This window comes from Myotis myotis, unplaced genomic scaffold, assembly GCF_014108235.1.
Source record: "Myotis myotis isolate mMyoMyo1 unplaced genomic scaffold, mMyoMyo1.p scaffold_m19_p_38, whole genome shotgun sequence".
Taxonomy (NCBI): Eukaryota; Metazoa; Chordata; class Mammalia; order Chiroptera; family Vespertilionidae; genus Myotis; species Myotis myotis.
The window spans coordinates 565051-687452 of record NW_023416344.1 but is presented as its reverse complement, the minus strand read 5'-3'; the positions used below and the strand labels follow the sequence as shown (position 1 = coordinate 687452).

The following is a 122402-nucleotide window of genomic DNA, read 5'->3' as shown; positions in this document are numbered from 1 at the left end:
ATTCAGCCACAAGCCTCTGACTGCTGCATTACATACCCATTTCATAGGGGAGCTGCCATCAGCGTGTGGGTGCTTGTGGCTCCCCGAGCCCCTCCCCCGCCCCCCCCTCCCCCTATTATGGAGGCCTGAGGTGTCTGGCCTGGTCTAAACTCTGGACAGTGCTGACCAGCATGGTAATGATCGCATTTTCTGTTTTCGAGCTACCTAGTTTGTTGCTATGCATTCTGGAAGGTTTCAGCTTTACCTATTTTTATTGATTTCAGAGAGGAAAGGAAAGGAATGAGAGAGAGAGAAACATCAATGATGGGAGAGAATCATGGATCGGCTGCCTCCTGCACGCTCCCCACTGGGGATCGAGCCCACAACCGGGACGTGCCCTGACCAGAATGGAACCGTGCCTGCCTGGTGCATGGGTCGCTGCTCCACCACAGCCGCGCCGGCCGGGCTCGGCTGCATCTTTCAACCCTTCTATTGAACTGTTGGCTTTCCTCTCGCGTTTCATTTGCAAGCTCTCTTTCTCATTTGCTGAATGTCCTTCTTTATAGCCTCTTGTTGTTTTTGGATGCAACACCTCTCCAGTATCTCTGTGGCTGTAATTTTAGCTTTTCTTCTTCTTCTTGCTTTATTGTCTCTGTTCCTTCTGAGTCCCCTTTCCTTCGTCGTTTTCCTCTTCCTCGGGTGCTGGTGATCCTGGGCTGCCCGGTTGCATTTAGGAGGGAGACATTCTGAGCTGAGACCATGCATCTAGCCAGGTCACTCCCCTGGGCACCCCCCGCCCCCCAGCTGTCAATCTTTTCTCCTGAGCTGGGAGCTGATGCAGAGGGGCTCTCCTCTCTGAGGACCCGAGTGGCACCTGGTGAAAGGGCAGGGGTCTCACTCACTCCCCCACTTCCACAGCAGGGCCTGCCCCTGGCCAGCCCAGAGCTCCTCTGCTAGAGCTCAGAGCTCGTACTCCTGCTGAGAGGGACAGAGGTCTGGGGCCTCCTCCTTTACCCACTGTGCTGTCAAGGACGCCTTGGACACAACTGTAGTCCCCCCAACCCACCCCCTGCCCACTGTCCCCCAGCTCCACAAGATCCCGCCTCCTGTCTTCATGGGTTCCTGCCTTTGTCGAATTCGACCCCCATCCTTTCAGAGGGAGGACGATGCGGGACGTATTCCGCCACATTTAACTAGCCGCTGCCTCTGTTTCATGCTGATCTCTCCCAGGGTTGAGAAGGGGAAGAAGCTGTTGTGTCAGGGAGGCTGAAGTTGCTGGGCTCACAGCCGTGGTTTCTTTAGGTAGAGTCTTGGTACTGGCCTGGGCAGCTCCAGCCAGGGAGGGGCGCCTTGGGCCTTTAACAATCAGCGGAGGGACTAAGGAATCTGGGTGCATGCCCTTGGGGGGCGGAGGGGAGAGGGGCTGCACATCACTGAGCTTACAACGCCATTGCCATCGCCGTAAGATGCATTCTGAGCGGGAGCTCACGATTGGATTCCCCGTCAGGGCATGTGCCCAGCTGCAGGCTCCATCCCCAGTGGGGGGCGCGCAGGAGGCAGCCCATCAGTGATTCATCACTGATGTTTCTGTCTCTCTTCCTCTCTGACATCAACAAAACATATATATATATATATTTTAATATATTTTATTGATTTTTTACAGAGAGGAAGGGAGAGAGATAGTCAGAAACATCGATGAGAGAGAAACATCGATCAGCTGCCTCCTGCACACCCCCCACCGGGGATGTGCCCGCAACCCAGGTACATGCCCTTGACCGGAATCGAACCTGGGACCCTTGAGTCCGCAGGCCGACGCTCTATCGACTGAGCCAAACCGGTTAGGGCAACAAAACATATACATTGTTTAAAACGATGCACCACTGGCTTATGAGACCCTGGAATGAGCAAACGTCGCCCATTCAGTGCGGACACACCGCCCGCTGGTAGGCGCATGCGGACTTCAGGTGTTGGGATGCGACGGTGCATCTCGAAATTTGCCTGCGAAATAGAGCGATTTTGTTACCACTCTCGTCGGTTTGGGCGACTGGGACTCCTGCAGCCCTGCGGGGCGCCCGGCCGTCCGGCCCGGTCTCGGGTACCAGCGGCGGACGGCACCCCGTGTTTCTGTAACGGAGGCCGGACCCGGAGCAGCGGGGCTGATTGGACAGAGGAGTCCTCGGCCCGCCGCGCGCGCGCCCGCGACGCCAGCGCCCCGCCCTGGGCCCGCCCCTTCCGTCGGCCCCGCCCCTTCCTCCGGCTCCGCCCCACTCCGGAAGCGCGAGCCTTTTTCCTTCCACGTCGTGGGAGTGAGGACCTTTATCGCGATAGTTCCGTCTTTCCTCGAAGGCCCTCGCCAACCCCTACATCGCGCGAGACCGCGCAGGGAGCTGGAGCGGGCGGCGCGCGCGGCGGCCGCGACGGGCGCAAGATGGCGACGGCGGCCTTAGCTCTTGTAAGTAAGCTCCCGGCGACGCTGGGCTCCGCTCAGCTGGCGGGCCGCCTGCCCGGCCTAGGCCCCCCGGGGACGCGGCGGGCGCTCGCGGGCCCTCGCGGCCTCAGGTCGCGTGAGGCGGGGGCGGAGCGGGCGCGAGGTGGGGGCCGAGCCGTGGCCGCAGCTTCCGGCCCGCGGGCAGCTGCTTCCGGCCGGAGGGCCGCGCGGGACCCAGGCTGGGGCGCGTCTGGGGGGCCGTGCGGGGGGCCGTGCAGCGCGCCGAGCCCGGCTCCTTCGCGGGGCGCCCGTCAGGCCCCGGCGAGCCGCGGCCTCGGGGCGGAGCTAGGCGGCCGGGGTCCCCCTCGGCCTTCGGGTGCGCCTGGGGCCCCGATGGGGAGGCGGGGTGCCTGGGAGGCGGCGTTCCTCCTCCCGCCTGTGTGAAGGGGGTGCTGGGCGTGCGGGGCGGCGTGAGGCCCCGCGGGGAGGGGGGCCTGGGCGCCTCGCACCCGGAGCCGGGCCTGCTCTGCGCGGATGCACTGAGGGGGAGTGTCCCCCGCAAACGGGTTCCGTCCCGGGGTCCCCCCTCGGGAAGGGAAGGACGTTCTCTCGTAATGACTTGGCCCCAAGCGCTGTGCGAGGACCTGGGGGCACAGTGGGGCCCCAGGGACCAGCTCCCACCCGCAGGCCTCCTCCTGGCGCCCGAGGGGGCCGTGCTCGGGGTGCGGGCGCCTGGCAGCAGGGCCCTCCGCTCAGGGCTCCTCTCCGCGGCCGCACGGAGCGGTCAGCGTAGGCGGGAGCGCTGCTCACACTCACCCCCTTCCCCTCCCGGACCCTTCGCGGGGCACTGCCGTCCGGCGAGGCTTGGCTTCCCCGGCCCCACCCCCACCCAGAGCCGGGCGGCTGGAGGCTGAGCGGGCGGGGGGACCGCTGAGCGTCAGGAGTGCAGGTGCCGGGCCTGCCTCTCCCGGGGCAGAGGCCGACTCCCAGGGACGGTGGGCCGCAGCCAGGCCCGTCCTCCGCCGGCCTGCCTCCTGCTGCCGCCTGAAGCGGGGAGAGAAGCGGGAGGCGCGAGGCCGAGACTCCCGGGAGGGGTAGGAGGCGGTGACGGGTGCACCGGTGGGTGCCTGCGCCCCCCCGACCGCCCACAGAGCGGGTGGCCACCAAGCCCGGCCTGGGGGACCCAGAGGCTGGAGTCGGCTGCGCCCTGTGCGCACAGGACTGCGGAGGGAGGCGTGAGGGCCTTGGCTCCGCGGTGGCGCCTCACCGGCATCCGCACGGCCCTGCTCCTGCTCCTGCTCCTGCTCCTGCTCCTGCTCCTGCTCCGGGGCTGTGGGCGTGTGCAGTGCCCGGCCTGGCACTGGCGAGGACCGGGCAGGGAGGCAGCAGCGCTGTCTGAGCTTTGACACGACTTCACGGCAGGGACTCTCTTAGGGACCGCACACGCACACGCACACGCACAGACACGCACACGGTAACCCGCTAGTTCCCAGCCAGCCCCAGTGACAGGCCTGACGTCAGAGCCTGAGGCCTGGCTCGGGCCCAGCTGCCATGCCCCCCTGGGGGCTCCCTGGCGCCGGGTTTTCTGTGGAATCATCCTGTTGCACGCGGGCTGCTGAGCAGGGCCTCCACCTCCAGGCTCTGCTGCCTGCTGCTGGCTGTGCGCACAGAGCCTCGGACTCGAGGCCAGAGGAGGGCAGTGGCCTCAGCTCCGTGTCTGCTTACCCCAGAGCCCTGGGCATTTATTTAATAACTTATTTTTATCTTATTTTTAAATCACCTGAGGATATTTTTTTCCATTGATTTCTAGAGAGAAGGGGGTGGGGAGAGAGAGAACCATTGACATGAGAGAGACACATCGGTTGGTTGCCTTGAGCTCAAGCCCCAACCAGAGCCCAGGATTGAATCTGCAGCCCAGGTATGTGCCCTTGACCAGGAATTGAACCTGTGGCCCTTCGGGCCACAGGCTGATGCTCTAACCCAGGGGTCCTCAAACTACGGGCCACATGCAAACACAAATATTGTGTTTTTCCCGTTTTGTTTTTTTTTAAATATATTTTATTGATTTTTTACAGAGAGGAAAGGAGAGAGATAGAGAGCTAGAAACATCGATGAGAGAGAAACATCGATCAGCTGCCTTCTGCACACCCCCTACCGGGGATGTGCCCGCAGCCAAGGTGCATGCCCTTGACCGGAATCGAACCTGGGACCCTTGATTCCGCAGGCCGACGCTCTATCCACTGAGACAAACCAGTTAGGGCCCATTTTGGTTTTTTTTACTTCAAAATAAGATATGTGCAGTGTGCATAGGAATTTGTTCATAGTTTTTTTAAACTACAGTCCGGCCCTCCAACAGTCTGAGGGACAGTGAACTGGCCCCGTTTAAAAAGTTTGAAGACCCCCCCCCTGCTCTAACCACTGAGAGAGCCAGCCAGGGCAATTTTTTTGTTGTTTTTTAATTGACTTTAAAGAGGGGAAGGGTGAGAGAGAGAAACACCCATTTGTTGTGCCACTTATCGATGTATTCGTTGGTTGGTTGTTGTTCGTGTCCCGATTGGGGATCAAGCCCCCAACCTTAGCATATCAGATGCCACTAACCAGCTGAGCTACCCGGCGAGGCTGAAGACACACCTCTAAGTGGTGCAGTGACTCACATGTTACGTGTTGAAGTGTCATCCCCAGGACCACGTTTATTGTGATCACTGAAAACACGTTTATACTAGGACAGAGGTGTTTTTCTGTTGTTAATTTTGCTTTTAGGTTTCACTTCTCAGCCACAGCTCACAGTCAGCAGTGCTTTGAGTTAGTTTCAGATGCACAGCACAGCGGCCCCGGAGGCTCTCCCAGGCTCCTGCCTTCACCCTGTCCTGGTCCCTGTGCGGTCCTCACGGTGACTGGGGAGAGCAGGAAGCTGCTTACGAGCGCGCCCTCCGGCTGGCCTCCTGCGGGTCTCGGGCTGGATGCTTCCTCAGACCTGAAGGGAGCGCTTGCTGTGGGCCTTGAGCACAGCCTCTGCTCTGGGTGCGGGGCTGTCGGGACGTGGGGTGAGGTCTGCCTCTGACTCAGGCCCAGCTGCCATGCACCCCGTGGTGGGCTCGCGTCAGAGAGGATCCCCTCTCTTTGACTCTGGGACACCATTTCGTACCCGCTGTGGTGCCGGGTCAGAGTGGCTGCCGGCCAGGTGCAGGGCTGGGAGCCACAGCTTCAGTACTACTGGCCGAGTCATCCCAGCCTCTGGTATTGTCTGCACAGGCTCCCAGGGTGGGCACGGCCAGCCTGTGTTCCTAGATCCCTGTGGGTCTCATCCGTGAGCGGGTGAGTTCCTTCTGCTCTCGGTTCCCACTGTGCACCTAGGCCTGGGGCCCTCCCACCAAGGCCCGGCTCCTAGCCATGGCCTGTGTCCTGACCTTGGCTGTCTGTCCTACCGCCTAAGCCATGGGGAGCTGCTCCTGCAGTCACGCTTCGTGGCAGGTTCCGTGGCCCCTGTGGTGTGGGTTCAGGCTGTGACCAAGCTCTCAGCTGCCCTCTAGAGTGACACGGCCCTGGACAGTGTGACTGCCAGGGGAGCCCCTGCATGTGCAGACCCCTGCATGGCCCCGCAATTCCGAGGACACAGAGGTGCCTCCAGGAGGGGCCTGGGCCCTGGGCTTGGGCAGAGCCTGTGGGAGGCACTGGGACTGATGCTAAGCTGTGGCCGGCCCAGGTGTGTGTGCAGAGTGCTCGAGAGGTGCCCCTTGCCCTGCTGGCAGGAAAGGAACTGATTTTTAAGACCTGAGCTGCCTTTCCTTGGCTCTGCCCCTACCCTTCCCCTCCTGGGGACGGCTGCCAACTGCAGGCTGCCCCAGATTCCGCTGTGGTTTGTGCCAGGGCCCTGGGCAGCGGTAGGGGTGCTGGAGGAATGGGCAGGGCGGAGAGGACTCGTGTCAGAAATATTCAGGGCCAAGCCAGCACTGGTCCCTTCCTGTGCCCCTGCCCAGCCTCCCTGGCTCGCCTGGGGGAGCTCAGCCCTTAGCTGGGGAAGGCGAGAGGGCCTGGGTGGGTGGGTCTTGTGACTGTCCATTACAACATCTCCTTCCTGCCTGCAGCAGGTCAATGGCCAGCAAGGAGGGGGGTCCGAGCCGGCGGCGGCGGCAGTGGTGGCAGCGGGAGACAAATGGAAACCGCCACAGGTACTGACCTTAAGCATCCTCGCCCTCAGGCCCGCCTGTCCACCTGCCTGCCCGCCCGCCTGCCTGCGCGTCCCTGGGCCCAGAGAGAACTGGCCGGGGCGGAGCGGGAGGAGCCCAGGCACTCTTCTCTGCCTTCTGGGCAGAGGCACCTGTCCCGCCCCGACCCCCAGCCTCAGGCCTGGCTCTAGCTTCCTTGTCTCTGCCTCTCCGCTGAGCATCCACCTGCTTCTGTGGGGGGTCGTCGCTTTGCGTGTCTCCAGACACTAGGCAGACGGTGAGGCTCAGGTGGGGCTCTGAGCCACCGTGTGCAGAGGGGCTGGTGCGCTGTACAGACGTGCAGGGTGCTGTTAAGAGTACAGACTGCCATTTCCGGTCTAATTTAAATAAAGCAGCCAAGCAGAATTCCGTGCAAGCCAAAGCAGGGGTCTAGGCGGACTCTGGTCTCAGGGTGGGTGTGGGCAGATCTTGTCCTGCTCCGGCGCCTGGCCCTTGGCAGGGTCCTGTGGGTGTAGGGTTCTTTGTGCTTCGCCATGGCAGCGCCTGTCTCCAGGGGGATCCAGCGGGGCCTCAACAACGGAGCCTGGGTGACTGTTGGGGCTGGGCCCTCCTCTGGGTCCCCCACCCCACCCCCAACCCCTACACTCGGGGAAGGGCTGAGGAATGCATTCTGGATCCTGGGAAGTTATGGGCTGCAGCTGATGGGCCAGGGGGCCAGGGCGTTCCTCCAACCAGCCCTCCCTGGCCCTGGCTGGCTGTGCAGGCAGCCATTGGTGGTAAGAGAAGGGCCTTTGTGTACAAAGACAAAGAGGAGATTGAAAAGTTTCTGAGGGCTGAATGGGGGTTGGCATCGACGACCATGGTGACAGCCTGCTCCAGCATGCAGCCCCTGGCTTTGGGGGCCTCTCTCCCACTAAGGAGGACTGGGCTTGGGGCCAGCTGGGTTGCCAGGGGAGGGGCCTCCTGCCCTTTCACCTGTGCTGGTCAGGATGCTGGTTCTGGGAGTTTGGGCCAGCCAGCCCCTTCCTGACTCCTTAGTTCCTCTGTCCTTGAGCATCACTCCTGTGCTGAGACCTGCCTCTCTTCTCTGCTGTCCCTCCCAAGGCTGCCTGCCCAGGGCTCAGAATGCCCCTCTGGAGGGGCCAGCGGGTCTCCTTGCAGCTGCTGGGGAGCCCCCAGCCCGAGCTGGTGGGCAGGCAGGGGTGCTCCAACGCCCACACTCTACTTGGTCTGGTGGCTATACTTCTGCTTACATGGCTGTGTTCTTCCCTCTCAGACAGCCTAGAAATGAATTTTGGCAGAGGAATGTAAACATAATCCTAGTAGCATCTTCTCAGGTCTGCAGCGGGCTCTGCCTGCCTCCCTCTGAGCCTCTCCTGGCCCCTGTGCTCATCTGCCAGGTGCTGGAGGGTGTCCGGTCCTCCTCTCCCTCCCTGGTGGGTCTGCACCTGGCTTCTCCCAGGGGCTAGCCACAGCCAGGGAAGAGTTTGGCAAAGGGGCAGGAGCCTCCTCAGGGCCGTGGGGCCTGGGAGAGCATCTCCAGGCCCTCTGGGCCGTGTGCACATGTGCGGGAGTGGGGGTTGGAGCACTGCACCAGGTGGGGGCCCTTCCCACATATGCTCGCAGTGGTTCCTGGAACTCCTCCCCAGCAGGGGAGCTGAGTCTGGCCGTCTGGGGCCACAACCAGGTGGCAGTTGGAGTGAGGGGCCCTGGACCATCCAGACCCCCGGCCCCTCCCCTTGTCCTGGAGGACAGCCAGGGCTGACTCTTGCCCAGCACGGGACGGAGGTTCTGGAGTCGGGCTGGCCACCTGCCACCTGTCGGCTGCCGAGAAGGCCACTGGGCTGGGCTCTGCAGCTGCTCCAGGTTGGTCCAGGGCCCCCAAGGCACCTGCTGCCTTGGTGGACGTCCTGCCCGTGGTCCTGGGGGAGACTGCACCAGGCCATGCGGGCAAGCGTGTTGGGACCTGGGTGCTCCTGGGTCCACAGGAGGGGGGCCTCGAGCTTGTTGTTAACACTTCCCTGCTCCCCCCACTAGGGGACAGACTCCATCAAGATGGAGAACGGGCAGAGCACAGCCACAAAGCTGGGACTGCCTCCTCTGACGCCCGAGCAGCAGGAGGCCCTCCAGAAGGTGAGAGTGTACCTCCCAGGGCTGGGTGGGCGTTGGGAGCCACTTGGGGCAGAAGGCCCGTTTCCCCACAGGCCGGGCCCCCCAGTGCTCCTCACCGCCTTCTCTCCCAGGCCAAGAAGTACGCCATGGAGCAGAGCATCAAGAGTGTGCTGGTGAAGCAGACCATCGCGCACCAGCAGCAGCAGCTTACCAACCTGCAGGTGAGCCGCCGCCCGCCCTCCACACCCTCCCACCGCCTCCTTCTTTTCCTCTCCTGCGCCTGTGGCTCCCCACCAGGTGTGTGGTCTCGGTTTCTCAAGGACTCCTCCTGGGGACGCCTGGGTCCTCCCCAGCCATGAGTAACCACCTTATCTGCCTGTTGAGCACCCACGGCCCCTCCCGCCCCTTCTCTGTAGCTCTGCCCGCTCCCCGAGCCAGCTCCTCTTCTTGGACTTCAGACTGTTGCCTCAGGTCGCCCCGCGCCCGTGCCCCCCGCTGCACAGCTGCACAGCTGACGGTGCAGCACGTAGGGGCGTTCCTCCCTGCCCCCATGGCCTCGGATAAGAACGGTCAGGCTCCCACCCCTGCAGCGAGTCCAGACCACACGGGCTGGGGCCTGGAACTGAGGTCAGGCTCGGGCGCCTCCATAGGGCCCTGCTTTAGACCTGTGGCTGGAAGCTGCGATGAGGCCAGGCCAGGCGAGGCCGACAGGTGCCTGGGCCTTGAGCCCCCGCCCCTGCCCAGCCCCTGACATTCACACAGCCAGGTGATGCCTGGCTGTTCCCTTCCGCTCGCTCCCCTCTCCCTTCCTTCTGCCCCGGCCGGCCAGGCTGCGGGGCGGGGCACCTGGGGCTCCGAGGCCCCTCTGGGCAGGTGCTGGCAGCCGCCACTGGCCGGCCACGTGGGAAGGCAAGCGGGCCTCTTGGCAGGGCGGGGCTCCGGGCCTGGCCGCTGTCTGCGTGAGGCGTGACAAGAGCGGGAGACTGCTCGGCTCCAACAGACTGAACTCTGTCTTTACTGTCTTTCAGATGGCAGCAGTGACAATGGGCTTTGGAGATCCTCTCTCACCTTTGCAATCGGTCAATAGAAATGCTCACTTCTTCCGGGGCTCATGTCCTTAGTCAGGGCTAGAGGGGGGCAGTGCAGCCGCGTGCTGGGGACCTTGCTCCCCGAGCCGGCCCTGCCCGCCAGCTCGGACGAGCGCAACAGAGCGCCAGGCGTGGCGGGGCCAGTGGTGTGGGCGGGCACCCACCTGGGACCGCCCCGGGGAGGCCTCCATCTGCTCTGAGGGTCAGGTAACTGCGGAGGGCAGCCGGCCAGGAGGGTAGGTGCCCACGCCTGGCCCACCTGTACCCGTGCCGCCTCCACACACAGGTGCACCGCCCAGGCCTCCAGCTCCGCCAGTCTCCAGGCTGCCTTGGCTCCTGGGTTGGGGTCAGGCCCTGAGAAGAGAAGGGTCGTAACTCATGGCCCCGTCAGACCCTGGAGGGAGGAGGGATGGACAAGGTGGGGCTGGGGGAACCCGAGCCAGCGAGAGAGGGAAGGGCAAGAACTTGGGCCTTGGGCCTGGCTGTGAGCAAGGGGTACAGGGCCTGCGGCCAGGGAGGAGGTGTAGCCATGGCCTTGGCTGCTACGGGCAGAGGAGTTTGGGGAGGAGACACCCCTCCATCCCCCAGAGGCAGGCTGAGGAGGCCAGGGACCCCTCTGGGAACATGGCCCTTTCTCTGGGGGCCCTTCCTGGGCATGCTGTTCTCACAGGGTAGCAAGGTCCTGTCCTCAAGGGCCAGACAGACCCAGTGTCCTCTCTGGGAAGCGTCTGTCTGTGGGGAGCGTCAGGGAGAGGGTCTTCGCCCACCTGCTTGGGGAGCTCCCACTGAAGAGGGACAGGCTTCTGTCTTGGGGGCTTTGAGGAGGGACAGGGTCATGTCTCAGGTGCCTAGTGAGAGGGCCATGGTTCCACCTCTGGGGTCCTTGGTCTCAACAGGGAGCCTGAGGCCTGTTTGTCAGGAGCCCAGTTTGAGGAGGTGCCCAATTGGGGAATTCCTTCTTTGGGGGAGCTGTGGACCTTTTTTTTAGGTCCCTCCTTGAGGGAGGGGATGCCCAGCTTATACTAAGCTGGTGTCTAAAGAAGGAAATGGGCCTCTGGTTATGGGGACTTTTGTGAGGGTGAGGGGCGCCCCTGTTGGTGGAAAAGCTAGAGCCAGGGCCCCATCATCTTTGCCAGCCCTTGGCTGTGGTCTCTTTCCCGGGCCCAGCTCCTCTTGGGGGCCCACTGCTGTGGCTCTAGACACCCCCCTCCCCCTGCCTGGCACGTTGTGTCTGAGGTGGCAGGAATGGGAACCCCTTCCCTGGGGGTATGGGAAGTCGCTAAGCACAATGGCCAGACTCACCCCAACACAGAGGCAGCGCCTGCCCTGGGCCTGCCAGACCTGTCACCTGATGTTCCTGGGGCCAGGTCCCCTGGGTGTGGGGGTGGGCTCCAGGCAGCTCTTTTGTGAGGGGTCTGAGGCATGGGGTCTTGCAGTCGCTGAGCTTCTGCCTGAGCTGGCCCTGCACAAGTAGCTATTCTTCACTCTCTCTGCAGGGAGCCCCCAATCTGGGCTCCTGACCTTCCCTGGGGTCTCTTCTGGGCGCCCTGCCTTGTGTCCCCCTCTTGCCTCCACACCAGCGGGTCCTTCCAGCTGGGATGGCACCCCTTCCCTCATCTGCTGGAACACGTGGTCAGGACCCCAGGAGGATCTCCCGGCCCAGCCCAGGACTCCTGGCGTCTAGGCTGGAGCAGGGGCTGGGTGGGAGGGCACACAGCCCTGCCTCCCAGCCACCTGTCAGCTTTGCTGCCAGTCTGCCCAGGACCTGGGCGGGCCCGGGTGTGTCCGTGTCCTGCCTTTGGGCCTCGTCTTCCTTCCTGGGGTAGGGTTCTGCGGACCCTCACCACCCTGTCTGCAGGGCTGAGCCTGCACCGTGCTGCTGCGTGGGGAGCCCTCACCACAGTGGTGCTGAGTGGGTGGGCCAGGAGGGGCGTGGGCTGCCTAGCCTCCTGCCACCCCGTCACAAGCCAGTGGCCCTCTCTCCCCTTGTGTCCTGCTCCAGATGGCAGCTCAGCGGCAGCGGGCACTGGCCATCATGTGCCGGGTCTACGTGGGCTCCATCTACTATGAGCTGGGTGAGGACACCATTCGCCAGGCCTTTGCCCCCTTTGGGCCCATCAAGAGCATTGACATGTCCTGGGACTCTGTCACCATGAAGCACAAGGTGAGATTGGCTCTGCCCTGCCCCCCCCCCTCCCCCCGGGCGCTCCAGGCCTAATGGTACATCCTGTGTCCAGGGTTTTGCGTTTGTGGAGTACGAGGTCCCAGAGGCTGCGCAGCTGGCCTTGGAGCAGATGAACTCAGTGATGCTGGGCGGCAGGAACATCAAGGTGAGTGCCAGGGAGGCGGGCCCTGGGGCTGATGGGAGATGTTCTGTCCACTCACCCAGGAGATGCGGTCGCCCTCTGGAGGCCTGAAGTGGCCAAGCCTTGGCTGATTGGCGGCTCTTGGTCCCCTGCCTCTCCCCCAGGTGGGCAGGCCCAGCAACATAGGGCAGGCCCAGCCCATCATAGACCAGCTGGCGGAAGAGGCACGGGCCTTCAACCGAATCTACGTGGCTTCTGTGCATCAGGACCTCTCGGATGATGACATCAAGAGCGTGTTTGAGGCCTTTGGCAAGATCAAATCTTGCACGCTGGCCCGGGACCCCACGACCGGCAAGCACAAGGGCTATGGTTTCATTGGTGAGCTTGGGGAGGCTGAGGCAGGGCCTGGGCTGGGGCCCACTCCACTCTGTGGCTGGCCCTCATTGCTGCTCCTGCCCTGCAGAGTATGAGAAGGCCCAGTCGTCTCAAGATGCCGTGTCTTCCATGAACCTCTTTGACCTGGGTGGCCAGTATTTGCGGGTGGGCAAGGCTGTCACACCCCCTATGCCCCTGCTTACACCTGCCACACCTGGAGGCCTCCCGCCAGCTGCTGCTGTGGCTGCAGCTGCAGCCACAGCCAAGATTACGGCTCAGGTGAGGGCGAGTACAGTGTGTGGGTTCAATCCTGGGCAATAGGCCCCGAGTGCTTTGGGGACTGACTGGTTCTCCGGGTGGCATAGAGTGGAGGCAGCCAGGCTTGGGACTCAGTGTGGTGTCCTTTTCGGTTGCAGGAAGCGGTGGCCGGAGCAGCGGTGTTGGGTACTCTGGCCACCCCTGGACTGGTGTCCCCTGCACTGACTCTGGCCCAGCCCTTGGGGGCTTTACCTCAGGCTGTCATGGCTGCCCAGGCCCCAGGAGTCATCACAGGTGAGCCTGCTGGGTCAGGGCTTCCACCTCCCCCTGCCTCTCTCTGGGCTCACTGCCCCCAGCTGCCCGGGTGCGGGTGCTGTGCTCCTTCCTGGGGAGGGGGTGGGAGTGACTGCTGGACCTGGTGTGTTGGCTGCAGGTGTGACCCCAGCCCGGCCTCCCATCCCGGTCACCATCCCCTCTGTGGGCGTGGTGAACCCCATCCTTGCCAGCCCTCCGACGCTGGGCCTCCTGGAGCCCAAGAAGGAGAAGGAGGAGGAGGAGCTGTTCCCCGAGTCCGAGCGGCCGGAGATGCTGAGTGAGCAGGAGCACATGAGCATCTCTGGCAGCAGCGCCCGCCACATGGTCATGCAGAAGCTGCTCCGCAAGCAGGAGGTGGGGGGCGGCGGGCGGGGGCGGGGGCGGGGGCGGCGGGCGGGGTGTGCCGTGGCTCAGCGGCTCAGCTGTCATCCCCCCACAGTCCACAGTGATGGTTCTGCGCAACATGGTGGACCCCAAGGACATCGACGACGACCTGGAGGGGGAGGTGACCGAGGAGTGCGGCAAGTTCGGGGCCGTCAACCGCGTCATCATCTACCAGGAGAAGCAGGGCGAGGAGGAGGACGCCGAGATCATCGTCAAGATCTTCGTGGAGTTCTCCATGGCCTCCGAGACTCACAAGGCCATCCAGGCCCTCAACGGGCGCTGGTTCGCCGGCCGCAAGGTGGTGGCTGAAGTGTACGACCAGGAGCGTTTTGATAACAGTGACCTCTCCGCGTGACCTCGGCCCCGCCCCGCCCCTGGACTTGCTCTTGCCCTTGTTTCCTCGGTTTTGTAGTGTCTCGGCCGCGCGCGCATAAAGTGCAGATGCTGCTGGCCCGAGGCCCGGTGGTCCTGTCTTCTTGGCTGAGGCGGGGCTGGGGGAGGCCCTGGGGGTTGGGGGGGTCACCGAGGTCGCAGGGCCGCTTAGGAGAGGAGGGCGTGGGCCGGATCCGTGATCAGGGGGCCAGCTCCGCGGAGCGGGCCGTGTCCGGGACGGTGTGGGGCCAGGCGGGTGGGGAGTCTGGGTGGCAAGAGGCCGTGGGCATCTCTGGTGACCCCACTCCTGTCACTCGTCCCCGAGAGAGTGAGGCGAGGTGCCCGCCGGGAGCAGGGACCACATCTGAGGTGACAGGAAGGTCTAGGCGACGTGGGAGGAGGGCCAGGGCCCGCACACGGCGTAGGTGGGGCCCTCTAGCCACCGCGGACTTCAGCTCCCATCGTGCCTCGCGCCCAGGACGGGAGCGGGGCTTCCCAGCAGGCTGCGCGGGTTCGCTACGGGTCCTCGGAGGCGCCCGCGCCGCACGGCCTTATGGGGTTTGCAGTCCCGGCGGCGATGGGCGGGCCTCGGCTTCCCGGCGGGCTGCGCGGCGGCCGGCGGTTGTCGGCGGGGCAGTCCGGCGGGTAGCGGCGGCGGTTCCGGCTGCGGCACAGCGGCGGGCGAGCGGGTCGGGGGTCGGGCGGGATGCGGGGCCGCCGCCACCTTCGCCGTCTCCCGAGAGTGTGAGCACCAGCCGGGCCGCGCCCCCCGGCGGACCGAGCGTTCCGAGCGTTCCGGGCGCGGGCCGGGCCCAGCGCCGGGCAGCCCGGCCGCCCCCGCCCCTCCCGCCGCCCGCGACGCCGGGCGCTCATGCGGGCCCCGCCCCGCCCCCCGCCTCTGCCCGCGCCCGCGCCGCGCCGCCCGCACCATGCTCAAGTGCATCCCGCTCTGGCGCTGCAACCGGCACGTGGAGTCGGTGGACAAGCGGCACTGCTCGCTGCAGGCCGTGCCCGAGGAGATCTACCGCTACAGCCGCAGCCTCGAGGAGCTGCTGCTCGACGCCAACCAGCTGCGCGAGCTGCCCAAGGTGAGCCGCGCTCGCAGGCCGGCCGGCCGGGCGGGGCGCCTGCACCGGCCCTGCTGGTTCTCACCGGCCGGAGCCCCACCCCGCCGGCCTCGCCCTCCTCGCCCCGCCGCCGGCACCAGGTGGCCGCGGTCATCAGGCGCCCGCCTCGGGGCGGGATGGTCAGCCGCAGGGAAAGCGGGGGAGCGACCGAGGAGGCAGATGCGGGCGAAGGTGAAAGTGAGCCCGGCCGTGCGGGCGCTCACTGGCCGGCGGCGCGGGGGGTGGGGCCCGGCTCTCGGGGCTGCTTTCCTCCTCCTCCCGGCCCGGGAGGGGCAGGCAGCCCCCAGAAGGGGCTTGTCCTGGCAGCCCTGCCCTCTGTCCACCGCCCGCTGCTGTGTCCCTTCAGGTCCGCTTGTCCTCCTCAAGGCTCCTCTGCAGCGAGGCTGGAGGAAGCCAGCGCCCCGGCACTTCCTTTGTGGAGGCCGGTGCTGAGCGGACAGGCCGGGGCTTCGGGCCACAGAGGATGTGGCTCCCGTCTGCCGCGCACCAGGGCTGCTCGCAGGTCCTGTCCAGGTGCCCAGGCTCCCTGCAGCCCCTGCACGCAGCTCCCCGGGCACCGCGGCACTGCCGCCTCCGCTCCTCTCCCTGGGGGCTGGCCGGGCTGGAGTGCGGCAGGGAAGCCACTGGAGGGCTCACCTGCAGGGGGGGTCACTCAGGTGGCAGGTGGAGGCCCCGAGGAACACGGGTAGGAAGCAGGGACCGGCCAGGGCTCTGATGAGATTGGGAAGTGTGAGGCGAGGTGCGGCCGGGAGCAGGGACCACGTACCACGTCTGAGGTGACAGGAAGGGACCCGGTGTCAGCCGTGTGTGTGTGTGTGTGTGTGTGTGTGTGTGTGTGTGTGTGTTTCCGCCTCGCTGTCCTGCTGCAGAAGGGCAGGTACAAGACCTGGGCTCCTGTGTGGCCGGAGCAGGCAGAGGCCAGGGGACCTGTGACTTGGGAGCCTGCGTCTACCCTGCAGGGGCCTTTGGTCCAGAGCTTCCCCCCTGACCTCACCCCCTGCCCACAGCCCTTCTTCCGGCTGCTGAACCTGCGCAAGCTGGGCCTGAGTGACAACGAGATCCAGCGTCTGCCCCCCGAGGTGGCCAACTTCATGCAGCTGGTGGAGCTGGACGTGTCGCGGAACGGTGCGGGGCCCGGGCGGTGGGGTGGCGTCTGTGGGTGGCAGGAGGTCGGGGAGCTCCTGGAGGCCGTGGGCGTCTCTGGTGACGCCCTCCTGTCACAGACATCCCCGAGATCCCCGAGAGCATCAAGTTCTGCAAGGCCCTGGAGATCGCGGACTTCAGCGGGAACCCTCTGTCCCAGTGAGTGGTGGCTGTGGTGGGACGCGGGCCCCCGCCCTGGCCCGCACGTCTGAAGCCCGTCCTCCGCGTAGGCTCCCCGAGGGCTTCACTCAGCTGCGCAGCCTGGCCCACCTGGCTCTGAACGACGTGTCCTTGCAGACGCTGCCCGGCGACATGGGCAAGTGAGTGCCCTTCGCTGGGGCCTTGGCTCGCCCTGCTGCCCCCCCCAGTCCCTCCCTCACGCCCACCGGCCTCTCTTTCAGCCTCGCCAACCTGGTGACTCTGGAGCTCCGGGAGAACCTGCTCAAGTCCCTGCCTGCGTGAGTGACCAGGTGCCCGCGGGGGGCAGCTCGGGCCGGGCACCTGAAACGAAAGTTGCTCTGTTTCCCGTGCAGGTCCCTGTCTTTCCTGGTCAAGCTGGAACAGCTGGATCTGGGAGGCAACGACCTGGAAGTGCTGGTGCGGAAGGCGGGGCGCTGGGGCGGGGCGGGGCGGCCAGGCTGTAGGCGAGCCTGGGTGACTCCTGCCCCTGTTCCCACAGCCTGACACCCTGGGCGCCCTGCCCAACCTGCGGGAGCTGTGGCTGGACCGGAACCAGCTGTCGGCACTGCCGCCGGTGAGTGAGGGGGAGCCGCCCCGCCCCTGGCCCAGCCGGTGCCCTGACCCTCCACCGCCCTCAGGAGCTCGGCAACCTGCGGCGCCTGGTGTGCCTGGACGTGTCGGAGAACCGGCTGGAGGCGCTGCCCACAGAGCTGGGGGGGCTGGCGCTGCTCACGGACCTGCTGCTGTCCCAGAACCTGCTGCAGCGGCTCCCAGACGGCATCGGTCAGTCCTGCTGGGCGGCCGGGCTGCAGTCGTGGGGCGGGGGGGGCTGCAAGGGGCCCCCTGAGGCGCTTGGTGCTGAGTGGGGACGATGGCCCAGAGGGTGGCCGACCCGCAGAGCGGCGGCTCATCTCCAGGGCTGAGGCGTGGAGGATGCCGGGGGTCGGGAGGGGCAGGGCAGGGGCAGGCTGTCTCCACTGAGTGGGCGCCTGGCCCCCAACCCACTGGCCCTGTCGCCACGACGCCCCAACACCAGGTCAGCTGAAGCAGCTGTCCATCCTGAAGGTGGACCAGAACCGCCTGAGCGAGGTGACCGAGGCCATTGGGGGCTGCGAGAACCTGTCTGAGCTGATCCTCACCGAGAACCTGCTGACGGTAGGCCCGGCCCCGCGGCTGCGCCCTGCTCTGTAGGTCCCAGAGTCAGCGGGGAGCAGAGAGCAGGGGAGCCCCAGGTGGGCAGAGCAGGTGTTGGCTTGGATGGGAGGCAGTGGGAGGGGGAGAGGCCAGATCCCGTGAGCGACGGCCCCAGGGCTGTGTCTCCCTCCTCATCCCAGTGCGCTTCTGCCGACCTCTGACCCTTCCCACCCCCGCCAGGCTCTGCCCCACTCACTCGGGAAGCTGACTAAGCTGACCAACCTCAACGTAGACCGGAACCGCCTGGAGGTGCTGCCACCTGAGATCGGGGGCTGTGCAGCCCTCAGCGTCTTGTCCTTGAGGGACAACCGCCTGGCCATCCTGCCGCCCGAGCTCGCCCACACGGCCGAACTGCATGTGCTGGACGTGGCCGGGAACCGGTGAGAGCCCACAGCCCTGCGCCTGAGCTGACCGTGCCCCTAGCCTGACTGTCCCTCCCCCCCGGGCTGACTATACCCCCCCGGGCTGACCATACCCCCCCGGCTGACCATGCCCCCCGGGCTGACTGTGTGCGGCCCCCAGGCTGCAGAGTCTGCCGTTCGCGCTCACCCACCTCAACCTCAAGGCCCTGTGGCTGGCAGAGAACCAGGCGCAGCCCATGCTCCGGTTCCAGACGGAGGACGATGCCCAGACCGGCGAGAAGGTGCTCACCTGCTACCTGCTGCCCCAGCAGCCCCCGCCCAGCCTCGGTAGGTTGCTGCCGTGGGCGGGAGACCCGGCGGGGGTGTGGCCGGGGGCCAGGCTGAGTGAGCTGTGCCGCTCCCCAGAGGACCCCGGGCCGAGGAGCAGCCCCTCCGAGAGCTGGAGTGACGCCCCCCTCAGCCGCGTCAGCGTCATCAAGTTTCTGGGGGCCCCCGTGAGCGACGAGGATGCTGAGGAAGCCGCCGCCGAGAAGCGGGTATGGGGGGACGTGGTCCCTGGGCCAGGGGCCTGCTCCCCACCCCCTGACCCTGCACTGCCCACCCCTCACCCCTGTGCCCGCAGGGACTGCAGCGCCGGGCCACGCCCCACCCCAGCGAGCTCAAGGTGATGAAGAGGGGCGTGGAGGAGCGGCGTGGAGAAGCCTGCAGGCCTGGCCCCCGGCCGCCCTCGCCCTCGCCCTCGCCCTCGGAGGAGGTGCCTATGGGCCACAGGGCGGGAGGGCCGGCGTTCATCTTTCTGGGTGTGGGGCTCTAAGGGCCCAAGGTGGGCAGAGCTGGGGGGGGTGGGAAGTGCAGGGGTGCTGGGCGGGGTGGGGAGCAGTGCAGGTGTATGGGCAGGAGCGGGACGACCAGCCCTGTCTGCGGTGGCGCAGGGAGAGGTCTGGGTCGTGGGGTAGCACAGCCCTTTGAGTGCCCACCCAGCAGGCACAGGTGTACCAGCTGCTGTGAAGGGTGCTAGGGCCCCGGGAGGGCTTGGGTGCTCTGGACCCCTGGGCCCCCCCTGGCCTCGACGCTGCCGCACCTGCTGGGCGCTCAGGCTGCGTCCTCCTGGGAGCTGGTTCTGTGCTGCTCTTCTGACTTTTGGGGGGACGTGAGGGCTGTGCCCGAGGCGGTGGCTCCGGGTGCCCACAGTCCCCTTTGGAGGCCGTGCAGCTTCCCTGGGGCACAGGGTGGCTGAGAGCTGAGCCCTCGGCCAAGCCGGGCGGCTCCGAGGGGCTGGGGCAGGAGCTGGGGCAGGCGAGGGACTGACCCGCGCAGCCTGACCGGCAGCCTCTGCAGGAGAGGAGGCTGAGCACCGGGTCCGGCCTGAGTGAGGATGCGCCTCTGCCCACCAGCCCCGCCGCCCAGGGGGAGCCCGAGGGCCTGCCGGCCGAGGCAGAGGGCCCACGCCCGCCGGCCACCCCGGAGGAGGCCGAGGAGGAGGCCTACGAGGAGGTGAGGCCGCCTGGGAGGCCACGTGCCTGGGAGGGGACTGCTTACCCCCCCCCCCCACGCGGGTGCCTGCAGGACCATCGGGGAGCGGGGGCCGGGGTGAGGGTCTCCCCCACAGCTGCCTGGGTGCTGCCCTCCCACGGTCACCCAGGCAGATCCCCGCGGCCTGTCCCCCCAGACCTTTCCCTGGTCCTGACGTGCTCCCTGCCTCCGACTCCCCGAGTCCTGCACGGGGGAGGGAGGAGCCCCCAGGCTGTGTGTGCCGCCGGCCGCGTCCCCCCCCCTCGATCTCCATGCAGGGAGCCTCCAGCCCCGTCTGCTGCCTCCTGTGCCGGGCAGCCCTGGCTCCTGGGGGCAGGAGGGTGGGCTGCCCTCACGCTGGCCCCTCGCAGCCCACAGTGCGGTTTGCGGAGGACACCCTGCTGCTGCCGCCTGCGGAAGACGGCGAGAGGGAGGAGGGGCCCCTGGAGGCCCCCTGGGCCCTGCCTGGGCGGCAGCGGCTCACCCGCAAGGACACGCCTCACTACAAGAAGCAGTTCAAGGTCTCCAAGCTGCCCCAGCCCGAGGCCGTCGTGGCCCTGCTGCAGGGGATGCAGCCGGACGGCGAGGGCCCCGCGGGGCTGGGCGGCTGGCACAACGGCCCGCACACGCCCTGGGCTCCGCGGGCCGAGGACGAGGAGGCCAAGGAGGAGGCAGTGGTGGCGGAGGCGGAGGAGGAGGAGGAGGAGGACGAGGAGGAGGAGGAGGCTGTGGCCTCGCTGCCCTCTGTCAAGGTGCGTCTCACCCGTTCACACCTGACCCGGCTGCCGCCGAGGCAGCGGTGTCTCTGTTTGTTGCCCAGTGGCCAGGTCTGTGCCGGCGCCGGTCTCCGCAGGCGCGGTGGCAGCCCTGGCTCAGTGGAGGGACCCGCTCCCAGGGCTGGACGCCACCACCTCCGGGCTGGGCCCAGAGGCCCCTCCTGCGCCCGGTGGCCCCCCGGCTGCTCTGCCTTCCCGGCCGCCTCGGGCTGGGTTTCCCGCTGCCTTTCCTCTGGCCTCAGGCTCTCCTGGCCCACATGGTCCTGCCTGCTCTCTGGGGTGCCCTGTGCCCACAGCACCCCGTTTCTGACATCTCCATCATCCTGCCCTGTGCTCGAGCATGCCGTGGTCGCTGAGGGGGCTCGAAGGTCGAACTGAGACGCCCGGCCCAGCCCTCGGGGCCCAGCACGCGGGGCGGCTGCGCGGCTGCGGGCTTGTGGGGCTTGTGGGGCTTCCTCCTGCTGCTGCGGTGGGGCCGGAGGTGGCGGGCCGGGCGCTCACCCGCATGCCTCGCTGGTCCTGTCCTGACAGGGGGTGTCGTTTGACCAGGCCCATAACCTGCTGATAGAGCCCGCTCGCATTGAGGAGGAAGAGGTCTGTACTGCCTGCTCTGCCCGCTGCTGCGCTCGCCTCCAGGGCTGCGGGCTCACGCGCCTCCTCCCGCTCCTGCCCCACCCCCACCCAGAGGAGCCCTGCCCGCCACCCTGTCCCTGAGGGGCCCGCTGGCCTCTGGCCCCGGGGACGGGCGGGGGGTCTCGGCAGGTGCGGGCATTTCCTGCCAGCCACCCGCCTGCAGGGCCTTGGCCCTCATCACCCACCGGCCCTCAGCTGCCACACTGCCCAGGATCGTCCCCCTCTTCCGGCTTCTCTCGTGCCTGAACCCGTGGCAGCGGTGCCAGCACAGAGGTCAGGGCCGCCCTTGCCCTCCCTGAACTCGGTGTGTCTCTCGTTTCCAGCTAACGCTGACCATCGTGCGGCAGACGGGCGGCCTGGGCATCAGCATTGCAGGTGGCAAGGGCTCCACCCCCTACAAGGGAGACGACGAGGTGAGTGCCTCTGCCACCACCCTTGGCCCTGGCCCCGGGGCACATCCTAACCCAAGCTGGCTCTTCCAACCTGTTTACTGATTTCAGAGGGAGAGGGACACCAGTGCTGAGAGTCACAGGTAACGCTCAGCCACTGAGCCACGCCCGGCCGGGCACGGCTTGCTTTTCGATGGGCGCTGCCCTCGAACCTGCCTCCCTGCCCCAGGAGACCTGCCCTCCGGCTGCCCGCCCAGCCCCTCCCCGAGCACTGACCGCTGATCCGGGACTGAACTCGGGCTTTGGATCTAGTCTGGGGGCACTTACCTGCAGGCGGGGCCTTGGCCTGGGTTAGGTCGATAACTTCCTGGAGGTGGACCCGTAGGTCAGGGGACCGCAGTGGCTCGCGCTCAGCCTGGGGCTGCGGGGCCTCCCTGGTGCCGCCCTCGGCTCAGCCCGCGCTCACCCTCCAGGGCATATTCATCTCTCGGGTGTCGGAGGAGGGCCCCGCGGCCCGGGCTGGAGTCCGAGTGGGGGACAAGCTCCTGGAGGTGAGTCGCGGCCTCAGAGGGTCCACCCCGCCCCACACAGGCCGCCCCTCGGGGTCTGGGGCTCCCAGCACCAGGCCCGGGCGAGGGGAGGCTCAGGAGGCCGAGGCAGGGCCTCGGGGGCACTGGCTGGGCACGTGGCCCGCCTGAGGGTCTGGTCGGGAGTTTGGTGCCTGCCCTGGATCCCCTGCTCGGCCCTGCCCCCAGCCCAGCAGGCGTCAGGGAGCCCGGGGGTGCTGGTCCAGGCCGGGCTGCTGCCGTTCTGGGTGGGAGTCCTAGGAGCTGGGCGACCCGGGCTCTGGGGCTGCTCCGGGGCGAGCGGGCCGGGCAACCTTGGACTCGGGACACAGGTGTGGGCGGCAGGAGGGCCTCACCGCTCCCTTCAGCCAGCACGTGTCCTGGTCCTGGGGCTGCACGGACGGGAAGGGGACCCGCCAGGCGCCCGTGACCCATCCCCGCCCCCGGCCGCAGAGGGCATGAGGGCCCTGGCGTGGCCGGCTCTGACGGCTGCGTCCACAGGTGAACGGCGTGGCCCTGCACAGCGCCGAGCACCACCAGGCCGTGGAGGCGCTGCGGGGGGCGGGCACCACCGTGCAGATGCGGCTGTGGCGAGAGCGCATGGTGGAGCCCGAGAACGCCGTCACCCTCACCGCCCTGCGGCCCGAGGACGACTACAGCCCCCGGGAGCGGCGGGGTGCCGGTCCGCGCCTGCCCCCGCCCGAGACCCCCGGGCCCCCCCGGCGGCGCCACGTGGCCTGCCTGGTGCGCAGCGAGAAGGGGCTGGGCTTCAGCATTGCCGGCGGGAAAGGCTCCACGCCCTACCGGGCCGGCGACACAGTGAGTGGGCGCAGGGGCGGGTACGGGGGCCAGGACCTCCACCCTGTGTTCCTGCGGCACAGCTGCCTCCCTCCCCCCACAGGGCATCTTCATCTCCCGGATCGCCGAGGGGGGCGCTGCCCACCGGGCGGGCACTCTGCAGGTCGGCGACCGTGTCCTCTCGGTGAGTCAGGTCGTGGGTCCCCGGTGCACCCTCATCGTCACCCGCTGGGTCTCCTAACAGCCGCTCCCTCGCAGATCAACGGGGTGGACATGACTGAGGCCAGGCACGACCACGCCGTCTCCCTGCTGACCGCCGCCTCCCCCACCATCGCCCTGCTGCTGGAGCGGGAGGCGGGGGGCCCCCTTTCTCCCAGCCCCCCGCCACACTCCCCTGTGCTCCCCGCTGCTGCCCCCACCACTGTGGTCACTGCCACCCCCGCGGGTCCTGGGCCTCTGCGGTTGGCCCCCAGCCTGCTTGCCGCTGCCCTGGAGGGGCCCTATCCCGTGGAGGTGAGACCTCACCCCCCACACACACAGCACCCATGCAGCCTGCACCCCAGCAGCCAAGGCGGGAGGTGGGTGTTCAGCCCCAGGATGCCGGGCTCTGGCCGAGTGCAGCGTCCTCTCCCCATGGGCCCCCCCGACACCTGGTGCCGCTGCCGTGGCCTTGCCCTCAGGCTGGAGGGGAGCCCCCTCAGCTGCTGACAGGCTGGCCCCACCCCTCACGCCCTTGGTTTCCCCAGGAGATCTGCCTGCCGAGGGCGGGGGGCCCGCTGGGGCTCAGCGTTGTTGGGGGCTCCGACCACTCCAGCCACCCATTCGGCGCCCAGGAGCCTGGCGTGTTCATCTCCAAGGTAGGAGGGCCCCGGCCCCTGCAGGGTGGGCACCGGGCCTGCGCGCTGAGCGCCCCTGCCTCCCTCTCACAGGTGCTCCCTCGGGGCCTGGCTGCACGGAGTGGCCTTCGGGTCGGGGACCGCATCCTCGCCGTGAACGGGCAGGACGTGCGGGAGGCCACGCACCAGGAGGCCGTCAGTGCCCTGCTGCGGCCCTGCCTGGAGCTGGTCCTGCTGGTGCGGAGGGACCCGCCGCCCCCGGGCCTGCGGGAGCTCTGCATCCAGAAGGCGCCCGGAGAGAAGCTGGGCATCAGCATCCGCGGGGGCGCCAAGGGCCACGCCGGGAACCCCTGCGACCCCACCGACGAGGGCATTTTCATCTCCAAGGTGAGGGCCTGCCCGCCGGGCGCTGGGGCGGGCGAGCGGCCGGGGTGGCCAGTCCTGAGGCGCAGGCCTGGTGTCCCGGCAGGTGAGCCCCGCGGGAGCTGCCGGGCGCGATGGCCGCCTGCACGTGGGGCTGCGGCTGCTGGAGGTGAACCAGCAGAGCCTGCTGGGCCTCACGCACGCCGAGGCCGTGCAGCTGCTGCGCAGCGCGGGCGACACCCTCACCGTGCTCGTCTGCGACGGCTTCGACACCAGCGCCGCCCCCACCGAGGTCAGTGCCGGCACCTGCGGGTGAGGAGCTGCCCGGGGCCGGGGGAGCTGTGGGCACGACAAGCGCCGGGCCACAGTCTGGGCCACGGTCTGGGCCACCTGCTCCTGACGTGTGGGGGCTTCTAGAGCCGCTGCGGGTCCCTCAGGCAGAGCCTCCCTTGTCACCACGGATGTGGCCGTGTCCTGGGCCAGCAGTGCTGCCCGTCACCCAGGGACGGCCCCACGCGTGTCCTCGCCCCCTAGGTGTCCCCGGGTGTCATCGCCAACCCCTTTGCTGGCATCGGCCGCCGGAACAGCCTGGAGAGCGTCTCCTCCATCGACCGGGAGCTGAGCCCTGAAGGCCCCACCAAGGTCAGCGCCGCCTGCGGCCGGCAGCCCAGGGCCAGGGAGCCCGAGGCCGCAGGTCCTGACCGCCGTCTGCTCTGCTCCCAGGAGAAGGAGCTGCCTGGACAGACGCCACAGTGGGGGCCGGAGGCCACGGTGAGTGCTGGGCCGTTGCCGCCTGCGCACGGGCCCGGCTCTGAGCTCCGGCAGCGGGTCCTCCCTGAGAGGGACACAGCCCAGGGGAGCGGGCAGCGTGTCCCAGACCCCGCTCCACGGTCCTCAAAGCTGCCGCCCGTGCTCCGTCCCAGACACGGCCCCTCCTTAGCACTGTGTCCGCTCGCTCTCAGGGCTGCAGCCCAGAGAGCCTGAAGCTGGCCGGCCACGCCCCGACGGCAGGCCCAGCGCTGGCATGTGCACAGGGTCAGTGTCTCCCGTGAAACCTGTGCTGTGGCCACTGCCCACCTGCTTGTTGGTCCCGTCCCTGCCTTCACTTCCTCCCTTCACTTGAGACCCCGAAGGGCAGAGCTGGGTGGGACCACAGGTTCCTGTCCCAGGACCAGGCTGAGACCGCGGGAGGCCCTTGCCGGAGCGGGTGGGGCCAGGGGAACCCGGGTCGGGGCCCGCAGGCTGGAGCTCCGCCGCCCGGCCTGGCACGGTCCAGTCCCCCATCACTGAACCAAGCCGTGTGGCTGTGTGGCTATGACTCCTTATACCTGGGGACGGAGGTGGGGCGCCTGCAAAGGCCCTGGGACTCTCAGAGCAGTTGGTGGGGGGAGCCCGAGCCCCTTGCAGACAGAGGGGCCCCCCCACGGCTCTGGGCAGGGCAGAGGCCCCTGGGGGCCACCGGAGCGCTCAGTCCTGGTGGGATCGGCACAAGCTGCCACATGGAGGACAGGCTGGAGCAGCTGCCAGGAGCCGTGGAGGCCGGGCTGGGGGAGGCTGAGCCGACAGCTGGGCGGAGGCGGGCGGGGGCGCTGGGCAGGATGGGCAGCCGGTCCGGCTCCTCCCCAAGAGCATAAATAACCCCCGAGGCCGTGTCCAGCCAGCGCCACTGGGGCCCCGGAGGACCGTGAGTGGTGACGGGTGGCACCGGGGGCAGGGAGACGGGCTGAGGGAGCATCGCCTGGTGCCAGCCCTCGGCCAGGAACAGCCTGGAGCAGGAGGCCCCAGGGCAGGTGGGGCTGTGTCCTCCGACCGCAGGGCACGCTGTGGGCCGGCTGGGGTGGGCCTCCTGCCGCCAGTGCCTTTGAGACCCCGGGAGGGCAGCTGTGGGGCAGCACACGGCCCCGCCCCAGCCCTACTCTGTCCTGTTTCCTCTCGGTCTGTCCGTCCCCACCTCTCGTGAAGCTCACCCACTGCCACAGATACCTGGGGGGCGGCGGGCAGAGCAGAGGCCAAGCCCTCTGTTCCCAGCATCGTGGGGGCGAGGAGCCTGGGGGAGAAGCCTTGGCGCTGGCCGCACAGTCCAGGCCCATCTGGGGCCCCCCTTGGGCTGTGATCGGGTCAGGGAGCTGAGGACCAGCCTCTGCACCAGGCAGGCACCCCACTCCCCAACTCCTGTGGGCCCCCCACCCCGCCTGACCCTCCCCCCACTCACCCGGCTCCTGGCTCCTCCAGGTACCAACTGGGGCAGCTGGAGGGAAGATGGCGGACACTCCTCGCTCCCCCGGCCTCCAGCAGGTGAGTGTCCTGCGCCTTGGCCTCCAGGAAGTGGGGCAGGGGGCAGCACCTACCAGGTGCACCTGTCGCTCTGGGAGGGCACGGCCCACGCACCTTCTTGGCCAGACCCAACTGGCAGTGGAGCAGGGAGCTCCTGGGGCCTTGCGGCTGGTGGTCATGGCCTCCTCCCTGCACCTGGGCCCACCTGGCCCTGCCCCCCTCCCCGCTCCTGGTGCTGCTGCACGTGGACCTGAGCACCGGCCTGCTCCCACCGTGGCTCCATCTCTCTCTTTCCCCTCCACCCCCCATCCCTGACCTGAACCCCTGGTTCCTCCCTCTGGACCCTGCCCTTTGCAGACAAAACCTGGGGTGATCCAGCCACTGGCTCAGGCCTGGCCAGGGGGCTCCCCGGCCCCCAGGGACAGAGGCAATTCCTGCTCTGTGAGTGCCCTGACCCGCGGGCCGGGGGTGGAGGTCGGAGCTCAGAGTGAGCAGCTGTGGGCCGGCCGGGTGGGTGGTGGGGTGGGTGGGTGGTGGCTGGAGCCCAGACAGCTGTCCCAGCACAGCTCAGGAGAGCCTTCCCCCAGCCCCCCTCCCCGCCCTCCCCGGACGAGCTGCCCTCCGATGTGAAGCGAGCCTACCGGACCTTCGCTGCTGTGCCGGGCCCGCACCCCCCCCAGGACCCAACTGCCCAAGTATGTGTGGTGCCGGCCCTCCCGCCCCAGCCCCAGCCAGGCCCGCCTGTGGGGTGGGTGGGGTGCAAACTGAGGAAGCCTGGCTCAGACCTCTCTCTGCAGCCCTGCACGCCCGGCCCCACCGCCTCCCCGGAGCAGCTGTCCTTCCGCGAGCGGCAGAAGTATTTTGAGTTGGAGGTGCGGGTGCCCCAAGCCGAGGGCCCCCCCAAGCGCGTGTCCCTGGTGGGAGCCGACGACCTGCGGAAGATGCAGGAGGAAGAAGGTGAGCTGGAAGCTAGCGGCGTCGGGTGGTGCAGGGGCTGGGCGCCCCCACCCATCTGATCCACGTCACCCCACCCCCCCAGCCCGGAAGCTGCAGCAGAAGAGGGCGCAGATGCTGCGGGAGGCGGCTGATGCGGAGCTGGCGGACGGGGAGGCCCCGGACAGCGAGGAGCCAGAGGACGAGCCTCCCTGGGCTGGCGCCCCTGCTGCAGGGTGAGGCCTGGAGGGGCCAGTGCCTACTGTCCCCGCCCCCCCTCCCGGCGCCAGCGCCCGCCCACCTGGCCCTCTGTCCTTTCCCCCCCGGCCCAGGCTGGTCCCGGCGTCCCCCCTGGGAAGCAGCGCTCCGGTGCGAACGGCCAAGGCTGAACGGCGCCATCAGGAGCGGCTGCGCGTGCAGAGCCCGGAGCTACCGGTGCCCGAGCGGGCCCTGTCCCCTGCCGAGCGCCGCGCGCTGGAGGCTGAGAAGCGAGCGCTGTGGAGGGCGGCCAGGTGAGGCCCTGCCCCCCGGCCCCGCCCACTGCTGCCCCGCCCACCGGCCCCACCGCTGCCCCGCCCACCCGCCTCCCGCTCCTTCGCAGGATGAAGTCCCTGGAGCAGGACGCCCTCCGCGCACAGATGGTTCTCAGCAAGTCCCAGGACGGCCGGAGCAAGCGGGGGCCCCTGGAGCGGCTGGCCGAGGCCCCTTCGCCTGCGCCCACCCCATCACCCACCCCCCTGGAAGGTCCGTGTGCCCGAGGGGAGTCAGGCTTGGCCTGCAGTGCGGACCTCTCCCAACACCCGTTTCTTGTCCCCCCAGACCTCGGCCCCCTGACCAGCACCTCCCCGGGACGTCTGGTGAGGAGAAGCTGCCTCCCCTTCCCCGCCCCCGTCCCTGCAGCAAGGGCGGGATCCAGGCTGCACCCCCCACCCTCTTCTCAGCTCTCTGCCTCTGCCTCTCTCCCCTCATGCTGTCCTCTCAAGGCCTTGTCTGGGAGGAAGTTCGACTACAGGGTGTTCGCCGCCCTGCCTTCTTCCAGGCCTGTCTATGACATGCAGGTACCAGGCGCCTGGCCCCTGTGGACAGGCCGTAGCTGCTGCCACCTCCGCCTGGGCCTCCCCCGCCCTGTCCTGCCTCCAGACCTTCCCTGTCTCTCTCTGGGGCCAGACCTGCTCCTTGGGTGTGGGGCCTCCCCACCCAGGCTTCTTGGGTGGTTTCAGGACGGTCTGGGCAGAACCTGACACAGCCCTTTCTCCACACAGTCCCCAGATTTTGCAGAGGAACTGAGGTCCCTGGAGCCATCTCCCAGCCCTGGTGAGTTGCCAGGCCCAGTGGGGGTGGGGGTGCTTGGGCCCCTAGCCCCTCCCTCCCTCCCTCCCGTGTCTCTGCCCACCAGGCCTGCAGGAGGAGGATGGAGAGGTGGCCTTGGTGCTTCTGGGCAGGCCCTCACCGGACGCCGTGGGCCCCGAGGACATGGCCCTGTGCAGCAGCCGCCGCCCCCTGCGGCCAGGGCGCCGAGGCCTGGGTCCAGTGCCCTCCTAGAGGGGTGGGGCCCTTCCCCGGACTTGGGGTGGGGGCCCTGCCAGCACCAGCACCACCCTTGCCCCAAGTCTTTTAACCTGGGTGTTAGCGTTTTAGAGACCCCTCAGGAGTTCTGGCCTCCGACTAACAGCTCCCTCCCCAGCCAGGACCTCTTGGCAAGACTGTAACTAGTGATGTTTGTACAACCAAAGACTCTATTTTGTGGTTTAAGGAAAATAAAATTGACTACGTTTTACCTTCTGGCTGCCTGTCTACACACCCACACCCACCCCTTCTGCCCTCCAAGGCTGGGGCCCCTGGGGCGGGTCCCCGAGCTCCCCGTCTCCCCCACACTCTGCTGCTCCTGGAGGGACTGGTTGGCCCGCCCACCTCCAGGCAGGAGCACCCCCAAGTCCTGCAAACCAGTGTCCTCAGGCTGGGCTCCCACTGGCCAGGCGTCTGGGCCGCGCACGCTCCCTCCCGCTCGGCACAGGCACAGCGGTGGTCCGGGGCTTTGCTTTATTGGTGCTAAAGGCCTCCGCTGGGCAGCTGGACCTGCACCGGGAGCAGGACCTGCAACTGCTCAGCTGGGGGCCACCGAACCTGGGTGACAAAGAAGAGGCGGAACTGCGCCAGGCGGGACTCCTGGAACTGGGTGGGGCCGTATTCCGGCCCGTCCGTGGGCCTCAGCAGCGACAGGTACCGGTCCTGCTCCAGCAGCCTGCGGCTCAGCAGCTCCTGCGCCAGGCCCTGCTGCACCGCCTCCAGCTGCCGCTGCACCGCGGGGAACAGGTCCACCTCCCGCAGGTCGAACACCAGCGGCTTCCCGTACCTGGGGGGCAGGGCGAGCGGTGAGGTGGAACGGGGCGGACCCCGTGTGCCCCAGCTCCCACCGCCTCACCTGAGTGCCCCCAGAAGCGCCAACCGAATCCTCTCGGGCTGCATGTGGTCTGGGTTCACCGTGTCCACATAGTTGGTGTCCTGGTAGCGCAGGAAAGTGGCCGCCTGGCCTGAGGGATCGATGACAAGAGGCCACCTGGAGGCGGCCATCGGTCACCGCTGTTGCCCGAACCCTCAGCTTGGCCCTCGCCCAAGCCGGGCCACTGACCGGCCGTCGGCGCGGATGCGGTCACCCACGTCCTTCATTAGCACGTCGTGCAGCTCGGTGACCTGGCACTTCAGCCCCGGCAACTCCTCCTCCCCTGCGGGGACAGAAGGGGGGCAACCGGAGCTCCCCCGCGGGTGCCCTCCCTGGGCCTGGCCTCTCCAGCCTCCAGCCTCCAGCCCCGCCCACCCTCCTGGGTCTGCTCCCGCAGTTCCAGCCTCGCCAGGGCCAGCGTCTCCTCCGCCTTCTGGGCCTCCTGCCGCAGCCGGTCCACCTGAGCTTCCGCGTCCTTGACGGCCTGGGGGAGGGGGGCGGAGGGGGCACAGGAGCTCGGAGCGCAGCTCCCAAGGCCCCGCCCCGCCCCGCCCCGCCCCCAAAACTGGAGGGCCGTGTTTGGGGGGGAAGACAAGCCCACCCTCCTGGAGGGAGGGTCCCACCTGCAGCGTGAGCTCGGTCTTGCCCGCGCCCCTCCGCTCGCACTTGTGGTGCGCGGTGATCCTGCGGTTGAGCTCGCAGTAGGCCTGATGCAGCTGCGGGAGGGCGGCGCCAGGCTGTCCCCGGGCCTCAGACCATCGGCCCTGCGGTTCCCCCTCAGCTCCTCCTCCCAGCCGCTCCTCTCCCCACCTGGCCCCCCACCCCGACCCCCTCCCTCCCAGGCGGCGCTCACCTCCTTGTGGCACTGCTGCTGCTCCTTAGCCAGCTGTTGCACTTTGAGGTTCAGGCTGCGGTGGGAGGGAACAGCCGGGTCTGAGCATCTCCTGGGGGGGTCGTGGCTGGGGGGCCTCCTCCCGCAGGCGCACCGCTTGGTCTCCGCCTCCTGGTGCTGCTCGGCCTCCTGGGCCCGGCGCTGCCGCTCCGCCTCCATGTTCTGGAGCATGGCCTCCGTGAGGCTCACGTCCCAGGCCTGCAGCACGCTGGCCACGGCGTCCAGCGAGGCCACCTAGTGACGGGGTCCTGTCAGGGGCTGGTTCTATGCAGCCTGGGAGAACATGCTGTACTGTTCATTTAATTTATATATAAAATATATATTTTTAAATTGATTTCAGAGAGGAAGAGAGGGAGATAGAAACAGCAATGATGAGAGAGAATCATTGATTGGCTGCCACCTGCACGAGGCCCACTGGGGCTTGAGCCCACAACCCGGGCATGTGTCCTGACCAGGAATCAAACCGCAACCTCCCGGTTCATAAGTCTATGCTCAGCCACTGAGCCACACTGGCCGGGCAGGTTCAAAACAATTTTGGGTCTCTTTTCTGTGACAACCAAGATGTATGACACTGGAGAACAGAGCTGTGGACTCAACACGGTCCCTGCTTTCCCAGAACCTTCTGTCAACAGCAGCAGTGTGTGTATCAATGGAGGGATGGATGTTTGAATTAACTAAATTATAATGATAGGTTATAGAGTAATTATAGATCAGGGTGGTTCACGATGGCCGAGAGGGTGAAAGATGTCGCGCTGAGTGCACGGACTGGCACCTTGTGAACAAGGGGCTGCGGGGTAGGCGGGTAACTGCACCACCTGTGTCACTGCTGTCATTTGGGATTGCGTTTGCTCTTCGCTGTGGGTATATGTTCCTGTTGCCTCACAGTCATTTTATTAAACTTTTATTTGGAAACAATGACAGTTTTCCGGGAAGTGGCGGTGATAGTAGGGTTCCCGCGTGCCCTTAGCAAGTCTCCCGCAGGATGGCTCTCACGCACCGCATCCGCGCGCGTGCGCGTGTGTGTGTGTGTGTGTGTGTGTGTGTCACCAGTCGTGTGCAGCCACCACCACTGTCACCAGAGTTCCTTTGGGTCGCACCCCTGTCACGTCCCCGCTCCCCCTTCTCCTCAGGGGGCCGGGCCCTTTGCCCTCCAGGCCTCCTTCCCTTTGTGGAGCCAGAAGCTCCGTCCCTGATAGTAAAGAGAAGAGTGGAGGGCCCAGGGGCGGAAGGGGGGCACCCCGGGCCTGGGGTCCCCCGCTGAGCAAAGGCCTGGGGCCCCACTGGGAGACAGAGCACTTGGATGGAGGTGGCCTGCGTGCAAGTCAGAGTCGCTTAAAGAAATGAAGGACGTGGGCTCGGCCGTGGCTCAGCGGCTGAGGGACCCGAAGTGGCAGGTTTGGTTGCCGGTCGGGTTGCGGGCTCCATCCCCAGTGTGGGGCGCGCAGGAGGCAGCCGATCAATGATTCTCTCATTGACGTTTCTACCTCTCTCTCCCTCTCCCTTCCTCTCTAAAAATCAATAAAAATGTGTGGTTTTTTTTTTTTAAAAAAAAGCGAGGCCACCAGTCCCAGCCCTTGGGGAAGGCGCTCCCACCTGCACCGGAGTGCTCCCGTCGTCCGCGTACACCCGGGGATCAGCTCCCAGCCTCAGGAGCACCTCCACGGCCTCCAGGTGGCCCCCGAAGGCGGCTCTGTACAGCGGCGTCCGCCCAAAGGCGCCCTGCGGAAGGCCACCCTGAGCCACGCGCCGCCGGCCCCGCCGCCCGCCCCGGCCCCGCCCCAGCGCCCACCTTGCAGTTGGGGCTTGCGCCCTGCTCCGCCAGCAGCTGGATGGCCCGGGGCTGCCCGCCCACGGCCGCCTCGGACAGCGGCGTGTTCCCGCCCGAGTCTTCGCACTCCAGCAGGGCCACGCGCCGCTGCCGCCGCCGCGCCAGGCCCGCCTCGTCGTGGCCCACGCCCTCGCGCGTCAGCACCTCCTCCACCTGCGCCCACATCAGCTCGGGTCACCTTCGGACCCCGCCCCGCGCTCCCCCGCCCCGCGGGCCTCCCGCCCCGCGCGCCCCCTCCCTGCGCGCCTCCCGCCCCGCGCGCCTCTCGCAGGACAGCCACGATCTCCCCCAGGTTCCCGTCGAAGGCTGCGTCCAGCAGGCGCTCCTGGCGCCTTCGCTCCTCCTGCCGCCGCCGCTCCGCCTCTGCCTCCGCCTCCCGCCGGCGCCGCACCAGCTCCCGCTCGCGGCGCACCAGGGCCAGGAAGGCCTGCGGGGGGGGGGGGGGGGGGGGAGCCCTGTGGTCATGGCGCCCAGCCCCGAGGTCATGGCCCCCAGCCCCAAGGTCATGAGTCGGTACCCGGAGCCCAGGCCCCACTCCCACGGCTTCGGGCCTGACCTCTCTCTGCAGCTTCTCCATCTGCTCCAGGTACTCCCCGTGCTTCTGCTGCCGGAGGGCCAGCTCCTTCCTCGCCAGGTGCCGCCGGAAGGCGCACTGGATGACGGTGGCCGCCTGGTCCTCCCGGGTTGGCCCTGGGTGGGGAACCAGCTGTGGGTCCAGGGCCCCTAACCCTAACCCTGCCGGCCTCCCTGAAGGGCACATGTTCTAAATCCACACGCCCAGCCAGAGCAGCCTGGCCACAGGCCACCGGCCACCCGCAGAGCCAGCAGGAGGGGAAGACCCAGGTCTGGGCAGGAAGTCCCAGGCGGTCCCATCCCAGACAGCGGGAGCCCCCAGCCCCCTGAGCCTCTAGCCCGGGGAGGACGTCGGTTGGAAACCAAGGAAAGGTGAAAAAATGGCCTCAGGCAGGGACAGACCCCAGGGGACTGCACCCCTAAGACACTGGGCACTGCCCCAGCTGCAGGTCTGCCCCTGCTGTGCCCACCCCAGCCCGGAGCCAGGCCCACCTCGGGCATTCGAGCCTTTAGGAAACCAACAGTCAGGCCCTGGCGTGGGCTCGGTTGGTTGGAGCGTCGTCCCGAGCACTGAAAGGTCTCGGGTTCGATTCCCAGTTGTGGGCTGATCCCCGCGGACACATACGGGAAGGCGACCAATCAGTGTCCCCCTCACGTCGCCATGGCGCCCGCGCGCACTCTCTCTCTCTCTGAAAAGTCAGCACATGCTCAGGTGAGGATTTTAAAAATAAAAGCAGCAGTCAGGACGTCACAGACCTCGGCGTCCCCCGTCCTCCGGTCAGGGTCAGGCTCCCTATCCGGGCCTCGGGGGCAAAGGTGACGGGCGCTGCTGGAGGTCCGGCCACCGGCCAGAAGGGTAACATGTGCCCGAGACCCGAGACCGGCTGCTCCGCAGAGAACAGACTAAGCACACGGAGCAGAGGCCAGGAAGAGCCGACGGGCCGGCGTGGGCGGGGCTGCCGGGAACACACCGTGGGTCACGGGGAGCAGCCGCGGGCGGACTCGCAGGAAGGGGGTGCGCTGGGGTTGGAGCAGCGGAGGAGGGTTCGGGGGATCCGGCTGTGGAGGCCGCGGGGGGGCAGACGGGCGGCCAAGCGGGAAGGGGAGCTCCCGTCCCCGGTGCCTCCCTAGGGCGGCTCCTGCCACTGGAGGGCGACAGCACCCAGAGCCGACACCAGGACTCCCCTGTTCCGGGTGGAAAGAGGGCGCAGGAGGGTGAAGGGAGGTGGCTCCCCGAGAGGCCGCACCCCTGGGAGGGATCGGTGCCACCTGCCCAGCCCAGGCCTCACGGAAAAGCAGGGGCCGGGGCGGGGGAAGCAGGGAGGACAAGGCTCCCCACTTGCTACTGGGAGGGACTTGCTCGCCCATGAGCCCATTCAGGCATTCACACACATGCACGCTCACACGCATGCCTACGCATGTACACGTGCGCACACGCACAGATACATGTGCTCACACATCACACATACGTGCACACTCTCGCGCGAGCACATGTACATGCTCTCTCACATGCACGCTCGTGCATGTACACGTGCTCATACACATGCACACCCACACGGGTGCACACACATGCACACACGCAGACCACACGACAGCAGCCGGGACGGCCCGCCCTGAGTCCTCCCGTCCTCACTGGCGGGGGCGGCCGGTGGGCGTGGGCTCTCAGCTGCGGGGCCCCTTCGCCCACCAGCCAGTCTTCCTCCATAACTGGCGGCTCTCCCCTGGCTTGGGGGGGGGGCGGGAGGGGCGTCAGTGAGGTTGGTGTGTGGACCCATCCCACCCCCTCAGCCTCGGAGGCGTTTACGGGCCTCCTGTGGGCAGCTGTGTCCTGCTTGTTAGGGGCACCCGACTGTGCAGCAGCTTTAACGAGCGACCAGGCCGCGTCCGTGCAGCACACACAGGCCCCGCGCCCCGCGGGGGTGGCAGCGCCAACAGTGCCCCAGGCAGGACAGCCCTGCCCCTGGCCATGCCTCAGGGGGCGCCCGCTGCCCGCCTCCCCTCAACCCTGCCCCAGCCAGGGCCACTGCCCTCCAGAGCCCCTTCCCCTTTCCTGTGTCCCCCCCCCCCCCCCCCCCCCCCCCCGCGCTCAGGTTTGGTGGCTGCAGTCTGTCTCCCCGTCTCAGGGCAAAGGCCGAGGGGGTTGGGGGTGGGGTGTGGGCAGGGCTGCGCCAGGCAAACCAGTCAGGCCGGTGTGGCAGAGCTGCTGGGACGGGCCCTGGGCGTGCGGGTGAGTCAGCGGCCCCAGGCTGGGGAAACGCTGGGGTGGAAGCCGTGGGGAGCCCCCTCCCGACAGGAAGCACAGGGGACGCAGGAACATAGGCCCGCGTCCCCCCAAACAAAGGCTGGGGAGCTCCTCAGGGCCCCGTGTCGGTGGCAGGGCAGCCACACCCCCAACCAGGACAGCGGAGCTGCTGCACCCCTGCACCCCAGGTGGGCGGGGCCTCCTGCTGCCCATCTCAGGCCACTGGGTGGAGCCTTTCCAGGCCCAGGATCTGCCTCCAGCCACCGGGCAGCCGGCCCGAGAGCGTCCGGGGCCGGGCAGAGGTCTGTCCTCCCCGCAAGGCAGGGCGCTGGCAGCTGGGGGGGTGGGGGAGGGGGGCGTGCTCAGCGTGGCCGGCCCGCGTCCCCCTGCTGGTCTGGTCGGATGGTCTGTGGCCAGTGAGGGCCTTGGCCGGGCGGATGGTCAGTCGCAGGGATGCAGCGCCCAGCCCGCTGGGCTGGAGTTTGAGCCCCAAGACCAGGGCTGGGATGGGGTGGGGGTGCCCGCCCAGGGCAGGACTCGACTCGCCCTGCACCAGCCGCGGTCTGGCTGCCGAGTCACCTCCTCCGGCTCCTCTCAGCCGCCCTCCCCGTCTGGCCAGCGAGGCCCGTGGCCCGTAAAGTCCTGCGCCCTGTGTCAGCGCCTTAGTCAGCCTCCGCGCGGTGAGCCGCGGCCGCGAGTCCCTATAAACTCCCCGCGTGGCTCGGCCCCCGAGTCGCCCGCGAGGCCCACAGGCAGAGCCAGGGCTGGGGCTGTGGCACCGTGGGCACCAGCCAAGGGGCAGGGCGGGCACAGGGCAGCCGCCTCAGGGGGCCCACTGTCGTCTCCCGGGCCCCCTCTGGGCCCCCAGGATCCAGGGCCCCTGGGAGCCAACGCCGGATCCGGACCATGTCTGGGCGACGGAGCCGAGCGCGAAAGCCCCGCGCCAGGAGGGCGGGCCGGGCACAGCAGGCTCCGGGGCAGCAGGGCCCTGAGGCCGAGCCCCCGCCCCCCGACGCAGGGGGCCCTCTGGACGAGACAGGGGTGGCCCTTTCGGGGCACGTGACCGGTAGCCAGCCAGCTCCCCCGGGGCATCCCCAGGTGGCCAGGCCAGAGCAGCCACAGGCAGCGGAGAGGCCAGTGCCGGCTGCTGCTCCGGGGTCCGAGCTGGTACCAGTCCCCGCGGCGGACATGGAGGACGGCCGGCCGGGGGGCCGCACGCGCAGCCTGGGTGCCGAGCTGCTGAGGCTCCACGAGGTCCAGCTGTGCCTGGCCCAGGAGCAGCAGCTGCTGGCGGACCGCCGACGGCAGGTCCAGCTGCAGATGCAGCTGTGGCAGGAGGAGCAGCTGTGGCGGGAGCAGCTGTGGCAGGAGGAGCAGCTGTGGCTGCAGCAGTTGCAGGAGGAGCAGGCCTGGGTGCGCATGGAGGGGCTGGAGCTGGCCATGGCCCTGGAGCAGCTCCAGAGCGAGGGCCTTGAGGTGCTGCAGACCCAAGGCCAGGTAAGGCCTGGAGGGGCACGTGGGTGGCGGAGGCACCGACAGTTGAGGGGGCGGGGGTGTTGAGCGTGCCAGTGACCCACAGGCACCTGCAGAGGGCTGGGAGGCCAGCTGGCCGCGGGACACCGGTGGACCCGTTTCCACATTTGCAACATGAGGCTGATGCCCACTGCACAGGGCATGGGAAGGCCCGGCGACAGCATGCCCTCTCAGGCCATGCTGGTCAGGTAGGGGTGCCCAGGCAGGGCGCTTGTTCAGGGAAACTGAGGCAGAGGTGTTCCTGTAGAGGCTGCAGGCACCTGGCCAGGTGCTGTCCAGGGCAGGGTTGGGGGGAGAGGGTGGCAGCCAGGTGGACAACCAGCAGGTCACCGCCCCCAGCATAGCTCCCTGGCGCACCTGCCCGCCTGTTTACTGCCGTGCGCGTCCCAGGCTTGACCGCGGAAGCAGCCAGCGGCGCCTGAGCCCAGCATCCTCGTTCCGGGACAGTGGCTGCCTCCACCACGCTGGGGCCATTTGGGGGAACCAGGGTCCAACCCCCGTGTGGCCTGGGGAGCAGGCGCCACCATCCAGCCAGGTCTAGGGCCTCGGTGCCCCCTGGGGTCCCAGGGCGTCGGCAGGCCCAATCCCAGCAGAAAGGGTGCCCCTGGGAAGCAGGGCAAGCCCCCTCTTAGCCAGCACTGCCCCCTCAGGCCCGGGCTGGGGGACCTGGAGCAGCAGCCTGGAAGGGATGAGTGTGGTGACAGAGAAGACGGGCTCAGAGAAGGGGAGTGGCAGCCAGCGGGGGTGGGCATGGCCGAGGGGTCCTTCCTGACCCAGCAGGACTGGGCCCGGGACCAGCTGTCGCCATGCAGCCTGGACGTGGAGCAGGGGGTCAGAGTGGACACAGGCTTAGTCTGTCACTTGCCAACATGGATGCAAACCCTGCTCCGTTCCAGAACTTGTTTCCCAGCTCCCTGCCTCCTCGGAACACGGCCCCCGGGCCCCTGCCCCTGCCCCAGGGCCTGGAGTGGACACCTGAGCTCTGAGCCCTCAGTCTACCACCCCACCCCTAACTCAGAGGAGAGGGTCTCCTCTGGGGGGGTGTCCCGGGTGGCCACGGAGAGGGTCTCACAAGTGAGGGTCTGAGGGGGGCCTGGAGGTTGGGAGGGGCACTCACTCACCAGCAGTGGCTCTGGGCTTGACCCCCCGGGGGGATGGCCGCTTCCCTGACACTGCTCTGGGGCCCCCCTTCTTACTGCTCATCCTCCTGAGGGCGGGTAGGGGAGGTCAGGGAGGGGTGTCAGGGTGGCAGGGGCCGTGGGCGCACACTGCACCCGCCTGCCCTGGTGATTGGCGTGTGAGCCGCACGTGGGTGGGATGCCTAGCAAGGTCACCTGGCCACAGCTCATCCCCCTCGCCCCCCCCGCCCCCTGCACCCCTGGCTCCATCCTCTGGGCCCAGGCCCGGACCACAACCCCCGGGGTGGGGTGTCCCGTCCCCATCGCTCTGCTCAAACCACTGGGCGGCCAGCAGGCCGAGCTCTGTCAAAGGCACAGCAGGGCCCAGGCTGCTTCTATCCGGGCCTGGAAGCCACGCCTCTCTCCCTAATCTGCTCGGCTGACCCCAAAGTTCCTGTCTTTTTCTGGGACACCCCCCTACCCCAGGCTGGGTCAGGGTCCCCTCCCCCCCCACAGCCAGGTGACTCACGGCAGCGCTGTGGCCTGGGCACTGGTCTGACCCACGCCCGTGGGCTCCGGTGGGGAGCTGCTGAGTGTTTGGGGACAGGATGATCCTGGGACAACGGGGACTGGTGGAGAGGGGTGGGGGGAAGGCGGCTGAGACCCGCAGAAAGCGGCCCAGGCACAGTGACAGGGAGGGGAGGTGGTGGGGACCTGGGGGGGTCTGAGTGTTTGGGGGGACGCTGGCAGGACTGAGGTGCCTCGGGGCAGCTAAGGGCGTCTGTGTGTGCTTGCAGAGGTGCTGTGGGGTGTGAATGGGGTCCCCCGTCCCGTGTGGTCAGTACTTGCAGGATCCCTGGTGTCGGGGGGGACTCAGTGTTGCTGTGGGGTCTTATCTGTGTGCAGAGTTCTGCAGGGGTCATTGCGCGGGGTCCCCTGTTGGTGTGGGGACTGTGGGGGTGCCTGGCCGATGGGCACGTGCGGGACTTGGTGTGCACATAGGGCTCCGGTTGTGCAGGTGCTGGTGCCCGCGGGTCCCGTGTGCGTGGAGAGGGCTGGTATGTGCAGGGGTGCCCTGTCCCTGTGGGAGCGCACAACACCTGAGCCTGTGGCCGCGGGGCCAGGAGTGGGGGCGTGGATGGTGTAGGTGTGGGGGCCATTTCTGTGGCGCGGGGTCCCCTGTGTGCGGGGCTCCCTCTCGCTGCGGCATTCAGGGCCCCGGTTCCTGCAGGATCAGCGTGTGCGGGGAGGGGGGCGCGGTGTGCTCCCGGGGCCCGGGCCCAGCCTCACTCCCGGCTCCGCGCGGCCCCGCAGCCTCACCGGCCTCACCTGCCTCCCCAGCGCCCCAGCCTCAGCCAGACCGGAAGCTCCGCCCCCCGCGTCGGGCGGACCCGTTGCCTAGCGACCGAGCTGGAACGTCCCCGCCGCCTCGACTTCCGGGGCGAGGGTGAGGGGTCAGATGTGGGCACCGCGCGCCCTCGGTGGCCTGATGGGGGCGCGGGATTCCGGCAGCCGCCGCGCGCGGGGCGCGGGTCCCCGGGGCGCGGGGCCGGGGGGCGCGGCGGGGCCAGGGGGAGCGCGGGGCCGCGGGCGGCGGGCGGCGGGCGGAGGAATGCGGGCGCGCCGCGGGTGGGGCCGCCCCGCCCCCAGGTGCTGCCCGGGCAGGCCGGCGCGGGAGCGGGCGGGGCGGGGGCGGGCGCGTGAATCAGGCCGCGCGGCGGGCGGGCCGCGCCAGGGAGTGGCTGCCGGACCGACCGGACCGCGAGGCCGCTGGGCGGCGGTCGGCTCCTGCTGTCCTCGTCCCGGGACCCCGCGCACCTGGCCAGGTAGCCCCCTCCCGGCGGGAGCGGGCGGGGCGGCGCGCGGCACGGAGGCCGCGGCCCGGCGGGGTGGGGCGGGGTCGGTGCGCGGGGTCCCGGGCGGCCTCCCCGCCGGCACCTCACCTGTGCGGGCTGCGCGCCCCGGGCCGGGCGGGGTGAGCGGGGTGGACGCGAGGCCCGCGCACGATGCGGGCCCGGGAGGAGCCGAGTGGGAAGGGCCGGGCCCAGGCCGACCTGCCCCGGGGTCCTGCCCGGCTTCCGCCCCGCGGCCTGGGTAGAGTCGGGGGTTGGGGGGTAGGGGGGAGCTGGGTCCGGCGGACTCTTCCCTGGGGCGCCCCGCCCGCCGCCCTGAGCCCGGACTGGTTCCCACCGGAGCGCGGGGCGGGCGGAAGGCCGGTTCTGGCGCCCAGGCCCCGGCGGGTGGTAAATGGGACTCGCCCAGGCAGCCGCTACCTCCCTGGGGTGCACTGACTTCCTGCGGCGAGCACCCCGAAAACTGCAAATCGACACCACTTTGACTTGCAGTCGGCGAGCCCATCCTCTGGAACCCCCGTCCCAGACACCTCTGGGCTCCTCCTGCCCCCCCTTCCTTCCCGGGGACCCTCCTCCTGCCCCCCTTCCTTCCCGGGGACCCTCCTCCTGCCCCCCTTCCTTCCCGGGGACCCTTCTCCTGGCCCCCTCCATACCTGGCCCAGGGTCCCCGCCCTCCCTCCCTCCTGCTGCGGGGTGTTGGGGATGTCACGGTCACCTGACAGGAGTCCACCGATCCCGGGGACCCTGGACACTGCCAGGCCGTGTCGGAGGTCAGAGGTCAGCCCGAGCTGATTCTTGCTGAGTCATGGGCCGAGTGGGAAAGAACCCCTCCCTCCCTGAGGGCGGGCGTCGGGAGGCAGGTGTGTGGGGAGCCACGAGGTTGGGGTTCATTTCCGGCTGGGGAATGGCTCCCTTCCGTTCCCAGTTAAGGGGTGTGCGGACCCCAGGAAGGAAACCAGCAACGGAGCAGGTCCCCCCCCCCAGTCCTACCTGATGGAAGGTTCTTGACCCCCATGGGACCCCCAACCCCCCTGCACACGCCTGGGCAGTCTGTGCTGTGTCCCCTCCCAGTGAAGCCAGAGGGGTCAGTCCCTCTCCTAGTGTCACCCCAACAGGGAACATGCCTCCCCACACTGGTCAGATAGTGAGGCCCCCCCACTGTGGTCAGATAGTGAGGCCCCCCACTGTGGTCAGATAGTGAGGCCCCCCACTGTGGTCAGATAGTGAGGCCCCCCCACTGTGGTCAGATAGTGAGGCCCCCCACTGTGGTCAGATAGTGAGGCCCCCCCCACTGTGGTCAGATAGTGAGGCCCCCCCCACTGTGGTCAGATAGTGAGGCCCCCCCACACTGGTCAGATAGTGAGGCCCCCCCACTGTGGTCAGATAGTGAGGCCCCCCCCCACTGTGGTCAGATAGTGAGGCCCCCCCCCACTGTGGTCAGATAGTGAGGCCCCCCCTCTGCGTGGGACGGGACCCTGGCACAGTAGGACCCCTGTGGCCTCCTCAGTCTGGTTCTGGTGCCATGAGGACAACGGGGCTGTCTGAGGGCCAGCAGCTCTGCCGATGCCTGAAGGACACACAGGCTCCTTCACCTCCCGCCCCAGGGGACGTGGACCGAGGGGCTCCCAGGTCATTGCACACAGAGCACTGGCCGTCCACCTCACCCGGCTGCGTGTGGGGAGGGCGCGCTGCGGCGACTAGCAGAACCGCTTCCCCGGCCACCACAACGTCCAAGGCTGGAGCTGGGCAGGAGCAGCAGGCGCGGGGGGGGGGGGGGGGCGCAGGTCTCCACGTGGAGGAGCTGAGGAGGGGACCCGCCTGGCCAGGCAGGGCCGTGGAGGCGGTGAGGTTGGCGAGCAGTGTGGTTGGAGAGGCTCATTCGAGCCCAGGACAGACGGCCTGATGGTCACAGCAAAGGGCTCCGACCCTGTCCTGAAGGAAGCCGGGAACAGGGTGGTGACAGACGGGCTGGGCCGGGACGGAACTCAGCTCATGGGCCGAGGAGGCTGCAGATCTGTGAAGTAGGGCTGTGGGGTGGGGTGTAGCCTAACCCCCCCTGGCTGGACAAATGGGACAGCTCTGTGCTGAGCTCGCCTGGACCCCGTGTGCTCTCCTGCCAACCCTGGCAGCTGCACACGAGGGCGGAGGGAGGGGCGTGGCCTGGGGTGTGGGCCACTGGGCTTGTCTTCTCTGCACAGGACCAGGGACCCACAAAACAGCATTGTCATAAAATCAGGAGAGCAACATGCCCATCAGACTGCATTATGTTTATACCGACAGGCATAGCACATTAACGTTACGGGGAGAGGGAGCACAGGAGGGGTGCGGGGCCACGAGGCTATGAAGGGACCCTGAGGGGGGCGGGCGGGCGGGACTCTGTGCAGCCAGAGTCCCGCCTGGAGTCTGGGCCCCGGGCTCTCCCTGGTCCTGGTCCTGGTCCTGGGGGAGCAAGGCACAGGCTGCCGGCTCCTCTGCCGCCCCCCAGCTGGGGCACATCCTAGCCCAGTGATGGGAACCTTCTGAGCTCGGCGTGTCAGCATTTTGAAAAACCCTAACTTAGCTCTGGTGCCGTGTCACATATAGAAATTTTTTGATCTTTGCAACCATAGTAAAACAAAGACTTACATTTTTGATATTTATTTTACATATTTAAATGCCATTTAACAAAGAAAAATCAACCAAAAAAATGAGTTTGCGTGTCACCTCTGACACGCGTGTCACAGGTTTGCCATCACTGTCCTAAGGTCTGGAGTGCCCGGAAGGCCTCCAGGCCTGGGCGAACGCCAAGCCCAGCTGAGGCCCCTGCCGGCCCTTAGACACTGCATGGGGGGGGGGGGGGGCAGTGGGCCCGGTGCCCCAGCCCTGGTAACGTCTTCCTGCCCCTCCCCCAGGCCCCCGGCCTCAACATGGCCCGTCGCTCCCAGAGCTCCTCCCAGGGCGACAACCCCCTGGCACCAGGGTACCTGCCACCTCACTACAAAGAGTACTACCGCCTGGCAGTGGACGCGCTGGCGGAGGGCGGGCCCGAGGCCTACAGCCACTTCCTGGCAACCGAGGGGGCACCCGCCTTCCTGTGTCCTGAGGAGCTGGACCACGTGAGCCGCCACCTGCGGCCCCCACAGTATGTTGCCCCAGAGCCCCCCGAAGGCAGCCCTCCCAACGTGGACATGGACGGCTCCTCGGGCACCTACTGGCCCATGAACTCAGACCAGGCGGTGCCTGAGCTGGACCTGGGCTGGCCCCTGACCTTCGGCTTCCAGGGCACGGAGGTCACCACACTGGTGCAGCCACCACCCCCCGACAGCCCCAGCATCAAGGATGAGGCTCGGAGGATGATCCGCTCTGCCCAGCAGGTGCGCTGGCCTGGGGCAGGGGGTAGGGGGCAGTGGGCAGGACGGCCTGAGCTGGACCTGAAGCATGCAGCTCCGGAGGGCGGGGGGCGGGCAGCTGCAGCGAGGGTGCCCTGGCCACCTATAGGGTCACCCAGGGCTGGCTTGCCCCAGGCCGCAGGCTGCCTCTGCCTCGGTTGCTTGTCCGTGGTGATGGCCGGTGCTCAGGAGCTCAGGGATGCTGAGTCCCCTCCGGGCCTGGACTTACTGTCCCACAATGGTCTCCACCCTGCCCGTGACCCAGCTGGGGCTCCTACCCTCACCAGGCAGTTGGTCCACAGCAAATGGACCTGTTACACCAGGGAGACAGGCAGCAGATCAGATGCTTTGGCCATCCTCTGTCCGCGGCCTAAGGGTCAGGGGAGTCCAGACGTCTGTGGGGCGGGTGGGACTACGAGGGTTTCACTCACCTGCTCTGCCCAGGAGGGAGCAGCCACCCCCAGCAGATGCAGGCCCTGTGCCTGTCTAGGGCTCCATCACGGGCCACCCACCTGACCAGCAGCCCTACACCCCTTCTGACAGCCCTCCTGACCCCATTCCCCCACGGGACCCCTCACCCCTGGGATGGCCAGTGGCAGTTTTGCAGTTTGTGGGTGATTCAGAGGCCCCTGGGCTTGGTTCGAGGACGGTGGGGACAGCTGAGGGTTCTGCCCTTGGTCCTTGGCCCGCCCCGCAGGTGGTGGCTGTGGTGATGGACATGTTCACCGACGTGGACCTCCTCAGCGAAGTGCTGGAGGCCGCCGCGCGCCGCGTCCCCGTCTACATTCTCCTGGACGAGATGAACGCGCAGCACTTTCTGGACACGGCGGACAAGTGCCGCGTCAACCTGCACAACGTGGATGTGAGTGACGGGGGAGGGGGGGGTAGAGGAAGGCGGGAAAGGCCTTCCGCCGATACCTGACGCCTCTCCTCCCCAGTTCCTGCGGGTGCGCACCGTGGCCGGCCCCACCTACTACTGCCGCACGGGCAAGTCCTTCAAGGGCCACGTGAAGGAGAAGTTCCTCTTGGTGGACTGCGCCGTGGTGATGAGCGGGAGCTACAGGTGCGCAGCCCCGGCCCCTCCCACCGGGCCTCCTCCCGTAGCGGTCACAGCCGGCCGCCCCTCCTGCATCTCTGCAGACTTGACACCCCAGGCACAGGCTGCTGAGCCCCGCCCCTCCCGCTGGCCCCGCCCCCGTTGGCTCTGCCCCGCCCCTGACTCTGGCCCCGCCCACCCGCAGCTTCATGTGGTCCTTCGAGAAGATCCACCGCAGCCTGGCGCACGTGTTCCAGGGGGAGCTGGTCTCCAGTTTCGACGAGGAGTTCCGCATCCTCTTCGCACAGTCTGAGCCACTGGTGCCCTCGGCCGGGGCGCTGGCCCGCATGGACGCTTACGCCCTGGCTCCATACTCCGGGGCCGGGCCTCTGATGGCCAGTCAGATGCCCGGGGCGCCAACTCCTTTCTGCTTCCCCAAACGAGCGCACCTCCTGTTCCCACCAGCCCGGGAAGAGGGCCTCGGCTTCCCCTCCTTCCTCGACCCTGACCGCCACTTCCTGTCGGCCTTCCGCCGGGAGGAGCCACAGCGGATGCCCGGGGGCGCCCTGGAGCCGCACACCGGGCTGCGGCTACAGTCGCGACGGTGGGACACGGAGGCCGGACCCGGGGCCGAGCTCGCAGGCCCGCGGGGCTTCTTCCAGGCCCGACACCTGGAGATGGACTCCTTTAAGCGGCACAGCTACGCGGCCGCCGATGGCGCGGGTGCCGTGGAGAACTTCGCGGCCGCGCGGCAGGTGTCCCGACAGTTCCTCGCCCACGGGGACGACTTCCGCTTCCAGACCAGCCACTTCCACCGCGACCAGCTCTACCAGCAGCATTACCAGTGGGACCCGCAGTTCGGCTCGGGGCGCCCACAGGGCCTGTTCGAGAAGCTGCGCGCGGGCCGCCCCGGCTTCGCAGACCCCGAGGACTTCGCGCTGGGCGCTGGGCCTCGTTTCCCGGAGCTGGGCCTGGACACCCACCAGCGGCTGGACTATGTGCCGTCCAGTGAGTCGCGCGAGGTCCGCCATGGCTCAGACCCAGCCTTTGGGCCCCGGGGCCTGGAACCCAGTGGGGCGCCGCGCCCCAACCTGGGCCTGCGCTTCCCCTGCCAGGCAGCGGCGAGGCTGGGCCCGGAGGCGGGGCTGGAGGCAGAGCCTGAGCGCAGGGTGGGGCCGGAGGGGCGGGCGGGGCTGCGGCACTGGCGCCTGGCCTCCTACCTGAGCGGCCGCCACGGGGAGGACGCGGGTGAAGAGGGCCTGCCGGGCCCCATGGAGTCCGAGGCCTACGATGACGATGTGCTGGTTTCCGGGGGCCGGGCGACCGCGGGGGACCTGCTGCCCTCATCCTTCCGCGGGCCCTCGATCTTCCCGGCCAAGGGCTCCGGCAGCGGGAGCGGCGAGGGCCCGGAGGAGACGGGCCTGGCCACGCAGGACTCGTTCCGCTCTCGGCTGAACCCGCTGATCCAGCGCAGCTCTCGGCTCCGCTCCTCGCTCATCTTCGCGTCGCAGGCGGAGGGCGCAGGCGGGGCCGCCACCGAAAAGGTGCAGCTGCTGCACAAGGAGCAGGCGGTGCACGAGGCGCTGGGCCCCGGGGGCGAGGCCGTCCGCTCCGCCGCCTCCACCAAGGTGGCCGAGCTCCTGGAGAAGTACAAGGGTCCAGCGCGCGACGCCAGCGGCGCCCCGGCCACCGCAGTCACCGCCTCCAGCCACAGCAAAGCGGTCAAGTCCCAGGCATGGCGGGAGGAGGCGGCAGTGTCGGGAAACGCGGCAGCCGAGCGGCGCAGCCTGGAGAGCTGCCTGCTCGACCTCCGTGACTCCTTCACGCAGCGGCTGCACCAGGAGGCCGAGCGGCAGCCCGGCGCCGCCACGCTCACCGCCGCCCAGTTGCTCGACACGCTGGGCCGGAGCGGCCCTGGCCCCGACCGGCTGCCCTCCCGCTTCCTCCTGAACCAGGGCCTCTCCTCTTCCCTGCAAGGGCAGGACAGCTCCCCCGTGGACGCGTCCCAATCGGAGCCAAAAGGGAACCCCACCTCCGCCTACCCCGAGCGGAAGGGGAGTCCCACTCCTGGGTTTCCCCCGCGCAGAGGCAGCCCGACCGCAGGATTCGCTGAGCGCCAGGGGAGCCCCACCTCCCCCTACCCTGAGCGCAAGGGCAGCCCAGTGCCCCCCGTGCCCGAGCGCCGGGGCAGCCCAGTGCCCCCCGTGCCCGAGCGCCGGGGCAGCCTCACCCTTCCCTTCTCGGGAGAGGCTCCGAAGGCCGGGCCCGCCGAGGAGACGCCCACTGGCCCCATGGAGGTGCTGCGCAAGGGCTCCCTGCGCCTCCGGCAGCTGCTGAGCCCCAAGAGCGAGCGGCGTGCAGAGAATGAGGGCGGCTTTCCGGCGCCGCAGGAGAACGGGCAGCCCGAGAGCCCCCGGGGGCCCGAGAGCCCCCGACGGCCTTCACTGAGCCGGGGAGACAGCGCGGAGGCTGCCGCCGGGGAGGAGCGGGGTCTGCGGGCGCGCACGGCTTCGGCCACGGCCAACGCCCTGTACAGCAGCAACCTGCGGGACGACACCAAAGCCATCCTGGAGCAGATCAGCGCCCACGGCCAGAAGCACCGCGGGGCCCCCGCCCCCGCCCCGGCCCACAGCAGCCCGGAGCTGGGCCGCCCGCCGGCAGCCAGTGGCCTGGCTCCTGACATGTCCGACAAGGACAAATGTTCAGCGATCTTCCGCTCAGACAGCCTGGGGGCCCAGGGCCGGCTGAGCCGCACGCTGCCCGCCAGCGCCGAGGAGCGCGACCGGCTGCTGCGCCGCATGGAGAGCATGCGCAAGGAGAAGCGCGTGTACAGCCGCTTCGAGGTTTTCTGCAAGAAGGAGGAGGCCGGCGGAGGCGCCGGGGAGGGCCCGGCCGAGGAGGACGCCCGGGACAGCAAGGTGGGCAAGTTCATGCCCAAGATCCTGAGTACGTTCAAGAGCAAGAAGTGAGGGTCCGGCCGGGGTCTCCGCATCCCTGCTGCCTGCCCGCAGGGCACTCGGTCCTCGGGCGCAGAAGCTAGGAACCCGGATGAGCACAGCCAGAGCTCGGCCCCCCTGGGGCTCACCCCGTGCCTGCCCTGGCCTCTCCGTTTGGGGGCTGCAGCCCTCGCTGCCCCCCTGCCTTATTCCCCCCACTCCCATCTCTGCTCAGCACCTCCATCTCCAGGCCCCGCCTCCCCCTCCTTAGGCATCTGCCTCCACCATCTCTGGGCTTCAGGTCCCCTCTGGGCCTTCATGCACCTCAGGGACCCATCCCTTTGTGCCTTATCCCCAGTTCTCTGGGGACCTCGCGTCTCAGGGCTTCTGTGTCTCAGGGTTCCCCTCTGCCCACCCTCCTGGCTACGCCCCATCTTCACTCCGCTGCCTCTGCCGTCTCCTGGCTGCCTCGTCCTCTCTCTGGGCCTCCCACCTCCTCAGGACCTCCCATCTCCATCTCCATCTGTGGTCGCTGGAGGCTCACTTCCTGCCGGTCCATCTGCCTTCTACCGGCTTGCTTGGGGGCCCATCCTCTCCATGCAGGGAGGTAGAGCAGCGAGGGGGGGGGGGGCAAAGGGATCCTGGAAGGGCTGCCCTGCCCCCCCAGACCTGAGCAGACCTGGCCACCTCTCCGGCAAGGTCCTGGGCCAGGATGACAGCACCAAGCCTCAGTGATGGATGGTGTGGGGCCCCAGCCTGGTGAAGGGTCCCCATATGCCCTGACGGCCACAGCCAGTCAGAAAGGGGCTGGGTGCGGAGCGCCTGACCTGTGCAGGTGAGGGCAGAGGATGGCCTAGCGGCTCCTGAGCCCCAGCCCATTGGTCCCCTGCATCCTCTCCTCTTGGTCACAACGTGCCAAGTCTGCCCTCCATGCTGCTTACCTTTCCTGTACCCTCACCAGCAGTGACTGGGTTTAAAATGACACCTTTTGGCACCAAGTGCTTGGAAAGTCTCCCGCCACAGGTGCTGCACTTGTGAAGTGAGTGCTTCTGATATTTCTTCTCAAATAGCTTTTGGTTTTTTAAGTGTAAGAGTCCCAGTCGCACAGATGGAAAAGGGTTTAAGAAACGGCACTGCACAAAGGCAACTGCCCAGGGAGGGATGACGGCGAGGACTTGTCCTTGGGTGGCAAAGGTCACGTGGAGCTGGATGAGCTGGAGTTTGCCGACAAATGTTTCCGTGTGCCCTGGTGCTTAGGAGGGCCTACGGGGGACCCTTCTGGCCACCAGAGGCCAGTGGCTGGGCCCCTCAAAGCCTCCTGTCTGCACCCCCATGTCTTGCTGAGTGGCACAGCTCCTCACTGTGATTCTTAACATTTTGATGGTAATAAAACACCAGCACAGAATCTTCTAGCACGTTCCCGAATGTATACAACCACCTCACTACATAGTGCACCCTTAGCCTATGCTCCCCGCAGGCAGGCCCCTCAGGTGCCCTGAGCCTTGAGGGAGAGGCTGGGTGCTGGGGAGATGGGGGTCTGAGAGGGGATGGGCTCCAGGAAAGGGGTGCGGGGACTTGGGTCCCTGAGGAGGAAGGACTGGCCGCAGGCTGGGGACAGACAGGACTTTATTGGAGAAGGTGATGGGGCTGGAGGGGGCGCTTCTGGACAAACCTCCTGGGACTCCCATGGGCCCAGCAAAGGGGGTGGCGGGACTTGGGGGGCAAATCCGCGGACAGTAGGCGGGGACTAGGGAGGGGCGCGGGGTGGGGGCGCGGGCGGGGAGCGAGGCTCACACGCCGTGGCCCTGTGGCCGAGTCCGGGGAGCAGGGGCAGGCGGCCCAGCGCCGAGTGGCTGACGGTGCCGTAGGCCTGGGAGTAGCCCCCCAGCGCAGCCCGCGCGGCCCCCTGGGCCCCCTGCGAGGCCGAGGCGCTGAACATCCTCCGGCCCGGCCGGGCCTCCCCGGGACGCCCCAGAGGGACCTGCGCGAAGTCGGGGGTCCTGGTAAGAGGGAGGGGAGGGGCGAGAAGAGGGGGACACGGAGGGAGGAGGGCTGAGGGGGCGGGCTCACCCGTCGCGCGCCGGCCCCTGGGCCAGGGTCCCGGTTGTTCCGGATCAGAGCCTGGACGGCCACCTGCGCGGCGGCCTGTGAGGCCAGCGAGGGCGCTGCCTGGGCGCGGGGCTTCGCCTGGGAGGCACGCGTCAGGGGGTCACCACCGGCCGGCGCTGTGCGCCCCAGGAAGGCACCGCGGAGGGTCCTCCCGTGCCCACCCTACACCACCTACCCACGAGGGGGGCTCCGCCGTCGCCCCGAGGGGCCTTTCCCCGTTCCCCCGGCCTCTCGGGGGCGGAGGCTGGAGCGAGGGCGCCGGCTGGAGAGGGGGTTCCGGCTGGAGCGGGGGCGCCGGCAGGAGCGGGGGCGCCGGCAGGAGCGGGGGCGCCGAGTTCTGCCTGGGGACGCTCTTGACTCCGCCGGGGGCGTCTGTGGGTCGGATGTCAGCCCGGGGTGAGGAGTCTGCGCGCGGACAGGGGGGGTCCCACACCTGGGGTCCGCCGCTCACATCACGCACCGTGCGCGGGGCTGCTCTTCGGCCTGTGCCCGCGGTCCTGCACGGGCGGCGGGGGCGCGGCTATGAGTTGGAGCGCGCGCGCCTGGGGCCGGGAGGCGCCGAGCTCCGCCCCCGGGGCCTGCACCTGGGCGTCCCCCTGGCCCTTCTCTCTCGGGGGGCGGCTGCCGCCCCTGCGCTCCAGGATCATCTGCGGGAGGGAGGCGCTCAGAGGGGCGCGGGCGGCGCCAGGCTGGCCCGGGCGGTGGGGGCGGGCGGGTGGGGGCCGCGCCCGGAGCACCTGGTAGAGGCGGCTGCGGTACTCGGGGGCCGTGAGCTGGACTCCTTCGTGCACCGGGAGCCGCACCTCCGCCTCCAGCGCCCACTCGCGGGCCGGGCAGTGGAACCTGCGGGAGCCCACGAGGCGGGTACGGGAGGGGGCGAGGCCGGGGCTGCGGCCCATGAGCCTCCCCGACAGCCTGGGGGGCAGCGGGACTGGCGGGCGGCAGGCCCCCCCTACCTCTGCACGTAGGGGTGCTGCAGGGCCTGGGCCGCGCTCAGCCGCTTGTTAGGGGCGAACACCAGGAGTCGCTGCAGGAGGTCCAGGGCCTCAGGGGGCGTGTCCGGGGGCAGGAGGGCGTCCAGCGCCTGCCTGGGCCTGCGGGGCCACGAGTCCCGTCCTGTCCGGTCCGGGCCCCCCACAGCCGCACCTGCGGCCCAGGCTCCACCCTTTGCCGAACCCCACTTGACTGTCTCTGGACCCCCTCGACCCATTCAGGACGCAGGCAGCCTGGGGTGGTCACCAGGTCCGGGCCTTACTTCCGGTCCCCTCCTGTCCACCCCTGGAGCCCTCTTTAGCGTGACCAGCGGGGCCGGGCTGGGGTCTGGCCAGCTCAGCAGGGACACGGGAAGCTGCAGGAGTCCAGGCCCAGCCCTGACTCACCCGGCCGCCAGGTGCTGCAGGATTGAGGCTCCGTAGCCTGAGCCGAGAGCCAGTAGGTCTGGGGGGGACGAGGGGCAGAGGTGTGAGGTAAGGAGGGCGGGGGTCTGGGTCCAGCCATCCCTCTGGCCCCTCGAGTGACCGCTCTCTGGGTTTGGGCTGCCTGGCAGCTCCCACCTGGAACATCGGGATGTGCAAACCTTCCCCAGGCGGCCACGCACACACGCCTGCCTCTCCATGCAGGAGAGTGAAGACTTGGGGAGAGAATGGGGCCCCCCCCACCCGGTCCTGCCTCTCTCTGGCCCCCCTCCCTCCGGGAAGAGGAAGGACCCCGCCCACCCAGCCACGCCCACCACTGCCTCCTTCCAGCTCCTCCCCCAGCCTCCCCCAGCCCAGCCGTGTGGGCCCTGCCCTGCCCTGCACCACTCAGAGGGCTGGCCCTCTTGCCCTGCCCGGCTGGACCCTCTGAACCCTGTGGCCAGGCCCTGCCTGCCTTGCAGGCTGCACAGCTGCTCGCTGACACCCCCATCCGCTCCCCCCTTTTCCCGTCTTCCCGAGGTTTCCGGACCCCTGGCATCCTGCCCCTGAGTCCTGGCCTGTCGGCCGCCTCCCCAGGGCCTCGTGCCCTCGCCCAGTGGCCCTGCACGCACCCTCCTGGGCCGGTGGCGGGATGGTCTGCAGGATCAGCTCCAGCTGGTGGAGGGTGGACGTGCCGGGGAACAGCGGCTTCCCCCGGAGCATCTCTCCCAGGATGCAGCCCAGGCTCCACATGTCCACCCCCGGCGTGTACCTGGGCAGAGGGGCGCGGGCGAGGCCATTCAAGGGGGCGGGGCCCGGTGCTGGGAAGGGGCGGGTGAGGTCACCAGCTGGTGGGGGGTGGCGGCTGCTGGGGAGGTGGCGACGGGAAGGAGGGGCGTTACCAGCTGGAGGACAGCAGCACCTCCGGAGCCCGGTACCAGCGCGTGGCCACGTACTCCGTCAGGGCCTGGCCCTCGGGGCACTCGGGGAGGCCGCCCAGGGAGCGGGCGAGGCCAAAGTCGCAGACCTTCACCAGGCAGTTGGCGTCCAGGAGGACGTTGGAGGGCTGGGGGAGGAGGCGGCTCAGGGCAGTGGGCCCGGCGCGGTGGAGGGGGGGCGCGGGGGTGGGGGACGGAGGGGGGTCCAGTAGGCCCCGCGCGGTGGACGGGGGCGGGGGACGGCGGGGGTGGGGGACGGAGGGGGGTCCAGTAGGCCCCGCGCGGTGGACGGGGGCGGGGGACGGCGGGGGGGGACGGGGGACAGGGGTGCAGTGGGCCCGGCGCGGTGGAGGGGGGGCGCGGGGGTGGGGGACGGAGGGGGGTCCAGTAGGCCCCGCGCGGTGGACGGGGGCGGGGGACGGCGGAGGTGGGGGACGGAGGGGGGTCCAGTAGGCCCCGCGCGGTGGACGGGGGCGGGGGCGCGGAGGTGGGGGACGGAGGGGGGTCCAGTAGGCCCCGCGCGGTGGACGGGGGCGGGGGACGGCGGGGGGGGACGGGGGACAGGGGTGCAGTGGGCCCGGCGCGGTGGAGGGGGGGCGCGGGGGTGGGGGACGGAGGGGGGTCCAGTAGGCCCCGCGCGGTGGACGGGGGCGGGGGACGGCGGGGGGGGACGGGGGACAGGGGTGCAGTGGGCCAGGCGAGGTGGCACCTTCTGGTCTCGGTGGATGACGCGGCCCGAGTGGATGAACTTGGCGGCCCGCAGCAGCTGGTAGAAGATGTAGCGCTTGTGCACGTCCTTCAGCAGCGCGCCCCTGCAGATGACGGCGCTCAGGTCCGTGTCTGGGGGGCATCGAGGCAGCAGTGGGGTCTGGGTTAGCCCAGGGGTCCTGGGGAGAGCAGCTCGGTCTGTCCCTCTTGGAACCGCTCAGGGCACCTGCTGGCCGCTGCCCGCCGAGCCCAGGTCCCTCGGCCGCCCGCAGGGCCACGCCCTGGGCGGGTACACCTACCAGTGAGACTGCAGGCAGCCTGGGCCTGCTCACGGTTGGGACAGCAGGAAGTTTGTGGAATTGTTTTATTTATTTTGTGCCTTTGTTTTATTTTGATTTTCTGGTTAAACCTCACCTGAGGGAATTGCCCATTGGCTTTAGAGAGAGTGGAAGGGGAGGCACAGCTCAGTCAGGGCCGGGGTGGAGCCTGCAACAGACCCTTCAGTCCACAGGCCAACCCTCTTTCCATGGAGTCCAACCAGCTCGGGCTGTGCCTTTGTTTTATAAAATGAGTAGAAAAAGGGAAAAGGAGCTGCGAACAGTGGACACAGCAGGGGCCTCTGGGGGCACTGCCATCAGCCAAGCTGTTTGTCCTTGGGCACAGGGCACTGCCCAAGGGGTGGGTGCCGGCCACGCAGGGACCTGAGGAGTCGAGGGACGTTCCCAGGGAGCCAGACCACTGGCGGGGGGTCTCAGGCGAGGGCGGAGGAGGCCTGACTCACCCATAAACTCAAACACCAGGTATATGTCCCTGTCATTCTCCGCCCGGATCACATCCAAGAGCCTAATGATGTTTGGATGGTCCCCAAATTCCTGGGGAGAGAGCCAGCAGCTGGGTTCCGGGGCAGCGGCCCAGCTCCCCGCTTTTGGGGGGACGGCGCCCGGGGAAGGGGCTGATGCCGTGGCCACGCACCTGGAGCAGCATGACTTCCCGGAACGTTCTCTGGAACGAGGCAGAAACACACGTGTTCGAGGCAGCAGGGCCCACAGGCGTTGGGCTCGCCACCCACACCCACTGACCCTGGGACCACTCCTCAGAGCAGGCCCAAGGCAGGGGGCCAGCCCTGCCCTCGCCCTTTCCACGCTGTTACCTGGGCATCCGTCTTATCCCTAAAGGCATCAAAGATTTTCTTGATGGCCACGACCTCGCCAGTCCTCCGATCCACCGCCTTCCACACAATTCCATAGGCCTGGGGAGGAGGGCGGTCAGCCCCCTGTCCCCACCCAACCCCCCTCCTTCCTGGTCTGGCTGCTGGGAGGGGTAGGAGTGCAATGAGGGCCACTGCAGGCTGCTCAGGACCCCAGCATCCTTGGGGGGGTGGGGGCGGTGACAGGCAGCAAGGGGAGATGGAGGCCAGGGAGGGTTGGGGTCTGGGGCAGGACCCTTCTCCAGGCACCCTAACCTCTCTCTCACATGCTCCAGCCAGCCTGTCAGCAAATCCTACTGGCCATTCCTTCAGAATTCATCAGAATCCAACCATTGCTGCCATGTCTGTTGCCCCCCCCCCCGCCCCCCCAGACTGAGGCTCCCGCAAGTCTGGCCTGGCTAGTGGAGGCGAACATCTTCACTCATCTCCCTTGCCCGCCCCCCCCACCCCCCCAACAGCGGCAGGTGAGCCTGGTAACCTGGCACCAACGGCTGCCACCACTCCCGGTGTCACTAGAAGTAGAACCCAAGTCCCCAGAGCTCCCGCGATCCGCCCGACCGGTCCCCCGTCACTTATCCAGTCTCAACAACTCTGATTCCCCCCAAGTCAAGCCTTGGCCCTTGCTGTGTGCACTGCCCCCCATGAACACACGCGCTCACACAGCTTCACATACACACGCCTGCACAATCCCACGTGCTCACTCACGACCGCAAACACGCGTGGGCTCACACACGCTCTGGTTCCCGATGCACGTCCACCGCGTTTATCCTCTCAGCGCCCGCCCCCCTCAGAGCCTGGGACAGGGGGGTCCAGCTCCCAGGGAGCAGTGTGGGCGCCGGGAGCCGGAGCTGGGGAGCAGGAGGAAGGGGACGGCGGGCAGGCGCTGCTCCGGGACCCAGAGCCGTGCCCCTGGGAGGCGGCGATGCCGGAGGCCTGTTACCGGAAACCGAGGCCACACCTCCGGCAGGTGGCGGAGGCCCGATGCCAGCCTCGGTCCCCACGGAGCCGGGGAGACAGACCCTGCCTGGCCTTGCGGGCGCGGCCCGGCTCACCCCCTTCCCGAGCCGCCGCTTCAGCAGGTACCGCTGGGCTACGTGCGCGTCCACCTCGGCCGTGTACATGCCGGCGGCGGGCCCGGGCTGCACTAACCGGCGGCGCTGGAGCTGTTGAACCCCGTTGCCTTGGGAACCGGCGGCGCCTGCGCGGGGCCTGGGGGCGGGGCCTGCAGCAAAGCCCCGCCCCCTCACCACTGCCCCGAACCCGGCCCCGCGAAGAGGTGCCCCTGTCGGCCTCTGCCCCAAGGAGCCTGCGCAGCCTCCGCACGCCCCCCCTCCCCGCCCCCCGATCTAGGATCCGGGCTGACGGTGAGGTCACTCGCAGGCGGGGTCGGGCCACGCCGCCCCAGCGCTGCCAGGTTACGGTCTCTGATCCCCCAGATTGAAACAGAAGTAAGTGACAAACACCCCCTCTCCCCCCAAAAAGATGCCGAGTTTTACACAACACACTTACACGTGAGCCACGAGCCAGAGAAGGGGCGTGGTTAAGTATAAACCGTTTTGAACCGAAGACAGTGAAGACCCCGAGGAGGCGCGGGGTGCGGCCCCCGCCAGGCCGAGCGGACGCCATGGCTCTCGTTGCTTATTGAGGACGTCAGTTCCCACCGTCAGAGGCCGGCAAACGAGGCGGAAGCTGAGCCCAGCACAGGCAGAAATGACGAGACAATGAAGACGAGAGCAGGACGCCCTGGAACGGGAACTATACAAGCGGGAGAGAAAGCCGGCGAAAGCTGTCCTTCGAATAAACGTAATAAAATGCAGCTGGACTGGTGACAACTAAGCGAAAGGCCCATCCCTACCAAACCCTTCCAACAGGGAAAAGATAGCGAGCCTCTGCCCTCAACAGCCTCCCCCCGCCCCCCATGCGATCGCCCAGTGAAATGGCAGGTTTAGGCGGAGCCCTAAATATGAAGGCGAATGGGAAAGCTAGTGCCACCGGGCAGAGGGCAGAGGGCAGAGGGCAGAGGAGGACGCTCGCTGACCAAGCGGAGGGAGGACTGACGACTGCCTGTCTGGACAGACTGAAGGGCGTGAGAGCGGGTCATGGGGACTCCCAGGCCAGGAGTGGGGCCGCTCCTTTCCCTGCCTCCCCCCTGCACCCCGAGCCCGAGGAGGGCTCGACCCTGAGAATGTGGCCAATAAGCAGAATTATTCCAACATCAGTGAATTTCAGCAAAAAATACAAAACAAAAAACAACCTGCAGCGTGAATTCATTACACTTAATTATTAAATCAATGATCATACCAATTTTTTAGTGGAAACTGGTATTTGACTCATCCATTAGTTGTTTTTAAATCTGCTATTATGTGTTTTATCTAGGGGCCTTTATTTTATTTTATTTATTTTATTTTTTGTTAATCCTCACCCAAGGATATTTTTCTTTTTTTTTTTTTGTAAAGTGCAATCTAGAAGGCATGGGTGGAATGGGTTAAAGTGTACTGCTAAGGAAGTGACGCTCTCCCACGATCTACAGACCGGAAATGGCGATAGAGTTCCACCCCCGCCGGACTGCGAAACCTCAGGCTTGGAGGTTTGGGGCAATCACGTGACCTCAAAAGCTTTCTGGGCTGAAGCCAAGTTACCCGGCCAATTACGTTGACTCGTCTTTAAAGCAAAACAAAGCACCTCATTTACTTTGAGTTTTCCACCGACTTCTTTACATTTAGAGGAACCTACTTTATAAAATCCTATTACGAGAAAGGAGCTTTTGAAAGTCATCAGGGGACTATCAACTGGGAAGAGCCGGTTCGGGGAAGGCTGATCTTACTCCCAAGGATATTTTTCCATTGATCTTTTAGAGAGAGCGGAAGAGGGAGGGAAAGACAGAGGGAAACATTGATGTGAGAGAAACACATCTATTGGTTGCCTCCTGCACGCGCCGACCAGGGCCCTGGGCCAGGGAGGAGCCCGCAACCCAGGCATGTGCCCTTGACAGGAATGGAACCCGGGACCCTTCAGTCCACAGGCTGGTGCTCTATCCACTGAGCCACACTGGTGAGGGCAACCATTGGCTCTTTTGAGTGAGGCATTATCAACATGGGGTATTTATTATGCATCAGATAAACAGTAGGCCGTGTATTTAATGTTCGTCTTAACCTTGGGCCGAAATGGGGAGGCCTCAACCCGGAGACCAGAGTCAGGGGTGTGGGCGGTGGCACACAAAGCCCTTTGCTGAAACAATCAGATGGGAACCTTCAGCTTCCACCTCCACCAGCCTCCTTGTAACTTAGGAGACCAGACGCTCACGGCCCCCACCCACCGCCCACACTGCAGACCAGACCAGCCCCAGCGCCGGCCCCACCCTCCGGGTGTCACAGCCCTGAGTGTGGTGGGCCCACCCCTCCCCTGCTCCTCAGGGTCAAAGTCTGAGCGGATATCACCGCTGTTTCCCTCTGAGTCACAGTCGGAGCCACTGCCCTTCTTGTCTGGGGCACAGCCTCCCCCACCCGCCGGGTGGCCCTGGTGTGCTCCCTCCGCCCAAAGCTATCCGCTGCCCTGCCTGCTACCCGAATGCGCTATGGACTCAGGTGCCCAGGCCACTTGGGCACCTGCCAGGGCCCTTCCCAGGAGGGCTCCTTGGGGCTGTATGTGTGGTGGTCTCTGATATCATGCCCGCAGACTCAGAAATGAGGATGCCTGATCCCAGCCAGTGTGGCTCAGGGGTTGAGCATCAGCTCAGGAACCAGGATGTCACGGTTCGATTCCCGGTCAGGGCACATGCTTGGGTTTTGGGCTTAATCCCCAGTTGGGGGCATGCAGGAGGCAGCCAGTCAATGATTCTCTCTCATCACTGATGTTTCTCTCTCTCTCTCTCTCTCTCTCTCTCTCTCTCTCTCTCTCTCAAATTAATAAGAAAATATACGTATATATTTTTTAAAAAGAAAAGAGATGAGGGTGCCTGAGGCTGGGAGGACTTAAAGCTCTGCCCATTGAGTCCTCCATCTAGCAACAAAATTAAAAGGCCAAGTTTGACCCAGACACTCCGTGACAGTTGTGTGCCGCACAGGAGCCCGGGGAGAGGCAGGGGCAGCGTTGCTTGGGAGGCACTAAGTCAGACTGCGAAGGACTAGACGGGCCATGGGAATAGGCCTCCACTGTCTGCAGTCTGTTTCTAAATCTGTCCAATGGGTACAGTGGCACCAGGCAGGCCTTGAGGGTGGTGAGGTATCAGGAGGCGCAGGCAGCTGCCCCTGGGGGCAGAGCTCCTGGTATGTAAATGCCAGGCCCTGGAGAGCCGCTAGAGCATGTTAAACCCCGGCCGGTATGCGGCCCACCGCAGCGAGTTTGGCAGGCTTGGGCTGAGGAACCATCCGAAATGGCCTCAGTAAAGCCCCCCTTGCAGCTTCAAGGTTTTCTGTTTTTCCCTGATTCTAGTTGGTCTTTTGTCAATTTTCTACAAGTCAGGCACCAATATCATATTAAAAGTCCGTATCATTTAAGCCCATCGTTCAGATGCTGTTTTAGGCTATGAGCAATGTTTCTTTTTAAAAAATATATATTTTATTGATTTTTTACAGAGAGGAAGGGAGAGGGATAGAGAGTTAGAAACATTGATGAGAGAGAAACATCAATCAGCTGCCTCTTGCACACCCCCTACTGGGGATGTGCCCGCAACCAAGGCACATGCCCTTGACCGGAATCAAAACTGGGACCCTTGAGTCCCAAGACCTATGATCTATCCACTGAGCCAAACCGATTAGGGCTGAGCAATGTTTCTTTTATAATATTTTTAAAAATATACATTTTTATTGATTTCAGAGAGGAAGTGAGAGGGAGAGAGAGAGAAACAGTGATGAGAGAGAACCACTGATCAGCCGCCTCCTACACACCCCACACTGGAGATTGAGCCGGCAACCCCGGCTTGGGCCCTCACAGGGAATCGACCGTGACCGCCTGGTTCATAGGTCCATGCTCAACCGCTGAGCCAGGCCAGCCGGGCCGTCTCTTTAATATTTTAATGTTAAAATAAACAAAGATCCTGCATTGTCTTGGTTTATGCCATTTTGTCTTTATTTATAAAACACATTTTTTACAAGAAGGAAAATGCCTCAGTTGCGTTCGTAATTTTAAGAGGCGCTGGCCACGCGTGTCGCGCAGGTGTGGCCATGGGTGTGAACTGCCACGGCTCTGAAATCGACCTGCGGGCCTCGGGCGGGATCCTCGGAAGCCACTCCAGACGCCTGGGTGTGACCTGTGCGGGGCACACACGGTGTCAGGCATCAACTCTGAGTGAGGGAATTGGGGGGCAGGAAGGGGGAGGGAAGTAGGGCTGTTGCCCTGGCAACGGGGTGATAGTGGGGGAGGGCGGCTAAGTTCTGTCTCCACGGAGACTGTCGGGGCTGAACACCAACAATACTCGAGGTGGGCGCACCCCACGGATGGCCACGGTCCCAAAAGAGCCCACGAGTAAAGGTTGGCCACGGGGCCCCGACTTCCGATTCACCACGTGCCCCTGATTCTGCCTCCCCAACCCTGAGACGCGCCCCACCCGCTAGAGTTTTCGGGCTGCGGAGGAGCAGGGCTGGGCGGGGAGCGGGCTGCAGGCGGGCCCTCACGCGTCCCTCCGCCCCAGGCCGGGACTCATGGCGCCCAAAAAGAAGCGCGGAAGCCGGCCGGCAGACAGCGCCGCCGCCGCCGAGGCGCAGCTGTCGGAGCGCGCGCAGTACCTGCTGCGCGAGCACGGGCTGCTCACCGAGCAGCTGGACGCCTACGAGCAGTGCGTGGACCAGGTGCTGCAGGACAACGTCCTCCTGGACGGCGAGGCGCTGCGCCTGCGCGACGAGAACCGCTTCTACGCCACCTACGTGAGCACGCACGCGCAGCGCTGCGCCAACGCCACGGTGCGCCTGGAGGAGCAGAACCGCGTGGACCTGGCGCAGATCCACAGCCAGCGCACCGACCTGGAGGCGCTCTACCACGGGCGCGAGGAGGGCGTGCGCGCGCAGCTGCAGGAGATGGAGGCGCGCGCGGCGCACATGGCGCGGCAGGTGCAGGAGCTGCAGCCCTACAAGGCCAGTGCGCGTGCGCCGTGGGCGGACCAGTGCGCGTGCGCGTGGCGGGGCGCGGCGAGGCGCGCGGGGGTCGGAAGCCGGTGGGCTGGGCGCGTGCTGACCCGAGCTGCCGCCCCCGCCGCTGCAGGAACTGCAGCTGGAACAGCTGGCGCGGATCCGGACGCTGGAGCGCGAGCTGCTGCACATGCGCGTGGAGCACACGCAGCTGCTCCACCGCGTCAAGCGGCGCTTTCTGGAGGACAAGGCGGCCTTCGAGCGGGAAGCGCGCCAGCGGGTGCAGTCCATGGCGCGTCGCGCGGAGAGGGAGGCGGCGCGCGCGCTCATCGCGCACACGCAGTCCATCAAGGCAGACAACGGGCGGTTGCGGGAGGAGCTGCTGCGGCTGCTGCGCCGGGCCCACCTGCTGCACGAAATGCGGCGCCAGCTGCTGATGCAGCGCGAGCAGCTGTGGAGCGAGCACCAGGACTCGTGGGACCTGGCGCGCGTGCACAATTGGCTGCGCCGGGGGCCCGGAGGCCCGGAGCTGTTTCAGCCGCTGGCCTCCCCGCGCCAGGGGTCCATAGCCTCCGGCACAGACTCCTCCAACTCCCCGCCAGGCTCCTTGTTTGAGCCCTCTCGGAACCCGTCCCAGGCCTCTTCCCTCGCTGTCTCCAGGGCCCCGTCAGTGGTCTCGCTGCGTGTGGGCTCCACGGTCCCGTCGCTGGCCTCGCTGAAGGCGGGGTCACAGTTGCATTCCCAGGACAGGTCGAAAAGGGACTCCCAAGTCTCCTTGGCCCCGTCCCGCCTGGGCTCCCTGGCCCTGTCCAGCCCCGGCTCGCGGCTCTCATCCTTGACCCAGTCCCTCCATGGCTCCAGGATCCCTTCGCGGTCCTCGTACCGCGGGGCCTCGCAGAGCACCACTGCCTCTGCTGATTCTGTCCCGGGGCCGGGCCAGCCGACGGAGACCAAGGACACTGACAGGGCAGACTGAACCCGCCCGGAAGGAGTCCAGGGTGGGGGAGACCGAGCGCAGGAAGCTAGCTGGTGAGTGCAGTTGTTCATAAAAATGTGACCCCCCCCCCCCCCACACACACACACCTCTGTGCCCTGCTGCTGCAGCACTTCCTGCTAGCTCCGGGCCCCTTACTCCTTTCCGGGCGGCAAGGTAGCTTGATGTGCCCTCACCCCGTGTCAGCCGGAGCCAGCATCCCTCCCCACCATGGCCGGCCTCAGCTGCTCCCGCAGGGCCAGGGCCGGAGAAAGTCGGGATGACCGTGGTGGCAGAGACGGCAAGGGGGAGGGAGGGTATGGGAAGGTGGCCAGGGCAGAAAGGAGCCTGTGGTCAGGAGGGCCAGTGTCAGCCACCGATTGTTTAACCTCCTGGGGGTGTTGGGTAACTTTTTTTTTTAAATGTAATTTCAAATGTAGAGAAAAGTTGCAAGACAGAGAAGTCTCGTATAGCATTTATCTAGATTCACCAGCAGTTTGCTTTCTACCTCTTGTGTGTGTGTGTGTGTGTGTGTGTGCGCGTGCGCGCGCGCCCCACCCCCCAAACATTTCAGATTAGGTTGCTAGGTGGTGCCCCTTCACCTCTAGGTCCTCATAGTGTTTCCTGAGGACAGGGACATTCTCCATCGCTGCAGCCCAGTGACCGGTCCCGCGGTCAGTGGGGAGAAAATAGTACTAGCAAGTCCTCACTTCACACGCAAGTGTTGTCAGCTGCCCCCACAGTGCCCTGTGGCCACCCGTCTGCCAGCGTTTACCACATTCAGTTGTCAGTCCCAGTGTGCACAGGCCGGTTAAGATGTCCCTGAGGTGGTGTGCATATTCATTGGTGGCTGGCTGTGCCAGGAGGCCGCCTGGCTGGAGGGGGGGGGGGGGAGGGAGCAGGCCCAGCACCCTCAGCGCTGGCCCCAGGACAGTGACATCGCCCTGAGCGCAGAGGGAAGGTTAGTAAATCGCTGGTCTTCGGAGGAGAGCGCAGTGATCTGAGGCCCAAAGAAAATGACCCTTGGGATGGGCAGGCCTGGGATGGAATGGGACTGGGCCCAGCGGCAGGAGTTGAGAGCACAGGTTCACAACGAAGCTCCTGTTTGCCAGGAGCAGCTAACATGGGGGAACCACAGAGGAAGCAGGCGGAAACCCTGCCCTCTGGGTCCTCCCCGCTCCGCCCAGTGCTTCCTGTGGAGGAGGAAGGCCGCTCAGAGTTGGCATTCGTCAGTCTCTCCCTGTAGTCACCGGTTGACGGTCAGTATTTTGAAGCAATTATTTTGGACCACAGAGTGTGGTTAGTTTATCGAGGTTGAGTTGCAGTATCAATAGCAGTATTACTTTTCATCCATTCATTTTATAGTTTCTGAATTTTCTTTCTCATTTTGTGTTTCAGTGGGACTCCCCCGTTTCATTCTCTGAGAGATGTCAACATGCACATTTAAGCTCATGATTCATGAAGAGCCCCCAACCCTCCACACACTTCATATCTCCATCCCGCCTTCCAGGCTTAAGAGTCCAACACTCCCATTACCCTCAGACCGGCCACTGTTCCTCTCTTTGTGGAAAGTCATTCCCCTGGGTACTGACATTTGGGATATATTTGTATGAAAGTTACACTTTAATAAGAGTTACTTGGAAAATCTTGCTGCCAGCTCCTCATTCCTCGCACGGCTCTCCGGCCTCTTCCGCTAACCAAGCTGCTCAAGCCCTTGCCAGCCTGGCTCTGGACAGAGCATCAGTCCACAAACTGAAGGGTCCCAGGTTCAATTTCGGTCAAGGGCATGTACCTCGGGTGCAGGCTCGATCCCTGGCCCCGGTCAGGGCACGTGTGGGAGGCAGCTAATTGATGTCCCTCACAACCATGTTTCTCTGTGTCTCCCCCTTCCTTCCACTCTCTTTAAAAAATCAATGGAAAAATATCCTCAGGTGAGGATTAACAGCAACAAAAATGTGGGCAAAAGTTGTGAACAGACACATCGTGGGGATGATACCGGTGGCAGCACGCATGTAGAAAGGTGCTCAGCTCCGCCACACAGGACGAAATAGACACATGTACACTGCTGGGATGGATTCCGTGTTAGGGGGTGACAGTGGCGTGTGGATGAGGACGTGGAGCAACTGGACCCTGGCACTGTGGCAGGAGTACAAAATGGTAGTCAGTGTGGAGAAATTTGTTGGCAATTTTTTTTTAAGTCACCCAAGCACATGCTTTTATTGATTTTTTTAGAGAAAGGGAGGAGGAGAAACATCAGTGTGAAAGTGATGCATTGATTGGCTGTCTCCCACACACACTGCAACTGGGGACCGAGCCCACCATCTGGATATGTGCCCCAACTGGACTCAACCCAGCCACCTTTTTTTTTGGGTGGGGAGGGGAGAGGTGCAACGGCAGGAATGAGTCCCAGTTGCCCTCAGTCAACCCAGCCACCTTTTGGTGTAGGAAGAATGCGCCAACCGACCGAGTCACACTGGCTGGGAATGGCGACTTTTTATCAAGTTAAAGACAGTTATAACAGCAATTCCTAGTCACTCACCCAAGAGAAATAAAGAGGCATTTCCGAATACTTGTACACAAATGTTCATCACAGTTTTATTCTTAACAGTCCAAGGTGGAAACTCGAATTTCTAACGGATGAATAATAAATGACAGTTTATACAATCAAACATGACTCAGCAAAGAGAAGAGCTACTGCAGCTAGAAACTACACTGGGTTGTCTTTTAAAACATGCCAAAATGAAAAGGAGTTGGACACACACGATTACATACCATGTGCACCACTCCTACCAAGTCCTAGAATAAGCAAACTTACTACACCGACCGACAGTGGATGTCTGGGGCTGGGGTGGGATTAACTGCGGAACAGCCAAAGGGAACCTTTTGGGCAATAGAGATGTTGCTTCCTGGTTATGACGGTGGTGACACGGGTACGTTAAAACCACACCTGAAATAGGTGTTTTCACTGTGTGGAAACTGGACCGCAACAATGTTGATTAAAATGACCTGGTCATACCAGTGTCTGCACTTCAGATGGCAAGTTCTACAGAGAGTTCTGCAGCCCTTTTAAAATTACTTAATCCCTTGGGGCTTCTGGGATTGCTGAAATTTGTTAACTCAAAATATGACTTCATGGGCAGAAAAACCCAAGAACTTACCCAATTTCACAAGTGGGTGTTTTGGTTAACGTTTAGATAAAGGAAATTCAGAGGCAACTACTAATGGCTTCACTAGCCAGTTATCTGTTGCATAATAAACGCGCCTGCTTCTGAACAGCTCCATGCAACTCCCTACTTCTGCTCGAATTCCTTCATTCCATCTTCTGACAAACATCTCATCTCCGTGGACCAGGTCAAAGGCGATGTCAGCCACCTCCTTGCGTTCGCTCCTGCACAGCCAGGAACATGTGTTTCCACATGTTGCTCATTGTGCCGTGACCTGGCTTCCCTAGAGACCTGGAATGGCCTCAGGTTCCATGTGTCTTTCTCATGTTTTCCCAGGACTCACCACTGGTCCTTACAGGTCAAAATATTTTCAAGTCATCGACAGACGGAGCCAGCGAGTAGGAGAGAGAAGAGTTGAGTTCAGGCCTGGACTGCTCAGAGGCGGAAGCCAGGTCATGCGCTGGGACTCTGCCCTGGAGCGAGCCAGAGAGATGCACGGACAACTAAGTGCAGCAGTGCTCCGAGGCCGGGCATGGCCATGGCTGAGCTCAGCAGCAACCTGAGGGCACGGGCTTACACTGGCCACCACCTGTGACTTCTGGCTTGAGGGCGAGCAGACATGGACTGGGCTCAGAAGGTATTCCCAGCAGCCCAACAGGTTACACTTTACAAAGCAAGGACAAAATCCAAGCGTTTTAAAATAGCAGCAAAAAGGGACAAAGCTGGAGAGGCACCACTTACACAGGTATGGGGTGGGCTTTTTTTATTGTCCTGCGCCAGACACCAGGGACACAAATCAGTCAGATATAACTGTCCACAAAGAATCAGCAGTGCAATAATGAGACATATATAAAGACACAATTCTTATATATCAAAGTAAATGCAGTAACAGGGTGAGAATGACGACAGAGGCCCAGCAGTGGAAGAGGCTGAGCCTGACACGATGCCTGGGTGGTCTTTCTCATGATGAGTAGCCACGGGAGGAGAGGGAGAGCGTTTGAACAAGGACGGAGGCCAGGGTGCAGGGACAGCCTGGATCCGAGGAACGTCCGTTAGTGCTGCTGCAACACTGAGTGAGGTGGTGGGAGACGAGGCTCCAGGAAGCAAAAGACCTTAGGATGCAGGGAGGGAGCTCAGAATGTGCCCAAGGACACAGGGAAGCCCCCGCAGTTCTCCGACTGCCTGCTGATCAATCTAAATTGCTCCATCAGCTGTTTAATGAGTGGGCACATCATTCTCTAAGGGGACTTAACCCGGGGGCGAGCTATAATTGGGCAGGAACATCTAGAGACCTAGCTCCTGGCCCCCACTGTTCCAGCTCAGGCAGTGGTCTTCAGGTAGCTCTCCCGAGGACACAGGGTCCTGGCCGAGGTCAGTCCAGCATGGCTGCACACGCAGGTGGCAACCCACTCCTAAAGCAGCCCCAGCCGTGAATCTCAGAAATGCTGACATGTCCAAAGGCACATGAGCCACAACACTCATGCCACTGCAAACATCACTGACCTGGAGAATAATTATAAGTCATCTGTGTGACCCCCTTGACTTACAGATTTCTCACCCACATGTGCGGGGGTCTTACTCAAGGGAAGCCCCTCTTGAGTAAGACCTTGATTATTTTTAAAGTTCGGGTTAGAGTGGAAATCTTTCCCATATTGACTACAATCGTACAGTTTCTCTTCAGTGTGAATTTTCTGGTGTTGAAGGAAGTTTGACCTCTGAATAAACCCTTTTCCACAGTAACTACACACATAGGGCTTTTCTCCAGTATGAATGATCTGGTGTAGAAGCAGCTTGGAGCTCTGGATGAAGGCTTTCCCACAGTCCTTACATTCAAAGGGCCTGTCCCCCGTGTGGATTTTCTGATGTTCTGTGAGATGAGCTTTCTGGAGAAAAGCTTTGCCACACTCCTTGCATTCGTATACCCTCTCTCCAGTGTGAATTTTCTGGTGTCGAATAAGGTATGAACTCAGGAAGAAAGCTTTCCCACATTCATTACATTCGTAGAGTTTCTCTCCAGTGTGAATTCTCTGATGCTGAGTAAAGTTTGACGTCTGGCTGAAGCGCTTCCCACACTCGTTGCAAACATAAGGCCTCTCTCCAGTGTGGATCCTCTGATGCTGGATAAGCTTTGAGCTCCTGATGAAGGCTTTGCCACACTCATTACATTCAAAGGGCCTCTCTCCAGTGTGAATTCTCTGATGTTCGATGAGGTCTGAGCGATGACGGAAGGCCTTTCCACAGTCCTTACATTCATACTGTTTCACTTCTGTGTGGATCTGATAATGTCGAATGAGGCTTGAGCTCCTAATGAAGGATTTCCCGCATTCATTACACTCATAGGGCCTTTCTCCTGTGTGAATCCTTTGATGTCGAATGAGTAATGAACTCTGACTGAAGCCTTTCCCACATTCTTTGCATTCAAAAGGTCTCTCCCGGGTATGGACGCGCTGGTGTCGAATCAGGTCCGAGCTGTGACAGAAGCCTTTCCCACACTGAGTGCACTTGAACGGCTTTTCTCCTGCGTGTGCTCTCTGATGCTCAATGAGATCTGCATAGTGAGTGAAGTCTTTCCCACAAGCATTGCACACATAGAGTCGTTCTCCGGTGTGAACACTCTGGTGCTCAACAAGGTGGGAGCTCTGGCTGAAGGCTTTCCCACACTGGTCACATCTGTAAGGTTTCTCCCCAGTATGAGAAATCTGATGTCTAACTAGGTCCGCAATAAATGGGAAGCTTTGGCCACAAGTCCCACATGGGTGGGCTTCCCCTTCCATAAGCTCTCTCTGAAGGATGAGGAGGTCTGAGCTCAGAACGGGGCTGCCTCTGCATGCACCTCCCACCTGGACTGCCTCTCCTGTTTGGATCTTCCAGTGAGTAACTGTCACCGGCTTGCGACCTCCCTCCCGAGACAGGGGGCTCTGCCCTTCCAGATTTCCCAACAGCCCTCCTAATCCTGGTGCAGAGACCCCCCCAGACTCAGGGGCAGGGGTCTCCATCACTGTGCGTGTTTCTGACAGTGTCCTGTGCGGATTTCCATTCTCAGAAATGCAGACTCCAGAGGCACCTTCTCATCACCAGTTCCTACATCAGAATCTGAAATAAAACAGAGTAAGATCATCTTCCACCTCATTAATAGACAGGAATCTGCTGGAGTGGGTGGAGCTGAAACACACATCTACCGAGAGGAAAGTGTGTCCTCTGCTCGCACTCTTGACCCAATGCACGTCCCCCACACACTTGTCTCACCCCAAATAGCTTCCCACTTGGGAAGGCTTCTTTGGGGCTCCACCATCCAACCCCAGAGGACAGACGGTTGGGTGGCCAATGGGTAGGGGTAGGGCTTGAACTACCAAAATCAAGATGTATTTCCAAAGACACAAATAGAACAATCTTACCACCTCTTTGATGTCCCTCATTCCTTCACGTCCTCTCAGTTCTGAACCAGTGAGGCAGGTGAAGAGCAAAACATTCCCTCCTCGCCAGGTTAGACCCCATGTCAGTGTGTTACACGTTCATTCTGGTCATATATTAAAACCCTTTCCGTGCATCGCTTCTCAGACTTTCGGCACTTTGGGCCAAGATCAAGTGTAAAGCCATTCTCTCGCACATCAGCCCTGATGCCCTGCCCCTCGCCCTCTGTCGGGCCTGCACAGGGAAACCACTCGGGTTGAATTCCACTTGCTTCCTGTCTATGTATGCGTCGCTGCCGAGCTATCTACATTCTTTTTTGTTGTTAATCTTCACCCGAGGATACCTTTTTCCATTCTTTTTTTTAAGAGAGTGGATGGGGGACGGACGGACGACAAAAAGAGAAACATTGATGTGAGAGACATTGATTGGTTGCCTCCCCACACACCCAACTAGGGCCAGGGATCAAACCTGCAACCCAGGTACATGCCTTGACTGGGAATCAAACCCTCAACCTTTTGGTGTGTGGGCCATTGCTCCAAACCACCAAGTCACACCAGCCAGGACTGAGCTCTCTACATGCTCTTTACAGTGTAAAATATTTATATTTAGAATTAGGCAGCTGGACTGTTTAGATGATTCCAACTTTGTTGGCAACATCCAAAGCATCGCAGTCAGGAGACAGTCAAACACATGCCTGCGACTGTGGGAGCCACCCTGTGCCACCAGGGAGCCTGGCTGGGATGAAGGGTGGCCAGTGGGCTAAACTGCAGCAGAGACTGAAGACCGCCCAGCATCCCTGCTTCCTTTGAAATCAATATATATTTTTATTGATTTCAGAGGGAGAGAGATGTGCCCTTGACTGGAACTGATTTTGGACAGTCTGCAGGCCGATGCTCTATCCACTGAGCCAAATCGGTTAGGGCTCCATTGACTTTTACAGAGAGTGGAAGAAGGAGGGAAAGACAGAAATATCGATGTGAGAGAAGCACATCGATTGGTTGCCTCCTGCACGAGCCCTGACGAGGGCCCTGACCAGGGAGGAGCCTGCAACTGAGGTATGTGCCCTTGACTACAATCAAATCTGGGACCCTTTGGTCCACAGGCCAATTCTCTATCCATTGAGCTAAACCAGCCAGGGCAGCACTTGAGATTTTTGTAGGCACATGGCCACCCAGCCAATGACTACATTTCCCAGAGTCCCCTGAGGCTGGGTGTGACCCTGTGATGGAGGTGCAGCAGGAAGACAGGAACGGCACATGGCCTGTCCCCTCCCCATGGGACATGTGGATGGGGCCCAGCAGCCAGGCTCTGGGAGGGCGAGGGCCACAGCCAGCGCCTGCCTGTGCGGAGGAACCTGAGAAATCAAGTTTCCTGCTGGAAACACCAGTTCTGAATCTGTTACAGCAACTTGAACCCACGCTGAAACAGGCCCACAGGCTACCTGACCAGAGGCCACGCACACCAACCGACAACGCTGAGACGCTGGGCACACGATGTGCCAACGGGTCTGGCAACACCGCTTCCTGCAGGCGTGGCCGTGACGCAGCCTGTAGACCACAGCCCTGTGGTGGTCACAGAGATGTTTTTTTCCTTAAAGGCCCACTAACTTGGTAAACCTTCAGCAGTTCAACAGGTAAGTACTGTTAACTGTTTATACACATTTACCCAGACCTCTCCTTAAAGTCATCCACTCACCTACACACAATTTTTAAAAATAAAGATGAGCCCTGGCTGGTTTGGCTCAGTGGATAGAGCACCGGCCTGCGGACTGAAGGGTCCTGGGTTCAATTCTGGTCAAGGGCACATGCCTGGGTTGTGGGCTCAATCCCCAGTAGGGGGCGTGCAGGAGGCAGCCAATCGATTCACTCTCATCTTTAATGTTTCTATCTCTCTCTCCCTTTCCCTTCCTCTCTGAAATCAATAAAAAGATAATTTTAAAAAGAAAGAGGGGAGGGGAGGGGAGGGAAGAAAAAAGAAAAGAAAAAAGAGAAAAAGAAAGACGGGATCACACCATGCCCACCCACCTGGGACCTCCCCACCTGTGCCCTGGCATCGAGCTCCCCCTGTAGACACCCAGCTGCCTTGGACGCGTCCCGCACTGAGTCCCTGGGCAGATGAGGCCTGGAGGAGCACTGGTCCCCGCATGCCTGTGTCCTGAGGACGGTGTTCCCTGAGGTGCAGAGGTCGCGACTGAAAGGCGTGGGAGCACCTCTAGGCACGCAGTCCCCCCTCCTCCCCGGGGCAGCCCCCCAAGGAGAGGGCAGGAGAGCCCAACTGGCACTCAGCCTGGGAGCTCAGCGCCGCTCCATCCCAGCCGGTCGCCAGCAGCACCATAACGCGTCGCTCTTCACCTGCCTCACTGGTTCAGAACTGGGGGGAGAGGGGTGCCCCTGGAACCTGAACCAGGCACAGTCCTTCGCAACGGACCTGCACTCTCTCCAACACCCCTGCAAACCTGATGAGCAGCCACTGCGAGAGGAGGGACCTGTCAGTGGTGCGCGCTTCCCTGGTTCTCACAACCATCCTTCTCACCTCAGCTCAGGAGGTGGCTTCCTTAAGGCCACCCCGACTGCTGGTGCTGCCCTCCCCTCCCCACCCCACAGCCGTTCAGCCGCTGCTCCCAGGCCTCTGCCCAGGACGCCAACACCCTTCTTTGCTCACACGCCCAGTGTCCTTGCACCTGCCGTCCTCCGGGCCCCAGGCAGCACCGCACAGGCCGGACAGCTCCCTGAACTGCATCCGAGGCACCGCCTGTCAGGGGTCAGCTGCTCCCTGACCCCCTGCCACCTCCTCACCTCCTGCTCACAGCTGCCTGGGCCTCCGGGGCGCTGCCGCCTCCCTCTCATTCCCGAGGCCGTCCCCGGAGTCAGGGACCCATCCCGGCGCTCCGAGAGGGACTGGGGCCGCGTGTAAGAAAACAGAGCAACCCCTGCTCCAACTTCTCCGTCAGCGATGCTGGGGCTTCCGCCAGGATCAAGATCCTCTCACCCTCGCCCGGCCGGGGGCTCGCGGGTGAGCATCGACTAGGAACCGGGAGGTCACGGTTGATTCCCGGTCAGGGTCAGGGTCAGGGTCAGGGTCAGGGCACGTGCTGCTCGGGTTGCGGGCTGATCCCAGGGTGGGGCGTGCAGGAGGCAGCCCATCAGTGATTCTCTCTCATCATTGGTTTCTATCTCTCTCCCTTCCTTTCTGAAATCAATAAAAACATTTAGAAAAGAAAGAAAAGACGCTCTTACAACGTTGCAGCTGTGACAGGGGCCAAAGCCCAGCTCCGGGAGAGCAGCGAGTTATGCCTGAAAACGCGGGGAGGCCGGCACCTCTGGCCGCTGCTGCCATTCACCGCCACGGGCCGCGTGGGAGGAAAGGAGCTGCGGGGGGCGGGGCTCGCGGGGGTGCTGGCCGCAGAGAAGACAGGGAAAGGGAGCCCTCGGAAGGCGCCTGCGGCCACCCCTCTCCCCACCCGGCGATGCTCCCAGGCCCCAGCGGGGGCCATGCCGTCCCTCACCTCCCCGCGCGCCCGGGCCCCGCCTCGGCATCTCCCGCACAAGGGTCTCGGGCCCCGCCGCTTCCAGCACCGCCTGGAGCTCCCCGGGTCGGGAGGGGAGGCCGCTCAGGGCGCCGCACGCTCCGCACACTCGGCCCTGCCCCCGGCCCCGGCCGCCGCGGAGGGAAGGAGGCGAGAGGCCCGCGGCCGGCGGGAGTCCCGGACCCGGCACCCACCCGCAGGCCGCCCCTTAGGGAGAAGCGCTGGGCCACGGGCCGGCCGGGTCGGCTGCCGAGAAACCGGCTCCCGAGGCCCAGGCTCCGGGACCCCCGTGCGGGGCCCGCCGCCCTCCCCGCCCGCGGCCCGAGCGCGCCACTCACCCGGTGCCCGGCGGCGAGAGGACAGCGCGAGCCCCGCAGCGAACCGGGGCCGCCCACCTCGCAGGACCAGCGACAAAGCCCGCAAGGCGTCCCGCACCCGCGGCCGGAAGTCAGACCAGACCCCGCCCCTGGACTTCCGGCTCTGCTCTAGGCGGCCTCTCGGTGGTCGGGGCTTCCGGCCGGGCGCGCGGTGGGCAAGGAAGGAGGGAGGTGGGCGGGGGCGCGGCGGGACCCGGTGCTGAGCGCCCTTCAGCCCCTGCGCCCCGGGAGCGTGGCTGCCCCCGTGTAGACGGGGTCTCGTCTCCCGTGAGCTGTCGGCGCCGACGCGGACGCCGGGCCCCTCCTCTCAGCGGCCCGACGCGCGCCGGCCTCCGACGCCTGAGCTGCGGCGTGAAGAGCTGAGCAGTGGTTCTCCACCTTCTGGCCCTTTAAATACAGCGCCTCATGTGGTGACCCAACCATAACATTATTTTCGTTGCTACTTCATAGCTGTCATGTTGCTACTGTGATGAATCGTCATGTAAATATCTGATGTGCAGGATGGTCTTAGGCGGCCCCTGGGAAAGGGTCGTTCGACCGCCAAAGGGGTCGCGACCCACAGGTTGAGAACCGCTTTAGGCCGCGGACGCTGGTGGCTCTCCAGCCTCGCTCTCCCGCTCCCGGGACCACGGGCCTGGGCGAGCTGATGGGAAAGCCTGGCCGTTCGCCCTTCCGGCCCCGCCATCCAAACCCCAAACCAGTTCGCTTTTTGGGCCTTCTGGAGCCGTGATCAGAGGCCCGTCCTGCTGCGTCCAGAAAAGCCTCCTTATTTCAGTAGGACATTTTCTTCACTGTGCGTATGTGTGTGCTCGCACGCGCGTGTGCATGTGTGTGTGCGTGCGCGCGTGTGTGTGTGTGTGTGTGGTCACACGCCGATGTCAGAACCACGTTTGGGTGGTGTCTACCCTGCGCCTGCAGGATGATGGCAATAGACATGAAGCAAGACAAGGGACCGTCCTCTCTAGGACCACCGGCTGCTTCCTGGTGCAGAATCAGCTTGCTCGCCGGGAAGGACGCCACGGCTCACTCGTCTGTCTTTCCTCCTCCCTGAGCTGCATGTCTGCTGCTCAAGTCCTGGAAGCAGGACACCCTTCGCAAATCAAATGCACCTCTTGCAGCTTTAGCCGGATGGCTGCATGGATAGAGCGTCGGCCTGCGGACCAAAGGGTCCCGGGTTTGATTATCTTGGTTGCAGGCTCCTCCCCACTCCAGTCCTTGGTGGGGGCTCGTTCAGGAGTCAGCCCATCCATGTGTTTCTCTCACATCAACTTTTCTCTCTGTCTTTCCCTCTCTCTTCCACTCTCCCTAAAAACCAATGGGAAAATATCCTCAGGTGAAGATTAACCGGAAAAAAAAAAATCACCGTTTTGCAAAGCAAATTCATCCTTTGCAAAGCAAATTCACTTTGGGGTGAAAATAGAGTAAAATAAAACAATAAAGTCACTTTTTTGTGTGTGATTGTATTCATAGTTAAGGCATGCATAAAGCCAGTCGTGTTGACTGGCATTCGATAGGTGATCAATTGATACATATACGTTTATTAATTTTATCTTATATTGTCAACAGTTTTCTTTCAATTGGTGAGCCGCTGTAACTTCAAATCACAAAGTACTTACAAAAATTTACACTTTCCCATAAATGGTATGATACCAAGGTAAGTTAAATGTTAATATGTACATGTGCACAACTGAATCTGAAGGGACAGAACGGAACTTGAAAGAACTAAGCAGAAATACACCCTCCCCCCTCTTCAAGGACGAAGCAGAGACATACTCTTCTCCCTCTCCTCTATCTTGTCTTGCAAGGCTGGGCCCTCAGCCCAAGCCGCCCCCCCCCCCCCCCCGAGAGTGACCACAAGAATGCTGGTATTGTCCTAACTCTCCCAACCACCCACCTGAGTGGACCAATGAAGCTCCAGAAATGTAGCTAAGGTCCTAATAAGGCTATAGTGGAGGACGGCTCCAACCTTCAGAATGTGATGGTCACTTCCTGACCCTTATGCTGTAAAACCCTGACCAATCTCTGTAACACACGTCACCCCTAAAGCCCACCCCAAATAGCTAGCCCTATATAACCTTTGTTCTCCTGGGACACGCTCTCTCGCCTCACCACTGCGCCGGATAGAGGCTGGGAGCCAATTCTAGAATTGATCAATAAAGACTCGTTGCTATTGCATCGGAGGAGGCTCCCTGGTGGTGGATTATTGGGGACCCCGAACTCTGGGCATAACAAATCCAGTCTAGGGAGTATGCGTGTGGGAAAGGTAGAACTGCTTCAATTCTCCGTAGTTTCTTACGCAGTGTTCACAACAACGAAAAAGATAGTGCATCGCAACGTTTTCATTTTCCTCTGAACCTAACTTTGTGATAACGTTAATAGGCTTTTACATATTTTGATTCCATTAAGGTAGTTTTACATAAATCTTGAATGTTTTTTTCAGACCCTGAAAATGGATACAACATCAAACACTGAGTCAGGCTCTGGAAGGTCATTGGCAACACGCATCCTCCGAGGAATGCAGTACGCATCGTCGGAAATGGAGGGATCCGGATCAGAAGCCCGTTGTCCGACGCAGTAATCCACCGACATACGATCGTACCAGCCACGATAAATAAAAGGTTTTAATAAAATGTTACGAAGATGGTAGAACGGTAAATGAATAAGCTGCCATCGCCAGTATTAAAAACCATACGGCAAAGTCAATTATTTACCAGTATAAGAAGAATGGTTGCGTGTTGATAGAAAAAAAACGCGGAGGTAAGAGAAGTAGTAAGCTGAACGCCTCGATATTAAACAAAATTGAGCAAATAACTGAAGAAGATCCGTGCGTAGCTTTAAAAGGAATTCGTGGCAAGATTCTCAAATCTGAACAACTCTGTGCCATAAGCAAGCATCCCGGTGAGCCAGGGCAGGTAACGGAAGACAGCTAGGCCCCAGCGCTGCCCGCGATGGAGGCGGGGCCTAAAGATGGTGCGGGCGGGGCTTGAGCGGGAGGCGGAGTCGAAGGCCGGCGCAGGGGCGGGCCTGACCGCGTGGATGTGAGGGGGCGGGGCCTGAGGTGGTGTGGGGCGGGGCTTGAGCGGAGGCGGAGTCGAAGGCTGGCGCAGGGGCGGGCCTGAGCGCGTGGATGTGAGGGGGCGGGGCCTGAGGTGGTGTGGGGCGTAGACTGAGCGCACGGGCGGGGAAGGCGGAGTCCAGGGACGGAGTGGAAGGGCGGGGCCTGTGGGGCAGCCCCAGCGTGAGACAGGGGAAGGGGGCGTGGCCTGAGCCCAGGATGGGGGCGGGGCCGGTAGGGGACCCGCCCACCGCGCGTGGAATGGGTCAGCTTGGCTGGAGTTTCTTTTTTTTTTTTATGGATTAAGGCATTACATATGTGTCCTTATCCCCCCCTATTGCCCCCCACCCCCCCACTCACTGGCTGGAGTTTCTTGGCTGAGCTCAGGCCATTGGGGTCGCAGCTCCCGGACCAAGGCGGGACCACCGTGGGCGCCCGCTGGACCCGGTCGGTAGCCGGGTAGGCCGTGGGCTCCACACCCGTCGCGGACCCTGCCCCGCAGTCCGGCCGGCTCTGCGGCAGCCACCAGCGGCCAGTTCCAGACGGCGCGCCTCGGCTTCTCCAGCAGTAACTGCCGCTCCTCCTCATTCGGGCTCCGAGCCTCCCCAGCGGGATCGCGCCCCGCGCCCGGGCGGTGGTGGCCCGAGCGCCCGGAGGCCACCGCGCCGGGATCAGCTCCCCAGGACCCGCCCCGCGGATGCAGACCGGCGAGAACTACATTTCCCAGGCTGCTGCGCGGTTCTCGCAGTTTCCGCCTGTGCGCCCGGGAGGACTCCAAGTCCCCGCATGCCCCGGGAGCACCGCGCGCCCCGCCCCTCCACCTGGCTCTGGCGCGCGGCTGGACACCGCCAGGGCCGGAAGTAGCCAGCTGGCAGCGGGGCAGGTGAGGTGGCGTGGGGTGCAGGGGAGACCCCTTGAACACCGAGGGAGGGTGAGACGTCGCGCGCCGGGCCTGGGCGCTCCCCGACTGCCCGGAGCCCGAGGGGTGCTGGGGCCCCGGGGGCGTGGGCGGGACCCGAGGGCGCTGGCGGGTATCCCGGCCGTGGGAGGGTCCTGGAGACCCGGGAGGGGGCCTGGCTCCCAGGTGCCTGTGGAGGGGCCGGCAAAGGCCTGGGGCGTGGGAGGGAACCCGCGGCTGTAGGTGGCCCTGGGCCTGAGGAGGGATCCGAGGGAGCGGTGGGGGCTGGACGCGTGGGGTCTCCCCACAGGCCTGCTGCTGGACTGCCTGTGCGGGCGGGAGCAGCAGCGGGTGTCTGGGCAGGACCCCTCCTGTCGGGGCTGGGCAGGGGGCCCTGCAGCGGGCTCAGGCCTTCCAGTAGGGACTCAAGCCAATTTCCAGGCCCTAAGATAGGGTACGCGGGGGTGGCGGTGCCCCGAGGCCTGGGACAGGTGGAACGGGGGACAGGCTGTGTGGCTGGGAGGGGAGGAGGGATGACTCGAGCCAGCTGGGTCTCTCCCCTCCTGGGAGCAGCGTCCTGGGCCAGCCTTTGGACAGATGACCCTAAACAGCAGCATCCCAGGAGCCTAGGGCTCGGTCGGATGGAAGCACGATGGCCTCAGCCTCACACCCTTTGGCTGTGCAGGTGCAGCGCCATGGGTGAGCCCCAGGGGTCCATGCGGATCCTAGTGACAGGGGGCTCTGGGCTGGTGGGCAGAGCCATCCAGAAGGTGGTGGCAGACGGGGCCAGGATGCCAGGCGAGGACTGGGTGTTCGTCTCCTCCAAGGATGCCGATCTCACGTGAGTGGGCCCATCCCTGGCGCACCCACCCCCCAGGCCCTCTCCGACAGCTCTGGGCCAGGCCCACCCCTGAGCCTGGTGGCCTCCTGTCTGCAACCTCCCCGCCAGGTGGCAGGCGTGGCCTGGGTGTGCACAGCTCTGCTCCTAGGCAAACATCCTCCCACACCCTCATAGCAGCAGGGCCTGAACTGGCCCCCTTATCTTGGGGCAGCCCATCCCGCCAGGGGCCCTGCCCAGCCCCATCTCCAGTTCCGAAACCCCAGCTGCTGGTCCCCTCGGCCTTCAAGGGACCACTGACAGCCCGGCTCTCCCCAGGGATGCTGCACAGACCCGAGCCCTGTTCGAAAAGGTCCGGCCCACCCACGTCGTCCATCTTGCTGCCATGGTGGGGGGCCTGTTCCGGAACATTAAATACAACCTGGACTTCTGGGTGAGTGAAGGGCCGCGGTGAGCACGGGAGCCAGGAGCCGGCTTCTGGGAGCTTCCTGGCTGGCTTCCCACATGCATGGTCAGGGCTGGGCACAGCCTGTGGGCGGAGGGCGTGCAGGTGGGTCTGGGGGCGCTTGGCCGGATAGAAAAAGCCGCGGAGCTGCCCAGCAGGCGGGGGCTGAAGGAAGTCAGCCTCGCTGTGGGGCTCGGGGCTGGTTCCTGCCACTTGCGCTTCCAGGTGCTCCTGCTCCGGGGACCTCTTGGACCAGCTGCACCGGGCCCGGCCCGCTGCGTGCAGCTGTGTGAGCTGGGCTCGGGTCTGTGCCATGTGCTCTTGGGGGGATGGGGCGTGCTGTAAGGGGCAGGAGGAGGATGGGGCGCTGTCAGGCTGCGCCTGCATGTTGGTCTTGGTGTGGTTCAGCCCGGCGGCCGGCACTAGGATGGCAGAAGCTCCAACCAGATTCTGCCCGAGGCCCCTGTCAGCCAGGGCCCTCCTTCCAGACACAGCCTTCTCTGCAGCTTAACCACCCTCCCTCCCTTCTCCCCAGGCCAGTCCGAAAGCTGGGCCACCTCATGTCCAGTTTCCAAGGGGCAGGTGGGGCCCTGGGAGGGTGGGGACAGCGAAAGCTTCACTGCTCCTGGGCAGGAGAGCGGGTGCGTGCCTCTGGGTCGGTGAGATTGGGCCACTGAGCTCCTTCTGCCCCTGCCCTGAGCAGCCTCCGGAGCTGGGGCCCAGTCCTGAGATGAGGGGTGGGGTCCTCTCTCCAGGCCCCTCCCACAGCCGGGAGTGGGACCGCCAGCTCAGGATGTCAGACTGAGGGGCAGGAGGACAAGCAGGCTCAGGCACCGCCCCTGTTGGAGGAGCCAGGGTGTTTCCCCACTTCTGTCCCTGGAGGAGCACATAGGGGTTGGGGTCCTGCCTGGAGGGGCCTGAACCTGCCCCCCCCCCGCACCCCCAGAGGAAAAATGTGCATATCAACGACAACGTCCTGCACTCGGCCTTCGAGGTGGGAGCTCGCAAGGTGGTGTCCTGCCTGTCCACCTGCATCTTCCCTGACAAGACCACCTACCCTATCGATGAGACCATGGTGAGACCGCCGGCGGGGCGGGGCCTGGGGCGGAGCGTGAGGGCTGGGCGGGGCCGGGAAGCAGCGGCCTCTAACCCCACCCCCACCCCCCAGATCCACAACGGGCCGCCGCACAGCAGCAACTTTGGCTACTCCTACGCCAAGAGGATGATCGACGTGCAGAACAGGTCCTCCCGCCACCCGCCCAGCTGGGGCCGCCAGGATGGGGGAGAGGGCCCGAGGGTGGGGCTCCCAGGCCTCCTCTCCCTCCTCTGCTGGCCTCTGGTTATTCCATCGCAAGGAGGCCGGGGCGGGGCGGGGCGGGGCGGGGCGAGCCGCAGAGAGCAGGGCCGGAGGGACGCTGTGCTCTGCAGGGCCTACTTCCAGCAGCATGGCTGCACCTTCACCGCCGTCATCCCCACCAACGTCTTCGGGCCCCACGACAACTTCAACATCCAGGACGGCCACGTGCTGCCCGGCCTGATCCACAAGGTGCACCTGGCTAAGAGTGAGTGCCTGCTGCCCCAGGCCCCGCCCTCGGATGGGCCCCTGGGGCTCAGCTGGGGGAGGTGTGCGCTGTCTGCCCCGCCCCCTGACACGCCCCTCCCCGAATTCGCAGGCAGCGGCTCCGCCCTGACGGTGTGGGGCACCGGGAAGCCCCGGAGGCAGTTCATCTACTCACTGGTTGGTGCTGGAGGGCACACAGCTGTCCCAGAGCATCGCCCAGGCCGGCCTCGCTGGCTGGGGGGCGGGGGGGGGGCCAGGGGGAACCTGGGGGGGGGGGAGCCTGGCTGACACCTGGAGGAGCAGCCACTGGTCCTCGCTGAGCCCCAAGGGTTTGCTGGGTGCAGCGCTGAGCTCAGCGGGAGAGAGGACTGGACCCGTTGGGGATGAGCCGGCCAAGGGCTGCCCCAAGGGAGGGATCCGGTCTTAGCCGGGCTGTTGGGAGAGGTGACTGGGCCCCATGTGGCCGTGACTTGTGGCCTTTGACCCTGCCTGGCTGACTAGGACCTGGCGCGGCTCTTCCTCTGGGTCCTGCGGGAGTACAATGAGGTGGAGCCCATCATCCTGTCAGGTGGGCACCTGCAGCGGCGGGCTCGGCGTGGGGGCGGGGGCGGGGGCCCAGGCAGCGGAGGCTGACCTGGCCTCGGCCGCGCTCCCTGCAGTGGGCGAGGAGGATGAAGTCTCCATCCAGGAGGCTGCCGAGGCCGTGGTGGAGGCCATGGACTTCCACGGGGAGGTCACCGTATCCTGATAAACGGATGGGGCTCACCCTGGGAGCTGGAGGGCAGAGCCTCCCGGGAAAGGCGGGGGAGGTTCAAGGGCAGGCTGGGGGCGGGGCTGCCCCTTCTGCTATGGCCTTGACCAGGCTCCCAGTTTGATACAACCAAGTCGGACGGGCAGTTTAAGAAGACGGCCAGTAACGGCAAGCTGCGGGCCTACCTGCCCGACTTCCGGTTCACGCCCTTCAAGCAGGGTGAGCCCCTGCCCCTCACGGCTCATCTGCCCCGTCCCTCAAGACCCCCTGGCCTCTCCTTCCTGGCTCTGGGCGACCACTGCCCGGCCCGAGGCCTCAGCTTCCTACTCCAGCCAGGGGTGGACGCCTGGCAGGTTTGGTCTTCAAACCCTCATCAGGCAGCAGGAAACGGGTGACTACCCTTTGAGGCTGGGGACCCCACCGCCCCTGCCTCCCTTGGAGCTCCGTGCAGCCCTGCCCTCAGCTGCCGCCCCTCACCTCCCCCTGCAGCTGTAAAGGAGACCTGTGCCTGGTTCAGTGACAACTACGAGCAGGCGCGGAAGTGAGCAGTGAGCTGGTGGTGGCCCGGCGCCCCTGCCCCCTACCCCGCGGCTGCTCAGCTGGCAGAGCCCAGGGGCAGCACCCTCAGACCCTGCCGGGAGTCAAGGGCACACTGCCCAGCAACTCGGCCCACATGCCACCCCTCCCCCAGGGAGGCTCCAGGCAGCTGTCCAGTGGAGCCAGCATTCACGTCGTTCCTCAGGGAAACCGAGGCCTGGCCAGGCCCCGCACCTTGCTCCTCAGGTCCAGTGCCCAGGTCCTGCGTGTGTCCACTTCTGATCTTGTTTTCCTGGGAGCCAATAAAGTGCATTTCACAGGCCCGGCCCCAGCCACTCTGTGCCAGCTGTCCCCCACCCCAGGCACTGCCTGCTCGAGCCTGGCCAGCCCCAGGACCCGCCGCCCCTACTGACTGCCCAGCCCCTGAGAGGTGCTGGGCCACGGCCGCCAACCGCGCCTGGGGTGGTGGAGGAGGTGGAGACATGGAGAGGCCCGTGTGTGTGCAGGAAGCAGGCAGGCCACAGGGGTGAGACAGGCTGGGCGCTCCCTGCTGGACCCCTGGCCACGAGCAGGCCTGGTGACCTGAGCTCCCAAGGGCTTTGGGGAAAGAGGCTGGGGCTGGATTTGGACAGGCCGAGGGGAGGATGGTGATTGGGTGGCTCAGCCTCCCTCCCCCCCTCAGGCGGCAGCTTATTCCATGAACAGTAACAGGTGTCACCGAGGTGAGTGCCTGGGCCTCCCATTCTCAATAGGAGCCGGGCAAAGTTCAGACAGATTGCCTCGGCCAGCCAGCTGGCACTGGTGTGGGCCCTGGTGCACCCAGATCCAAAGCCGGTGGCTGGACTGCCTTGCCCAGGACCCAGGCACCCTCCCTGGCCTGGGGCCCGCCTCTTGTCAGGGCCCCTCTCTGCCGTGCCCGGTGCCACCTTCACCTAGCTCTGCTCCGACCCAGAGGCGTCTGCCTCGTCCTTCGTCCGTTACCCGGTATTGGCTGTCTCACAGTGTCAGGCCCAGAAGCCCACCTCTCTCCCCAGGCCCCACTGACTTCCCACTGAACTTGCCACCACCCAGGCAAGCCCAGGCATCTATCCCACGGGCCTCCCCACGGCTGGTCCGGGAGCCCCTCCCATGTCAGTGCCTCCCAGTGGTCTCAGCCCTGGTCCTTCCCTTCTGGGCGCCCACCTAGCGATCCATTTGCTTGTCTGCAAACACTTGGAGCTCCAGGACCCTCCAGTGTAACCTCTGGGCTCCCCTGTGGGATTCAGGGCGGGTGGCGCCTGAGCTGGAGCGGGATCCGCCAGGTGAGGACAGTGGGAAGGAGGCCAGACCGAGCAGAGGCCTGGACACACCGGCAGGACGGGAGCAGTTGTGTGTCCTGAGCCCCTGATTGTGTATGTGTTTACATAGAGGCGCCGTCTCCCCAGACAGTGCGCACAGAACGCGGGTGCTCAGGCCGAGGTTCAGCCGCCCGGTGTCAGGTCCGCTTTGTGTGGCCCCATCCCGACCAGAGCGGCCCCAGGCCACACTCTGCAGGGACAACGACGAGTGGATCAGGCTGAGCAGCAAAGAGCCGCACCAGCTGCCATCGCGGACCTCCCGCCTTCCTTCCCCGCGCCCACCCCGGCCCTGGTCGGCCTCTACCACGGGCCCTGCCGCCGGGCACTCCTGGGGCCCCGAGCTCTCCTGCCTCCCCGCTGCCCGGCGACCATCCATCAGCGGCTCCGGGCTCCGTCCGCAGCGTCCCCACGAGGGACACCACCGGGCATGCCCCGGGGCACCGACCTCCGGGACAGGTCGGGGGAGACCCCCCTTTGGAAAGCCAGGACCTGCTCTGCACACACCCGCCCGGATGGGCCCGGCTCGCCGCCGCTCTCCTGCTGGGACCGGGCTCCCGCCAGCCGCGCTCCACGCGCAACGACTCCGGGCGCCGCCAGCTCGGCCCCGGGACGCGTCCCGCCCACGCCACGCCCACCGGATGTCTGACGCCAAACCCTCCGACCAATGAGCGGAGAAGGGGCGGGACCCACTGCTCCACGAGCTGTGGAGCGCAGAGCCCGACGGGAGGGGGCGGAGCGTGAGGTCCCGAGAGCCAATGACGAGGAAGGGGCGGGACGGCGTAGCCCATTGGCGGGATGGGGCGAGACGGGGCGTGGCCTGGGGAGCCCGGTCAGCGTGATGGCGGCGGTGGCGGCTGCGAAACCGACCTCTCGGCGCGTGGGCTTCGTGGGCGCGGGCCGCATGGCGGAGGCCATCGCGCAGGGCCTCATCCGAGCAGGTGGGACGCGCGGGGACGTCCGGCGCCGGGCTGGTGTGGGCGGGACGAGCCTGTTTGGCCGAGCTCACCTGCCCGCGGGGACGGATCCGGCAGAACCTCCGGCGGAGCCTAGCAGCCAGGGGTCTGCACGCTGGGGTCCCAGGGTGGAGCGGGTGCGGGCGGCGGGGCTGGGGTCCCAGGTGCGTCCGGTGCGGGCGGCGGGGGCTGGGGTCTCAGAGTGCAGCGGGTGAGGGCGGCGGGGTTGGGGTCCCAGGTGCGTCCGGTGCAGGCGGCGGGGACCCAGGCGGAGTCGCTGTCCCCACAGGAGCCACCCGCGCGGCCAGAGAGCACCCGGGTGGCGGGGCCGAGTTGAGAAGCTCTGAGTGTAGAGAATAAACTATCCTCCGGGTTTGCAAGGTTTGGCTCAAACGAAGGAAAAGTAACGTATCTTATGAGTTATGTGTTGGAGGGACCCTACTTGGGGGTTCAGTTAACCTCCCGGGCCGTCCTCCGCGCTCCCGTGGCGACTGGACATGTAGTTACGCACCCGGAGCGAGTGTCCTTTCCGGGGCAGCGCTGGCCGAGTCCGGGCTCTCGCGCCGGCTCCCTGGCCTTGGGCTCCCTGGCCTTGGTCGGGTGGCTTAACCTCCCTGAGCCCCGATTCTCTTTCCGGTTTGCACCAGCTCCCTCCCCGGGACCCGCAGGATTCCTCTGCCTCTGCACTAAGGACGCTGGGGGCCAGGTCATCCCCTCTGGAGACACTGGTTTGCTGCTTCGCAGTAACTAGAAGCCTTGTCCTGGGGAGAATGGGCTGGCCTTCTGCCTTTCGCCGTATACTGAAGGCCAGAGGGTCAAAACCAGTCACAGAACAGTTTATGCGAGTCTCGGCGTTTTACCTGTGGAGACCATCAGTATCTCCTGCCTCCAGGGCCGGGCCGGTTCCGTGTTGAGCACAGTGGACATCACGGGCTCAGGTTTGGGGTGCACTTCTGCCGCCCGTTAGACCTCCCTAGGCCGGTCCTCCACACACCCGGGTGCTTTACCCTCTCCCAGGGGAGCCCCACCCCCACTGGGCCTCACCACCATCAGGTCCCCCTCCTCCAGGCTCCCAGTCCCTGGAGGCAGAGGCCCCTGGGATCTGTGTCCTCACAGGATGAGGCCAGCTCTGCCCCCATGGCCGCAGGGCGTCTGGACGCGGCAGCACGAGTGGCCGTGACTGCGTGTGGAACTCAGTCGCCTGCTTGCCTGGGCCCGGCTGCACGGAGCACCTCTGCTGAGCCCTGGGTTCTTGGACAGTCTCAGGCCAGCCGAGGGCCATCTTCAGGAAGGGGCAGCCAGGCTGGCTCCGCCCCTCCCTGCCCCCGCCCCCCACCCCCTCAGTAACACCAGTCCTTCGCCTTCCTCTCCAGGGAAGGTGGAAGCCCAGCACGTGCTGGCCAGTGCACCAACGGACAGGAACCTCTGTCACTTCCGGGTGAGCCGGGGCCCAGCTCTTCTGAACTGAGGCTCCTTCCAGGGACCCAGGGGGGGCTCTTGGCTCCTGCCCCTCTGAGACACTTCTTGAGGCCAGGGAAGTCCTGCCTACGTAGCTAAGGTGTGAGGCTGGCTGGGCTGGACTGGGGAAGCGGAGGTCAAAGGCTAGGAGGAAAGTCCAGGTTGTGGAGGGCCATGGCAGAGTAAAGGGCTGTGGGTTTGTGCGCTTGTGTGCGTGTGCGCGTGTGTATGTGTATGTGTATGTGCACGCATGCCTATGCTGGGGTGGGCAGGGATGGTCGTGGGCACTCACGGGTTGGAGAGCTTGCAGAGGTGCTGCCATCAGGGAGTCTGTGAGGCTCAGGGTTGGATCCTGAGCAAGAGGGGGTGGCCTGGGCGAGCCCGCGGCATTGGGCGTGGGGTGGTGCAGGCATTTGCCACGGGAGAGACCCACAGGAACCAGGGGAGTGCAGGGTGGCCTCTAGCCAGAAGGGCCAAGGGAGGGCCAGGCAGGTGCCCACTTACCCCGTCCTGGCCCCTGCGTCCCGGCACAGGCTCTGGGCTGCCAGACCACCCATTCCAACCAGGAGGTGCTTCAGAGCTGCTCCCTCGTCTTCTTTGCCACCAAGCCCCACGTCTTGCCCGCCGTCCTGGCCGAGGTGGCCCCTGTGGTCACTGCCGAGCACGTCCTGGTGTCTGTGGCTGCCGGGGTTCCTCTCAGCTCCCTGGAGGAGGTGAGTGGCCCATGGGAGGAGGGCGATGAGGCTGTGACCTCAGACCAGCGCCAGCCTGGGCTCAGCATGGGGGGACAGGTGGCAGCCAGCCTGCAGAACGGCCAGGTGGCCACGGGGCCTGGGGTTAGGGTTCCTTCTGGCGCCACACCAGGGAAGTGGGAGGGAGCTGGCTGAAGTGTGGCCTGGCTCTGACCACAGCCTCTCTCTGGCCAGCTGCTTCCTCCGCACACGCGGGTGCTGCGGATCTCCCCCAACCTGCCCTGCGTGGTCCAGGAGGGGGCCATGGTGCTGGCCCGGGGCCGCCACGCGGGGAGCAGCGAGGCCGAGCTCCTGCGGACTCTGCTGGAGGCCTGCGGGCAGTGCGAGGAGGTGCCTGAGGCCCAGGTGGACGTCCACACGGGCCTCAGTGGCAGTGGAGTGGCCTTCGTGAGTGTTACCTGCCCCCCCCCCGCCCCCAGGCCAGCCATCAGCCAAGTCCCTGTGGCCGCTCCTACCCTCAGATGCGACAGCGTGGTCCCTGCTGCCCATGAGCCCGGCTCCCCCAAGTCACTGCCCTCCTGGCCTCAGCTCTGGGCCCTGCCCTGTGGCCGGTGCCTGGGCCGGCTCCTGAAGGTCCGAGCCTTTTCCCGCGGGGGCTGTGCCCAGGGGAGCGTTGGCTCTGACCCCGCCACCCCCACAGGTGTGCGTGTTCTCTGAGGCCCTGGCTGAAGGCGCCATCAAGATGGGCATGCCCAGTGGCCTGGCTCACCGCATCGCCGCCCAGACCCTGCTGGTGAGTGACTGGCCCGGGGACCAGGGAAAGGGGTGAGCCTGGGGGCCTCCCGGAGCAGAGGGGACGCGTGGCAAAGCTGCACAGGGCGGGGAGGGGTTCCTCTGTCCCCCGTCACTGCCCCCCGTGCTCCTCTCCCAGGGGACAGCCAAGATGCTGCTGCAGGAGGGGCAGCACCCGGCCCAGCTGCGGACGGACGTGTGCACGCCGGGCGGCACCACCATTCATGGCCTTCACGCCCTGGAGCAGGGCGGGCTGCGGGCAGCCACCATGAGCGCCGTGGAGGCCGCCACTTGCCGGGCCAAGGAGCTCAGCAGGAAGTAGGGTCCCAGAGCAGCCCTGCCCCCATGTCCTCTCTCAGCCCCTCCCTGAGGACTGGTTCTCTGACCCCTGGGGCCTCACGGGGCATGTGAGGGGCAGGACCGGAGGGACCCTGAGCGTCCATCACCTGGCCACCATCCAGGGGCCGTAGCTCCGAGGCCTGAGCACTGTGGTGCTAGTCGGGCCCGTGGCCTGCCACTTGGCAGAGCAGGAGCAGGGCCCCAGGCACAGGAGAGCTTGGGGGGTGGGGACATAGGATCTGCACGAGACCTGCTCCCCTAATGAAGCCAGTCTGTCCTGTTAGTGGGGTGGCCTGGGGCCTTGAGGGGGCCTTGTGGGGGAAGGGCCGCATCAGGGTTGGAAGGATGGGCCTTGGCCAGTGGGGACCACACCCTGGCTTCAGCTGGCATGGCCCTCCCCGAGACCCCAGGCTCCTGGCAAGGGGCAGGTGTCACTGGCTCTGGTGAGCCTTCTCTGTCAAGTCCTGAGGGTCCCAGGCCTCTTCTGACTGCAGGTCCTGGCCCTCCCCATGTCCCTGAACAGACTATCGGGCTGGGCACTGGGGCGAGGCGGGGCTGTGGGGCCTTTGGTGGGGGTGGCCTGCGGCTCTGCCCCCAAGGCTCACTGAGGACTCCCGCCCGCCAAGGCCCCAGAGGCTGGCGCTCCCCTGGCTTCCACCCGGTTCCCGCTGCCACCTCCCAGCGAGGCCTCAGGGAGTCACCTGGAGGGCGCTGGGGCCCTACACAGCAGCCACCCGCCATCCAGGCAGCCCCAGGCGGTCCCTCCTCCCAGGCCTCCTCCACCGTTCCTGCCTCTGGTCGGAGGGTCTGCCAGAGTCCATTTCGCAGAGGAGGGCTTTCTCTACTGTGAAGTGGGAATAAAGTCGCTGTCCTGTAGCACTGAGTGGCCGGTACTTAGCAGGAGGCAGGAAAGCCAAATCCCTGGGCCTGGCAGCGGTCAGTGACTCCCGCCGTCACCCCCAGCACCCAGCCACGCATCGCCTCACAGTCCTGGGGCCCAGGGTGGGCTCGGCCCAGCAGCCACTCCCTGAATGAGGTCCTTGGTGAGCCCCAGCCACCTGGAGAACACGTGGATTCAAGGGGGGCAGGGTCGCAGCGCAGCCCCTGGCCGGCCAGGTCTCTTCACTTGTCCCACAGCTAACATGGCTTCCCGAAGAAACTGGTGCATGTGATGGTTTCTTCTTTGTTCCGTGTTGTCCCATTTTTATACCCTCCCACTTTTCAGCATGTGAGGTGTTGTTTTTTAAATATATTTTTATTGATTTCAGAGAGTAAGGGAGAGGTAGAAACATCAATGGTGAGAATCGTTGATTGGCTGCCTCCTGCATGCCCGCGGGCATGTGCCTGACCAGGACTCCAACCCTAACCTCCTGGCTCATAGGTCAGCACTCGTCCCCTGAGCCACAGTGGCTGGGCCATATGAGGTGTTTTAGACTCAAGCGCTCAGTCAGCTACACAAATAAGACTTTAGAATAGGGATGTGTGTGAAGTTGGCAGTTCAGCCTTTATTACAAAATCCACTGGGCTCATCTGAGCAGGTGAACTCTGCCTTCAGCGAGGGTAGGTGTGAACGTGCCCCTCAGAGCAGGCTGCCCACACACCCTCAGGGACACAGCCCCAGAGCCAGGCTCACCCGGGGGCACCCTTACCAAGGACCAAGCTGCCGGGGCCCTGCTCCCACCTGGGCCCTTCTCGCCAGCCCGACCTGCATGTGGGCCAATAGGCTGCGGCCCCTGGGTGATGGGCCTCCCAGCTTGAGGCCCTCCCCTTCCTCTCCCACTTCATTCAGATAGTTCAGCTGCTGGCGTCTGGAGGGCCACTTCCCAAGCATGGAGCCCCTTAGGCAAGCAGTGCCCCTCCCCCCGACTGTTGCAGCCTGGCCTCACCCCCAAAAGCCACATAGGTCAGGGGTGCTTTCAGCAGAAGCCGGTGCACACACCTCTGCCACTGCCGAACGCATGGAGGGGGTCTCCCACCCTGACCCTGACCCTGACCCAGGGCTGCTGTGTGGAGAGCAGTGCCTTCGTCAAGGATCGTGAACAGGAGGGGGCTGATGGCTTTGTCCCCGCGCCTTCCAGGCTGCAGGGCCCCTGTGCCAGGCAGGGAGCGTTCTATCCTCCAGGCAGGTTTCCCGCTTGCAGACCGTGGATGAGGGATTCGAGCAGATCAACCCAAACCCCGCCTCACTCTCAGGTCATCACAAGCCCGGTGACAAGCTCAGGTGCCTTCGGGCCCAGCAGATACAGTGAGGGGCAGGCTGTGGATGAGGCCACAACCTGGGGTTCATTTCAGCTTTTGCTGCAGACAAACTCGGGTCCCCCACAGGCAGCCTCTGGCAGGTGCCCTATGACTTCACAGGGAGCTTAGCCCGGGGAGACGTGACTGAACCAGCAGCACCAGGATGGGGCCCAGGGCATGCCAGAACCACGGCCGGGCGCCAGCAGCCTCCACCCCACGGCACCCCCCCATGCCTCCATTTTGGAGGGGACACCTTTACAGGCCTCATGAGGGTGTCCCCTGTCCAGCAAAGCCACAGCCTCCGACACCCACTTGGCACTCAAACTAGCTTCTCAGGCCCCAGGCCAGTGTGAACCAGCCTTGCTTTACCCAGTGCCCACTTGGCCTCCAGACAGGCCCCAGCCTCCTCTTGGGGTGCAGCCTTGGCTCCCATGCAAGAAATCTGACATGGCCTCATGGACGCCAGCACCCCCTGCACAGGCCCACGAGGGCTGCAAGGGCTGGGAGCCTTGGCCAGAGGCTGCCTGGAACCTCGTGCACTCTCGCCTGCTGCCCATCTGGTCAGAGTCTGTAACAGGCAGGGCTCCTGGGGGGCAGGTCTGACTGCAGAGGCCGCCTAGGTGTGCAGGCTCCACAGCTGGCAGGGGCGGCCGCCCTTCCCCTGCTCCCATTCTCCACACCCTCTCTCTCTTTCAGATTTGAGGTGTGTGCACTGGGGGAGTCCTAAGTTCATGGTCTTTGACTTGTGTGAAATCTGCTCGGGGGCGCCCTCTAGCGGCCACCCCAGGGCAGCCATTCCACCAACACCCGTCTGCAGCCTCTGGCCACCCGGATGACATGGGGCCAGGACCCGCAGCGCCTCTGCAAAGGCAGCTCTCAGGAGGGACAGGGATCTGAATCGAGTGGACAGGGCAGCGGACCCTGTAAGAGCTGGGCTGAAACGCAGGAAGCTTTACACCGCCACCCAGAAGTCCAGGTGCCGGGCGGGGCCCTGGCTGTGCCAGCTGCCAGCAAGGGGAGGCGCCTGAGGGCTAAGGCACTGCAGGGTGGCTCCGTATGGCTGCCAGGAGCCTGTTCCCTGTTCCGGTCGAAGGGTGGGTGAGTGGCCTTGGGCCCTGGGCCTGAACAAAGTAGGCTGTGGCTGCTGGGAGAGTCCAGCAAGCTTGTCCAGTCATTGGTCAGGTCACCAGGGCCCAGATCCAGTTGCATGCTAACCCCATGGAACAAGAGAGCTGCTCGGAGAACGTATTTTCTTAGGAAAATTAGAAGTCAGAGTGGAACAGATGCTCCTGCTGCATCCAGAACGTTAGGAGGCCTGCATGCTGGGCACGTCTCCCAGATCCGAGCGAGGCTGGACCCAGGCTACGGACTGCGACCACCCCTGCCCCCAAGTATCTGTGAAAACGGCCTTAATGTGTTAAAAACCCAGGGGTCGTGCCTCCCCACTGAGAAGCCGTGGCTGTGGCTGTGGCACAGGAACCCACAGCACAGAGGCTCAGGGTGGACAGCCGGGCCAGGCCGTTCCTTGTCCAGTGCAAGCTGATGGGCCATGGGGGAGGCCTGGGTCCTGGTGGCCAGGGCAGGAACTGTGAGCTGTGCTGTGCTGACAGGTGCCCTGGTGAGTGCCAGCCAGTGTGCTGGGAGGGGTCCTGGCTGAGCCACAGAACTCCCGTCTCCCACAGGGGGGAGCAGGAGCAGGGGCCTCTCTTCCAGCTCCTCCAGGAGACTGGGGACCAGTGAGCAGCACAACCCTTCACCAACAGCCCCCAAGCCTGTGGGGGCTGGGATCCCGTAACCCCCAGCCATGGGGTGGCCACTCCGGGAAGGGCAGAGGGGACTGTGCCCCTCCTCCAGGTGCGACAGGACAGAGGCCCCCGGGGCAATAGGCCTGGCTTGTCACACCCCGTCAGGGGCTGCTGGGGAGGGAGGGCCCCATGCCCCCCAGCCTCCTGGCTGTGCTGATCAGGCAGCGCAGCTGCACCAGGTTCAGGGGCCCCACCTCCCGAGGGTCCTGGCTCTCCAGCCACCGGAGAGCTGTCTCCAGACCCCGCACGGCCTCCCCAGCGGTGGGCATGGCGGCCGCCTCCTCTTCCCCTCCCTCCATGACAGAGGGTAGGCTGCCAAGGGACAGAGGGGCGACAGGGGCCAGTTCAGGGGGCCGGCCAGGGCCTGCCTCCTCTCTGCAGCGCTCAGGCAGCCCCCCATCGTCGTCCAGGTGCAGCCACTCGGCCACCTCCTCAGGTGCCAGGCGCTTGTAGGCCAGGGCTGCCAGGTGGGTGAGGTCACTGAGCACCCTGCTGTGCTCCGCCGCCTCCGCCTGCCCAGCGCGCTGCCCAGCGCACTCCCCTGGCTGAGGCTCGAAGGCAGCTCGCAAGCCCAGCAGCCAGCACCGTTCGATGCTGCCGGCCTGCACCAGGTCCCAGGAGAGGCCGGCCAGGTAGAGCATGTCCTTGAGCATGAAGCTGCGCACGAAGTCCAGCGGGGAGCCGCCGGCGCAGGAGACGGCCAGGCGGAGCAGCTCCCGCTTGTACAGCTGCTTGAACGCAGCCACCACGCCCTGCTCCAGCGGCGCCGGGATGAGCGTCCGGCCACTGTCCTTGGACAGGAACAGCACTCGCACGGCCCCGTCGGGGGTCTGCAGCTCCTCCGCGGGGCCGAGAGGCTCAGGCCGGAACCGCCGGGGAGTCTCCTCGCTCTCCTCCAGGGCGGGCACCCGGGCGGCCGGGCTCGGGCAGGGCGGGTGGGCGACCAGCAGCACCGCCCTCTGCTGCAGGCAGCTGCGGCGCAGGTAGCGCCTGACGCCGGGCACGAACTCCTCGAAGAACCAGCCCCGCAGCAGAGGGCGACTGAGCCAGGCGTCGGGGCTGTAGCGGTAGGAGGCCGGGAACTTGTCCTGGTTGTGGTGCCGCAGGCTGGGCGGGTCTGGCAGCTGCCCGATGACTAGCGGCTTCAGCTTGTGGCTGCCAGTCAGGTTAGCGGCCAGCAGCACGGTCACCCGGTCGCCCCGCCGTCGCCGGCCGCAGTCCCCCGCGCCCAGGGGGGCAGCTTGCTCCGGAAGCAGCTTCCAGTAGAGGCCGGTGACGTTGGCGTTGTAGATCTGCTCATCACCATAGCCGCCCTCCGCCGGGGGCGGCGGGGCCGGCGGGGCCGGGCAGCGGCCGGGCAGGGGGGCGGCGCCCGGGGGCGGCGGGGTCTCCTGCTTGACCGGCGGGCCGAGGGCGGGTCCGGCGGCGGGGGGCTCGGCCTCGCCGTAGATGCGCTGGCTGGAGATGCCGTGGCGCTTCTGCCAGCGCCAGAACCAGCCGTGGCTCGCCTTGAAGGTGCACTCGGGCCCGTAGATCTGGCGCGCGAAGGCCTCGGCCTGCGCCTGGATGAGCGGCCCCGACAGCGGCACGCCGTGCTGGCGCAGCGCCAGGAACCACGCGTACACGGCGCGGTCGATCTCCTCCTCGTTGGCCAGGCGCATCTTCTTGCGCTGCGTGCCCACCTCGCCGCCCAGCTGCTCCAGGAACCAGCGGAGCTTCGGCTCGTCCTTGAGCCAGCCCCGCAGCGTGCCGCCCGGCACGCCGAAGTCGCGGCACACGCTGGCCTGCCGCTCGCCGCCCTTGACGCGTTCGATGGCCTGCAGCTTGTCCTTGATGGAGTAGGCCTTTCGGAAGGCCATCTTCACGGCCACGCGGGGCCGCGCGGCGGGGGCCGGAGCTGGGGCGGGAGGCCGCGGCGTCTGCGCTGGGCGCCCGGGCGGGGCGTGGCGGCCACGGCGCGGGGCCGGGCCAGCCAGAGGGCCCGTGGGGTACATGGAGGCTGCGGTGGGGGCGCGGGAGCCAGAAGCCGGGCCGGCCGGCCGCGCCGGGCGGGGCGGGGCGCGGCGCTGGGGGCGGGGCTGGCTGCGGCCCTCCTTTTTGTCTCGCTGGCTCGGGGGTGGGATGGGGGCGGTCAGGCAAGCTGGCCCCGCCCCCAGCGTCCCTAGGACCCGCCCCGTGCGTCCCTCCGCCCCGCCCCCAGCGTCCCTAGGGCCCGCCCCCGTGCGTCGCGCAGCGCGTACAGGCCGGTCAGTTCCGCCCCATCCCGGCGAGTCCATTGAGCCCGCAGCGGAGGGGGGCCTGGTGAGCTGCGGTCGGGTTCCCAGCCGTTTGCTCCGGCTCCTCCGGGGAAGGACGAGCTGCGTGGGGGTCTCCCTCTGGCTTCCGTCTCTGCAGCCGCGGAGAGGGTCGCGGAGCGGACCCCGGCGTCGGGGCGGGGCGGGCGCGCGAGCCGCTTCCCCTGCGTCCCCGTCCGCGTCGCGCGGTCGGCCCCGCGGTCTCGTTTCCCGTGCGCGCCCGGCGGCCTTCTCTTTCCGCAGCCCCGCGCCCCGAGCTCTCGTGTCTGGTCGCCGCGTCCTTGGCTGGCGTGTGAGTACCGCAGCCCGCGCCGAGGCCGCCGCGCCTGCCGGGAGGCCCCAGGGGACGGGCGGCCCGGGCTGCGCCGGCGGCTCCGCGCCTTCGGGGACCCGGGCGCAAGTGCCGGCCGGGGGCGGTGGGCCAAGTGCGGCTCCCGGGCCCGGCGCAGAGGGACGGGACCCGCGGGCCACGTGGCCGCCCGGAGCGCGGCGGGGAAGCGGGAGCCATCTGGGCCAGCCCCGGTGGTGACCGGCGTCCGCCCAGCTGTGTCCGGCACGTGTGTACGGAGCACTCGCCGCGCCGGGCCGTGTAGGAACCGTGAGGGCCCCTGAGCGCGGAGGAGTGAGGAGCGACTGCCGAGCGACCGAGACAGGAGCCTCAGGGTGACCGGGTCTCGACTTGGGTCCGGGTCCGGCGGGAGGCGCACCTGGCAGGCCCCGAGGGAAGGCGGTGCCGTCCATTGCAAGTGGGCACCTCCGTGAGGAGGACGGAAAGGCTCCTGCGGGAGCCCCGGGGGCGGCGGGGTGCGGACCCACGGAGGCCGCGTGAGGGGTCCCAGCAGGGGGGCTGCCCGGGCGCAGGGACCGGGCCTGGGCGCGGAAGGGCGGCTTGGCCGGGAGGCCCGCGCGGGACAGAACGTCCCGGGGGAAGTGCCTTCCCAGGGCGCCGGGCACAGAGCCGCGTCCTGGACCCCGTGCCCGTCTGGGCGGTGCCCGCCTGGCCAGGCCGCCTTCCTCACCCTGGAGTGTGGCCGCTGTGGGCCTCACGGGGGCCTGGGCAGTGGGCACTCGGCCATTGGTCCCTTCGCGCCTCGCTGGGCCTGGATCCCCGCCTCCCCGCTGGGCTCTGCGCCTGGGTTGCTGGGAGAGGCTGCGCCTTCAGGGGGGCAGGCTTGCTGGACTGGTGTTTTTGCAAATGGTTACTTAAGGTGAGGTTCGAAAAGATCGACAAAAAGAATACGTCCGGAGTGTCAGGTGCTAGCGTCAGCATTTCGGGGGCTGCAGGCAGGAAGCGCCGGCCTGGGCATTTGTCCAGCCCTGGCCCGCGCTGGTACTTGGCGAGGACACGGATGTGTCGGAGTGGGTGGCAGCGTGCAGAGGCCGAGTGCAGGCATGGAGACCCCGCAGTCCTGGCTCCCAGCTGTGTAGAGGCCTGGACACCACACGTGTGATGTGTGCAGAGAAGGGTGGGAGCACGTGTGCAGTCCTAGAGCTGCCGCAAGGGAAGGGCCTGGCTGGTCAGCTTTGGCCACACCCCCGCCAGCGGTGGTGCTGGAGGCGGGGCCTGGGGCGGGGTGACTGGCAGCCCCAGTGTGAGGCCTGGGGGTGCAGGGCCTCAGGACAGGCTGGCATTTTTGCGGGGCCGAGTGGGGTCAGAAGCATCTGAGTGGGAATTGGGGCTGTGAAGCGTCCCCACAGGAGGCAAAGGGCATCCTCCCTGCCTCCTGTCCACGCAGCTGCCCCACGACGTGGCAGTTCTAGAACATTCAGGCTTGGGGTGCTCATTGCCGTCTGGGACGCTGCAGACAGCTCTATTGTGCAGCGCTGGTTCCAGCCTGGGGAGGGGGGGGGTTAGAAAGCCGAGCCGCCTGCAGACCCGGCCCCAGCACCTCACACCTCATGCCATTCCCACTTCCCGTGGAGCTGGCGGCTTTTTTGACCCCCGGGTGTACCGTCTGGCAGCCGGTGTGTGACTGCAGGGGGGTGAGGTTGGCAGCGGGCTGCCTGAGGCAGGGCCGGGGGATGGGAAGGTGGTCTGGTCAGGGCTGGGGGGGCCACCTCTCCCAGAAACCTTCCTCATTAGCCCAGCCACAGGCTCCCCCAGCACCTTGGCACAGCTCCGAGGCCAGGTCCTCAGCTTCCCGCAGGGCCCGCCGGACAGCAGGCTCCGCAAGCTGCTTTCCCGGCTCCGCAGGGGCGAGAGGGCCCGGGACCGAGGTCCTGCAGGTCAGTGCAGCCGCGAGTGAGGTCTCTCTAACCAGGACCAGCCCTGCTGCGTCAGCGCCTTTGCCCTGGGCCTGGGGGCCAGGCAGGGCGGCATCCCTCTATGGGAGAGGTGTCAGTGTGCCTCGGGGCGAGGGCTGGACCCCAGTGGGGGAGTCGGCAGCCAGCGGGCTCACGGGCCATTCGTGTTGGCTGTGGCTGTGGCTGTGGCGTTGGCGAGCTTCCTCCCCGCGCTCCTGGTGCAGCCCGGGCGGGCGCCCTTCCTGAGCTGTGGGCTTGCAAGCTTGTTCTCAGAGGGAAGTGTCCCAACTCCCAGTGGCTTTTCTCCCGGGAGGATGGGCGTTCGGTTGGGAGCCCTCATGGAACGCGGGCCAGCGGGAGCCAGGTGCTGAGGAAGTAGAGGTGGGCCCTGCGTCGCTCAGCTGTCCTGGGGGATCTGGCCGCCGGCTGGGACCCCGGACGTCCCTGTGGGCGCTCAGCCCCATCCCCACACCGGCTTCATGCCCAAGTGGCGCTCTGCTGCCCTCCCCTGGGGCCAGGCTCTGGGCGCTGCCCCTCTGGCCGGCATGCCCTCTCCCCAGAGCCATCTGCCACCCTCACCTCGGAAGCCCGGCAGCCGCTGCTCCCCTCGGTACGCGTTCTCGTCAGTGGCTCCACAGGGCGCCTCGTGTGTCGCTGTCCGGCAGGGACCTAGGTGGCAGAGCGCCTTCTGGAGAGGGAGGCAGGCTCTTAGGGCTCTGGCCACTGGGGCGAGAGGTCTTGCTGTCTGTGCCCGCAGGGCCTTGCAGAGCTGGCTGGCTCTCAGCTCCGGGGTCGGCACCTGGCTGGCTGGTCCCGTGTCCTGTGCTCAGGGCAGGGAGGCTCCCCGGACAGCGCTCTGGTGACGACACTCGTGGCGTGGGCCTCCTCATCTTGCTCCGCATCCCTCAGCCCGCGGGTGCAGAGGGCGGGGCCGCGCCGGACCGTCCACAGCTCCAGTGGCAGCGGGGGCTCAGGCCCCAGCAGAGCAGATGGGCGGGTGCTCAGATGGCGCCTCCCGGCAAGTGCCCGCCCCAGTGACGGTGCCTGAGCAGGGAGAGCCGCCCCTCCCGGGATGTCGGTGGTGGGTCTGTGGTGCTCACCTCTGCTCCTCCAGCAACCTCGCCGCACGCCGCCTCAGCGAGCAGCTTCTGGAAGGGCCCACAGCCCCTGGGCCGCCTGTCTGACTGCCTCTAACCTGCTGCTTTCTCTCCATGCTGTCCTAGGAGGTCAGAGTGAAAGTAAGTACGCCTGCCCCTGCCCACGCTCCCGTCACCTGAGCCGGGGCCCCAGGTAGCGGCACTGCCCTTCCTCTGCCCCGCACCCCTCAGGGCTTCCCTGGGCAGGGCCGGCTCCTGCCTCCTGGGCAGGTCAGGTGACGGCCCCCTAGCCCTTGCCTCAGGCCTCGGGCCCAGTTGGGGCGTCTAGAGACTGACTTCCCCTCCCCTGAGCTGTGGCCACCAGCGCCCTGAGCACACCTGGTCTGGTGCCGGAGGCCAGCGGGGCCTGGCAGGGCTTGGGCACTAGGGGCGAGCCCTGTGGGCTGAGCCAGAGGTCAGAGGGCACATGAGCCCTGCCTGGTCGTCCTGCTCCCCCTTCCGGGACAGTGAGTGATGTCACAATGCCCTGCCTTCTGGGCACAAGCTCCTGCCTCCCACCACGGCCTCTGCGGCCAGCCTGGCTTTGGTAAGTGCTGCCACCAGCCTGGGCAGGAAGGTGCCAGGGGCATGTGCCGTTAAAGGCCCCCAGCGTACCCCTGCAGGGGATAAGGGGTCTCCCCAAAGTGCTGGGCAGGTGTGGGCTTGTCCACGTGTCCATGGCTTCCACTTCTGCTGGTGTTGGGAAGCGTGTGGGCCCAGGCGAGGAGGGGGAGGGTTTGCCCTCCGGCTGAAGGCTGCCTGGCTCTGTGGGCCCCTGGGCCGACGGTTGCTTAGGCTGCACCACTGACCCACAGAAGCCGGGGACGGTAGGGGTGTCCTGAGGGAGGGCTGCAGCCCTGGCGAGTTAGCATTGGGTGTTGGTCAGGATGCCTCCCTCCGCTCTGGGGAGCAGGCCCAGGGTGGGGCTGTGGTTGGGAGGGAAGGTCGCCGCCACCTTCTAGGAAGGCCCCTGGGTGAGCAGGGATCCCGGGCAGCCTCACAGCAGACTCACAGGGATCCCTGGCTGCGGCCCAGGCTCCTCTGTTCCTGCTCAGTGGGGGCTGCCTCCCATTTCTGGGCTGGTCCGCAGAGTGCCAGCCCCCTTTCCACAGCGCCACGCCTGGCAGCGCGGGGGGGGGGGGGGGGGAAGGGGGGCTGTTGCTACGAGGGCGGCAGACAACGAAGGTCCCCTCCATGAGGATGGTGGGGCTCAGAGCCCCCAGTTGCCTCCCACTGCCCCACTGATGGTGCCCCTACACCACGATGGCCACCTCAGAGACCGCCCAGTGCTTCCGTTAAAACCAGTGCCTGGAGGTGGCCGGGCTTAGCTAAGGCACAGGCCGTCCAGGGACCATTTCAGGTCAATAGTAACTGTCCGTGGACGTGAGTCTCCCTGTCTCATGGGCCAGGCTTGTTGTGAAGGGTGTTCCTGTGAGGGTCAGGTGGAGGGAGCGCACTGGTCCCTGGCATCCAGTCGGGGATTCTTTAAGAAAAGGTTTCTGAGGTTTGGAAACCATCTTCTCTAGACCCCTTTGGAGAGCATGGTGCATGTTGGGTTAGAAAAGTTTTGCAGTTAAAAGAATACAAATATTTATACACCCATACGTGTATGTTATCTGCTTATTGCCTAACTGAGGTCCCTGCGGGTTTGACTTGGGGTCCTGCATGTTGCCGGATGGCACCCCCCTTGGGAAGCATCCGCAGGGTCCTGCGGCACCAGCCAGGCTGCTGAGGGCGGGGCGGGGCGGGCGCGGCCGCGGGGGGCTGTGCTCAACTGCCTTCTGTGCTTGCTTCCACTGCTGCGCGCAGATGAGGAGCGGCAAGGCCTCCTGTGCCCTGGAGACCGTCTGGGAGGACAAGCAGAAGCATGGGGAGGCCGAGCAGCGCGCCCACGAGCACCAGGCCACGCGAGCCGCCGCCACTGCCCAGCAGCTACCGGCTCAGGTGCCAGCCGTGAATGGGCCGGGGCCGGAGGACGCCGAGGAGGCCGGGGCCCCGGACAGCAGCAGGGGCAGCCCCCGGAAGAGCCATCACGGGCGGCAGCCCCAGCAGAAGAAGCGGAAGCGCTCCCCGAAGAGCGGGCTGGGCAGGGCAGACCTGGCCCTCGTGGGCCTCTCGGCCGACCACGTCTGGCTGGACAAGCCGCTTTTCGACCAGGCGGAGAGCGCCTACCGCCAGAGGCTGGCAGACTTGACTGCCCAAGCAGCCCGGCCACCGGCGCTGGCCCCCAGGGGTCCTTGCACCCACGGAAGCCAGGTGGCCTGCCACCATGTGACCTGGGGCATCTGGGTCAACAAGTCTGCCTTTGACCAGGCCGAGCGGGCCTTCGTGGAGTGGTCCCAGGCTCTGCTGCTGGCCACCGAGGGCAGCAGCGGGCAGGGGGCTCCTGACACGGGCCAGCAGGCACCTGCCTTGGCCCTGGCCCTCACCCACCAGCCTAGCTCGCCAGCCAATGGCCAGCCCCCGCTGGGCAGCCTGCAGGCGCTGGTGCGGGAGGTGTGGCTGGACAAGCCCCGCTACGACGCAGCTGAGAGGGGCTTCTACGAGGCCCTGTTTGACGGCCACCCCCCCGGGAAGGTGCGCCTGCAGGAGCGAGCCAGCCAGGCCGAGAATGCCAAGCGGGCCCGCCGAGACCGGCGGGCCCGGAACGCCGTGGGAAGCAAGCGGGCTGAGCTGAGGCGGGCCGAGGGGGGCGTCCCTCCGTCTGCCCTGCCCTACTGGTACTTCCTGCACAAGGACGCCGAGGCGCCCTGGCTCAGCAAGCCCGCCTACGACGGTGCGGAGTGCCGCCACCACGCTGCCGAGGCCCTGCGCATGGCCTGGCGCCTCGAATCCACGGCTCTGGTTCACCGACCCAGTGCCCGGTCTGGCCCGTCCATGTCCAGCGTGAGACCCAAGTAGGAGAAACATGCTGGATGGGTGCCTGGGCTGGGGCCGCGTGCTCCCCTCCCTGCCCCCACCCCAGCGAGCTCTTCCCGAGACCCCCGGACCCGGCTAAGTTGGACGCAGGAGTGGGTTGGGCGGTGCAGCCTCCAGGGTCACAGCTCAGGGCTGAGTCTGCCCCATGCAGGGTGTTGTCAGCAGTTCCTAGGGGCGCAGCGGAGGCTCCTGGGCCCACCGGTACCGCCCATGGCCAGGCTATTGGCCTGAGTCTGAAGGATGCGCTGAGCGAGGCAGACTTTCGGCCTGGTGGCCCCGGGGCCTCCTCCCAGGACAGCTCCACTCAGTGCAGCCGTGGTCTCTGGAAGCCAGGTCAGGGGCCTGGAGGGGGGCGGGGGGGCATCCAGTGCCTGGCCAGGGAAGGGGTTCCCAGGCAGGTGGGCAAAGACTGTGGACTCTAGGGCAGCTAGAGACCCTGTGGTGCAGGGGCTGGGCCAGTGGGACTTGCAGAGGCTCCCTGGGTCTCCAGGGAAGGGGCGCCAGCCTGGCCCCCAATTCCCGGTGGGAGCCCCTTTGCTCTGCCCTCTGAAGGGTTGATCTGATGGGTTGACAGGACTGGCCTTGTGAGGGACAGGGCACGGCCCATCGTGGAAGAGGGGGCATGGGGCAGGAGCCGAGTTCATGGAGCTGGCTTTTCTTGGCTGAGACCCACTTCCTCTTGTCAGCAAGAGGCCACTTGAGGACCTGGGTTCCTGGGCACAGGGAACGGGTGGGATGGGTGAGGAGCAAGAGGGCTCTGCGGGCCCAGGTCTGGGCAGCTGCCCCACATTGTCGGGCTGGGGGAAAGCAGCAGAGGGGCGTCTGTGCCCGGCAGTATGTGCATAGACGGACACCGGGCTGGGTGTGGCTTGGGCCCAGGTCTAGAGCAGTAGTTCTCAAACTGACTGATCTCGGAACCCTGGAGAGCTTTTGTTTTATCTGTGGGTCCACCACATTAGCCGAGGTGCTGCCAGTGTGCACTGGGAATAGTGACCAGCTTGCTACACGCTGGTGGACACTTCACGAGAAAGAGCTTTCCTGTAAGGACTCACTGAGCAGGCGGCCTCGTTCTACGTTTTGAAATCTTCAGTGTGCTCAGTAAGGGGCAGTGTGTCAGCTGTGAGTGTTTGCTGTTGGACTCCAATCCAGCCTTGCACTGATGTGTGCTTGGAAAAGGGGGGACCTCGGGATCCCCAGAAGGTCTTGGCCACACTTTGAGAGCCGCTGGTCTTTGGCGTGGGCCTGGGACTGTGGCCTGTGCACGGAAGGGAGCCGCGTGGCAGTGGGAACAGGTGGCGTGGATGGGGGGCTTCCCTGCTCTGCCGTGGGGCCTGGAGGCCTGGTCTCCCAGGCACTGGGCGGTTACCCTGCACCTTTGGCATCTGGGCTGCGAGAAGGGGCCTGTGCAGTCCAGGCTGTCAGCCTCTCCTTTCCCCCCAGCAGGAAAATGGCCACAAACTTCCTCGTGCACGAGAAGATCTGGTTCGACAAGTTCAAATACGACGATGCAGAAAGGAAATTCTATGAGCAGATGAACGGGCCTGTGACGGGCTCCTCGCGCCAGGTGAGGGCTGTGCTTGGGGCGCTGGGTGGCTCTGGCACTGCCCCAGGTGCTGGAGGTGGGGGTCTGTAGGGGGGGTCCTGGCTGCTCCTGGGGTCTGTGGAGGGGTCCTGGCTGCTCCTGTCTCAGCACGAGGCAGCACACACCCACGGTCTGCAGGCCACTGGGAGCACAGCACGCGCAAGCCTGGGGGCCGAGGCCACTGTGGCAGGGCTCTGGCACCTCGCGCATCTCTCTGCCCCGCTGAGCTTCCGTCCTGCACGTCGCTTCCTTGCTCTCCACATGAGGGACATAAGGTTCCTATTTTTTTTTGAAATTATAAAATTTTTAATGAAAGAAAAGACTGGTTCTTTCTGCACTGTCTGCAGGAGAACGGCGCAAGCGTGATCCTCCGGGACATTGCGAGAGCCCGAGAGAACATCCAGAAATCCCTGGCCGGAGTGAGTACCGCGGCCGAGCATCCAGGCTGGCGCTGCCGCCGCCCTCATGCCACTGCGCATGACCTCCCCCAGTGCCGCTGATGGCCCTGCCCGTGGAGCAAAGCCAGGGCGAGGCTGCCGCGCAGGCACGGGCCTGGGCCCAGGCCACAGGCACCTCTTCCTCTGCCTCCTTGCTGTGCGGATCGCCTGCTTGCTGGCGCTCAGCGGGGCCCCCTCCTTTGCTCCCTCCCGCCAGCCACTTCCTTCCGCTTGCTCTGCTAAGGGAAGCCTCCCTGCCCTCCTAGGCCTTCACCGCCCCAGAGGAGCCGGGTTCCCAGGGGGTGGAGTTCAAATCACAGAGCGAGCACCATCGAGTTTGAGGCCCAGGCAGGGGCCCTGCAGCCCAGCTCGGCTCCCTGGTCCCAGATGGACCATGGCCACCTCCGTCCCTGCCAGGCCAGGGGGCGTGTCCCTAGGAGGCAGCGGATCTACTGGTCCACCTCCCTGGCCAGAGGAGCCAGGGCCTCTCTCTGGGACATGGGAGTGTCCTGGCCCTGGAGGCAGGTGTCCGCACAGCTGTGCTCCTTTGGAGCCTCCAGGAGCACCCTTCCCGCCTTTCCAGCTTCAGTAGCTGCCCACTCCGTGGCCCGTGGCTCCTCGCCTGCAGTTCACGGCCTGCTCTTGTCACGGCTCCTCTCCCTGCCTTTCTCTCCTGTGGACCTGGGGGTGGCGCTGGACCCACCTGGAAAGTCCAGGGTCACCCCCCATCTCCCTGCCTCGTCACGTCTGCCAAGTCCTTTTGCCGTGTGAGGTCGCCTGCCTGCACAGCTGGTTCGGATGTACTGGCCCCTGGCCACAGGCTGGGCAGACCTGGGCAGGTGTCCTCTGGGAAGTGGTGCCACCGCCAGTTGCCCAGGAGGCCCTGCATTGGGCGTGGCCCCTACTTGCCTTGCCTCCTACCTCACCCAGGGTGAGCCGGGCAGACACAGGCACTGGCGGCATGAGGTCTTTGCACCCAGGAGGCTCTTCCTCCTCCCAACCTCGGGCTTGGCTGTGGTGGCCAGCTGCTGGGTCCTGGTCTTTGGGGACAGGTATGGTGTGCTGCTGGGGCTTGGGTCACAAAGCACCACGGACCACAGCGTAAGCGTCACTCATTTTCTCGTAATCTGAAGGCTGGAGTCCAGGATCAAGGCGTGGGCAGGGCTGGTTCCTTCCAAGGCCGCATTCTTTGGCCTGCAGATGGCCGTTTCTTCCCTTGTCTCTGCATCCTGTTGCCTCTGTGTGTCCTACGAGGACACCAGCCAGTGGGCTAGGACAACCCTAACGACCTCAGTGTGACGGGGTCGCCCTGTAGAGGCCCTGCTCCAGAACTTTGGGTGCGAGTTCATGCTGGGGTGGCGCGGACATAGCCTTCATGGAGAGGACTGGTGACGCGCAGGGCTGGTACCAGCGACCTGCTGTCTTCCCACCACTTACCTGCCGCGCAGCAGGGCTCGAGGCACCAGCCTGTTGCCAGGACCCCGTTCACTTGCTCCCGGCACTAACCCCTGGGAGAGGAGCCTCCGGAGCTGGGGCCGGACGAGTGGGCAGGGGCGGTAGCTCTGGCTTCCATCCCTGTGTGATCCAGGCCATCGGAGGTCTTAGTGGGAATGGTGTGGGGGCCACGGCTGGTGGTGGCATCTGAGACGCGGGTGTGGGTGGTCCAGTGGGAGCTGCAGAGTTGATGGGTGCTGTTGACTGACTATAGCAGGGCACTGAGGTGCGCCGAGAGGAGGGGAGTGGCGTGAGCAGAGCCCACCTGGTCCCCTGGCTGGTCAGTGCTCCTTCTCCAGCCACACGGCGCCCTGGCCACCCTGAGCCAGCCCTGCTCGGTGGGTCATGGGACAGCGCCAGCCTTGCGCTGCCGCAGTGAGTGACAGAGCCAGGCACCTGGCACCTGTCCTGCCTGGAGACCTTTAGCCTCTCCGTGGTCAGGGGTGCGGAGCAGTGGCTTGTCCTGTGGCTGCTTGGGTGGGCCTCAGGCCAAGGTCTGTATCATGATTGGACACTGGGGGAGGGACAGTGACCCCGGGGAACGGGCCAGGTGCACCGTGTCCCAGAGCCATTCCACAAGTGCGTGACTCTGGCTTGAGCTGTGGCGCCCTGTGGCTGAGCTCCCTGGGTGGCGGTGTGTGCCTGGCAGGGAAGTCCAGGTGCTGTGCTGGCTGCTGAGGGGGCTGCCCTTTGCTGGGACATGATCCTTCCTGGTCACGGGCCCCTCAGCTGCTCTCCCCTCCCGTTTCCCCCTCAAGGCCATGCTGCCCAGCCCCCCTGAGGCCCCAGGCCAGGCTGCCCCTGGGACTGACAGTCCTGCTCCTTGCCTCACACCGGGCAGTGGGAGCCGTGGCTCGGAGCTTCTGCCCTGGGCCCCCTGCTTCCTGCTTGGCCGAGAAGTCACCCTGGCCCCACAGAGCTGCCGCCTCCCCTCCTGGTGGGGCATGGCAGGTGACTGGCTGAGAAGACAGGAACTGCATCTCTTGTCTCAGGCCTCCTACCCAGCTCGGGGCTGTGCTGCTCAGTGGCTGTGGGGGCCTTGGAGTGGGTTGGGTGCCACACCCTCAACTCCCCCTGCCTTGCAGAGCTCAGGCCCTGGAGCCTCCAGCGGGCCCAGCGGAGACCACAGTGAGCTCGTCACCCGGATCGCCAGCCTGGAAGTGGAGAACCAGAGCCTGCGAGGAGGTGAGGCCCTGGGCTCGGTAGGGGAGGGGTGGGGCCCAGCTGCTGTGGTCTGACCAGCATCCCCTCGCCCCGCAGTGGTGCAGGACCTGCAGCAGGCCATCGCCAAGCTGGAGGCCCGTCTGAGCGTGCTGGAGAAGAGCTCGCCTGCCCACCGGGCCACAGCCCCGCAGACCCAGGTGAGCGCCGCCCCGCAGACCAGAGCCCCCACACCTGGTGCTGCAGAGGAGCCGAGGCCGGCCCCGGGGTAGTGAGGGTGAGAGGCCTGCCAGCCAGGGGCCTGCATCTCAGCCCCCTCCCCTCTGGCAGCACGTGTCGCCCATGCGCCAAGCAGAGCCGCCCACCAGGAAGGCGGCGGCTGCGGAGGACGACGAGGACGATGACATCGACCTGTTCGGCAGTGACGAGGAGGACGACAAGGAGGCCGTCCGGCTGCGGGAGGAGCGGCTGCGGCAGTACGCAGAGAAGAAGGCCAAGAAGCCGGCGCTGGTGGCCAAGTCCTCCATCCTCCTGGACGTGAAGCCCGTGAGTGCCCGCCTCGGACCTCCCTGCCCGGGTTCAGGAATCTCGGGCTGAGAGAAATGTGGGGGCAGGACAGGAGTAAACTGCGCTGCTGGGCGGGCCTCCCGGGAGCCTGTGGGCCCCTGACCCAGCCTCTCCTCCCTTCATTCCCCAGTGGGATGATGAGACAGACATGGCCCAGCTGGAGGCATGCGTGCGCTCCGTCCAGCTGGATGGGCTGACCTGGGGGGGCTCCAAGCTGGTGCCCGTGGGCTACGGCATCCGCAAGCTGCAGATCCAGTGCGTGGTGGAGGACGACAAGGTGGGCACCGACCTGCTGGAGGAGGAGATCACCAAGTTCGAGGAGCACGTGAGTGGGCAGGCCCGCACGGGGGGGGGGGGGGGGGGGGGCAGGTCCAGGGCCTGGCAGGGCGGCCTTTGGGAAACTGGGCCTCACGTGACCACCGCCCTCCTTTCTCCAGGTGCAGAGTGTGGACATTGCTGCTTTCAACAAGATCTGAGCCCCAGCCCCAGCCGGTTGGCCCTGCCCCCATTAAAGACTGCAATTCCCTGTCTGGCTCCTGTTTGGTCTGGGCCCTGTGGGCAGGGGCATTCAGTGAGCAGCGCTGCCAGGCCCGGCCTCAGTGGTGTCCCACTTGGGGGCCCGTCTGTCCTACAGCAGTGGTCCCGGGGGCCGTGACCATCACCCCTTGCTTGGCCTCTGCACAGCCTTCCTGTGGCTGTGACCTCACCCTGCTGCCCTCTCCCGTCTCGGCCTGTGTTCACTCACCCAGCAAGTGCCATGTCCCGTTCAAGCTGTGGGCCAGGAAGAAGGCAGGCCCTTCACTCCTCCCTGGGGCCCAGGAGGCACCCAGCCCTCCACTCTCCCCGTGCGGCCCACAGCTGTCCAGGAAAGAGAGGCCCTAGAGGCCGGCCTGGCCCTCCTGCTGTGACCAGGCATCTGCTCCCAGGTCTGACCTGTGTGAGACCCTGCCTCCCTCCCTGGTCCTCATTCAGCCCTCAGAGGGCACCCCCTCCCCAGCACAGTGCTCCATTGCTGGAGGATGGCCTGGGACAAGTCATGACACTCCTTTGGAGTCCTGCCTGCTGCCCCACCCCCAGCCCCGCCTACCAGCCCAGGACTGGCCAGTCCTGCTGGTGAGACAGCTGCTCTTGGTATTCGAGAAAGGTCTGGGCTGCAGCCACTTGTGGCCAGAGCTGCACCCCTTGGTGGGGGCCCTGAGGCTGCTCTATATTACAGGTCTCCTGTGGAGCTCAGGGCGAAAGCCGCGGTGCCAGCTGGCGGTGGGCACCAGGCTGGCTGCTTCCCGGCCACACCTGGGAGGAGCTGACGGGAAGCACCTCACCATCTGCCCCTCCCCGCGCCCGGTGGCTCCCAGGAGGGGCGGGGACAGTCCAGCAGGGGGTGGATCACCACTGCCCTCTTGTACCCTTCCACCCGGTGCACAGAGCTGGGGGAGGCAGGAGGGGACCGTGCTTAAAGGGGCTGAGGAGCTGGGTGACCTGGGACGGGGACACTCCCCACTTCAGCCCACTCTGGCCTAGGGGACCCCTGTCCAGAGACCGGCAGCCCCGCCCCGCCCCTCCGTTGCCAGGAAAGGCGGTGGCTTCCCGGGCGTCCTCGCCTCCCGGGAGCGGGTCCACGGGGCTAACAGGGCGTCGTGACGGGCAGGCCTGGGCACCGGCTATTGGGGGGGCGGGGTCACGTGGGCCGGCGGGGCGGGGAGGCCGGAGTCCAGACAGGCGCGATGGCGGCGGAGCAGGACCCCGAGGGGCGCGCGGCGGCGCGGCCGCTGCTCACCGACCTGTACCAGGTCACCATGGCGCTGGGCTACTGGCGCGCGGGCCGGGCCAGCGCCCCCGCCGAGTTCGAGCTCTTCTTCCGCCAGAGCCCGTTCGGCGGCGCCTTCGCGCTGGCCGCGGGGCTGCGGGACTGCGTGCGATTCCTGCGCGCCTTCCGCCTGCTCGACGCAGGTACCGGCCTTGCTCGCCGCCAGGGACTCCCCCGGGCAGGACCCTCCACCGGCCAGCTTGACCCACACGCGACCGGGTGGGGGACCCCGATGAGCCCTTCACTGCGCCCCAGTGAGCCCCTCGGTCGCGGAGACGGTGCCGCCCGGCGAGCCCCCTTGGCCGCGCTCTGGCCGCAGCCCACGCCGGCCCTTGTCGCCCCCAGACGTGCAGTTCCTGGCTTCGGTGCTGCCCCCAGACACCGACCCCGCGTTCTTCGAGCACCTCCGGGCCCTGGACTGCTCCGGGGTGACGGTGCGGGCCCTGCCCGAGGGCTCCCTCGCCTTCCCCGGCGTGAGTGCGGGCCGAGCGGGGCGGAGGGGAGCCCGAGGGGGCGGGGCGGCCGCCACTGACACCCTCCCCGCAGGTGCCGCTGCTGCAGGTGTCGGGGCCGCTGCTGGTGGTGCAGCTGCTGGAGACGCCCCTCCTCTGCCTGGTCAGCTACGCCAGGTGGGGCCCCCTCGCCCCTACCCAGCCGGGGTGACCCTGGACTTCCGGGAGGCCCACCCTTTGGGGTGTGGGCGTGGCTGCATGCGCCAGGGTCCGAGCTCCGTGGGTGCCTCGCACGGCCTCCACCTACCCTCACCGTGGTCTCCTGCCTCCCCCACAGCCTCATTGCTACCAACGCGGCGCGGCTCCGCCTGATCGCAGGGCCTGAGAAACGGCTGCTAGAAATGGGGTTGCGGCGCGCGCAGGGCCCCGACGGGGGTCTCACGGCCTCCACCTACAGCTACCTGGGGGGTGAGGCCGGGAAGCAGGGGAGGGAGGCAGAGGAGGACGCCCCGCCCGAGGGCCCTGTGAACACGGCCGATGCCCCATGCCCTCCCAGGCTTTGATGGCAGCAGCAACGTGCTGGCAGGACAGCTGCGGGGCGTGCCCGTGGTGGGGACCCTGGCGCACTCCTTCGTCACTTCCTTTTCCGGCAAGGAGGTGCCTCCTGACCCGGTCAGTACCCTTCTCTTCCCCCTGAGCTCCAGAGGGCGGACCCCAAGGCCAGGCCGGCCTGGAGGAGGGGTCTGGTCCTCTGCACAAGGGCAGAAGCCACCCGGGCAGGTAGCCACAGTGTGGCCCTGGGAAGCTGGCAGGCAGGTGGCATCGCCCCTGCTCAGACCCTCGCCCAGGGGTGAACTCAGTCCCCACCCTTCGCTGACCCCTCTCCCTAGATGTTGGCTCCGGCTGCTGGTCAGGGCCCCAGAGTGGACCTGACCCCCCGTGTGGAGGCGTGGCTGGAACGTGTGTGCGCCCACCTGGGGCTGGGGGTGCAGGATCCACACCCCGGGGAGCGGGCGGCCTTTGTGGCCTATGCCTTGGCCTTCCCCCGGGCCTTCCAGGGCCTGCTGGACACCTACAGCGTGAGGAGGTGAGGCCAGGCGCCCCCACACACAGTGGGGGCGGGGGCCTCGGCGGAGAAGCTGCAGGACCCTCACCTCCTTGTCCCGGCTGCAGAAGCGGACTTCCCAACTTCCTGGCGGTGGCCCTGGCCCTGGGGGAGCTGGGCTACCGGGCTGTGGGCGTGCGGCTGGACAGTGGGGACCTGCTGCAGCAGGCCCAGGAGATCCGGGCGCTCTTCCGGACCACGGGAGCCCAGTGAGTCCAGGGGGCTGTCTGCTGAGAGACCCCCTCAGGGGTGCAGCTATAGGGGCGGGGCAAGGAGAGGGAGGGACTCTGCCCCCTGCCCCCTACCCCCTGCCCTCTGCTGCCTGCCTTTCCCACAGTGAGGAGATCTGATCTGGGCCTATTTCCATGGAGACATGGTGGCCCTGCAGGGTCACAGTGGCCTGTGTGGCTGAGGGCAGATTCTCCCGTGGGAGGGGCGTGACCAGGGAGGGAGGGAGCCCTGGTGAATCAGGAACTTCTGAGCCCCCCCATCCCAGGTTCCAGGCACCCTGGCTGGAGTCAGTCCCCATCGCTGTCAGCAACAACATCGACGAGGAGGAGCTGGCCCGGCTGTCCCAGCAGGTGGGGCTGGGCGGGGCGGGCGGAGGTGGCCAGGAGGGCCCTGGGCCTGCAGATGCGGGCTGAGCCCAGTGCCCCCCTCTCCCCTTCCAGGGCAGCGAAGTGAATGTCATTGGCATTGGCACCAGCGTGGTCACCTGCCCCCGCCAGCCTTCCCTGGGCTGTGTCTACAAGGTAGAGACAGGGGCCCATGGGGGGTGGGCTGTGAATGTTCCCATGCCCGGGTGGTTCAGGGTTCAGGATCTGGAGAAGGGGCCGCATGCAAATGAAACAGACGAGACAAGAAATAATAATTTGGAAATATTGGGGGCCAGGCGGGCAAGCCCAAATCAAGGGGAAGGACTTCCACTGGTGCCCAGGCCTCGCCAGCCTTTTATTCAACGTCGGATACACATCTAGCTCTTAGGCAGGTAATTGCGGTAGCAGACAGACTATCTTAAAGGTCAGTGAATATTAGAAGGATTTGGTCAGGAAATAGCTTGAGCCCCCATTGTCAGGACTAGACAATCAGTGCATAACTCTGGCCCTTGCCATGGGTTCAAGGTCCACCAGCGTCCCGGGACCCTTGCTTGCACTTCCTGCAGCCGCCGTGGGCATCATGGGTTGGGGAGGGTCCAGCTCTCTCCACACCCTGTCCCTGCAGCTGGTGTCCGTGGGAGGCCAGCCTCGGATGAAGCTGACGGAGGACCCCGAGAAGCAGACCTTGCCTGGGAGCAAGGCCGCCTTCCGGCTCCTGGGCTCCGACGGTGAGGCCCCACACCTCTGTGGCCCCCCCCCGCCCCAGGCCCCCACTTCATTCTTGGTGCCCACCCCTCAAACCCCCGACACAGGGTCTCCGCTGCTGGACCTGCTGCAATTGGCGGAGGAGCCGGCGCCCCAGGCCGGCCAGGAGCTGAGGGTCTGGCCTCGAGGGGCCCAGGAGGCCTGTACCGTGAGGCCGGCCCGAGTGGAGCCACTCCTGCGACTCTGGGTCCAGCAGGGGCAGGTGACGACTCCACCCACCGCTCTGTCTGCACCCGCAACCCACATCCAGCCCTGACCCCTGACCCTGAGCCCCTTCTCTCCCCTCAGCTGTGCGAGCCCCTCCCATCTCTGGCCGAATCTAGGGCCTTCGCCCAGCGGTCCCTGAGCCAGCTCAGCCCCGCCCACAGGCGGCTGGAGCCGCCAGCCGGGTACCAGGTGGGTGGAGCGCCCAGCCCTGCAGCTCCCTGGTGCGCCCTCTGCCCCAGGGCCGCCCAGCGTCGCCTCCTCTCCTCCTGCAGGTGGCGCTGTCGGAGAAGCTGCGCGCCCTGGTGCAGCGGCTGAGCGCCGGAGCCCCGCTCTGAGAGCCCCCCTGGGAGACCCCCCTGGGAGAGCCCCCCTGGGAGACCCCCCTGGGAGAGCCCCCCTGGGAGAGCCCCGTGGAGCTGCCCGAAGTTAACACGAGTTGCTAACAGTCCCCACAACGTGTCACGTGTCATTTCTTCTCCCAGGGCCTCGGGGGTGCAATCAGATGAGAGGTCATGCTCCCAGGAAGGCCTGCGCTGAGGCCGGGAGCCAGGCCAAGACCGGAGCGGCTGAGCTCCGAGAGCTGGGCCCTGGGGGGCAGATCTGAGGCTGGACAGGGCAGGGCCACGGGGAGCTGGGGGGCCGTGGGGCCCTCCCGGGAGCTGGGGGAGTTGCTGTGGAAGGCCTCGCCCTGCTGGAGGCTCAGCAGCAGGAGCCAGGGTCGGGGATGAGCTGCCAGGGTTTCCTGCGTGCCAGCGAGGCCTCGGGCTCCCACACCCATCAAGGGCCCTGCCCCGGGCTCTGGGTCAGTGGGACACCACGCTTCCCAAGCCAAGGAGAAGCCAGGCCTCCACCACTGCTGCCGCCAGCCCCCCACAACTCGGCCTGGGCGCCACCTGGGGGGCTGTGGCGGGCCCTGACCCTGCAGACAAGCCTGTCCGTCCCCGGTCCCCACTGGCTTGGCAGCTGGGGCTCCAAAGAACTGCTCAGGCCCGGCCGGCCGGCGGGACCCAGTGGCTGAGCATGGACCTATGAACCAGGAGGTTGTGGTTCCATTGCCGGTCGGGGCACATGCCCGGGTTGCAGGCTCGATCCCTAGTGGGGGGCGTGCGGGAGGCAGCTGATCAATGGTTTTCTCTCATCATGGATGTTTCTATCTCCCTCTCTGGAATCAATAAAAGTGTAAGAAAAACCCAAAGGACGTGCTCAGGAGGAGGGTCTAGGCTGCGGGACACAGGGAAGGCCCAGGCCTCCTGTCTGAGCAGCAGCAGGTGCAGGGCGGGCCGGCGGGTCAGGGCGTGGGGCGTGCTGCCTGGGGCGCTTCCCCAGCACTTCCACTGCCAGGTATTTGGCCCAACCAGCTCTTCCTGCTCCAGGGTCAGCCTGGGCGATGCCTGCCCTGTCGCTGGGCTAAGGTGACAGTGGAGGGTCGGAGACACCAACCGCAGAACCAGGTCCCTCCAGGCCACCACTTCTTGGCTGTGTGCTCACTTCCCAGGAACCCCGAGGTCCGGCACTGGGGGGAGGGGCACCTCACACCGTCCAGGGCCCTGAAGGTCACCTGCAAGGTGCTGGGGAGGCAGCAGGTGCAGCTCCCCCGGGCCCGTGCACTCTGCCCCAGGGCTGCCCCAAGCTCAGAGGTGGTGCCAGCTCTCCCGTCACCCTGCCCCCAGGATGTCCAGCTGGGTCAGAATGCAGTGACTCAGCCTGGACCTGACTCAGCCCGGGGCTGGGCCCAGCCTGCTAGACCCTGCTGGGGCCTCCTCGGGCGTCCACACCTGCCAGGGTCCCCCTGCCCAGCGGGGCTTGAGGTCAGGGTCAAGGGTCCTTCTTGCCCTCCCCTCGCAGATGGACCACCTCCTGGGAATCTTGTCCCTCCCTTGGGCCCTGGGCTTTAGGCCACTCACCACCCGTGGGCCAGGCCAGCCACTGGGTCTGTTCGGGGGCGCCACGCCCGGGGACACCTATGTGGTTCCCCAACCCCCCACATACTTGGAGCAGAGGCTTACACACCACCACGCCTCCCCGCCCCGCCCACCCAGAGCTGCTTCTAGGTCAGGCTCAGGCATGACTTCCTGGGAGGATCCGTGGCCGGTGCTGTGGCCGGGCCTGCGAAGGGCTGTGTGGCAGCCATGGCTGGGGGTGTGTGGGGCCGGGCCCGGGCCCGGGGAGGCCCTGTGGGGGCCCTCACCCTGACAGCTCTGGCTGAGGGGATCCAGGCCAACCAGGGGCAGCCCACCAGACCCCCTCCCCAGGGCCCTCAGCCCCAACCTGAACTCCAACCTGAGGCACAGCCTGGAGGTGTAGCCGCAGCCACCGCCACAGCTGCCGGGGAGCCCCACTCCGCTCCCCATGGGCAGGAGCCAGCCCCTGAGGGGGCCCATCAGGTGAGTGGGAGGGAAGGAAAGCTGGGGGGTGGCCTGGGGGACAGGGATCTGAAAAGGGGGGCAGCTGGGGGCAGGCATGGAGCTGCTCTGAGGAACAAGAGGGCAGGGACTTCATGGGGTGGGGGTAGAGTGTGGGGGGAGGACTGGGAGAGGCAAGGGGACTTCATACACCCCACCCACCCACTCCAGGCCCCCCAGTGCTCCTGGGAGGAGGGGGCCCTCTCTGACCTGGCGCTGTACATGGCGGCCTGCCTGGAAGAGGCTGGCCTTTCAGGGACACAGGCAACGGCGCTCACCCTGTCCTCAGCCCTGGAAGCCCGGGGGCAGCGGCTGGAGGACCAGGTGAGCCCCAACCCTTCCTGCCCCCAAGGCTCCTGCCTGGTCCCCTCGGAGGTGGGGGGTTGGAGCGGCAGAGGGGACGTCCGTCCGGGGTCAGGAGGCCCGGTCACTGACACCTGCCTCTCCACGCCAGGTGCACGCCCTGGTGCTGGGGCTGCTGGCGCAGGTGCCCAGCCTGGCCGAGGGGAGGCCCCGGCGAGCGGCCTTGCGGGTGCTGAGCTCGCTGGCCCTGGAGCACGCTCGGGACGTGGTGGGCGCGCTGCTGCCCTGCTCACTGCCCCCGGACCGGTAACTCCCGCCCCGCCCACTCGCCAGGGCCGCAGCCCATGGCCCTCCCCACACAGCTTCCTCCTCCTTCTCACCTGTCGGTGGAGTCTGGCCCCAGGGGGCAGGTTGTGATGGGGCAGAACCTCCAACCCGCCCCCCTCGGACCTGGGCACTGGGTTCCTGGCTTGGGGCCTGGATTTTCTCTCCTGGTCGCCCCTGGGCCCAGCCTGGGGCGGGGGGCCAGCCAGCTGAGTGCCTTCTGTGCCCAACACCCCTGGCTCTTTGGTTTAATCGGCTCCAGAAGTTATCTGGTTACAAGTCTCCACGGGAGTGTTGTTGTTGTTTAAATCCTCACGCGAGGATATGTTTATAGATGAGAAAGAGGCGGGGGGGGGGGGGGGGGAGAGAAACATCAGTGTGAAAGAGAAGCATTGATTTGTTGCCAGGGACAGAACCCACAACCTAGGTATGTACCCTGACCCAGAATCGAACCCTCAACCCTTTTACTGGTTACTGTACAGGGATGATGCTCACCCCTGAGCCCCCGCCAGGGCTATGTGGGTGCTTGTGGTGCCGGTGTGTCTCTGTCGCTGTGGGACAGGGTTCAAGCTGCTCCTGTCCACCCGGCTACGAGCGGCCTGCACAGATGCCACTGACCTTGTTCCTCTGGAATTGGGGGTGCATGCGGGGGCGGGATGGTTTACCAGCTCTTCCCCTGCTGGAGTCTCAGTGGCCACCCCCACCCTGACCTGGTACACCAGCAGGGACCATGTCTCATGAACCCCGTGCCCCCAGGGCCGCGGCGGAGCTGTGGCGCAGCCTGAGCCGGAACCAGCGTGTGAATGGGCAGGTGCTGGTGCAGCTGCTGTGGGCGCTGAAGGGCCGGGCGGGACCCCAGCAGGAGGCACTGGCAGTAAGTGACTCCAGCCGGCACCTCCGGGCCACCCCCCAACCCCCACCTTGAGAGGTGGGGCCGGCCAGGCCACAGGGGGCCTGGGCTGGAGGCTCACACGCATCTGTGATGAGCCTGAGTGTCGGGGCGCGCCTCCTCCTCCTGCCCGCGGTGGGGCCTGAGCGCGCGGCTTGTTCCACAGGCCACTCGCGCCCTCGGGGAGATGCTGTCTGTGTCCGGCTGCGTGGGCGCCACGCGGGGCTTCTACTCGCACCTGCTCCTGGCGCTGGTCACACAGCTGCACGAGCTGGCCCAGGGCCCACGCTCCCCCGACGCCCACAAGGTTTGGGCCCCCTCTGACCGTGGACCACCGCACAGCCACGCCAGGTGCGGGCGCACTGGGGGAGTGGGGGTGGCCCGGCCCTCTGCCCACCCGCCCTCACGGCCCTCTCTCCCGCCCCCCTCCAGCTGCGCCGTGGAGGCCTTGAAGGCCCTGCTCACTGGGGACGGCGGCCGCATGGTGGTCACGTGCATGGAGCAGGCTGGAGGCTGGAGGCGGCTGGCAGGAGCCCACACCCACCTGGAGGGTGTCCTGCTGCTGGCCAGGTGCGAGGCAGGGGGGCGGGCGGAGGCGGGAGCTTGAGGGTGGTCGGGTGGAAGCTTCTCCGGGATCGAGGACAAGCAGAGGGAGAGTTCCCATTGCCTCCCACCAGCGCCATGGTGGCCCACGCGGACCACCACCTGCGGGGCCTCTTCGCGGATTTGCTGCCCCGGCTGCGCAGCGGGGATGACACTGAGCGCCTCACGGCCATGGCCTTCTTCATCGGGGTGAGCCCGTGCCCGGGTGGGTGGGTGGGGAGGAACCGCGGCCTCGGTCGCCTGCACCGGCCCGCGAGCCGCTGACCCCGGGCCCCCGCCCAGCTGTTGCAGAGCTGGCCCACCGCGCGGCTCCTGCGGGAGGAGGCCATCCTGGAGCGGCTGCGCGCCTGGCGGAGCGACCCCGAGCCCACCGTGCGCTGGCTCGGCCTGCTGGGCCTCGGCCACCTGGCGCTGAACCGCGGGAAGGTGAGGCTCAGGGCCGGGCGGGGCGGGGCCTGGCGGGGCCTGCGAGCTCCACCCACGACCCCTGCCTCCGCAGGTGCGGCACGTGCGGGCGCTGCTCCCCGCGCTTCTGGGCGCCCTGGGCGAGGGCGACGCACGACTCGTGGGCGCCGCGCTGGGCGCACTACGGAGGGTCCTGCAGCAGCCGCGGGCGCCCGTGCGGCGCCTGAGCACCGAGCTGGGGTCGCGCCTCCCTCCGCTGCTGGACGACGTGAGCACCACCGGACCCCAGGCTTCCGCCCCGTAACCCCGCCCTCCACAGCCTCGCCCTCCACAGGCCCCGCCCTCCACAGGCCCCGCCCTCCACAGGCCCCGCCCTCCACAAGCCCCGCCCCTCTGGGTACAGCCCGTCTCCCAGGATCCCTCCGCCCCAGACCTCGCCCCCCGACAGCCGACCCCTGAGACCCTCTTCCTCCCCGCCCGCCCTGACAGCGCCCTCCCTCGCAGGCCAGGGACTCGGTCCGCGCCTCGGCGGTCGGGCTCCTCGGGACGCTGGTGCGGCGGGGCCGGGGCGGGCTCCGCGTGGGGCTTCGAGGGCCCCTGCGGAAGCTGGTGCTGAGGAGCCTGGTGCCGCTGCTGCTGCGCCTGCATGACCCCAGCCTGGATGCTGCCGAGGTCAGTCGCCCCTGCAGCTGTCCCAGGGCTGCTGGTCCCACCCGGCCCCACCCCACTGCCTCTCCGAAGCTGGCAGGTCAGGGCTGCCCCAGGGACCTCAGGCGCAGGCCTCCTGGGCTCCCCATCTCCTGGGCCTCCTGCCCTGGGCTGGTCCAACCCTCGTGCTGGCCAACCCCAGTCACCTCTGCCCCTGTGTGGACCCCTCCCCGCCGCCCCCCCCTGTTCAGAGCTCAGAGTGGACGCTGGTGCGCTGTGACCGGGCCCTGCGCTGGGGCCTGCTGGAGGAGATGGTCACTGTGGCCCACTACGACAGCCCCGAGGCCCTGAGTCGCATCTGCCACCGCCTGGTAGGTAGGGGGACAGTGACAGTGATGGGGTGTGGCCCACTCACCCCAAACCGAGTCTCTCCACCCTCCCAGCCAGGGGGGGGGGGGGCAGGTCTAAGCCCTCAGGCCCTGACCCCTGGCCTGGGCACTCCCCCTCCCCCCCTCTCCGCAGAGAACGGCTCTCCTGCCATGAACCCTTCTGTCCCAGGTTCAGTGGTACCCGAGCCATGTGCCCAGCTTCCTGAGCCAGACCCAGGGCTACCTGCGGAGCCCACAGGACCCCCTGCGCCGGGCGGCGGCTGTGCTCATAGGTGAGGCCCCCGGTGTCAAGCTGTCCCTGCGGGCGGAGGTCCGGAGGTCCGGGAGCTGGGCCGCACCTGCCCGCTGGGGGCGGGGCCGGCACTCACGGGTTTGCCTTCATCCAGGCTTCCTTGTCCATCACAGCAGCCCCAGCCGCTTCAGCCAGGACCTGCTGGACTCCCTGTTCCAGGGTGAGTCCCAACGCGCCAGGGTGTGCGCCCGGAGAGGTGGTGGCAAAGCTGGGGCAGAGGGGGCGGGTGTGCAGGCGCAAGGGGTCGGTTCTGAGAGGCCCCTCCCGCCTGAACCCTTCTGTCCCCCGCCCTCTCCCCGCAGACCTGGGGCAGCTGCAGGGCGACCCCGAGCCGGCCGTGGTCGCCGCGGCGCAAGTATCCTCCCAGCAGGTGGCGCTGCTGGCCCGCGCGCAGGGCAGTGGGCAGGGCCTGCGCTTGCCCCGCCTCCGCCTGCGCCGCGCCCGCCCCGCCCGGCCCCCGCCCGTCTACCCCGACAACCCCTTCCAACGCGCGAGCTTCGCGGGCCGGTGGGGCTGCTCCCGACCCGGCCGAGCCTGACCCCATGCCCTTCGTCCTCCGGGGGTCTGGGCATCTGAGTCGGGCGCCCCACCGCTCTGTGGGCAGCCTGGGCCTGGGTCTGGGCGCGGGTGTCACCCCACCCCAAACCCGCCCCAGCCCCGGCAAGGCCTGCTGCACCCGGACTCCTCGGTAGGAGCGCCCCACCGTGAAGGCCACGTTCCTGCAGGGACATCAGCGCGCTGTGCGCACCGTCCACCCTCAGCCCCGTGCACCCGTGGGCCACCCGTCCCTCCCAGGGCCTGCTGCTCTCCCAGCCCCTGGCCCAGACCACACCTGGCCGGCCACACTGGGCTCTGGTGGAGGACACTGTGAAGCCGAAACAGCCCCGTGAGCTGCTGCCCGATGGGCTGCCTCCTCCTGGCCCTCGCCGGGCCTCCACTCCCTGCAGCCCTGCACCCCCTACCCTGTGCCCCCCCCCCCCCCCCCCCCCCGCCTCCAGCCCATGTCCTGGCCTGTGTCCTGGCCTGTGCACACCTGGGCCCTGGGCCCGCACCGTTGTCCCTGCTCCTGGTCACAGCGTCAGACACCCTCCCAGCCTCCTCCAGAGGGGCCACTGAGCTCCCCACGGGACACCCTAGGCCTGGTGCTACACCTATGGGTGCCGGTGGGGCGCTGGCCTCTGCACCTCACCAGACTGAGCCTGCTTGCTGGCACCCAGCGCCCTGCAAGGGTTGAGCGAGGAGAGCATGACTGATGGGCAGGGAGGAAGCCCTCCCCAAGCTGCTGCCTCAGAAGGGCTGGGACTCACCCCGCCTGGTGGAGGCTGGGCAGCCCCTCCGGGCTGGGACCCTCAGGAAGGCCTGGGGTCCAGCCCACTCGGCGGAAAGAGCCTGAAGTAAACACGTGTGATCGAAGGGGTCCCGTCCCGTCTGTCTAAGGCCGGGGTCTGGGCCTTGCGGAGATGGGGCTCAGGCGGGGGTGTAGATAAGGCCGCGTGTGGGCAGGAGTATGGGTGGGAGGGTTTGGGGGGGCTGCCCAGGACCGTCTTTGCCCCGGGCCTCAGGCAGCGTCTCGGGCCCAGAAGCAGCGCATCTGCAGCGCTTTTCACTGCTTCCCAGACCTGGGCTGCTCCCGACCCCTCACCGGGCTTTTGCCTTTCAAGTCGCCCCACGAGGGTCCCCAGAGGAGGCCGGGGCCCCGGAGAGACAAATGGGCTGGAGAGGCCTTGAGCCTCTTCTCCGTGTGGGGTCCATTTCTAGGGGTTTCCTGTCCCTGGGTCTGGCATGTTGGGGGGCACTGTCTTCTGTTTTCACGTTAGAGTCCCTGTTGGGCTTGGACCCTGGGTTTGTGTGGGGTTCATGTCCCAGCCGAACCCTGGAATCCAGGGCCTCCTCTTCAGTGAATCCTGAAGCTGCCTGTCCGGTGAGGGGGCCCCGCCCACTGAGGGAGGAGGGCAGACTCCCAGCTGATCAATAACCATCTGTCCTCACGCATGGCCACTCCACGGCGCTGGCCCGCAGTGCTCTGGGTCCTGTGACTCAGAGCAGATGTGCCCGATGAGGCGCGGACGGGGGCCAGCGGCTCGGGCTCGGGTCCCTGCCTCCCCGGGGGCCTCAGGCAGCCCCAGGAGTGCAGGGTTTGTGCACTGCTCACCACACGTGCCCGGTCCCTTTGGGCCCCTCAGGCTGAGGATGGGCCCTGCCTGCCGTGGTGTGTCCTCAGGGTCCCTGAGGCAGGGGGAGAACTGTGCTGGTGGAACTGCCCCCACCGCCCCCCCATCTTCTCGCCAGCACGCTGGGGAGGGGCCAGGGCTCCAGCCGCGTGTGGTCACTCCCAAGGGTTCACGGTGTGACCGAGTGAGACCATGGGGGACACCTGCTTCTGGTCCACATCCCTCCCTCTCCTGTGTGAGCAGGTCCCACCCCTGCCCCCTCTCCCAGGTCTAGAGCCCCTCAAAAACTCGACGACCCATCTTCCCTTTGTGTAGCACATTTATTGACTCCCCCAGCCCCCCCAGCCCCCCAGTCCCGTGGGGAACGGGCCTCGGCTGGGCTGGGCTCCATCTTCCCAGGCTGGCAGCCGGCAGCCGGCAGCCGGCAGCGCTCCCTGCCCAGAGCTGCCCGGGGCAGGCCAGCGGCTAGCAGAGCTGGCTCAGCTGCAGCAGCAGGGCCAGGCAGGCGTAGAGCGCACACGTGCGGCCCTGAGCCTCGGGCCTCCAGGACGCCTGGGGGGCGCCCGCCTGCAGCTCTAGGCCGCATGCCTCCAGCAGGGTCCAGGTGGGCACCTCTGGGCCCCAGCTGCTCCCCAGGAGCCCAGGTGGCAGGGACACGGCCCTGGGCTCCTGCCACGGCGTGGTCTGCTCCAAAAGGCTCTCCACCTGCCAGGACAGGGTGGGAGGTTGTCCCTGGAGGCCCCCCCCCCCGCATCACCCCCTTCCAGAGGTACCCAGGCCCCACCCACAGCCCAACCTCTCCCCCAGCATCTGGGCCTCTCACCAGCTGCAAGGGCTCTGACAGCGCCTTGGCCTCCAGCGCCTTGGCCTCTAGCGCCTGGGCCAGCAGCACGTGCTGGGTTTCGCTCAGCGCTGGGGAGAGACCCGGGATAAGAGGGGCTCCAGGAGGCCCCGCTGAGAAGCCTACCCCAGCCCCCCCTGCCCAGCCCTGGGCCCCTCACCAGCCAGGGCTTCCAGCAGGTAGGCGATGGGGCCGGCCAGCTCCTCCACCAGCGTCCGGCCGGGGAGCACCAGGCACTCGAGGATGTCGCCCACGGGACCCTGCAGGGGCTCCACCCGCCCGCAGCACAGGCCCTGCTCCAGCTGCGGGCACAGGGGGGCCGTTGAGCCTGCTGGCCGGGGCAGACCTCCCCCCACCACTGGACCCCACCCCAAGGGCCGCTCACCGACTCCTCCAGGGCTTCCAGGGCCGGCTCATCCTGCAGCACCTGCCTCAGGCCCGTCAGCAGCTGCTGGCACAGCGGCCCGGACAGGCTCTCCAGGCGCCGGGCACAGGCCTTCACCTCCGCCTGCAGGCCGGGGAAGTCCTCCGCGGGCGCCTGCCTGTCATCCTCCAGCCCATCTGTGGGGACAGGGCTGGCACTGCCTGGGTGTCCACAGGGCTGAGAGCCCTGTTCCAGACGGGGAGACCCCCAGGAGGAAGAGGGCGAGCCCACCAGGTGCCCCAGGGCTGGGCAGGAAGATACTGACCTCCTATGAGACTGAGTTGCTTAACTATGGACCATATGGAGAAGCGGAAGGATGGCCGCCGGGGCTGGCTGCTTGCTCCTCCGGGAAGCAGGTCGCCTGGCCGGGCAGAGCTTGTCAGCACAGGGCGCAGCCCGTCCCCCCAACACTGGAGCCCAGGGCAGGGGCGAGGCCGTGTGTGTGTGTGTGTGTACACGCCCCGCTGCAGGCTCCGGCTGCCCCATGCTGTGCAGGAGGTGCCTCAGCAGCTGGGAGCCTGCCCCATGCTCTGGCCCGGCTGGGGTCCCTGGGCCTCACCTACTGGGGGCGGCTCGAAGGTCCTCTGCTTCTTGCTGGGGCTGAAGAGGATGTCTGGCGGCCGGGTGGGGGCGGAGGTGGGGGGCAGGTTGGCCGAGGCTCTGGCCTTCCCCTCACCCACTGGGGCTCCCCTCACGGTCCCCCAAGTGCACCCCAACCTCCCACACACCAGAACCCAGGACCCTCGGCCCCCCGACCCAGAGAGCTGCACAGCCAGATGCCTGCACCCCCGCAGCCAGCGTGGCTCTTCCCAGGCCTCCCTGCGTCTTCCCCAGGGAGTCTGGGCCCAGAAGTCACCCCGAGCCCAGCTCACCCCAGCCCGACCCGGTGATGACCAGCTGGGCCACCTGGAACGCGAGGATGCTGCCCTTGGGGATGGTCACAGTCCTCTTCCGGCTCAGGTGGCCCTCGCCCTGGCCCTGGGGACAGAGCTGGGCTCAGAGCTGCTGGGTTCGGATCTGCCTGGCACCGTGCCCTGCCCTCCCCCGCCCTGGGCAGGGCCCGTCCCGCACCTGAAAGCACATGGCTCCCGGCAGCACAAACTGGCCCGAGCCCTCCTGCCGGCGGGTCCGGGTGACCTCCACCTCCTTCTGCGTCTGCAGCACCTCAGTCACCACGAACACGTCGTCCCCGCGGCTGCGCAGCTGCTGCAGGACCTTGTGCTCCGGCTGCCGAAGGCGCCTGCGCCGAGGGGGGTGGGCAGGAGGTTAGGGGTGCACCCGCTCCACATCCCGCCCAGGGACCTGCCTTCCTCCCCACCCTCCGCCTCTGTGTCCCCCGGCAGGGATGACAGGGGGCTGGCGGCTGAGGGACCGGGGGTTCTGGGGAGGCCCAGGTCCTGGTGGGGGTGAGGGTGCGGGGAGGAGGGCCGAGGCCCAGCAGGGACACGTGGACACCCCTCCCCCGGCGGCTCACGGGCCGCTCTCTCCCTCCACCCCTTGAGTTCACGTTTAGGTCTCCACTTTGAGGTAACACCCCTCACCGTGTCCCCGTGTCTGCTCCCCCCAGCAGCCCTGCCTCCTCTGTGGCCTGGTCCCCTGACTTCTGCGGCCTCCCTCCCTCTGCCGGTCCCAGCAGCCCCTGCCTGGGCCTCCCCTGCACCCAGCACAGACCCCCGTGACCCCGGGCTACTTGGCGTCTGCAGGGCCTGCCCCAGGTTTGGGGGCTCACCTCTCCTGGTGCATGGTCTCCCAGGTGTTGGGGTCCACTCGCAGCGTGCACACATTCATGGAGGCGCTGGAGCTGCCAGACACGGAGGCCCCGCCCGAGAACCCGCTCTGCCCTGGGACGCTCAGCTCCACGCGGCCCTGCAGCTGCCCATCCACCGAGTCTTGGAATTGGTAGGGACCGATGCACTGGACGGCTGGAAGGAGACCGGAGCTGAGGCCCTGCCCGCCATGCCCACCTGCCCACCGGGAACCCGACCTTTGAAAAGGACCTGCCCTCTGGGGTCACAGAGCCTGAGGCCCAGGTGGCTGGGTGGGTGGGGGGCATCCGGGTCCTGGACCATAGGCTCCGCCCCCGGCCCGCCCTCGGTACCTGGCTCGGGGTCATCGGGCTCCAGGATGTCCTTGATGGACAGGTTGATGCCCTTGTAGCGGGGCCTCCAGAACCTGGAGCCGGGGGGCCTCCTGGCCAGCAGGCAGTAGGGCTGGAAGCTGGTGGAGCTCCGCAGGCTGTCCACCGGGACCAGCTCCCCTGGGCGGTCCAGCTCCTGGACCACGCTCTTCACCACCCGCTCGAAGGCGGACATGCTCCCCGGAGGCGGCGGCCTCGGGCTGGGACAGAGGGGGGACAGTGGGCGCCTGGATGCCTCCAAGGACCAGGCACTGTTTCCCTCCGAAGCCACCGCAGGGTCAGTCCTGGGCGCTCTGACTGCACGACCCAGCTCGGAGAGGGACCGTGTCCTCCCTGCCCCCCTCCCTCCCTCCAAGGAGCCTGGAGCCCCTCCAGGGGACCCTCTCCCACAACCCTCAGGGGCTGCCCAGGAAAGCCCTGGGCAGTCAGTGACGGAGGCAGTCAGCTTCGGGTCACACCGCCAGGCCTCCATCACTTTGTCGGCCCAACGCGGCTTAGGGCCACCCCGGAGGGAGGGCAGGGCAAGGCAGGGGCCTTGGGGTGACCCCAGACCGCTGCTCTGTCTGCTGTAGCCACTGCCTCCCTGGCTGAGGTGTTCAAAGGGTTGGGGGGGGGTAGTGAGGAGGGGGAGAGGGAGAAACAGAGTCACCGCCTCCCCAGAACGCCAGGCTCCTCTGTGTCCTGAGCCTGAGGAGCCACTTGTCTAAGGCTCAGGCTTCAGGGCTTAGAGACCCAGGCAGTCTGGCTGGTGAGGGGGACACTTCCCAGGGGCCCTGGGCTTCCCCGGGTGGGCCTGGATCAGGGCGCGGGAGGGGGGGCGGGGGAAATTATCAGAGGGGGCTGTGACCAGGTTGTTGCCACAAGGGCCGGCACCCCTGACCCAGTGTGAGCGAGCAGGGCCACCCGGGTGCCAGGGGGACGCGGGGCAGCTCACCGTGTCCTTGAACTTGGTGCCCAGGTTCCGGGGGCGCAGGAAGTGAGGTCACTGGGGCTGGGGCTGCCGGGCTGTGCTCTGGAGCCTCCAAAGCAGCGTTCAGCCAGCTGTGGGCTCAGGACCCAAAAGTGAAACCTGCAGACGCAGCTGGGACCGCCAGTCGCTGCCGGAAATGACCATGGGCCTCGCCCACCAGCTGAGCTTCCAGGCGGTTCCTTTCCAAATGTCTGTGGCACGCGGAAGCACCGAGGAGCAGACGTTTCTGCGAGTGCTGTCCAAACAGACAACAAGCACATCAGACCGCGGTGAGGGGGTGCGGGTAAGAGCTGGGGAGGGAGCAGGCACCGCCAGCTCCGGGGACAGGAGCCCGTGGCACGCCCCAGCCAGTCCTTCCGGGTGTGTAGTCAGGAGATGAGTCCCTCCACGTCGGAAGTCCTAGTGCCTGCACAGCAGGGGGGAACTCAGACCACCCCCCTCCGTGAGAGGAGCCAGCAGGAGAGGCCACACACACAGCACGTAGCGGGTGTGTGTGTGTGTGTGTGTGTGTGTGTGTGTGTGTGTGTGAGACAGCTGGGAGGGGCACGTTCCCTTGGGGTGATGAAAAAGTTCTAGCCGACTGTGGTGAGCGTTGCGCAACCCTGAGGATGCGAACACCCACGGAGTCGTGCGCTCTCAGGGCGGAATGATGAGGCCCTTGAGTTCTCCCTTAAGGAGGCGGTTACACAGCGCAGCAGGCGGCACTACCCAGCCGCACAGGCTCCTCGCCCTTCCTGCCCTGGGTCATGGGTCACCAGCGAATCCTGTCTGGGCCAAGGCAGCGGCCGCGCCCCTCGTCCTGCTCCACACCTCGCCTCTCGCCCTGAACCCAGGAGTTCACTGGGGAGGCCACATGGGGCTGCTGGCTGACACGCACCCCGAAAGTGAAAGCGCTGCACACACCCCATCAGCACCTGTCCCATCAGCACCTGTGCCAGGTGCCTGACCGTGAGGGCTGTCGCTGTGAGCCAGAAGGTGACTTCCTGTCCTGGCCTGTTGCAGCTGCAGTGACTGGAAAGGCCGATTCAAAGGAAATGTTGTCTCCTGGCTGGCGTGCCTCAGTGGTTAAACGTCGACCTATCAACCAGGAGGTCACGGGTTCAATTCCCTGACAGTACATGCCCGGGTTGCAGGCTCGGTCTCCAGTGTGGGGCTTGCAGGAGGCAGCCGATGGATCGATGTTTTTCTCTCCTCATTGATGTTTCTATCTCTCTCTGCCTCTCCCTTCCTCTCTGAAATCAATAAAAATGTTTTAAACACCCCCCCCCCACACACACACACAAAGGAAACAATATCTTGTGCAAGCAGAAGTCCCCAACTGCTGGGTACCCTGGGCAGGACACGGGCAGGCGAGGCCCTGGGGGTGGCAGGCAGGGGGCTGGCCTGCTCCGGTGCCTGCCTGTGGTTTCTCCTCCTGCTGGGGGTCTGGGGGCAGGCCTGGGGCTGAGCGCTGCCAGCTGAGGGCCTCTGGGGCCGTGGGTGCCCGTCCAGCCTGGCGAGGAGCTCCCGGCTCTGGTCCAGCCCCTGGTGGAGGGGACATCCTTGCTGGTGGTGCCAGGAGCTCCAAGAGCCTGAGTAGGGCTGGGTGTGTGTCCACATGTGTGTCCATGTGTGCACGCTGTATGCACACACATGCATGTGTATTCATACGTGTGTTGTTTGCATGTGCATGTTTGCATGTGCTGTGTTTGCGTGTGTTGGGGGCTGCATGCTGGTCCCACCGGTGGGTCCGACTCCTCCAGCCACACCTGCTTCTCCGTTTCCCAGACAAAGCTCCGTGTGGCCAGGTGCAGCGGGCAGCCTCCAGGCCACGGTCAGGTCAGGAGGGGCAGCCTCCTCAGGGGTGACCTGGCCTGGGCTTCCAGCAGGGGTGTGACCAGCATGGTCATTTGTCTGCACGGCCTCCTCGCTGCTGTGGGAGAACTGGGGGGAGGGGGCACAGAACCTTGGTCTGAGGCAGAGTGTCAGGCAGGTGCCATCCATGTGGCAACGGGGGACAGCATGGCACACTGTGCCCACCTGCCTTAGGCAGTGCCCTCGGCTGCCACAGCCCAGCTGGGTGGGCAGGACCGGGCCTGGCCCACGCCATTTATGGCCGTATCCGCTTCTTAGTAACAACCCAAACAAGAAGCAACGTGTTGGCCAGGGGTGGTGTTGCCTCTGCCCGGCTCACAAAGGACAGCTGGGGTCAGCCCCAGAGGCAGGAAGTGAGCCCCTGGGGAGGAAGGGAGGTAGTGCGGGGGGCTGGGGTGCACTCCATCCTCCTAGGCCCATGGCCCATGGCGCCTGGCAGGGAGGTACCCAGAAACCCTGGGGCACATGTCCCCCCCCCCGCCCCCCCCCCCCGCCGCCATGTTATGTGGAGGTGGTGGGTCGCCCAGGGCAAGGTCCGGCCACCTGGGTGGGGTGCGGAGCTGGGGAGGACACTGTGTCCCGGGACTGGGAAGCTGGGAGGGGGCTGCCGCGTGTGCATGTTGGCAGGGGAGGGGGGGGCGGGGGGGGGGGGACGCCGCTCCGAGCGGGCCTAAGGGAGAGGAAGCCCCTGCCGCTGGCCCGTCCCCACCCACCCGTGTCAGGGGCTG

At 66.1% G+C, this 122402-nt stretch overlaps 14 protein-coding genes across 61 annotated transcripts; 9 read left to right on the top strand and 5 right to left on the bottom strand.

Moving 5' to 3' along the window:
- Positions 1–2273: 2273 nt before the first annotated feature.
- On the top strand, positions 2274–13868 carry PUF60 (poly(U) binding splicing factor 60). 6 transcript variants are annotated; one of them, XM_036303601.1, is made up of 12 exons: positions 2274–2431; positions 6493–6576; positions 8611–8706; positions 8817–8906; positions 9714–9764; positions 11776–11937; positions 12011–12103; positions 12244–12457; positions 12543–12733; positions 12871–13006; positions 13146–13381; positions 13467–13868. In XM_036303601.1, the coding sequence occupies exons 1-12, from the start codon at positions 2408–2410 to the stop codon at positions 13764–13766; spliced, it is 1677 nt and encodes a 558-aa protein (XP_036159494.1). In that variant the 5' UTR covers positions 2274–2407; the 3' UTR covers positions 13767–13868. The 6 variants fall into 6 exon arrangements, with proteins under 6 accessions (XP_036159494.1, XP_036159496.1, XP_036159499.1 ...); XM_036303602.1 differs by having other exon boundaries at positions 2280–2431; positions 6496–6576; positions 13467–13766; XM_036303603.1 differs by lacking the exon at positions 9714–9764 and having other exon boundaries at positions 13467–13766.
- A 596-nt stretch (positions 13869–14464) lies between these two features.
- Positions 14465–28646, top strand: SCRIB (scribble planar cell polarity protein). Of its 18 annotated transcripts, none has more exons than XM_036303590.1 (37): positions 14466–14871; positions 15918–16035; positions 16134–16212; positions 16284–16373; positions 16455–16511; positions 16587–16650; positions 16733–16807; positions 16872–17016; positions 17270–17388; positions 17608–17807; positions 17950–18116; positions 18195–18325; positions 18412–18543; positions 19119–19283; positions 19673–20053; positions 20609–20671; positions 21034–21123; positions 21573–21650; positions 22167–22484; positions 22567–22647; positions 22722–22976; positions 23210–23320; positions 23393–23686; positions 23769–23954; positions 24197–24304; positions 24386–24433; positions 25895–25957; positions 26294–26423; positions 26524–26631; positions 26720–26893; positions 26976–27105; positions 27202–27381; positions 27471–27613; positions 27689–27726; positions 27853–27927; positions 28132–28183; positions 28266–28550. In XM_036303590.1, the coding sequence occupies exons 1-37, from the start codon at positions 14713–14715 to the stop codon at positions 28409–28411; spliced, it is 4953 nt and encodes a 1650-aa protein (XP_036159483.1). In that variant the 5' UTR covers positions 14466–14712; the 3' UTR covers positions 28412–28550. The 18 variants fall into 18 exon arrangements, 17 of the variants coding, with proteins under 17 accessions (XP_036159477.1, XP_036159483.1, XP_036159478.1 ...); XM_036303594.1 differs by adding an exon at positions 15257–15423 and having other exon boundaries at positions 14757–14871; positions 27471–27726; XM_036303584.1 differs by having other exon boundaries at positions 14465–14871; positions 27471–27726.
- Positions 28647–28853: 207 nt separating this feature from the next.
- Positions 28854–40389, bottom strand: IQANK1 (IQ motif and ankyrin repeat containing 1). 7 transcript variants are annotated; one of them, XM_036303614.1, is made up of 12 exons: positions 33574–34603; positions 32586–32719; positions 32292–32456; positions 31991–32182; positions 31795–31920; positions 30296–30435; positions 30163–30217; positions 29933–30025; positions 29685–29793; positions 29499–29592; positions 29292–29426; positions 28855–29222 (listed from the first exon to the last, which is right to left on the bottom strand). In XM_036303614.1, the coding sequence occupies exons 1-12, from the start codon at positions 34010–34012 to the stop codon at positions 28919–28921; spliced, it is 1986 nt and encodes a 661-aa protein (XP_036159507.1). In that variant the 5' UTR covers positions 34013–34603; the 3' UTR covers positions 28855–28918. The 7 variants fall into 7 exon arrangements, 6 of the variants coding, with proteins under 6 accessions (XP_036159510.1, XP_036159507.1, XP_036159506.1 ...); XM_036303617.1 differs by lacking the exon at positions 29933–30025 and having other exon boundaries at positions 28854–29222; XM_036303613.1 differs by having other exon boundaries at positions 30163–30435.
- On the top strand, positions 34888–48093 carry FAM83H (family with sequence similarity 83 member H). Of its 5 annotated transcripts, none has more exons than XM_036303611.1 (5): positions 34888–35032; positions 42240–42701; positions 43414–43578; positions 43655–43779; positions 43958–48093. In XM_036303611.1, exons 2-5 carry the CDS (start codon positions 42255–42257, stop codon positions 46719–46721), a joined length of 3501 nt encoding a protein of 1166 aa, XP_036159504.1. In that variant the 5' UTR covers positions 34888–35032; positions 42240–42254; the 3' UTR covers positions 46722–48093. The 5 variants fall into 5 exon arrangements, with proteins under 5 accessions (XP_036159504.1, XP_036159505.1, XP_036159501.1 ...); XM_036303612.1 differs by lacking the exon at positions 34888–35032 and adding an exon at positions 35043–35146; XM_036303608.1 differs by lacking the exon at positions 34888–35032 and adding an exon at positions 35553–36341.
- Positions 48094–48435: 342 nt separating this feature from the next.
- On the bottom strand, positions 48436–54201 carry MAPK15 (mitogen-activated protein kinase 15). The gene is made up of 14 exons (XM_036303855.1): positions 54097–54201; positions 52988–53086; positions 52810–52839; positions 52619–52709; positions 51839–51969; positions 51094–51257; positions 50824–50963; positions 50177–50234; positions 49754–49891; positions 49535–49640; positions 49258–49444; positions 48973–49169; positions 48759–48875; positions 48436–48669 (listed from the first exon to the last, which is right to left on the bottom strand). The coding sequence occupies exons 1-14, from the start codon at positions 54163–54165 to the stop codon at positions 48436–48438; spliced, it is 1761 nt and encodes a 586-aa protein (XP_036159748.1). The 5' UTR covers positions 54166–54201.
- Positions 54202–58392: 4191 nt separating this feature from the next.
- CCDC166 (coiled-coil domain containing 166) lies at positions 58393–61883 on the top strand. Its single transcript, XM_036303535.1, has 2 exons — positions 58393–59112; positions 59240–61883. The coding sequence occupies exons 1-2, from the start codon at positions 58684–58686 to the stop codon at positions 60080–60082; spliced, it is 1272 nt and encodes a 423-aa protein (XP_036159428.1). The 5' UTR covers positions 58393–58683; the 3' UTR covers positions 60083–61883.
- A 763-nt stretch (positions 61884–62646) lies between these two features.
- On the bottom strand, positions 62647–70948 carry ZNF623 (zinc finger protein 623). Its single transcript, XM_036303752.1, has 2 exons — positions 70519–70948; positions 62647–66336 (listed from the first exon to the last, which is right to left on the bottom strand). The coding sequence occupies exon 2, from the start codon at positions 66237–66239 to the stop codon at positions 64758–64760; it is 1482 nt and encodes a 493-aa protein (XP_036159645.1). The 5' UTR covers positions 66240–66336; positions 70519–70948; the 3' UTR covers positions 62647–64757.
- A 3415-nt stretch (positions 70949–74363) lies between these two features.
- GFUS (GDP-L-fucose synthase) lies at positions 74364–78964 on the top strand. 2 transcript variants are annotated; one of them, XM_036303807.1, is made up of 11 exons: positions 74364–74495; positions 75196–75351; positions 75667–75781; positions 76740–76868; positions 76962–77035; positions 77222–77355; positions 77467–77531; positions 77856–77922; positions 78014–78093; positions 78225–78324; positions 78595–78964. In XM_036303807.1, exons 2-11 carry the CDS (start codon positions 75206–75208, stop codon positions 78648–78650), a joined length of 966 nt encoding a protein of 321 aa, XP_036159700.1. In that variant the 5' UTR covers positions 74364–74495; positions 75196–75205; the 3' UTR covers positions 78651–78964. The 2 variants fall into 2 exon arrangements, with proteins under 2 accessions (XP_036159700.1, XP_036159699.1); XM_036303806.1 differs by lacking the exon at positions 74364–74495 and adding an exon at positions 74522–74543.
- A 1827-nt stretch (positions 78965–80791) lies between these two features.
- PYCR3 (pyrroline-5-carboxylate reductase 3) lies at positions 80792–85372 on the top strand. The gene is made up of 6 exons (XM_036303882.1): positions 80792–80917; positions 82306–82370; positions 82924–83103; positions 83317–83529; positions 83783–83875; positions 84014–85372. Exons 1-6 carry the CDS (start codon positions 80818–80820, stop codon positions 84194–84196), a joined length of 834 nt encoding a protein of 277 aa, XP_036159775.1. The 5' UTR covers positions 80792–80817; the 3' UTR covers positions 84197–85372.
- Positions 85373–85692: 320 nt separating this feature from the next.
- Positions 85693–90329, bottom strand: TIGD5 (tigger transposable element derived 5). The gene has a single exon (XM_036303879.1). The coding sequence runs from the start codon at positions 90248–90250 to the stop codon at positions 88358–88360; it is 1893 nt and encodes a 630-aa protein (XP_036159772.1). The 5' UTR covers positions 90251–90329; the 3' UTR covers positions 85693–88357.
- A 212-nt stretch (positions 90330–90541) lies between these two features.
- EEF1D (eukaryotic translation elongation factor 1 delta) lies at positions 90542–102616 on the top strand. Of its 12 annotated transcripts, none has more exons than XM_036303872.1 (9): positions 90543–90557; positions 94018–94032; positions 98293–98413; positions 98779–98850; positions 101448–101547; positions 101623–101723; positions 101854–102069; positions 102221–102415; positions 102528–102616. In XM_036303872.1, exons 3-9 carry the CDS (start codon positions 98297–98299, stop codon positions 102564–102566), a joined length of 840 nt encoding a protein of 279 aa, XP_036159765.1. In that variant the 5' UTR covers positions 90543–90557; positions 94018–94032; positions 98293–98296; the 3' UTR covers positions 102567–102616. The 12 variants fall into 12 exon arrangements, with proteins under 12 accessions (XP_036159764.1, XP_036159765.1, XP_036159770.1 ...); XM_036303870.1 differs by lacking the exon at positions 90543–90557 and adding an exon at positions 90743–90842 and having other exon boundaries at positions 98290–98413; XM_036303867.1 differs by lacking the exon at positions 90543–90557 and adding an exon at positions 95740–96827.
- Positions 102617–103768: 1152 nt separating this feature from the next.
- NAPRT (nicotinate phosphoribosyltransferase) lies at positions 103769–107472 on the top strand. The gene is made up of 13 exons (XM_036303881.1): positions 103769–104040; positions 104243–104370; positions 104444–104526; positions 104687–104817; positions 104906–105021; positions 105240–105436; positions 105523–105663; positions 105951–106035; positions 106126–106206; positions 106676–106778; positions 106863–107017; positions 107104–107211; positions 107295–107472. The coding sequence occupies exons 1-13, from the start codon at positions 103815–103817 to the stop codon at positions 107355–107357; spliced, it is 1617 nt and encodes a 538-aa protein (XP_036159774.1). The 5' UTR covers positions 103769–103814; the 3' UTR covers positions 107358–107472.
- A 1605-nt stretch (positions 107473–109077) lies between these two features.
- On the top strand, positions 109078–114267 carry MROH6 (maestro heat like repeat family member 6). Of its 4 annotated transcripts, none has more exons than XM_036303861.1 (14): positions 109078–109406; positions 109596–109748; positions 109879–110033; positions 110808–110925; positions 111107–111291; positions 111373–111510; positions 111618–111732; positions 111826–111969; positions 112043–112216; positions 112453–112620; positions 112848–112967; positions 113155–113257; positions 113391–113437; positions 113580–114267. In XM_036303861.1, exons 1-14 carry the CDS (start codon positions 109152–109154, stop codon positions 113967–113969), a joined length of 2265 nt encoding a protein of 754 aa, XP_036159754.1. In that variant the 5' UTR covers positions 109078–109151; the 3' UTR covers positions 113970–114267. The 4 variants fall into 4 exon arrangements, with proteins under 4 accessions (XP_036159754.1, XP_036159755.1, XP_036159756.1 ...); XM_036303862.1 differs by having other exon boundaries at positions 113372–113437; positions 113580–113945; XM_036303863.1 differs by lacking the exons at positions 113391–113437; positions 113580–114267 and having other exon boundaries at positions 113119–113251.
- Positions 114268–115753: 1486 nt separating this feature from the next.
- GSDMD (gasdermin D) lies at positions 115754–120331 on the bottom strand. Its single transcript, XM_036303880.1, has 11 exons — positions 119785–120331; positions 118812–119050; positions 118443–118635; positions 117785–117953; positions 117586–117691; positions 117273–117326; positions 116979–117074; positions 116675–116850; positions 116450–116591; positions 116272–116360; positions 115754–116153 (listed from the first exon to the last, which is right to left on the bottom strand). The coding sequence occupies exons 1-11, from the start codon at positions 120078–120080 to the stop codon at positions 115914–115916; spliced, it is 1800 nt and encodes a 599-aa protein (XP_036159773.1). The 5' UTR covers positions 120081–120331; the 3' UTR covers positions 115754–115913.
- Positions 120332–122402: the final 2071 nt, after the last annotated feature.

Excerpts from the sequence above, each read along its gene's own strand:
- PUF60 (XM_036303601.1), top strand. The coding sequence starts at position 2,408 with ATGGCGACGGCGGCCTTAGCTCTT. Across the intron at positions 6,577-8,610 it reads ACAAATGGAAACCGCCACAG|GGGACAGACTCCATCAAGAT; the intron begins GTACTGACCTTA and ends TCCCCCCACTAG. Across the intron at positions 13,007-13,145 it reads GGCCCCAGGAGTCATCACAG|GTGTGACCCCAGCCCGGCCT; the intron begins GTGAGCCTGCTG and ends TGTTGGCTGCAG.
- SCRIB (XM_036303584.1), top strand. The coding sequence starts at position 14,713 with ATGCTCAAGTGCATCCCGCTCTGGCGCTGCAACCGGCACGTGGAGTCG. Across the intron at positions 16,651-16,732 it reads GCAACGACCTGGAAGTGCTG|CCTGACACCCTGGGCGCCCT; the intron begins GTGCGGAAGGCG and ends CTGTTCCCACAG. Across the intron at positions 22,977-23,209 it reads AGGGGCCCTATCCCGTGGAG|GAGATCTGCCTGCCGAGGGC; the intron begins GTGAGACCTCAC and ends TGGTTTCCCCAG.
- IQANK1 (XM_036303613.1), bottom strand. The coding sequence starts at position 34,012 with ATGCGTGTGAGCGTGCATGTGTGTGAATGCCTGAATGGGCTCATGGGC. Across the intron at positions 30,436-31,794 it reads ACGGGAGCACTCCGGTGCAG|GTGGCCTCGCTGGACGCCGT; the intron begins GTGGGAGCGCCT and ends CCCCGTCACTAG. Across the intron at positions 29,593-29,684 it reads GCGGGAGCAGACCCAGGAGG|GGGAGGAGGAGTTGCCGGGG; the intron begins GTGGGCGGGGCT and ends CTGTCCCCGCAG.
- FAM83H (XM_036303608.1), top strand. The coding sequence starts at position 35,751 with ATGTCTGGGCGACGGAGCCGAGCGCGAAAGCCCCGCGCCAGGAGGGCG. Across the intron at positions 36,342-42,239 it reads TGCTGCAGACCCAAGGCCAG|GCCCCCGGCCTCAACATGGC; the intron begins GTAAGGCCTGGA and ends CCCCTCCCCCAG. Across the intron at positions 43,579-43,654 it reads TCAACCTGCACAACGTGGAT|TTCCTGCGGGTGCGCACCGT; the intron begins GTGAGTGACGGG and ends TCTCCTCCCCAG.
- MAPK15 (XM_036303855.1), bottom strand. The coding sequence starts at position 54,165 with ATGTACACGGCCGAGGTGGACGCGCACGTAGCCCAGCGGTACCTGCTG. Across the intron at positions 52,840-52,987 it reads GGGATAAGACGGATGCCCAG|AGAACGTTCCGGGAAGTCAT; the intron begins GTAACAGCGTGG and ends GCCTCGTTCCAG. Across the intron at positions 50,235-50,823 it reads CCCGCCACCGGCCCAGGAGG|ACCTACTGGCTCTCGGCTCA; the intron begins GTGCGTGCAGGG and ends CGTCCCCCCCAG.
- CCDC166 (XM_036303535.1), top strand. The coding sequence starts at position 58,684 with ATGGCGCCCAAAAAGAAGCGCGGAAGCCGGCCGGCAGACAGCGCCGCC. Across the intron at positions 59,113-59,239 it reads AGGAGCTGCAGCCCTACAAG|GAACTGCAGCTGGAACAGCT; the intron begins GCCAGTGCGCGT and ends CCGCCGCTGCAG.
- ZNF623 (XM_036303752.1), bottom strand. The coding sequence starts at position 66,239 with ATGGAGACCCCTGCCCCTGAGTCTGGGGGGGTCTCTGCACCAGGATTA.
- GFUS (XM_036303807.1), top strand. The coding sequence starts at position 75,206 with ATGGGTGAGCCCCAGGGGTCCATGCGGATCCTAGTGACAGGGGGCTCT. Across the intron at positions 77,356-77,466 it reads CAAGGTGCACCTGGCTAAGA|GCAGCGGCTCCGCCCTGACG; the intron begins GTGAGTGCCTGC and ends CCGAATTCGCAG. Across the intron at positions 78,094-78,224 it reads ACTTCCACGGGGAGGTCACC|TTTGATACAACCAAGTCGGA; the intron begins GTATCCTGATAA and ends CCAGGCTCCCAG.
- PYCR3 (XM_036303882.1), top strand. The coding sequence starts at position 80,818 with ATGGCGGCGGTGGCGGCTGCGAAACCGACCTCTCGGCGCGTGGGCTTC. Across the intron at positions 80,918-82,305 it reads GCAGGGCCTCATCCGAGCAG|GGAAGGTGGAAGCCCAGCAC; the intron begins GTGGGACGCGCG and ends CTTCCTCTCCAG. Across the intron at positions 83,104-83,316 it reads CTCTCAGCTCCCTGGAGGAG|CTGCTTCCTCCGCACACGCG; the intron begins GTGAGTGGCCCA and ends CTCTCTGGCCAG.
- TIGD5 (XM_036303879.1), bottom strand. The coding sequence starts at position 90,250 with ATGTACCCCACGGGCCCTCTGGCTGGCCCGGCCCCGCGCCGTGGCCGC.
- EEF1D (XM_036303866.1), top strand. The coding sequence starts at position 95,740 with ATGAGGAGCGGCAAGGCCTCCTGTGCCCTGGAGACCGTCTGGGAGGAC. Across the intron at positions 96,828-98,289 it reads ATGTCCAGCGTGAGACCCAA|CAGGAAAATGGCCACAAACT; the intron begins GTAGGAGAAACA and ends CTTTCCCCCCAG. Across the intron at positions 101,548-101,622 it reads GAACCAGAGCCTGCGAGGAG|TGGTGCAGGACCTGCAGCAG; the intron begins GTGAGGCCCTGG and ends CTCGCCCCGCAG.
- NAPRT (XM_036303881.1), top strand. The coding sequence starts at position 103,815 with ATGGCGGCGGAGCAGGACCCCGAGGGGCGCGCGGCGGCGCGGCCGCTG. Across the intron at positions 104,371-104,443 it reads GCTCCCTCGCCTTCCCCGGC|GTGCCGCTGCTGCAGGTGTC; the intron begins GTGAGTGCGGGC and ends CCCTCCCCGCAG. Across the intron at positions 105,664-105,950 it reads TTCCGGACCACGGGAGCCCA|GTTCCAGGCACCCTGGCTGG; the intron begins GTGAGTCCAGGG and ends CCCCCATCCCAG.
- MROH6 (XM_036303861.1), top strand. The coding sequence starts at position 109,152 with ATGGCTGGGGGTGTGTGGGGCCGGGCCCGGGCCCGGGGAGGCCCTGTG. Across the intron at positions 111,292-111,372 it reads CCACCGCACAGCCACGCCAG|CTGCGCCGTGGAGGCCTTGA; the intron begins GTGCGGGCGCAC and ends GCCCCCCTCCAG. Across the intron at positions 113,438-113,579 it reads GCTGGACTCCCTGTTCCAGG|ACCTGGGGCAGCTGCAGGGC; the intron begins GTGAGTCCCAAC and ends CTCTCCCCGCAG.
- GSDMD (XM_036303880.1), bottom strand. The coding sequence starts at position 120,080 with ATGTGCTTGTTGTCTGTTTGGACAGCACTCGCAGAAACGTCTGCTCCT. Across the intron at positions 119,051-119,784 it reads GCACCAAGTTCAAGGACACG|CCCGAGGCCGCCGCCTCCGG; the intron begins GTGAGCTGCCCC and ends CCTCTGTCCCAG. Across the intron at positions 117,692-117,784 it reads CGGGAGCCATGTGCTTTCAG|GGCCAGGGCGAGGGCCACCT; the intron begins GTGCGGGACGGG and ends CTCTGTCCCCAG.